General features: G+C 43.6%; 5 protein-coding genes and 2 long non-coding RNA genes across 19 annotated transcripts; 4 read left to right on the top strand and 3 right to left on the bottom strand.

The window, feature by feature from the left end:
- Window positions 1-1,714: 1,714 nt before the first annotated feature.
- Window positions 1,715-9,891, top strand: TRIM47 (tripartite motif containing 47). Its single transcript, XM_072645677.1, has 6 exons — window positions 1,715-2,403; window positions 3,891-3,986; window positions 4,473-4,703; window positions 5,065-5,263; window positions 7,760-7,834; window positions 8,143-9,891. Exons 1-6 carry the CDS (start codon window positions 1,756-1,758, stop codon window positions 8,781-8,783), a joined length of 1,890 nt encoding a protein of 629 aa, XP_072501778.1. The 5' UTR covers window positions 1,715-1,755; the 3' UTR covers window positions 8,784-9,891.
- A 27,122-nt stretch (window positions 9,892-37,013) lies between these two features.
- LOC140528167 (uncharacterized) lies at window positions 37,014-37,650 on the bottom strand. Its single transcript, XR_011975099.1, has 2 exons — window positions 37,521-37,650; window positions 37,014-37,382 (listed from the first exon to the last, which is right to left on the bottom strand). It is a non-coding gene; the product is annotated as an uncharacterized lncRNA (long non-coding RNA).
- Window positions 37,448-45,995, top strand: WBP2 (WW domain binding protein 2). The gene is made up of 8 exons (XM_072645738.1): window positions 37,448-37,685; window positions 40,146-40,254; window positions 42,122-42,257; window positions 43,412-43,504; window positions 43,784-43,927; window positions 44,090-44,212; window positions 44,585-44,661; window positions 44,816-45,995. Exons 1-8 carry the CDS (start codon window positions 37,630-37,632, stop codon window positions 44,867-44,869), a joined length of 792 nt encoding a protein of 263 aa, XP_072501839.1. The 5' UTR covers window positions 37,448-37,629; the 3' UTR covers window positions 44,870-45,995.
- A 498-nt stretch (window positions 45,996-46,493) lies between these two features.
- On the top strand, window positions 46,494-69,816 carry UNC13D (unc-13 homolog D). 6 transcript variants are annotated; one of them, XM_072645726.1, is made up of 33 exons: window positions 46,494-46,648; window positions 49,306-49,374; window positions 50,653-50,688; window positions 51,042-51,149; window positions 51,379-51,438; window positions 51,544-51,610; window positions 51,947-52,130; window positions 52,986-53,030; window positions 54,820-54,888; window positions 55,168-55,237; window positions 55,889-55,993; window positions 56,189-56,281; window positions 56,409-56,512; window positions 56,762-56,879; window positions 57,045-57,169; window positions 57,459-57,549; window positions 57,805-57,861; window positions 57,977-58,074; window positions 58,789-58,840; window positions 59,251-59,381; window positions 59,528-59,648; window positions 60,090-60,233; window positions 60,535-60,633; window positions 60,805-61,011; window positions 61,220-61,288; window positions 61,932-62,011; window positions 63,702-63,807; window positions 63,924-63,995; window positions 64,269-64,352; window positions 64,650-64,770; window positions 66,098-66,221; window positions 66,852-67,048; window positions 67,258-69,816. In XM_072645726.1, exons 1-33 carry the CDS (start codon window positions 46,631-46,633, stop codon window positions 67,365-67,367), a joined length of 3,234 nt encoding a protein of 1,077 aa, XP_072501827.1. In that variant the 5' UTR covers window positions 46,494-46,630; the 3' UTR covers window positions 67,368-69,816. The 6 variants fall into 6 exon arrangements, 5 of the variants coding, with proteins under 5 accessions (XP_072501827.1, XP_072501829.1, XP_072501826.1 ...); XM_072645728.1 differs by lacking the exon at window positions 46,494-46,648 and adding an exon at window positions 48,998-49,086; XR_011975098.1 differs by lacking the exon at window positions 46,494-46,648 and having other exon boundaries at window positions 49,122-49,374; window positions 66,866-67,048; window positions 67,258-68,074.
- On the bottom strand, window positions 54,561-56,225 carry LOC140528169 (uncharacterized). The gene is made up of 2 exons (XR_011975100.1): window positions 56,085-56,225; window positions 54,561-54,692 (listed from the first exon to the last, which is right to left on the bottom strand). It is a non-coding gene; the product is annotated as an uncharacterized lncRNA (long non-coding RNA).
- Window positions 69,817-70,928: 1,112 nt separating the features above from the next.
- UNK (unk zinc finger) lies at window positions 70,929-111,268 on the bottom strand. Of its 8 annotated transcripts, none has more exons than XM_072645730.1 (16): window positions 110,781-111,267; window positions 89,183-89,392; window positions 88,165-88,341; window positions 87,794-87,924; window positions 87,027-87,162; window positions 85,175-85,292; window positions 82,693-82,777; window positions 81,873-82,015; window positions 81,078-81,278; window positions 79,392-79,457; window positions 78,842-79,016; window positions 77,974-78,075; window positions 77,218-77,406; window positions 75,439-75,623; window positions 74,758-75,015; window positions 70,929-73,011 (listed from the first exon to the last, which is right to left on the bottom strand). In XM_072645730.1, the coding sequence occupies exons 1-16, from the start codon at window positions 111,185-111,187 to the stop codon at window positions 72,850-72,852; spliced, it is 2,745 nt and encodes a 914-aa protein (XP_072501831.1). In that variant the 5' UTR covers window positions 111,188-111,267; the 3' UTR covers window positions 70,929-72,849. The 8 variants fall into 8 exon arrangements, with proteins under 8 accessions (XP_072501831.1, XP_072501832.1, XP_072501833.1 ...); XM_072645731.1 differs by having other exon boundaries at window positions 75,439-75,620; XM_072645732.1 differs by having other exon boundaries at window positions 77,989-78,075.
- An 8,833-nt stretch (window positions 111,269-120,101) lies between these two features.
- H3-3B (H3.3 histone B) lies at window positions 120,102-122,814 on the top strand. The gene is made up of 4 exons (XM_072645739.1): window positions 120,102-120,393; window positions 120,863-121,000; window positions 121,198-121,351; window positions 121,456-122,814. The coding sequence occupies exons 2-4, from the start codon at window positions 120,873-120,875 to the stop codon at window positions 121,582-121,584; spliced, it is 411 nt and encodes a 136-aa protein (XP_072501840.1). The 5' UTR covers window positions 120,102-120,393; window positions 120,863-120,872; the 3' UTR covers window positions 121,585-122,814.
- The last annotated feature ends 18,883 nt before the right edge of the window (window positions 122,815-141,697 follow it).

Here is a 141,697-nt window from a genome sequence, read left to right as displayed (position 1 = left end):
AGTCTGAGGCAGGTAGATGGTGAAACAGATAAAGCTCTCTGGGCCTGGAGTCAGGAAGACTTTAGTTCAAATCCTGCCTCAGACATGCATAAGCTGTGTGAGCTTGGGCAAGTTACTTCACTTGATTCAGTTTCTCCATCTGTTAAATTGGGTTAATAGCAGTTTTTCTCACAACATTGTTGTGAAAATCAAATGAAATATCTGTAAAGCATTTAGCACATTGTAGGTCCTAAATAAATGCTTGTTTCCTTCTTTCCCTCTAAATCTAGCACCATTCACTTTTCCTATTATCTCAAGCTGGGTACCAACCAATTGTCACCATCATGCCTGACTTTTTGGGTAGTTCCCATTCACCTCTCCTTCTTGACCTAGGCATGAATAAATCCTTTTCCCCTTAGGTTCAGCTGACATAAGGATGGGATTTTTCAAAGGGGAATTTATAATAATTTTACTGAAAAGCCAAAAGGAAAAAAAAGTCCATAGAATTGGAGTTTGCAGCATCATTACCTGAAGTTTCACTGTAGTAATAAATGACCTCCACTGTATATATATATATACTGGATATTCAATTCCTAGTTCCTTTTCTTGGCATCAATGTCTGGGATGAATTGAATGAAGGTAAAAAGTGGATTTGGGGGCAATTCTTACAGTGGCAATGGATACCCCTCTTGGGATCACAAAAAAAAAAAAATGATCGACAGACTAAGTGAAGCACAGTAAAGGGGACAGTCAGGCAACAACTGTCCAAAGCCAAAGTTACCAGAAAGAGCAGGTGGGGCTGGGGCCCATAGGACCAAAAGACAAGTGCGGGAGAGCAATGCACAGTCACATGCACTGATCCTTCCCTTCCTGGGGTTTTCTCTCACCAAGGGCTGAGGTCATTTCCCTAATTAAGGTCTAAGGAGGCCACTAATTCCCCATAAGTATGAAACTAAAGGGGTAAAGCATAAACTAAGCAATTTTTTTTCTTTTTTTCTCAGTTCATAAGAAAGAAAGGAAGTATTTTATTTGGGGAAGTGGGGAGAGATGTAGGGAAGTCATCAAAATAAGAAATATTAAAGTGTAACAACAGAACCTAAGGAGAACAGGTAAAAGGAGTGGGAATATTGATTGGCAGGGTGGGAGCTACTAGCAAGGATTCATTCCTTACCTATACAGCAGATGGGAAAGAGAGGCAGGTCTAAACAAAGATTCCCCTCCCATGAGCTAAGGGGAAGAACAGAAAGGGGAAGGATGTAAGAAATGTTTGTCTTCACAGTCAGCGATTCAGGTATTTTAATAATAGACTAGAGGAAGTGCCATGATGGAGAAAAAAAATGCTAAACCAAGAGGGTCCTGGACGGGGTAATTTAAGAATATGGAGATACCCTTAGACATATCTGTTAGGACAAGCCCTCTCCACCTTCAATAATCCATAATCGTCCTTTCCTTGAGACCCATCCCATCAGATAAGGAGGGCTATTAGTCCTCCAAAGGGAATGCCAAGTCTGGTACTTCTTGGTTCTACCTGAAACACAGAGCTGAGAAGGTTCAGCTAGGGAAGGTAGGACACCCTTCTGAGGCTAGGCTCAGAGCGATGGGCTAGAGTTCGAAGGCGGGACTGGGGGAAAAGGAGGGGGAGGCCAGTCCGAGAGAGCTGTAGGGGCGGGAGGGGGCTGAACCCTTCGGTCGAAGCCCAACGGGGAGGAGCTGCTGAGCTACCGCGCTCTGCTCATTCCTGGGCTGGAGCAGTGCAGGCGGAGCCCTTGAGAAGAGATGGACGTGAGCGGTCCCTTCAGCTGTCCCATCTGCCTAGAGCCACTACGGGAGCCCGTGACACTGCCCTGCGGTCACAACTTCTGCCTCGCCTGCCTGGAAGCGCTCTGGCCGCACCGCGGGCCCGGGGGACCCGGGGGATCCGGTGTCACTGCCCGCTGTCCACTGTGCCAGGAGCCCTTCCCCGACGGGCTGCAGCTGCGCAAGAATCACACGCTCTGCGAACTGCTGCAACTGCGCCAGTCTGGCCCCAGCCAGACCCCAGCCCCGGCCCCGGCCCCAAATCAAACCCCGACCCCGGAGCCCTCGGCGCCCTGCGCCCCAGAGCCGTGGCCGGAAGGCGAGGAGCCAGTGCGCTGTGACGCGTGCCCTGAGGGTGCGGCCCTTCCTGCGGCTCGATCCTGCCTCTCGTGTCTGGCCTCTTTCTGTACTGCCCACCTGAAGCCCCACGAGCGCAGCCCAGCCTTGCGCGGCCACCGCCTGGTACCTCCCTTGCGCCGGCTCGAGGAAAGCCTGTGTGCCCGGCACCTGCGGCCCCTGGAGCGCTACTGTCGAACTGAGCGAGTTTGCGTGTGCGACGCCTGTGCGGCCCAAGAACATCAAGGCCATGAGCTACTTTCTCTGGAGCAAGAGCGGGCTCTCCAAGAGGTAGAGGTCTAGGAGGCTTAGCTCTGTGGGAGGGAGCAGGCTGAGAGCGCTGAGTGGGGAAAGTGAAGTTCTAGAGGGGAGATTGGCGATTTTTGGCCGGGTGGCACAGGAGAAGCTCCTAACGGAAGCTTGGCAGAACTCTAAGAACTAAATGGGGGGAGCAGGAGATCCAGGAGTAGGAGAGGGCTGAGCTGAACACCTGGATCCCCAGTATAACCTGGTGGGAAGACTGGCAGGGAGGGGGCTTTGGTCTTGCTTCCAGCTTTCTGCTCTCTCCATATCTCTGAGCCACCCCAGCTCCCACAGACTTGGAGCACTGTTAGAACAGCCCAGGCTCCCGATGCCCTTCCTGGCCCAGAACCTGGAGCCTGAGTTGATCAGACTTTCTCCTGCTCCTTAGGGTCAGCAGTCTTGGGGGAATGGGATGTGGCTAGCTGGCAATGCTAGCCACAGATCCTCCGAGTCGAGGTGTCCTTGGGGTTCTTGGCGGGAGCATGTGTACAACCCCGCCCATTCTCTTCTTCCCTCTCTGAGCGCCTCTCTCCAGTCTCCTCTCCTCCCACCCCCTCCAATCCCGACCGTTTCCTTTGGCTTCCGTCCCAGTCTTGGCGCCTCTGGCCTCGGGATTTTCCGTCTCCTCCCTGGAGCGCCCACCACCTCCAGCCTGGAGGGAGTGACTCATTCCCCCCAAGGGTTTTGCATAGAATTCCCTGTTTGTAGAACTGGTTGGGGATACCAACTTCGTATATGGTAAACTTACCCCTCAAGACAACTTGCCAGGTGCTGTCCCCGCCCGTCCTACCCCTCCTCCCTTCAAATAGAGTCTAAGCGAGACTGGGTCTCTTGCCTCATACTTGCCCCCTTACCTACCACGGATTGGTCAGCGGCCAACAGACGGAGGAGGGGAAACGGGCGGATGACAACTGCATGCTTTTTGCTGCTGCGCTGGGCTGATCTTGAATATCAGGGAATTAGCTGGGAAGCCCCTCAGAGGTCATTTAGTCCTCCGGGTAACTAAAATGTTTTTGCCTTGACAACTTTTCTTACCTAGTATGACTTCATAGGAAACAGAAATTCACCATCTTCCTCTAGTCTCACCAATCTAGGGCAGCCTTTTCCTCCTCTGGATAACTCTAATTATTAGAAAGTTGTTTGCATTTTTGAATAATAACCCTAAATCCACCTCCCATCTCTTAGTTTACATTTTGTACTTGAAAAACAAGTCTAATAATTCCTTGTGTTCACATGACATTCCTTCAAATAAAGGAAATATTTGATGACTCTCCAGTTTTCTCTTCTCCAGACTAAACATCCTCTATTTCTTCATCAGGTCCTCATACAGGACGGTTTTCACCCTCCTACTTATTCTCCTCTAGCTGTATAATTACCCCACCCCCAGCTATCTATAGACACCTTCACCCCTGGACCCTGGAAGACCAAGTCTGTGTTAGCTCAATGGGTTCAGAGAAGGATGCTCTCTCCCTCAGGCTGAGAGCCCCGAGGTCCTGAGTGCTGCAGATGACCGCTTGGATGAGCTGGGTGCTAGTATCGCACAGTCTAGACGTACAGTAGCTCTCATAAAGGTAAGATTCCTAAGTCCCTTGAGACATTTGAATTCTGGAGAGGAGGTGGGGCTTGGGATACCATTTCTCCTTAATTTGACATTGACAATATCCAGGGTGGCATTCACCAAGCAAACTAGGCAGATCTCTGTGATGCCAAGTCTCTAACTAGGCAACCCTCTTTCTCTCTTCCCAAGTACAAATAGAGTAGATTTTCCCCAGATACATGCTGGGTCTGATCCAAGGCATAGTTACACAATCATGCCTTTCCATGTAGGTTGCTTAACTATTTTATTCTATGAGGAATTATGGGTTCAAGTCTATGCATAGTAGGAAGGCAAAAAATAATCTTAAAGTCACAGATTTATAGAGTTGGAAGAGACTTTAGAAATGATGTATTCCAGCCCCCTAGCAGAAATATGTGTTCCTGCCCAAGACCATAGAGTGTCAATCTAAAGATTAACTTTCCTCTTCTCCCTTCCCTTCTCCCCAACCCCAACTACGCAGAGTGCGGCACTGACTGAGAGGGTAAAGGTGAGCCAGTTGTTCACAGAAGCTATAGGTGCCCTCCAGGGCTTTCAGTCTGAAGTGATGGGCTTCATTGCTGAAGGGGAAGCTGTCATGCTAAGTCGGGCTCAGGGGGAACTGCGGCAGCAGGAGGAGCAGAGAACCCGACTGAGCTCCGCCCGACAGAACCTGAGTCAGGGCTCTGAAATTGATTCCATTAGTTTTCTCCAGGTGAGGAGGGGCAAGTCAGGAATAAGGGATGGAAGTTCTGGGAGGAGGAAACCGGGCCTGGAGGAAGAGGTACCCTAAGTACAGTGAACTGTGGAGTAATTTTGACTTACTGTTACCATTCTGGGTAGAAAGGGTAAGGAGACCAAGAAAGGAATCTGGGCTACCTAAATAGCAAAATCAGGAATAAGCAAGCTCTAAAACTATATGCCCTTGGAAACTGTACCCAGTGACCTGGCATTTTGGGCTGTACCCACTTTCTTGGTAAAAACTGATCCAACTTAGTTGTGGAAGGATTGGGCAAAGGAGGGGTTGTGGTAAACAATGTCTTAACCACTGTAACTGGCATTCTACCCTGGTATAGGAGCTTCTGGCACTGAAGTTGGCACTAGAGGAAGGGGGTAGCTCTGGGTCAGGCCCCCCAAAAGAACTGAGTTTTACCAAATCATCCCAAGCCGTGAAAGCTGTTAGAGACCTCCTGACTTTGGCCTGTGCTAACCAGTGGGAGTTTCTACAGGGGATGGTCAGGGATACAGACAATTCACAGAAGCTGGGTCTGGAAGGTGAGTGTCTTTCTCCCAAGGTGACTCATTTCTCATCCTTACCCCAGGTGACTCACCTCCTTTCTTCCCCCCACTTCTCTCCCCTCCAGTGCCCACCCAGGAGCTGAGGATGGAAACTTCCTAGTACAGGGTGGAGCTGGAGCCATAGCTACACTTGGAACTTTATCCCTGGCTAAGGATAGAATAGGGATGGGCCCCCAAGGGAGGGGCTGGATGGGGGTAGCGACAGGGAGTACTTAAAGGAAATTTAACCCCTTAGAACTCTTCTTCAGTAGCAAGAAAGGATTGTCCTAGCGCAGGGGTGGGGGACCTGCAGCCTTGAGGCTTCATGTGGCCCTCTAGGTCCTGAAATGTGGCCCTTTGACTGATTCCAAACAAATTTGTTCAGTGAAGTTTGGATTCAGTCAAAGGGCTGCACCTGAGGACGTAGAGGGTCACATGTGGCCTTGAAGCCACAGGTTCCCTACCCCTGTCCCAGCCTGTCTTTCCTCAAAGACCTTCTGAGTTGTTGAACTAAGAAGAAGGTAGGAAGAAGGGTGGCTGGAAGCAACAGATCTGAAACACAGAAGCTGGGATTTCATTTATAAATGGGACAGGATGTCTTAACCCATCCCCAAACCCTCATCCCTGCTGGCCCCTGATGTGGATACAAATGTGCCCTAAAGGTTGAGCTGCCCTTTCCCTGGTTTATCCTCTAAAGGTGCCCTAAAAATCTCCCCTTAACTTGGAATACCATAAAACTTCCCCCTTATCCTGGACCATGGAATTCCTTGTCTCCCCTCCTCCATCCTAGGTCATAAGTTTCCCTTAACCCCATCTTTATAAGAACAAGCCCCTGTCCCTCTGTAATTTGCTAGTCCAAATTGCTAGCCCTTCTTCTGGGGCTAGCTCAGTGCTTTTGCATCAGTAAAGCTTCCCTTGGTTAGGAGAAAATTGTCTAAGTGAATTCTTTCACATCTGAACCTGCTGTACCAATTCTAAGCCTCGTCAGCTCCTGCCTCCACCATTTGACATAACCACTCTTGGCGCTGGGCTCTGGCAGGGGAAGCGTGAATGCTGATATAGCCTTGACAAGACCACTTAATCAGCTAAGCTCAGAAGATTATTATAGGATTATAAGATATATTACAGATCATGTGATAATAATGATCATCATCATCACAGTCTAGCACTTTGAGGTTTGCAGTGTTTTCTATATGTTATCTCATTTGATCCACACAACAACCCTCCGAGGGAAAGGTAGGAAAACCCACAGCTGACAGAGGTTAAGTGACTTGCCCAGGGAAACACAACTAGGAAGGATTTGAACTGGGGTCTTCCTAACTCCAAGTCCAGCGTTCTGCCTACTATGTTCCCTCCCTTGCCCTCCCCTCCCCTCCCTTCCCCTCCCCTTCCCTCCCCTCTCCTCTCCTCTGCCTTTAGTCCCACCCTTACATCTTGCAGAAGAAACTGAGGTCCTGAGAAGTGAAAGTGATTGACCACACAGATATTGAGCAACAGGCAGAATTTGAACTCAGGTGCTCTCCCTCCAAATTCAGTATTCTGTACGTTCTTTCTTGTAGCAATACATGCTCCTCCCTCTTTCCTTTCCTTCCTTCTTTCCTGCTTCCCTCTTCAGAGGTTCCCAAAGTGGACGATATCACCCCCGGGGGATACTGGATTGATCCAGGGTGGGAGGTGGTAGTAGCCTTGGGTGCAACTGGGGGGCACTGAATAAAAATAAGAGGGCAGTAGAAGCATAAGGAAAGAAGAGAAGAAAATTTTGAAAAACCATTTATACATGTTTCATCTGTTGTATAATAAAGTTAAAGTTGTAATGATTACATTATTTTCCAAATAAACACACAAAATGCAAGTTATAAACAATCTGACAGGTCTTAACAAGCAAGCGTTAGCAGGTGAGCATGTTGTTCATGTAATGACTTGTTTACTATTGTTTGCTAATCATACTATTGACCCTATCAGTTGCATGATGCAATATTGTATTGTCAAAATTTCAGTGCAAGGAAAAAACCACAAATTTAAATTATTCAATTTAAGATGTGTCATTAAAAAATTTATATATTTTTTGAAATGATGAAAATTTCAAAAAAAAATAAAGAGTTAAAGAAAGATTTCCAGGGGGTTGCTGCGTAATTTTTTTAAAAAGGGATGGTAGGCCAAATAAGTTTGGTATCTGTGCTCTAAATATCAAGTAGATGCCTCAAGAAGTGGCTCAGGAAGGGAATGGTCTACCTAACCCAGTCTAGGAAGAGTATTTCATTAATAATCCTGTTCTTGATGGTTGGCTGTGTGTCAGTCAAACACACAGAACAGTCAGCTGGTCAATCATTCGCCAATAGTTAGCATGAAACGTATCCACTCTGAATTTTGTTTCTTTTGTTGGTTAGTCAGTGTTGAGCAAAATAGTATTTTAGAGAATGTCTGCACAAACCGCTTCCCTACCATCTTCTGCATTGTCTTGGACCAAACCCTTTACTTTCCTTTTTCCTGTAGCTGATGGAGAATCTCAAGATCCTGATAGCACCAATGGTCTGGAGAGTGAGGAGTCAAGAGACTACTTTCTTAAGTGTGAGTGTTTGCCTGGCCCCAGGCCTCTGAGGCATTCGTTACTCATGGGAGTGTTAGGACTAACTCTGGGGCCCTGGGGTCAGACTGACAGGCTTCCTAGCTGCTTTGCTACTGATTCAGAGGGTTGTTTGTCTCAGGTGTTGAGAGAGTGATGTGGAGATAACCAGTATTCCTCATGTGTTTGGAGGGTGTGGGTGGAAATGGAGGATTGAATCCCTGCTATATGAAAACCTGATTCTGTCTCTGTGCTGTCTTGATCTTTTTGTGTGTCTGTCTGTCTGTCTGTCTCTCTCTCCCCTGGGGGCCAGTTGCCTTCATTGTAGACCTGGACAGTGACACGGCAGATAAGTTCCTGCAGCTGTTTGGGACAAAGGGCGTGAAGAGGGTGCTGTGCCCCATCAGCTACCCTGAGTCTCCCATGCGCTTCACCCACTGTGAGCAGGTGCTGGGAGAGGGCAGCTTGGACCGAGGCACCTACTACTGGGAAGTGGAGATCATCGAGGGATGGGTCAGCGTGGGCGTCATGGCTGAAGACTTCTCTCCCCGAGAGCCCTATGATCGAGGCCGGCTGGGCCGAAATGCATACTCTTGCTGCCTGCAATGGAACGGACGAAACTTTTCTGTCTGGTTTTATGGGCTGGAGGCACCCCTTCCTCACCCCTTCTGCCCCACTGTGGGGGTCTGCCTGGAATATGCTGACCGGGCTCTGGCTTTCTATGCTGTGAAGGATGGGAAAGTGAGCCTCTTGCAAAGGCTGCGGGCCTCAAAACCCCGCCGAGGTGGGTCCCCTCCTTCCGCCTCGTCCTCCTTCCAAAACAGGCTAGACAATCACTTTCCCAACCTGTTCACCCACAGGCTCAAGCCAGCTTTCTTTCTGGAGAGTGTGGATGCACACTTACAAATTGGGCCCCTCAAGAAGTCATGTATCTCTGTACTAAAGAGGAGGTGATGCTGGGAAGGAGGGATTCCCCTCCTTCCCCTTTCATTCCCAGGGGGGTGCTCTGAGCACTTCCTGGTGATACCCACGGGAAAATTGCCAGCGTTATATTTAATACACCTATACCCATCCCCATCCCTGGAGGCAGGTTTTGAAAGCCCCTGTCCTTACCCTCCCTTTCTCCCTCACCTCCTCCACTGACAGTCTCCCTTGGGACCTTAGGTGGCTAGCATCATGCAGCTGTGTGACTATTAAACATGGTTCCTGCCATGCCCAATGAGAACCAGGAAGGGATTAGCCACCCTGCCAAGCCTTCTCTAATTCTCCAGAGTGACCTTGTCTACCCTCATCCTTTATCACTGTGGGAGTCTTCAGCCTAAACCAAAAGTTACCCTGAGAGTCCAGACCTTCCTTGTCACATTCCTTTCCATTTTTCCCCTTCCCTCCCTACAATGTTCCTGACTTCCACAAGCTCCTGTCTTTGTTGTGTTACTATCTGCTTTTCCCTTTGGAATTTTGATGAAGACAACCTACACCACACTGCGCTTAGGAGGAAGGAAGAGGGAGGGGACAGAACTGAGCTCTGTTTGGTGAGCCTGCCCTTAAAGCAGGAAAGAGATATCGAGCTACAGCCCTAAAATGTCCCTTCAGGAACATAAGGGACCTGGAAAAGAGGGGAAATTTCTCTGCCTTCCCTCCCACCTGTCTGTTCTCTCCAGCTACAATTCTGGGCAGGGGCAGCCAGAGGTAACCTCCTTACCTCCCTCCCCTGGGTCCTGACCACAGCAATCCATTTTGGGTACTAGAAGTATTTGCTTTGGAAAGGTTGGGTTCCCACCAGCTATTTTCATCCCTCTTGCCGTAGCATAGTTCCAAACCTTTCTTTCTCTTGGCCTTGCCCAAAATCAAACACAGACACCATTCTCAACAGCTGGAATGGGCCTCTGGAGACTGGGCTGTCCTGGCATTGGGCAAAGAGTCTGTCCTACTGTGACAAATGTGCCCCAATGGCTGGGACAGAGTCTGTGGCTCAGACTGGCACACACACACACAACTTCCCAAGGGAAATACCTAAGACAGCCTGTGTATCAGTGTATCTGCAATAAAGGGAAGTACACAATCTTTGTGGTTGTCTTTACGTCTTGTACCCTAATGCCCAGAGAGCCCTAGATTCACCAACAGAAGTACTGGAAGTTCTGCACATTTGGAGCACTATTCACTATCTTTTTTTGTTTGTTTTTTTCAAGAATGTGTTGCTTGGAGCCAAGGAAGTAAAAGTGGCCAGGATACCTAACTCCATTCCCCAGTCTTTCCCTATAATATAGGGATGTCTGGATGCAGGTTTGGGCAACACCAGGCAGAAGCAAGAGAGAAGGGGAGCCACGGGAACTCTAGCCCTGCCAGCTGCTGAGGTCAGGCAGGACAATAGCAGGGTTATGTGGAACAGAGACACACAACAAAGCCATACAAGTCCTGGTGCTTCCCTGCCAGCTAAAAATAGGTCCCCTTACAGCATTCCCAGCCATTCATTTCTTGCCTAAGTTACGGGATGTTGTCTTTTTGGGTGGGGCCCCATTGCTCCTTCCTACAGTGGATCTGAACATGGTTCCCTTGACAACCCCATGTTCTTACTCTAACAATGAAAATTGATGTTATTCCAAGGGCCTGGAGCACTATTTCCACTCTTTCCACTAAGTGTCCTATATTCTCTGGATCTATGTGTGCAGTCCTGGACATGAATCAGGGGTTGGCGTATAACAGGAGGACTTAGGCTCCCTTTTCTCACATGCTCAGCTCAATATATATTCTCACCCCAGTTCCCTGGGTGGAGAGCAAAAGGTACTCAATTACAATGTAAATCAAGTATGGGACAGATTTTTTTTTCATATACTCAAATGCTAAACACAAAAAGCTCTCTATCTTAAATAATGAGTGGGTCAAACAACAAATCATAGAAATACTCAATAACTTCATTCATGAGAATGACAATAAATGAGACAACCTATCAAAACTTATAGGGTACAGCAAAAAGGAAGTTTTATATCTGAATGCTTACATGAATAAAATAAAGAGGAGATCAATGAATTGGGCATGCAACTGAAAAAGATAGAGAAAGAACAAACTGAAAATTCCCAATTAAATACCAAATTAAAAATACTGAAAACCAAAGGAGAGATTAATAAAACTGAAATTAAAAAACCATTGAACTAATAAAACTAAGAGCTGGTTTTATGGAAAAAAAAAACAAAATTGATAAATCTTTGGTCAACTTGATTAAAAAAAAGAAAGAAGAAAACCAAATTACCAGTATCGAAAATGAAAAGAGTGAATTCACCCCCAATGAAGAGGAAATTAAAACAATAATTAGAAATTATTTTGCCCAACTGCATGCTTATGAATTTGACAATGTTAGTGAAATGAATGTATGTTTACAAAAATAAAAACTGCCCAGAGTAACAGAAGAGGAAGTAAAATACTTAATCCCATCTCAGAAAGAGAAATTGAACAAGTCATCAATGAGCTTCCTAGGAAAAAATCTCCAGGGCCAGATGGATTTACAAGCAAATTCTATCAAATATTTAAAGAACAGTCAATTCCAATACTACATAGATTATTTGGGAAAATTGACAAAGAAGGAGTCCTACCAAATTCTTTTCATGATACAAATATGGTGCTGATACCTAAACCAGGAAGAGCCAAAACAGAGAAAGAAAATTATAGACCAATTTCTCTAATGAATATAGATGCAAAAATTTTAAATAAGATATTAGCAAAAAGATTATAGCAACTTATCATGAGAATAATACACTTTGATCAGATAGGATTTATACCAGGAATGCAGGCCTGGTTTAATACTAGGAAAATATCAGCATAGTTGATCATATCAATAACAAAACTAACAGAAGCCATATGATTACCTCAATAGATGCAGAAAAAGCTTTTGACAAAATACTACCTATTGCTATTGAAAACACTGGAAAGCATAGGAATAAATGGAACTTTCCATAAAATAATAAGTAGTATCTACCTAAAACCATCAGCAAGCATCATATGTAATGTGGTCAAGCTAGATGCATTTCCAATAAGATCAGGGGTGAAACAAGGATGCCCATTATCACTCTTATCACAATTATGGTACAAGAAATGTTAGCTTTAGCAATAAGAGAAGAAAAAGAAATAGAAGGAATTAAAATAGGCAAAGAAGAAACCAAATTATCACTCTTTGCAGATGATATGATGATATACTTAGGGAATCCAAGAGAATCAAGTAAAAAACTACTTGAAATAATAAACAATTTTATCAAAGTTGTAAGATACAAAATAAATCCACATAAATCACTTGCCTTTCTAGATATTACTAACAAAACTCAATAGCAAGAAATAGAAAGAGAAATCTCATTTAAAGTTACTGTAGGCACCATGAAATATTTGGGAGTCTACCTACCAAAACAAACCCAGGGACTATATGAACACAATTACAAAACACTTTCTGCATAAATAAAGTCAGATCTAAATAACTGGAAAAACATCAGTTGCTCGTGGGTAGGTTGAAGTAAATATAATAAAAATGACAATTCTACTTACTAATTAATTTACTTATTCAGTGCCATGCCAATCAAACTACCAAAAATTATTTTATAGTCAGAAAAATAATATCAAAATTGATCTGAAAGAACATAAGGTCCAGAATATCAAGGGAATTAATGAAAAGAAATGCTAGGGAAGTTAGCCTAGCTATACCAGATCTTAAATTGTATTATAAAGCAACAATCATCAAACCACTTGATAGTGGCTAAGAAATAGAGGGGTAGATCAGTGGAATAGGTTAGGCACACAACACAGAGTAGTCAATGACCATAGTCATTATAACCCAACGATCCCAACTTCTGGGATAAGAACTCACTTTTTGGCAAAAATTGCTGGGAAAATGAGATAACAGTGTGGCAGAAACTGCGCATAGACCAATGCCTGACACTATATCCCAGAATAAAGTCCAAATGAGTACATGATCTAGGTATAAAGTCTGATACTATAAACAAATTAGGGGAGTAAGGAATAGTTTATTTGTCAGATTTATGGAGAATGGAGGAATTTATCACCAAACTAGAGATAGAGAACATTATGAAATGCAAAATGGATAACTTTGACTACATTAAATTGCAAAGTTTTTGCACAAATAAAACCAATGCAACCAAGATTAGGAGGAATCAGAAAACTGGAAAAGAATTTTTACAACTAGTGTCTGTGATGTTGGCCTCATTTCTAAAATACAGAGAGAACTGAGTCAAATTTACAAGAATATAAGTCATTCCCCAATTGATAGTCAAAGGATATGAACAGGAAGTTTTCAGGGGAAGAAATGAAAAGAAAAAAATGTTCTAAATTCCTATTGATTAGAGATGCAAATCAAAACAAGTCTGAGGTACCACCACATGACACCTATCAGATTGGCTAACGTGACAAAACAAGAAAGTGATAAATGTTGGAGAAGATGTGGGAGAGTTGGAACACTAATTTATTGTTGGTGGAGCTGTGAGCTGATCCAGCCATTCTGGAGAGCAATTTGGAACTATGCCCAAAGGGCTACAAAAATGTGCACACCCTTTGACCCAGTACTACTGCTTCTAGGGCTGCATCCTAAAGAAATCATCAAAAAATAAAAAGGACCCACATGTACAAAAATATTTTTAGCACTTCTTTTTGTGGTGGCCAAGAACTGGAATTTGAGGGGATGTCCATCAAATGGGGAATGGATGAACAAGTTGTGGTATATGGATGTAATGGAATACTATTGTGCTATAAGAAATGAGTAACAGGCACACTTCAGAAAAACTTGGATAGATTTATATGAACTGATGGTGAGTGAAGTGAGCAGAGCCAGGAGAACATTATACATAGTAACAGCCACAGTGTTCAAGGACTGTTTTTGATAGTAGACTTAGCCTTTCATAGCAATGCAAGGACTTAAAACATTTCCCATGGACTCATGACGCAAAATGCCATCCACATCCAGAGAAAGAACAATGGATTTGGAATGCAGAATGAAACAGACTATTTTCTCTTTTGTTATGTTTTGTTTTGTTTTATTTTTTCCCATGGTTTCTCCCATCTGTTTTAAATCTTCTATGCAACATGACTAATGAGAAAATATGTTTAATAAGAATATTTGTGTTGAACCCATATAAGATTGCATGTCATCTAGGGGAGGGAGAAAGAAGGGAGGGGAAAAAATTTAAAACTTATGGAAGTGATTTTTGAAAACTGAAAACAAATTAATAAATTTGGGAAAAGAAAATAAGCTCTCAGTCGATGTAAAACCACAATGACTCCAAGTGATAACAGGTTTATAAGCCTTAGCATGTAAATAAATAAACATGTCTCTGGCAAAAAAAAAAAGTTCTCATGAGTGCACATTGTCAAAAACTAAAGCTGACTAAACAAGACACGTGTCAATAATAACTGGTGTTCTACTCTTTCGGGACGGTTAGCTTAAATCACATAAGAACGGAAAGTAGTTTGTAGAACTGTTGAATAGACATTGATGTGTTTCACCCTGAGGCTCCATCCAGTGCGCTCAAAGTCCGAGACTGCGGGGCAGCCAGATCAGGGCTCCGGCTTCTCTTCTTGTCGGTGGTCATGTTCTCTAATGCAGAAACATCCTCTGCCACCAATTAGCCCTACCCAGTGGCTTCCAGGATCTCTAGATCTCTTGAACTCATTAGGTTTCCTCCAGACTTGATCACACGCATCGCACGTCCAACGTTCAATCTACTAGACTCAGACAAAGAAACAGAAGCAGTAACCTGACATCCACTCTCAGGTTTGCCTGGACAGGGCATATGCTTTTAATAGCTACCTTCTCTGCCTTTCCTCATTTCTGCTGGGATGGAAGGAAAATGCCTCCCTCTCCGGGAGAGCTCCTTGCCACATGGAAAGAGCCCAGGGAAGAGAGCTGGGGTGGAGTCACCCCTCTGAAAGGTCCATTGAGTCATCATCATCATCTCTCCCCGCCAAGAAGAAAGTGTCCTTGGGTACTGAGTCACCAGAAAGGGGCAGGGGCATCGCCCCCAAAGTCCTCCGGGAAAAAGAGCCTGCAGTTGTGAATATGCCCTGCTGGACCCTTGGTGATATTACGTGGCCCCCTGAAATACCTGTTCATTAACACCTGGAATGAATCCCTTTCCAGAGACCCTTTTCACTTTATAAGTGAGAGTAAAATGTAAAGTGGAAGGGATTTTTGTTGTATAGTCTTAACGGACGGTCAGGACTGGTTGATATCAGAACGCAGGTCTCCTAACTCCTAGGGCTCTTTGTCAATCATTTCAATCGGATCCTACTCTTTGTGACCTCATTGGGGGTTTTCTTGGCAGGGATACTGGAGTGATTCTGACATTTTCCTTCTCCAACTCATTTTACAGATGAGGAAACTGAGGCATACGGGGTTAAGTGGTTTCTCCGGGGTCATACAGCTAGTAAGTGTCTGTCTGGTCAAATTTGAACTCAGGTTCAGGTCAGCCCTCGATCCACCGCGTCACTTAGCGGCCTCATAATAAGTGCTAAATAAATGCCTAACTGATTCATAAGGGGATTGAATCTAGTTACTTCCAGTTATATATATATAAAACCGTTCACTATTACATATAACCAGCAGGAGGTGCCCGAGAGCTCGGTGGCCTGAGTTGTCAGTCCAAGCCAGACTAAGCCGAGACCCACGGAGCATGCCCTTCCATTTTCATCTCCACGGCGTCCCCCACCCCCACCCCACCCCCGCTTTCCTCTTCAGCCTGGGTTCCAGTCCAGCTGGGGTTTTCTGGACAAAGTAGATGTCAGTTTCTTTCCCAGTCTCCTGTCTCCGCTCTCCCCTTTACTGGGCCCATGTGCACTACAAGTATCTGGCTCTTCCTCAAGTGAACTATTGTCCCCTTAATGCTTGGATCCCCAGCCAGAGGCCTTTCTCTGGCAGCGTTAACTTAAACACAAAGCCCGGACTCGAAATCTGCTGCACCTCCCAGGGTTTCGGACTCCCGCAGTTCCCACGGTCACTGCTAGCATTCAAGTGAGCACAACTGGCCGCGCTTCAGTGACCATTATGTAGACCCACATGCACCGAGAAAGCCTTTAAAGCCATATGGCGTGCAGACCCGGCAGTTCTACCAGCTGCGCTGCGCTGCTGCTTCAAGGGAGCAGGGAATGAGACTGAGGAGCGAGGAGCGCGGTGATGGGACCCTCTCCTGTCAGTTCTCCACTGGGGATCGTGGAAAGCCAGGGAATAACCCGGCCAGCTAAAAGCAGCCTCAGCACAGCTTTCTGCATCCCTGAAAGTCTCCGGCTGCTCTAAGGATTCAGTCCCTGGGAGTGGTGATGCTTGATATCACCAGCTCAACCTGAGTTGAGTCTATGCAGGCTCACACTGGGCTGGCACCGAAGGACTATGTTTTCTCCATCTGTCCACTAGGTCACAGTCTCTTTTTTTCCCCCTCTTTGCTTTTCTCTCCCCTCTCCACCCTTCTCCTTTCTCTTGTTTTTTCCTACTTGTTTGCTGGGCTTTTTCTCTATCCACCAGCTCCCTTCTATGTAAGACTCAAAACCAGAATTCTGAGTAGTTTGCTATAAAGCTAAATCTGAAACCCCTCAGAGCTGAGAGAGCCCAGGAAAGGGATCTTCCCTGCTCACAGGCTGCTCTATCTGCTGGCTCCAAAGCTGTTTTCCAAGGAGTCCCCTGCCAAAAGTTAGTTACATGTTTTGTTTTAAAAAAAAAAAAAAGATTTTTGGGAACCGTTCACTATTTTATAATATTTATACAGGAAATATGCGTTCTAAGTTTCAAAGAACCTACTTATAAATCAAATCACAAGCTAGAGAATGTCCTATCCTTTCTCCATCACACTGGACTTGGGAGAGGGACCAAAAGGGAGGAAGAAAGTTTCTTCTCCTCTGTTCTTTTTTTCCTCCTCTTCTAGCTCAATGAACTTTTTTTAAAAATTCAATTTAGTTTTTTTTCAGATCCACATTCAGAATGTCCCTCCCAGTCCAACACTCCTTTGAGAAAGAAAGAAAAGCAAAACCTATCACAAACATATATGGTCTAGCAAAATAAATTTTTGATTACCTCTAAAAAAAAAATCTCAGTCTATACTTTGAGTCCATCACCTCCTTATTAGGAAGTGAGGCAGCTAGGTGGTAGAGCAGATAGCAAGCCAGCCTGGGAATCAGAAAGACTTGAGTTCAAATCTAACCATAGAGATATAGCTTTGTGAACCTAGGTAAGTCATTCTCAACTGCAAAATGAGGATAAAAATCGCACCTACCTCCCAGAGTGGCTGTGAGGATCAAATGAAACAGGAATCATAAAGTATTTAGCATAGTGCCTGGCACATAGTAATTGCTATCGAAATGTTAGCTATTATTGTTGTAAATCATTATTATCAGGAAGTAACATATTTTATCATAAATCCTCTGCAATTGTGGTTGGTCATTGCATGGATCAGAGATCCTCAGTCTTCCAAAACTGCAGGAATCCATAAGATCAAAAACGTTTTCATAATAATATTAAGAAATTATCTGCCAATTAAAATATTCCTTCCTTTTCCAGCTACATATCTGGCAAGGTCAACCAAAACTCAAACTGCAACTAATTGAACACAAAGCAGAAGTAAGAATGTAGCTTTCTTCTTTTAAGCAAAACAGTGAATAGATTTGACAAAAATATGCAAAATAATGTAATTCTCATTAAATTTTTTATTTTGGAAAATACAGTTAGAGTTATTTTTCATAAATAGTTATTTTTCACAAAAATATCTTAGGTTAAAATGTAATGGATTTATATTCTTATCTTAATATTTTTAAATGTTTTTCAGTTTTAATTTTTAATATAAATATCAATAGATATAAGCCACATTTTGTTTATAAAAGCTTTTTGAGCTTCTCAATAATTTTTAAGAGTACAAAAGGGTCTTGAGACCCAAAAGTTTTAGTACTGTTAGTCTAGGTAGTAAAACTTCAATTACCCTCCTTCAGTTGTCCAAGTTTTTCTGTTTCCCATGGAGTTCAGTTGGTGTTTCTTTGTGTTTTTTTAAGTGCCATCAAGGTGGGTTGGCCTAATGCCCAGAAAGGTTTCAAAAGCCTCAGATCTGGATAAGCTGGATGGTTTCCTATACTCCTTTCCTACATTGATTGAAGTAAGTCGTGTTTTATTCACATTCAGTAAGAGATGTGAATTTTAGAGCACTAGATGAGGAATCTTGACCCTTTTTCTTTGAGGGAGTCAAAGGATTGATTTTTAAAAAATTGTTTGACACTGATGAATTGTAGGTAAAACTGTGAACTGGTCTTGTCACTGAGGAAAACAATTTAGAACTAAGCCCCAAAAGTCACTAAACTGGGCACACCCTTTGACTCAGCAATACTACAATTAGGTCTATACCCTAAAGAGATTGAACAAAGAGGGAAAAGATCCATACATATAATAAGATTTCTAGTTCTTTTTGAAGTGACAGAGAACTAGAAACCAAGGGGGTGCCCATCAACCAGGGAGTGGCAGTATGTGACTGTAATAAAATACTATTGTTCTATAAGAAATGAAGAAACCGGGCAATTAGGTGGCACAACAAATAGAGCACCAGCCCTGAAGTCAGGAGGACCTGAGTTCAAATTTGACCTCAGACACTTGACACTTACTAACTGTGTGACCTTGGGCCAGTCACTTAACCCCAATTGCCTTGCCTTCTCCCCTCCAAAAAAAATGAGGAAAGGAATAGTTTCAGAAGAACCTGTAAAGATTTGTACGAACTGATGCAGAATCAAGTGAGTAGAATGAGGGGAACAATTTATACAAAAACAAAATTGTGCAGACAACAACTTCAAAAGACTAATGATACAATAAGCAATCATAGTTAGAAAGAGCTGATGAATTATACTATAGCCACCTCCTGGCTAAGAAGTGATTTAAGATTCAAGATGCAGAATGAGGCAACCATTTTGGGATGATGTTTTGTTTGACTAAGAATATTGTGAAAATGGATACCTTGATTTGCTTGAGGCCCATCCCCACCCCCAATTATCCAGGTAACCAGAAGAACTTTATGAGGATTGGTTGTATTGGCTTGACATACCAATAATACTTTGCAGTGACCAAGAGTAAACCTAGAAACTCTGAAGCTAATTAAATTCATAGAGCTTTGAGGCAAACCCTGAGCCATTTGGTAGTTTATGGATCTTTAAGAAACATTCCTATCTTCAAAGACTTTCCTGACTACAGGTTATAAGACTATGGACATATCCTGTTTTGTGGAGTTTTTTTGGAGACAACCTTATCTCCAGAGACTCTTAACTTTGATCATGGGGCTCTCTCTAGGAATATCCTGTTTTTGGAGACATCTTCTTATCAGGCCTTGAATTTTGTACTGCTTACCACCAAGGATGCCTTTTGATTTGTGTTATCAAAGGGTCACCACTCTGATACCTGGAATTCCTCACTCCCTATCTCCCCTTGGGGATGGGGCTTATGGACTCATTCCTTTCTAAGTCCATCTTTCCCCCCACCTAAATTCCTTTGTTTAAAAGGTATACAAACTCTTCCTCTCTGTTACAGTCCTATTCAGCACAGGCTGGATAGTACCCATGCACATTTTATTTCCCTGTTTAATAAAAGCCTTTCTTTAATTTCACAGACATTGTCTTCCTTTAGGGAAAAAGGAGATTTAAATCTCTAGTACTGACCTTTGCATTTTCTAGGCCTCTTCCCCTTTGGGAGGAAGAGACATCTAAATTCCATCTAGAGAGCATTTGCTTGGCTTACAATATTTATTTCAAGAGTTTTGTTTTTATCTTAAATTGGAAATGAGAGAGAGAGGAAAGAAATGCTTGTTAACTGAAAAATAAAATGAAAAAAGTTAAATGTCTCATCAATGCATTTAAAAATGTTATTGTCAATCATGATGAAAAATGCCATCCACATCCAGAGAAAGAACTATGGAATCTGAATGCGGGCTGAAGCATTCTATTTTCACCTTTTGGGTTTTTTTTCTCTTTCTCATGGTTTTTTTCTTTTGTTCTGATTCTTCTTTCACAACATGACTAATATGGAAATATGTTTAACATGATTGTACATGTATAACCTATATCAGATTGCTGTCTTGGGGAGAGGAAAGGTGAGGGAGGAAGGGAGAAAAATTTGGAATTCAAAAGTCTTATAAAAATTGAATATTGAAAACTATCTTTACATGTAATTGGGAAGAAAATATTATTTACCAAAAAAAGGAAAAAAAAGTATTGCTGTCACTTATCAAAACCTTCCACACTGGAATGGAACCCTTCCATACAACAAAACAATCCAATATATAAAAGCTCTGGTGGACAACTATAGACCTATAATTAGCCTATCACTCCCCTTAGCTTAGAGGAGGAAGATAGAGTTTGTTTTTTGGAGAGTGAAAGGCAAGGCAATTGGAGTTAAGTGACTTGTCCAAGGTCACAGTTAATAAATGTCAAGTATCTGAGGCTGGATTTGAACTCAGATCCTCCTGACTCCAAAGCAGGTGCTCTATTCACTGCGCCACCTAGCTGCCCTGATATAGTTATTTTGAAACTATTTTTATATACTGTGGTTTGCAAACCTTAATGTGCTATATAAAAGCTATTATTGTTGTAATTATACTCTTTGTCTCAGCATAGATAGCCCCTCCTATTGAGTCATTACCATTGAGATTTGGTGGGTTGGAAGCATCTGCTACTTAGAATTTCCCAAGTTCCCATAGCTTCTGACCTTAAAATAATTTCCACAAATAAAGCCACATGACATGGACAATGTGGAAAATGATTTCTCTTAGTAATTGATGTCTTGGAGACTCAGAGCTCCCAGGTCCCCAATAATGATCGCATCTTGCTCAAACTCCAACCCGGGCCTGAATTGATTTAATCTGCTCAGGTTTATGTGGAGATAGATTCTTCTGCCCAGACAGCCCAAAACTGAGAATGGTCTGGTATGATGGGGGGCTGGTCAAATAGAATAGGTATTTCCTCTGTTTGCATGGTGGGATGATATCAGCCCCTGTTGAAAAGGTATTAAGTGAAATACTCAAGACTTCATTTTAATATAACCCAGCTTCCAATCTGTTGACCAATGAGGGTTGATTGGCACTACTTGGGAACACATACTCTTCCAAGGGCATATAATCCTGTACCCTCAAATCCCAAATAGAACCAGTTCTGAACTGACTCCCTTAGGAGAGTCCAGTTTTGGACTGAACTCCCATGCAATGCATGCTAAAACGGCTTGAAAGTAATTAAAGCATGGACACATACACCCTAATTCTGTTTATCTATTTCTTAGAACACACTCTGTTTTTAAATTGGGGTTCAACAAGGAGCAAGATAGAAACAGAGGGTATCACGTGTGACTGATGAAGCATCAGCACAGGGCCTTCCCATGCCCCATTTAGATGATTCAACTGTGGACTAGACACACAGAGAACTCAGGGAGAGGACAATAGAGAACGAGGCCAAGATGGAGACTAAAGCCAAGTAACTGAGAGCAGACTGAGACCAAAAAACAGGCATATGGCCAGTGCGATACTTAACCCAAGTGAAGAGCGCCATTTTTCTCCACTGCTATCCCTGGAGATTGGAAAGTTGTTTTCTGCTTACCTTTATGACTACTACTTCTTGTTTCCTATCCAACCCAGTGCAGGGAGGTACGGCGGGGAAGAAAGTTATCTTTCCCCATCTGGTTGCACAATGCAGTTGGTATTTGGGTATTTTATTTCTTTAGTTGCTTATTTGAATGAGGGTAAAACGGACTGAGCAAACCAATGAAGACACCCCACCCCATTAAAGTAAGAAGTCCTGACACCTTAATGAGGTGAAAACAAGTCTCAATTAACCAATCAAATCAAAGACTTTTGATTAAGAGTAAAAAGTTCTTGGATAAACTGGATTGGCAAAGGCATATCGTTTGGGTCTTCTATAGAAAAGACCAATTCTGAACCCAAATTAATTGAATATCTGCAGGAGAAGGACCTTGCAAGCTTCAGAGGTCTCAGTGATTTTGAAATCTTCATCTTCCCACAGACATCCAAACATTGTCCCAGGATAGCAGGAACTGGCTAATAGCACCTGCTGTGAGAGCCAAGGTCAGACTGGACACAGATTCATCATCCTGCAAAGAGCCCAGTGAAGAAGCTACATCATGCCCAAGATGAATTTTCTTACCCTACAAATGGGAGAAAAGGACTCCTAGCAACCAGGAGATGAGTTATCCCTTTGTCATATATGCTCTCTAAGTGTGAGCTCATTTCCCCCTGGATTCTATAGGTACTTGTAAAGGAGTGTGTCATACACTTTGGGGGAGTGTTTTTTATCAACCATACCATTAGCAAATACTTCCTTCTAAAAGTTGATTAGATGACTGGCATGATTCTCAACTGATAATCATGATAAGAAGCACATAGTTGAGCCTCCATGAGGTATAGTATTAGAAAGATATCCCCAACTGTTAAAAGGAAAATTCTTTGTTCAGGCTTTCATCCTAATTGAGAAGGCAAAACTTGGGGAAAAGAGACTCAAAAGAGTTTATTAAAACACGTTGACAGGCTGGTTACAGGAGATCATCAAGGAATTCAAGATGGAGCCAGTTTTTATTGATAACTTTTGTAATAAGATAAAGACAATTTGGACAGGTCCACATAAGCAAAAAGGGATGAGGCATTGTCTCTCAGTTACTCCCCGGTTGCTGGTATGTGCAGGCTAATAGGGGTGACTGAATATGAGATAGATAGTAGGTAATACAAATACTGTAGACTGGGTGAGGACTCCCCAACAGTGACTGACAAGCAGGACTGGGAGCAATGGGTAAATGAGTCAGCATAACTTTCAATACAGCTCCTCAGGGAGCAATTTCAGGGCCCTTAGAAGACCTAGTAGCCAAACCCTGGGGACCCAATTGATCAGCTAGGATGAAGTTGAGTCATCACTTCAGAACACTAACTATATTCACATTACTATACTTTTGGGAGCTGCTATTAAAATGATATGGCCAAATTTCTGGATCATGTGACCAGCAAAGTGGCAATATTAGTTACTTTTCCCAAACCAATTTAACTTTCTAACCCTTAAAAAAATAAAGGAATCATGTATCAGATGTAGAACAATTATCCCTGGACAGAGAAGTAAGAATTCCAACAAAGTAAAATCCTTACAGCATTCACTCAACACTCCTTCCCCATGAGGCTCTATCTTCCTAGAAGGACAGGCTTAGCTATGGACCCCCCCACCCCTGATGCTGACACTATGCTATCACATCAAGCTCCCAGCTGACTCCTACTGTGCGATAAGCAGCAGAAACTGACTCTTCTCGACCACAAGAGGAGGTGCTGGTAGAGGAGGCTGCTCAAGGGCTGCCATCTTACTGTGGCCCATTCATAAGTTAGGGTCCTCCAAGGCTACAAAGACTGATGAAAAATCCTCAAGCTGCAAAAAAATGGCAGTTCAGCCAAACTGTGAGAAGAAAAGGAGGAGCTCCAAGGGAGGAATTGAGGCAGGCATCAACATGTACCATTGCACTGGGTCTGAGGGAAAAGGTACTGAAACATCAAGGGCCATTTCTGTCCCACCAGAAGGTACTGGAGGCTGGTGAACCCAAATCATGTAGTCTGAGATAGCTTTGTAGGCTGGTCTTGAGGATATATTTACCACGTTGACCTATGTATTGTCATTGGACTGATGACTCTGGAGAAGAGAGGGAGACTGATGTCTCTGTACAACTCTGCAAATCCAATCCATTTCCAAGTCAAGATATCACCCTCCTGATATCATCGATCCTCTTCAAGAAAAAAAAGAATGAACAACAAACAACAATTCACCAGCAAAGAAGGAGGAATCAGAAAGTAAATATTGGGATAATATGAAAAAAAGCTGAAGGATCAAAGGTTTAAAGAAAAAACCCTTAATAAAAACCCACAAAATAAGCAGATAAATCAACAGATACTTAAACCAGAAAGGAGGATGAAAAGTAAACATTCAGAGAAAACACAAACTCTCAACAAAGATCACAAGACCCAAAAGAGTGAATCAATGACTGATGGAATGCAGAATCTTGTGGACTTCCAAGAAAGCATGGTTCAGCAAACAACAAAATGCTAAAGTGGTATAAAAAATAAATAAAAACTACAAAATAAGAGATCAGGACGCACATGTACAAAAATATTTATAGCAGCTCTTTTTGTGGTGACCAAGAATTGGAAATTGAGAGGATGTCCATCAACTGGGGAATGACTGAGCAAGTTGTAGTGTATGAATCTAATCGAATACTATGTTATGAGAAATGATGAGCAGGCAGATTTCAGAGAAGCCTAGAAAGACTTATATGAACTGAAGCTGAGTGAAGTGAGCAGAACCAGGAGAACATTGTACACAGCAACAGCCACATTGTGAGATGACTGACTTTGATAGACTGCCCTTCTCAGCAATGCAAAGATCTAAGACATTTCTAAAAGACTCATAATGGAAAATGTCATCCATATCAAGAGAAAGAACTGTGTAGTCTGAATGCAGTTGAAAACATACTATTTGCTCTCCTTTCTTTTGTTGTTTTGTTTTTTCTCTCTCATGGTTCCTCTCATTAGTTTTAATTCTCCTTTACATCATGACTAATGTGAAAATATGTTTAATATGAATGTATAAGTAAAGCCTATATCAGATTGCATGCTGTCCTGAGGAAGGGAAAGAGAGGGAGAAGGAGAAAATTAAAAACTCAAAATCTTATGGGATTGAATGTTGAAAACAAAAAATAAACGTTTGTTTTTAAAAGAAGAAATTAGAAATAAATGAACATAGAGACAAATAGAGAATTTTAAAGCTTAATTTGTAAATTAGCAAAAAACAAATCCACAATGGGATGTATCTCTAAAGAAATTAAATAGAGATAAACAACTCTGGAACACAAAAAGAATGGGGTGAAGGAAAACCAAGCAGAAGAAAAGCAAATCGGAAAAAGAGCACATGAACTCTATATAAACTAAACCGATTAACCTTGAAGATAGAGTTGCACAGAGATAACCCAGAAGAATGTCAGAAATAAAAAACAATACAAACACTTCTGCCAAGAAAACCCCAGGTGGGGTCATAGTCAGATACATCTAAAATGAATGAACAACAGTATATTCCAAAAAGCAAAGAAGTGCAAGCTACAGCACAAAATGACATACCCTACACACCTGACTCCAGACCTTCTCTATATTCACTGGCACACCTAACTGCCCCTATAGTCTTTCAACAAGAAGTGAGGCTATAGGAATATAGTATGGATGAGTATATCAAGACAGTATAATGGAGGGAATGAAACAGGGAGTCCCAACTCAGTGGAGATTACTTCCACAATTGAAGAGGTATGTGCCTGGAGTGAGAGAGAGGCACCTCATAATGGGCTTAATCTTGGGGAAATTCTTATATTGGGAAGTCAAGATAGTTTGAGGCCTCCATAGACAACATCCTGAACCAGAAAAAGAAGATATATGAGCTGTCTGACAGAAAATTCTTAATTGTGCTCTGTATTGTTGGCACAAGTCTTCCTGAAACAGCTTTTTATTCATTTAAAATTATTCTAATCTAAGCATTTTTCTGCTTAGAGAAAGAAATGTCCAGACTGACAAAGTTCCCTCATGCTCTTGGATAGCTCTCTACAAGGAATCATTTTGAAGTTACAGTTTATAGGAATCTTAAATAAGAAACATTTCTCAGTATGATAAAACATAGTTAAAAGAGTTTAGAGAAAGGTAAATGTTCATTTCACAGTTTGCTTCATCACATAGAACAGTAGTCCCTAAACTTGACACACCCTTAGAGAATTATTTCCTACTACCATTCCATCACTCTTTGACAATGCTTTTCAAGGAATTCCTGTCCAGGATATATACAGGATAAATAAGACAGAATCATCAGAAGGAGGGTACTAGCATTGAAAGGGATCAGAAAAGGCTTCTCATAGAAGATGAGATTTTTAACTGGAACTTGAAGGAATTCTAGAGACAGAGATGAAGAGGGAGAGTAATTCTAGAAATGGGAAATAGCCAGGAAAAATGCCAATGTCACTGGCTCAAGGAAGAGAGGGGAAGGGCAGAGAATAAGGTGTAAAACTAGAATGACAGAGAAGGCCAGGTTGTGAAGAACTTTGCCTCTTCATAGGAGGCAGAAGTAAAGGTAAAGACAGTGGCTAGAAGGCCAGAAGATTGATGTGAGATGAAGAGTGGGGAAGAGGGAATGTATCAGCAAAGACCCCGGCATACACAGGAGGGTCTGCTGTACAGGTTCTTAGATCTGCTTTTCTAAAAGGAAAGCAACTTTTGAGGGGTCAACAATCACTTTAATCAAGCACGTATATCATTCACTTAGTTCAGGGAAAAAAGTCAGCACCCTAAATCTTAGAGAAAATACAAACAGAAATGAAAGACCAACAGACAGGGCTTCCAACTGTCTGACCGTACAAAATATATATACATATATATATATATATATAAAACATATTATATGTATATATATATATAATTACCAGAGAGAGAAGCATCAACATCTGGGTTTTCAAAGCCAGGGGACTTCTTACAGTGGCTGCTCAGAGTCTCATCTGGCATAGGAACCTTATTCCAAAAAATGAGCCCCAAAGTGAAACCTCACCTCAGAGTATATATACTCTTTTCAGGGTTGGAGGGGATGACCATCCTGACGACCCTGTGCCTCATTAGAAATTAATAAAAGATGTCTGCCTCTTCCCACCATTAACTTTACCTTAACCTTACAGGGAGCTCTCAGTATATGGCCTCACTTTGTCAGTAAATATTGGGACAGCTTCTCAGCTGAAAGGGTAGGTGGGGGATAGGGGAAGTCAAGAAAAATTTGAGGAGTGATGAAAAATTTTGGAAGAGCTGCAGTGGTTAATGGTATGATTAGTTAATTAGGGATATATGAAAGGATTGCCTTGTAGCAGTGAGGGCCCAGTAATATAACAGAACTTTTCTAATGGACTCACTTAGCCTGGTTTCAAGATTTCCTCTGATTTTATTCAGAAGTATGAGTGTAGAACCAAAGGCAGCAGATAGTTGAACTCATTGAGGAAAAGGGAGAGTCTCTTGGAAGTTGGTAGATAACTACCCGAATTTTAATTGTGTAGTAGATAGGGATTTAATGAACCTCAAGGAAGGAAGGGTTACTGAATGCTGGTGGTAAAGGGAAAAACTGGAAGGAACAAGTATTCCAACTCTCCCATCGATGAGGAGGGAGCGAAGAAAAGGGAAAATGCAGCCAGTGCTGTAAAGAGCAATTAGGAAGGCTGTGTCATCAGGGAAAAGCCAGGTTTCAGTGAGAGCCAGAAGATGGAAAGAGTGAGAGAGTTAAAGATTAAAGATGAAAACAAATTTGTCGCTAATGGAGCACAGTGAGCACAGTGAGTAGGCATAAGTACCTTTAGAATGGGATACTTGTGAGGCTGAGTTGAGAGAAATATATACACAGAAGGCAGCTAGGTGTCCCAGTGGATAAAGCGTTGATTCAAATCCAGCTTCAGATACTCACTAGCTGTGTGACTCTGGGAAAATCACTTAACCTCTGTTTAATAATAATAATTAATAATAATAACTGTAAAATGAGGATAATAATAGCACCTCTCTCTTGCTCTCTTGTTCAGTTATGTCAGACTCTTAGTAAATCTGCTTCTCTGTTCAAAGTCACTTGTAGGGGTTCCTAGCTAATTCTGCTAAAATCTGCCAAGTGCAAGACTCAATATAATTTAGTTGTTACTCAGTTATATCTTACTCTTCATGACCCCATGGACCATAGCATGCCAGGCCCTTCTATCCTCCAGTCTCTCGAGTTCATGTTCATGGTTCCCAAGATGTCATCTATCCATCTCATCCACTGTTACCCCTTTATCCTTCAGTCTTTCCCAACATCAGGGTCTTTTCCAGTGAGTCTCTTCTTTTCATTGTGTGGTCAAAATATTTAAGCTTCAGCTTCAGTATTTGACCTACCAGGGAATAGCTTGATTTAATTGTTTTAAGTATTGACTGATTTGATCTCCTTGCTGCCCAAGCACTCTCAAAAGTTTTCTCTAACACTTACTTTCCAGCATTGTTGTGAGGATCAAATGAGATAATGTTTGTGGGGTGCTAGGGACCTAGTAAGTGCTTTATAAATGCTAGTTATCATTATCATTACTATGAAAATGGGAATATAGGATAAAGCAGTGAAGGAATAGAGAATTGGGTATGAATAATGATAACTAGGGGTTCAGAATCACTGTGATGGGGAAGCTGTCACAAGGGGGGCAGTCTGTTAATCATTGAGGAATAGGTTTTCCAGATAGGTTTTCATCATCTATAGGTTTTAGACTCAAGGTGGAGTTCTCTCAGGACCTTAGGCAGTTCAGTGGTGAGACTCCCTGGGAAATGTATGCTATATTTTCCATTCTTTTATTCAGTACAAAGGACAGAAGTCCTCTGGTTTTTTTTTTAATCTACATGAATGCTCAGCTGCAGAGTCTGGTAGAAAGATGAGCAATACCACCTGATAATGTAAATATAGTTAGACTGGAGCAATCACACAAAGTATGGTATACTGTCATGATCTGTCATTGCCCCTCTTGGGTCTTTGGTCACAACAGAAGCCACCAAATTTCAGGCAGTTGCTGGACAGAGAAGTAGAGATGTACTGCAGGCTTATAGCTGCAAAATGAGATTTAACCTGAGAAGCTGCAACTTTGCCTAGTTCTGTAATATTCTCTCACATATGAGTCACAGAGTATGGGGCAAAGGGATGTTGAATAAGGCTAGAAAGATGGGTTGGGACCAAGTTGTGAAGAGATTTAAAAGCTAAACAGAGGAATTTGTATTTAATGAGGGTCTGGTGCATGCAAAATCCCATCAGCATTTTTTGCTGATGCAAAGAGCTCCTATGTGGAGAAGCCTAAGAGAATAATGATAATGTGTAAAAGAAGTATTTTGGAGAGACTGTGGAGCATGTGGAGACATGATTGTTCTGGTCAACTCGTGTTCGTCCTTCATTGACAAAGAAGACCATGCCATCAGAGAAATGATGATATGACTTGTACTTGACTTTGTTTTGAGTGAGGGAGGGCTGTGCAGGTCACCAACCTCACTTCTCCTCCCTTCTGGTCAACTAACCACATAGTGAAAGTGCAGTTGTCTGATTGGTTTTGGAAGCATTCAAAAAGGCCTGTTGGAAGTCATCAGCCAACTTCTTTTCTCACTTTTGCCTCAAGCCCTCTTGAAAGATTTCAGTGACTCTTGCTCGTGGAGTACAGTGAGATGCCCCAAAGTATGGATGACCCCAAGAGCAAGGATGGAATTTTTTTTTTAATTAAAAAACTTAAAGAAAAAAAACTTTTTAAAATAGTATTTTATTTTTTCGAATTACATATGAAGATAGTTTTCAACTTCATTTTTCATAAGATTTTGAGTTCCAAAATTTTCTCCCTTCGTCCCTTCACTCTCTCCTCCCCAAGAAAGCAAGCAGTCTGATATGGGTTAAACATGTGCAATCATGTTAAACGTATTTCCACATTACTTATGTTGTGAAAGAAAAAAAAACAGAACAAAAGGGGAAAGTCATAGGAAACAAAAAAAAAAATCAACAAAAAGTGGAAATAGTATGCGTTGATCTGCATTCAGACTCCACCATTCTTTCTCTGTATGTGGACAGCATTTTCCATCATGAGTCTTTTGGATCATTGTATTGCTGAGAAGAGATAAGTCAATCACAGTTGATCATTGTACAGTGTTGTTACTATGTGCAATGTCCTCCTGGTTCTGCTCACTTTACTCAGCATCAATTCATGTAAGTCTTCTCAAGTTTTTCTGAAGTCCATCTGCTCATCATTTCTTATGAAAAATAATATTCCATTACATTCGTATACCACAACTTGTTCCCCAATTGATGAGCATCCCCTCAATTTCTAGTTCTTGGCTACCACAAAAAGAGCTGCTATGGATATTTTTTTAGATGTGGTTCCTTTTCCCTTTTTTATGATCTCTTTAGGATACAGATCTAAAAGTGGTATTGCTGGGTCAAAGGGTATGTACAGTTCGATTGTTCTTTAGATATAGTAAGGATGAAACTCTTGAATCCCAGTCCAGAGGTAGGGAGTCAGATGACTGTCTAAATGGGAGAGAACACTCCCAGAGGTAGTGGGGAAAGTGCTTATACATTCATTCTTGTTATATCTTTAAAGGTGGCTAGGTGGCACAGTGAGTGGAACACCTGACTTCAAATCTGACCTCAGATACCTATGTGACCCTGGACAAGTCACTTAACCCTGTTTACTTCATTTTCCTCATCTGTAAAATGAGCTGGAGAAGTAAATGGCAAACCACTCCAGTATCTCTGCCAAGAAAACCCCAAATGGGGTCATAAAAAGTCAGATATGAATGAAAAAATGACTGAAATATTTAAAGGAAACATCCCTTTGTAAAAACTAATTGATGTTAAGGTGGTTAAATGGAACTGAGACATCAATAACTGGTTCTTAACATTAGAGGGGCAGAATATAGTCACTGGGAAGAAAAACATCATACCTCTCAGGTTACTCCTCTGGCACCTTGAGGGGTAGAGGTAGCAAGTCTGGCTCTAAGACAGAACAGCATGCTACATATGTTTTATCCTATAGGTAGCACCTGGAGTTAAGTAAGTGGAGGGGTAACATGGTCAGGTCTGGGTTAAGATAATACACTCTGGCAGCAGCGTGTAGAGTAGAATGAAGTGGGGAGAGACGAGGCAGGGAAACCAATCAGAATGCTGCTGTAATAATCCAGGTAAAAGGGAATGAGGACCTGAAGTAAGGTAGTATCTGTGTTAATAGAAAGAAGGGGTCAGAGGATTTTATTATCAAATAGATATATGGAGTGAGGGAGAAAGAAGAGTTGATGATAATGCTGAGATTACAAACCTGGGAGGCTGGTAGGATGGTGATGTCTTTGGCACAAATAGTAAAGTATGGAAATGAGGAAGATTTGGGAGAAATAAGTTCAGTTTGAATATGATCAGTCTGAAGTGTCTGCAAAGTTAGAACACACCAAATAGCAGGCATACCATCAGTGAGAAATTCAAATTCAGTCCACAGTACCTTTTTTCTCTTCCTCCATCCTTGGCAGAGGCAGTCACTCTTTATTTACCACTTGTCCAGCCACTGATTTCCTGTTTCCCTCAAATCTGGTAGGAAAAAAGATATCCATTGGATTCCAGTTCCAGCTAATACAACTCACATTTGGAAATTTTCTTACTTTAATTGCTTATTCATGTTACTATACTATTTGAAGCAGCTGTTAAAACTATATGACCATTGCTGACCTGAAAGTTTGGTTAAAAGAGCTACAGATTCATATTGTTTATTTCCTCAAAGCTAGCAGAATACATGTACATGGAGACAGAACTTAAATTCTGACTGTCTGATAAAAAGAATGACAAGTTTTATATGCATTTTAGAGCAATCCCAACTCAGGATGTTTATGTCCCTCAGATTTATGATCTTCATATGTGTTTAACCATAGCATGAGAAAGGAATTTTCTTAATTGAATAGGTTGTAAATATAATAAGAGAGTTGACGGAGTGTCAATTGAAATTACAACCTAGGATATCTGTTTTTCCTTTACCAGTAACATGATATAACATAGTATATGTCCATAAAATAATAAGAAAAATCTCATTATTCAGGCTAGTGTCTGGTCAAGGCACGTTGTCCTTGGTAGTCACTAACAGAAGAATGCTCTGGTCAGCTTGTAGTGTTGACACAGGAAAGGGCATTTTGAGTTCACTTAGAGAACAAAGCACATCTATTATGCCAGAGCATTGCAAAGCATTAAGCTCAGAGGGGGCCACAATGCCTCTCCTGATTGGCCAATCCAGATTTTAGGACTTTCTCAGGTCTTGGGGGGGGTCAAAATCATTTGGGGAAGGGTCTACAACATATTGGTCAGACCAATGCATGGCTCTACCAGTATTGCATTACCTATACGCATACCTTTCTATTAATATACTCAATGTGTGTGCCCACTTTTCCCAGCTTATATTTATGGATTAGTGCACCCAAGATTTATGGATAGAATGTTGTGCTTGTCTTTCTGTAGCTGGAACAAGTTTCACCTTAAATCTCTGGTGCTGGTTGTTGCATTGACCATGAGTTCTGATGCCTTTCAGTGTTGTTTTCCTTTATGTTATTGTAATTATTATGTAAATTGTTTTCTTGGCTCTGCTTTTTCTCTTTTAACCCACACAACTCTTCTCAGGTTTCTCCGAATTCTTCATATTTGCCATTTCTTACCATGAAATAATATTTCATTATGTTAGTATGTCACAATTGTTTCAGCCATTCTCCAATGAATGGGCAACCTCTTTGTCTATAGTTTTTTGCCAGCACAAAAAAAAGTGCTGCTACAAATATTTTTATATACAGATGGGCAGCTAGGTGGTGAAGTGGATAGAGCACTGAGCCTGGAATCAGGAAGACCCGAGTTCAAATTTGATTCTGAGATACATACTAGCTGGGCAAGTCACTTCACCCTATTTACCTCAGTTTCCCCATCTATAAAATGAGCTGGAGAAGGAAAAGGCAAACTACTTCAGTATTTTTGCCAAGAAAAGCCCAAATGGAGTCATGAAGGGTCAGATATGACTGAAACAACTGAACAACATCATACAGGATCCCCCAAAAGTCTTAGCGCAGTTTTAAGTTTTAGTAGCTACAAATAGCTACTTACTATGTTATTTTTACATATTAGTTGAATATTATGCATTTATAACTGTTTATATATTTATTTATAACATATTATAGCTATTTACAATATCTATAAATAGTTATTAAAATTTAAAGCTGCACTGAGATCTCTGAGACATAGTGTATTTGAGAACTTTCCCTCTGCCTTTGAGTTCCTTGGGGCATATGCCCAAGAGTGAGATAGTTGGGTCAAAGGGTATATACAGTGTAGTAACTTTTCTATAATAGCTCCAAATTGTTTTTCCAAATGTTTGAACCAATTTACAACAAGGAAGACCTGAGTTCAAAGCCTGCCCCTGTGTAAAGGCAAGCAAAGTAGGATCTTTTGCTGTTTTTGTTTTAGTATAATCAAGAAGTATAATGCCTCTATTTGTTCCAGGATCCATAGTCATTTAGATTGTAAGGCCAAGAATCCTGGAAGGGTGGAGTGTGATGGCAAGCAAAGTGGGATCTTTTGCTGTTTTTGTTCTAGTATAAAGTGCCTCTGACTGAATAGTGTGATTAAAGAAGATCTTCCCCAGTCCTTATGGGCTTGGGAAGCTTTGTAGGAAGGCCCACACCTTTTATTAATGAGGCACTAGTTCTCAAGGGTTGTGATGCCCTCTGGCTCTAAAAAGGGTATAAATACTTTGAGGATTAGATTTTACTTTGGGGTTTACTGACTGGAAGTGTTTGTTTGGTCAGAGGAGACTCTGGGCCGCCACTAAGGAGCCCCCTGGCTTTGAAAACCCAGATGTTGGTGCTTCCCTCTCTGGTAACTATGGTCAGACAGTAGGATATATCTGTTGATTTGTGATATATGTATTGGTTATGGTCAGATAGCTGGAAACCATGTCTGTTGATCTTTGATTTCTCTGTATTTTCTCTGAAGTTCAGGGTGCTGATTTTTTTCCCTGAACTAGGGGAATGATATATGTGCTTGATTAAAGGAGATTGTTAACCTCTCAAAAGTTGCCTTTCCTTTTAGAAATGCAGATTAAAGAACCTGTGATAGCAGGCCCACCTGTGTATGTCAGGGTGCTTAGTTACTCCCTGATAGATACTGATAATGTTTAATATAAAATTTTGGAATAATCTCTTTGTTCTCTCTGAAGCAAACTCAGAGAATGCCTCTTCCTATGTCAACAAAAGCCTGCCAGGGCTGACTTAACATTCCTTAAGAGACCTTTAACCTAAGACACTATCTTGAATAATGGGACGTTTTCCATATCTTAACATTTGTAGACATATCCTATGTTATGGCATGTTAATGGTAAAGAAAACACAGACATCTTGGGTGGTAATTTCTATGTGAAACTTTGTCAAACTCTGTTATCTTATTGTATTTACAACCTATGCAATTAAGAAATTCCTTTCTAATGTCTAGTTAGTCACTTATGGAGATCATAAATCTGAAGGACACAGAACACTTCTTTGTCCTAAAACATATTTAAGCCTGCCCAATTCTTTGTATCAGTAGCCAGAACATTTCTGGCTCCATAATGCATTATGTTACCATTTTCTTTAATAGGGAATTGATCAATTAATTAATTAAATCATAAAATGTATGCATTTAGCCTGTTGCCTTTTCTTTAACCAAGTTTTCAGGTCAACAAGTGTTTCCTAAGCTTTGCTAGGCTTTTCATATCCCCAAAGCCAGCTTTTTTTAGTAACAACCTTGCAGACATATAAGTGGTAGTGTTGAGGTCAGGGAAACATTTGTTGAGGTTTAGAGTGCTTGGGACCCCAAAATACTGACAACCCGGGCCCTGCCTGAATGAATTCAGCCCAAGCCTTCTTTCAACCAAAGTAAAACAAAGTTTATTAAAGATTCACCATATTGGGTTGACTCTTAAGCCTCACCATTTGTAAGGCTTGTATTGATGGTAGGCCAGATAGAACCTCAGCAAGACTGGATCAGAGCCAGATTGAATCTGAGCACCTTTATGGAGGTAAGAGGGATCTTATATACAGAAAGACTGTGGGAGGAATTCTGGGGGTGGTCTAGTAGTCAGGGGTGATGAAAGGAGGGGTAGGGAGGGTCTTGATGGAAGGGGGGCGGTAACTGATCAAGTATGGGAAGCAGCCAGTAGCAATCTGGAGGCAACAGACAATGGAGGGCCAGGCTAGGTTAAGGGTAACAGATTTGGGTATGAAAAGCCCCATTAAGTGGGAAGATTCAAGAAGAGTTCAAGGAGGTTCCCAGAGTCTGTACCCCATCAGAAGAGAGTTCCTGTGAAGATTTTTAGGACTTTGCTACCAGGGGGTGGAATGTAATAGGAATAATATTTTTACATAGGGTTGGTGTGTTTTCTCTTTAAAGAGGCAAGATCAAGATCTGGCTGGTCTGGGCGGCTAGAGGCATAAGAAGTCTAGCCTACATATACTTAATATTCCTGAGGTTTCGTGGAATTCCCATTGCTTTCATCCAGCATTATCCTGGAGAATGAAGATGCAGAGGAGAGCAGCATCTAATTTTAGCAAATTGTATACTTTTAATTTTATTGTATTTAAATCTGTTTTTGTTGCATTATAAGGAACACAATATGGCATTTCAGTCGCAAGCTTGAATTACTCAGTGGACTGAACTAAGCTAGGGCTGACCCAAAAGAAATGACATTTATTTAAAACACTGTCCTTCGATGTTTATGTATAAAGGTTATATCTAAGTGGTTGTGGACAACCAATCAGTCTGTAATGATGCTCTGGTTCCACTATATTTTATCTGTGGACCTCTCAAAGATATTTTAGGATTTGGTAGCTGGGACATTTGTTCCCAGTTAGTTTTAAAAGATAATGAGTTTCTGGTATGTAATTCTAGCCATCTCTCATGTCTTTCTGGCTAACCAGAAAGTGAATGAAAAAAATCCATGAATAAAAAAGGATTTATTAAGCATTCACTGTGTGTAAGGCATTGTGTCAAATGCTGAAGATACAAGTTCAGTCAAACCAGACAATTCCTGCCCTCAAGGATCTGCTATAAGAATTTTCAAGCAGAACCAGGAGAACTTTGTGCACAGCAACGACCACAGTGTGCGAGAGTTTTTTCTGGTAGACTTGGAATTTAGTAATAACGCAAGAACTTCTTAAAAAAAAAAAATCCCAATGGTGGTTTTCTAAGGCAAAATGCCTTCCACACTCAGAGAAAGAAATATGGAAGTTATTCGCAGAATGTAGCAGATCATGTTTGTGTGTGTGTATGTTTTTGTGAATCATGTTTTGATTTGTTATATGATTTCTTCCATTTATTTTAGTCCGACTACACAGCATGACTATAGTGAAAATGTACTCAATAGGAAAGTATATGTAGAACCTATACAGAATTGTATGCAGTCGTGGGGAGGGAGGGGGGTAGTGGGGGGGGATAAAATCTCAATTGTGTGGCAGTGATTGTTAAATATTAAAAAAAAAAGAAAGAAAAAAAATTTTCAGTCAGCTACACTGCAGTCTATTTATCCATTCAACGTGACATAGTCTGTCAGCAGGTGATGGGCATGTGCTTCTCACAATTCCACAGATGACATACATACATTAGACGTGTGTGTGTGAGTTTGTGTAACTTCCTGACCCATGGACAGTTTTGGAAGACATCAGGTAGGGCTTACAGAGAGGAAATGGTATGGAAAGGATGCTTAAACGGTTACAAGGCCTTTCCAGCACAGCCATTTAACAGCATCTTCTTCATCACTCAGTGAATTAACATTTGTTAAGCTCCTACCACCAGGTCTCATACATTAGCTGGGACAAAGGGAAGTGGGTGAGCTCCTGGAAAACTATTCAAAATCCTCTGAATTTTCTTTGGCAACTGAAAAGTGATGGGAAGGAAGGACTTACTGAGGGTGTGCATTCAGCGTCACGCAGAAAAGATTTTAAAATACATAGCAAATAGAACATCAAATGAAGCCACTCACCTTCTCCCAAAACATCCACTTTTGGCAAAGCTTATAGGAAGACATAGGAAATAATGTCAAATAGAGTAATATTTAAGGTGATTCGGGGGCAGGCCTGTGGCACCTCCAGATCCTCGGAAAAAGCCTCCCATGCAGGGACCTAGGCAGGCAGAGGGCTCCTGCGGGGAGATGCCACGCTGGAAGCCACCTCGGGGGTCGCCGAGCCCCTCACGCGGCCGAAGAGGAAGCTGAGGCCCCGAGAGGCAGGCTGGGAGGCCTCGGCCCAGGCCTAAGCAGGAGGAGGTCCGGGGACGCTTCACCAGCCAGCGATCGATGGGCCCAGATTGAACCTCAACGCTGGCTGGGCTAGGCCTGGACGCCAGGACGAGGATTCCTAACCTGGGACCGGTAAACTTGGTCTGAAGATGATTTTGATCATCTCCTTTGTAATCTTACCTATGGTATGCACTGAAGGTCACTCTTCCGAGGAGTCCACACACAAAAACTTAGAGAACTCGACCTACCCCCCCGCCCCCAAATCCTGCGCAGGACGCAAAGTCCCCAGGGTGGTGCGTGACATACACTTTCTGACTTGTTCCATGTATTGATTTTGCTTGTTTTATTTGGGGGGGAGGGCGTCTCATTGTTTTTTCTTTAAAAATGTTGTTCACCGGGTGCCTGAGGGGAGGGAGGGGGAGAACCAAAGGTTGAAATTCTGGTGAGGTAAAAAGCAATTTAAAAAAAACCTAGCTCTAGAAGAAACAAGGAATTACTTGAGATTTTTGGGCACGGGGAAGACCCAGATTGGAAATCAATATTCCCAGTTCTTCTATACATCTTTCCAAACTAGGAACTCTAAGTCCTTCGCCATTTGGGTGCTCCGGAAGTTCAACAGCTCCTACAGTCTAGGGCGAGGCCAGAACATTGCATGCCGGGAACTGTAGTCTTCGGACTTGTTTGTGATGAAACTGCTACAAAAGAGCAAGTGTAAGAGGTAGAGGAAAGCGATAGAAGGCGGAAGAAGGGGGGAGGGGGAGGAAAACGACAGGCGAACGCGTTCACGTGACTCGAGGGTCAGGTGGTTGTTCCTCTCCTGCCCGCATACGCACCCTGTGATTGGCTGGAACTGAATTCCGAACGACGACACGCGGGGCTGGGCACGGAGCGCAGGCGCACTGTTCTCCGAGGTCTGGAGCGGGGCGTCTGTGCGGCCCGGCCATGGCGCTCAACAGGAACCACTCGGAGAGCGGAGTGATTGTCAACAACACGGAGAAGTGAGCGGCGCCGCGGAGGGATTCGTCGAGGCTTCTTAAAGGGCGGACAGGGAGGGGGGCGGGGAGGACGTTGGGGTGGGGGCGAGTCGTCGAGGGAGGTGGGGTCAGGGTAGTGTAACGGCCTGGGCAGAAGGAAGGAAGGAGGGGGCGGGAAATCTTAGCCCTCCCCCGTCACCTACCCCTCCTGGAACTGCCAGAGGGGCCTAGGCCTGCAGCAGCTGGGGGAGGGGAGGGAACTGAGCTTCCTGGGTGGGCGTCGTTGGGGAGGGATTGGGGACCAAGGACAGCGTCAGCTTGGGGGAGGGTAGCCGCGTAGGAGATTTGGCTGGAATGTTGGGCCTCTCCGCGCCCCATCTGGTGCTGGAATCCCCTTTACCCCCCCTCCCCCACTGCGGGCCCGGCTGGGCCAGCCTCCTCCTCCCCACCCCCGGAGCCGAGGGAGAATGACGTCGGAGCTGAGAGCGGCGCCGGGGGTCGTCCGGCCCCTCCCTCATTCTTCAGGTGGAAGATGATGAAGGCCAGAAAAGGGAACTAGACGGGAAGGAGACTCCTGATTGCTACCCGCCGTCCTACTAAAACACCCACCCACCCCCACACCCCTTTCTGCTCTAAGACTCGCAACTTCTTGCACTGCTGGGGAGAGGCAGCGAAGACTTGACTCCTGCTTTCACTATGTGGATGGAAGCTCATTAAATTTACCGAGTACTTCCTCCTATTTGGAGGAGGCTAGGGTGGTCATGCCATAAATGGTATTGCAGTCAAACCCCCCCCCCCCAAAAAAAACCCTGGTTCTGTGTTCACTATTTCTGCCCCTCTCCTTTGACTACTTCAACATAGGAAAGGATGCCACCCCTCGAGCATGTCTCGCTACCTGCTTCAGGATAGCCCTACAACGCCAAAAGGACCACTGTGCCAGTTAAGAGGAAAGAAGTACTTAGGGACCAGAACTCATGTTGAAGCAGATTGGCTCAAGTGTGAGCTTAGACTTCAAAAAGATGACCTCTTCACCTTCCCTGCATAGGACCCAACAGGCTTATCCTGTTTCTGATAATTAACCTATTTTCTCCACCTGCATTTGTTTCAAGTTCTGTTCCACCCATCCTCTTAAAAGTGGAAAGGTTTTCAGCCTGGGTCTTCTTGGTATTTCCCGTACAGGACACTAGTGTCCCCATGCTGTTGCACATTTTGCCCCCCAAGTCTGGACTTTATCTTAGAATCACTTGTTTCAATCAAAATTCAACAAAAATTTAATCTTCTGTGCAAACCTTTCCTGACTGTCCCTTCCCCCATCTGTTAGTGTTCAAAGTATCTCACTTATTTTGTAAATGGACATGCACATATAAATAGCTTGAGGGCTGTGGTTTGTTTTTTTGTCTGTATATTCCCTGCATCTAGTACTGTGCCTGGTAGATAAGTAAGAGCTTAATAAATGCATGTTTAGTGATTAATTGGTTGGAGTAGGAGGACAGACTCAACCACCAGGAATAGTTCATTTGATTTTTATCTTGTAAGTAGAGATATCCCATGATGCTCATTGGTTTGTGACCTTTTTGTGTCCAAACAGGCTCTTGGAACAAGGAAACACTGTTGCTGTCTTTCAGTATCATCTCTTGTGACTGTTTTTTATTCTTTCTCAGTGGGAGTTTCTGGGACAAGGACTACCTCTCGCTTTGCCTCCCACACTTCTAAATGCTCTGTGACTGTTAAATAAGGATATGCCTTGCTTTATATAAATTCTTTAGTTTCATTCCAGGAAATTAGTGTATAAATTGAAGTTAAGATTTGAACCTCCTTTGTTCTTTTATTATTTGAAGGAAACTTTAGTGAGTCCTTTAATCATCATTTCATAATTTATCTGTTTTACATTTTCTTTAAGTGATCATGCCTGCAACTAGACATTTCATAGAATTATAGAGTTGGAAAAAATTTCATGGATCTTCTAGTCCAGGTGTGGGGAACATTCAGTCACATGCGACCCTCTAGGCCCTCAAATGTCGTTCTTTGACTGAATCCAAACTTCAAAGAACAAATCCCCTTAATAAGAGGATTTGTTCTGTAAAACTTGGACTCAGTCAAAGGCTGCACTCAAGGACCTAGAAGATCACAGGTTCCCCACCCTTGGTCTAGTCTAATCCTTATTCATAACATGAATGTTATAATAAACACAATGAGTTGCCATCTAGCTTGCCTTTGAAGATTAGGGTGAAAGCGTTGTCTGTGGTGGCATCAGCTTTAACCTTGCAAATTGGAATTCTCCTTCCTTATCTGGCACTTATTCCAGATGGAGCTGGTAGTGGTATGTTTGAGATTCTATAGTCTACTGCTTGTTGAGGGGTGGGGGTGGGGGGGATGGATGCAGGAGGAGAAGAGGAATATAAGGAAATAACACAGCTTTTTATTCACACTTCAAGTCATATCTCTAATCTCCCTTATAATCTTCTTGCTCCCTTCCCGTTGTAGTATTCTAATGACCTACGATCATGTGGAGCTCTCCTTCAGTGACATGGATCACATGACAGATGCCTTCAAAGGAACCAAGAAAGGCAGCCTCTATTTGACTCCTTACAGAGTAAGTCTTTGGAGTCCTTACCTGTCATTTTGAGACCTGACATTTTAGAAGAGTGACTCAGGTTTCTAGCAACACTGACACAGGTCAGTGAGTTGGATGGCCCCTGAAACATTAATGACTTTTTATTTTCCCATCTCCCATGGTGTTTCTTTGTCACAGGCTCCTCCCAGGACTCTGGGAGTCTGCTGTGTCTCCAGGTAGCTGAACTGACAGCTGCTGAGTAAGCTTCTACAAACTCCAACACTGCCATCTTCCATTTATATACAGATGACTAGAGCTGCTGAATTCACATAGACCTAGAGTAGGCTGAGTAGTTTTCATTTTGATTTCAACAGAGCAACTGTTAGCCTGAGACTTCTCTGCAAAATGTACAAAATGATGAATATGGTGACACAGCAACAGATGCCCAAGCCAGGAAAATAAGCCAGCAGTGCCTTGTAGAGTGACAAATACAAGGTTGCAAAAACAGAGCTTGCTTACTTCCCAAAGGCTTAATAAACTGGGGTTTCATTAGCCCCAGAGGAAACAAAAGGTTTTCCCCGGAAAAGACTCCTTTAGTTGCCTAAGGGGCATATTTGTGTTGTCTTTTGGAAGGGACATTGTGTTATTCTTAATTGTCATGGCTTAGCAGAGTAGAAGATGTCATATTATGAAATTGGCCTTCTATTGAAAGGTCAAAGTCACCATCTTGAATTTCATCCAAACAAATAGGCAAATCAAGACAGAGGGATTTTAGACACATTTCTAAAACTCTGGAGCTCCCCAGTGATTTGCTTGGTTGCCCCAGGACAGTATGGAAGGGAGACAGTTGAGAGGTTGGTGTGGTTTGCCTCACTTTCAGGAGATTAGGAAGTTCACTTTGGCCCCAAAGCAGCCTGTGTTCCACCCCTTGCCTATTACATGGCAGGTTTACTTCAACATTTCCAAGAAGCCTTTCTCCATACTCACCTATGCTGTTCCCCGAACACTTAGGTGCCACTGCATTATCAGAACCTAGAAATTTGTATTTACACTTTTCAAAGGTGTCTGATTCATATTGTCTTGTCTAGTCTAGTAAGGGTATTTTCCACAGGCCCCTTCTCAGGATGTGTTGCTTTATTGTTTCATATATAATTGGCCTTCTTGCCTAAGGTCTCTCACTTTAATCCATGAACCAAAAGTGCTCTGCCTGAAGTATAGGTCTGACTGTGTCACTCCTTGCACAAGAACTCTTTTGCCTTGGTGATCAAATGAGAACTTCCTCTTTGACGCAGTCTGAATCCAGCCTAACTATGCTTGTTATATGTTATTTTCCTTCACATGCTTGGTTTGGACCAAACTGTCTTGTGTTCTTCCCATACCACACACATGACCTTCCATTTTCTGTCCCAGGACCTGTGAAGAGGCCGTCCCTAAAGGACTCCCTTGATTCCTTCCAAGTTCAATGCAAGTGTCACCTCTTACATGAGGGCTATGGCCTTGCACATATTCACATGATTTCTTCACATGTATTTTGCATACGTGTGTGTGTGTGTGTATGTTTTATGTATATTTGGGTGTTGTGCCACAGAATATAAGCTCCTTGAAAAAAGAGACTGTTGCATATCTACTTTTGGGTCTTTGTTGCTTAGTATAGTTTCTGCTTCATAGCAAGTATTTAAGAAATTCTTGTGAATATAGCCTCCAGATAAGAATTCCTTTTCACACACACACACACAAACACACACACACACAGCACCACCATGGTTACTGTAGTGTGATGGAGGCCCCTTTGAAACTGTGAGTACATTTGCTGAACAACAGAAAAAAATTTTTGGAAAATTAGGAAATCCTAGTAAAACAGCGTCAGGTTTTCTCTACTGATGCAATTCATTGTCTTTTCCCACAGGTTATTTTTCTGTCCAAGGGAAAGGACTCCATGCAATCATTCATGATGCCATTTTACTTAATGAAGGACTATGAGATCAAGCAGCCTGTGTTTGGTGCAAATTACATCAGAGGAACAGTGAAGGCTGAAGCAGGAGGTATGTGTGACTGAGATAAGGTATAGATAAGGCTACCAAAAAGGAACTCTTAGTTGTAATTGACTATTGTCTTGAGGACATTTGTCTTGCCTGAGTATTGGGTCCTTCCTTCTACCTTCTACTTAACCCCAAGGCTTTTCCCAATTCTGTATTTAATTCCCATATCAAAACATGAGAAATTAGGTGACTAATTAGAGATCTATAGGCTAGAGAAGGACATTTGTTTTCTAGGAGCTGTAAAATGACATTTTAAATGACAGCTTGGATCTTTTCATGCCAATGAAAGCAAAATTATCTTTTTAAAATGTCAGCTGTGAAAAAGAACTGTAAATACTCTTGGGAGAGGGGACCTTGTGTTCTAGCCTGAGTGCAGAAGAGGAGCTTTTTTAGATGCATGGATGTTTTCTGGGAGTGAGGGCTTTAAAGATCTCCCTCTTGTGGCTCTAGAGAGCTGTGCTGTCATTTGGTCTTCCTCACCTGAGCAGGTCCTGCCCCTCAGGAGCCTGTGCTTAGCTTCAGAGTACCACGTAGCCTTCACTCAGGTTCTCTTTGGCCAGCTGGGCTAGAGGAGTCTTTTGCAAGATTTATGGTCTCTTTTGGCCTGTAGAATACGTTACTATTGACAGCTTTGCCCTGTACCTGAAGTTCCTGGCCTCATGGAGTCGCTATTTACTACTGGCTTTGTTGAGTTTTAGACTTGAGGTGAGAGACCGTTTCTCTTGGCCTTGAAGCCGAAACAGAGCTGAGTCCATTATGTTGGATCTTGGCATCCTGTCTCTTTCTACATTCCTCTTACCCAGCCTAATGATAATATATCCCCCATCTGCACGGACTTGAGTGCTCCAGTAAGGATCTTAGCATCTGGGGCTGTGCTAGTGCAGGAAAAGCTCTTTGTTCTGATGACAAGTGCTGGTGGGAAGGAGGCACTAAGACAGGGCCTAGTGTGGGCCAAAGTCCAGGTGCAGTCTTGGCAATGAGGGAGAAAGACAAGTGCTCATCAGATTGCCCACCTGAGCCAAATCTTTCCCTGCAGGCTTCCAGGGAAGTTGGACAGGGTCCCAGAGAGGACAAAAAAAACCATCTCTTCAGATACAGCCCAGCTTACTTTCCATCTAGTTATTTGTGCACAGTTTCTCCCCCTTTTTTTCCCCCAGGTGGCTGGGAAGGATCAGCTGTATACAGATTGACCTTTGCAGCAGGGGGCGCTATTGAGTTCGGACAGCGAATGCTACAGGTGGCTGCTCAAGGTATGAAGACTCTAAAAGATGGGTACCAAAGATAGTGTTTTTTAGGTCTGGCTGGATTTGTGTCGGCATCCTGGGCTGGGTCAGGTCTCAGAATCTCAAACATAGGAAACAGGAGCTCTGAACTACATTCTAAGAGGCAAAAGAAAGAAAAGAATTGACTGAGAATTGTAAATTCTTAAGATGATATTTACTTCCTTCATCCGAACCCCTGGTCAGCCTCTGCTCTTCACTGTCTTCTGACTGAATAAGGCTTCTATCCTTTTTATTGTCTGATTGCAGCCTCCAGAGGGGAAGTCCCCAATGGCGCTTACGGGTACTCGTACATGCCCAATGGAGCCTATGCTTTTCCTATGCCAGCTGCCAACGGGATGTACCCAAACCCTCCAAGCTATCCCTATGCACCACCTCCACCACTTGCCACTGGTGAGTCTATTTCACTTCAGCTGGTCACTTTGTAAAAAGGAAGGGGGGGGAGGGGGTATGTGTGCGTGCGTTGGGGGGGGTGCTGACACAGTAATTGAATGGTGTTTTCCATAGAGTGTCATCTGTCCAGAGTGGTTATTTGGTTCTTGTTTTGCCAAGCAGAGTTTTATCCAGGACCTCCCATGATGGATGGGGCCATAGGGTACATGCAGCCCCCACCACCTCCTTATCCGGGACCCATGGAGCCACCTGTAGGTGGCCCTGATGTACCATCTACTCCTGCAGGTAAGGGACCTATTGGGCCCTAGAAGCAGTTCAGACATGCTAGCAGTGCTGGGGCATTGTCCCCCAATAGGAGGGTGTACCTCCCAGGTATCTCTAGAAAGTAGGAAGGGAACCTCCTTTCGAACCTCCGTGCCTCCCAGAGGATCATTGGACACCAGGACACCTCAGATCAATAATTCCCAATGTCTTCAGCTTCAGCTTTGCTGAGTCAGTTGGAGCTGGGTTTAGTGGAGGCACACCAGCAGTTACTTCCATGTTAGGATCAGTGAAGCTAGAGAAATTTGATCCCATTCTTTTAGAAGCTCCTTCCCTCAGAAAAGGGAGAGGATGATACTCCAGCCATGCTTGGGATGTGTGTATGTTTCTTTTTAGCTGAAGCAAAAGCTGCTGAAGCTGCTGCCAGTGCTTACTACAATCCTGTCAATCCCCACAATGTCTACATGCCCACGGTGAGTGTGCCAGGGGTGGGATGGAGGGCAACAACCTGCTGGGGTAAACTGCTAGCTAGAAATCAAATTGTGGGAGTATTAAGGAGAAGAAATCATTTGGAAGTTTGTTCTGTACTGTTGGAGTTGGTCCCATTTCTTTTGTTCTTCTCTTTAGGACCAGCCTCCGCCACCTCCATACTACCCCCCAGAAGACAAGAAGACCCAGTAGATGCCCCTGCAGTCTCCTCATCACTCACATGCTCCCTTATTTCCCCTGAGCTGAGTTTGGAGTTGGTGGGGAGGCTTTTGTCAGACCTGGCCTTTCCTCTAGGCCTGTGTGTAGTTAGCAGTAACAGGCACAGAGGGAAGGGGAGTAGCCTGGGAGAGTTCCAGCTGGCCTAGAGACATTGACGCCTCTCCTCCACCTTCGTCAGTGGGACTTTCCACTTGAGTCGCCATTCCCATTTTGCTCCTGTTGCATTAACACAACTTCCCATAAAGGAGGTGACTGTTCCTGATCAGCTCCTCAGCTCCTACACAGCACTTTTATTTTTTAATTCATTCGGACTATACTTGTGGCTCCTCCCAACACAGATCAGCAGAGTTCTCTCTCCCAGAGCTGGGAAGGTGGCTTGAATTCATCCCCCAAGGGTCCCCTACCTACATTCCGTCGCCACCCTAATCCATCTCCAGCTGTGAACTCTAGCTTGGGTTTCCAGTGTGACTAAGATGAGGTGGTGGCATGCTCTCGAGCGTCCCCTCTTTTCCATTCCCATCCCTTTAGGGGTGTCACCCCTGTTCATACTTCTGTCTTTTTAAATTCCCACCACTTTGTGGTTGTTCTTGATCATGAGCCTGCAACACCTGGGACTCATGGGGGGAGAATAAAGGGAAGACTGTTCAGCTGGGGAGAAAACATAGAAATGATTGCTTGGCTTTGCTCCTTGTATTCCTAGAAGGTCTTGAGGTTCTGTGTTGTGCCCAGAAGGGCTGCCAACGCTTGGAGCTGTAGAGTACACGTCTTATCTCACCCTCCTTAGGGCTCCTGGCTAGGAGGAAATCAGGTGTTCCTGGGGTCTGGCTTAGTCCTGAGTCAGAAGGTGCCCATTGTTGGTCCCAAATCAGCTCTCATCCCTTCCTTTCAGCTTCATGCCTGATTGGTGGCTCTCCCCTAGATGCGCTAATTTCCTTTGATTTCCTCTTGGACTGGCCAGAGTGTGAGAAGATCATTATTTAAAAGAAAACTCCCTATTTATTTGAACAAAAATCCAGTTAATATATTAATGTGAAATAAACCCTGTTGCACCTTGATTTGTTTGCCAAAACTATGATGTAGTAAAGATGAAGTAGCTTGACCTTCCTGTCTCCCTGTGTGTGTGATGCCTGAGCAAGGCTCCCTGACCTGCCTGGGGCCAGGTATCAGGGGCTCCAAGGAGCCTGGGTTGAGTGGGTCCTCTGTGGGAAGGGCCAGTTCTGGACTTCACATTCTCTTTGGATCCCAATATGCCCCCGCTCTGCCAGAGCCAAAGGCTGAAGAATTGTGGGAGAATTTCTGCTTATCTTCTGCATAACCCTTTCTTCCTTTTGCAGTTTAGTCTCAAGCTGAGACCTGTCAATGAAACGAACGCAGTTGTGGATGTGGTTTGGACTAGAAAAGAAAACCATTCTGCTTGTTCCTCCTTGGACTCCTATATATACCTTGGACTCCTAAGCAAAATTAAATTCTCAGGCACAATCCTTCTACCCTTCCGTGGAGTTCATTAGTTACAGAGGGCTCTGCAGGGCCATGGGGCTTGAGGCTGTTACATGGCCACTTCAAATTTCCATTGACCCATCTTAACAACCAGCTCTCTGAAAACCTCTCAGCTCTGTGGACTCTTAACTTTCCTGCATTCCTTCTCTTTCAGCATAGGCCATGTCAGAAATCCTGGACTTCAGAGTTGGACCCTAGCTGGCAGGTCTGTGCTGCCCATGCTGATGTCCCAGGGACATGGGGAATGAGCAGAAGGTACACAGACTTGCAGTAACCCCCTTCTGAAATCAGTAGTACTTCCATTATCTTGTGGGTGGGTATCTGGAAGGCTGTATCCCCCCACCAGCTTGGATTAGAAGCTCAGCCTGAGGATTTGTGCCATGGGAAATGGACAAGATTAGTCAGGACTGAGACAGGTGCCCTCCCCCCGTGGTAAACAGGCCTGTCATTCTCCTGAATGCATCATACCTCATGAGCCTTTTCAAAGGCTGGCTTTTGCTTCTCTAACAACCCCCGATACCTAGGGCCAGAAAGAGAAACTAGCACACTACTTGCCACTTTCAAACCTTCCCTTTGTCTCCTTCGTTATCAAGAATCCCTTCAACTTATATGAACAGGAAATTAGTGAAAGAAATCAAGAAATCAAAGTTATCAAGTCATGAAAAAAATCACTACTTAAAAGAAATGCAAATCAAGGCAACAGAGGTACCACCTCATGCTAGCAAACTGGCTAATGTGACATACAATGACAAATGCTGGAGAGGATGAGGAAAGATAGGGGCACTAAGTGCAATATCAGTGGAGTTGTGAACTGATCCAACCATTCTGGAGAATTTGAAACCCCCCAAAGAGCTATAAAACTGAACCTTTTGACTCAGCAATTCCACAATTAGGTCTGTATTCCAAAGAGATACAAAGAAAAAGGCAAAGTATCTACAAGTACAAAATTATAACTTTTTGTTGTGGCAAAAAATCAAACCAAGGAGGTGCCCATCAATTGTGAAATGGCTAACCAAATCATGATATATGACTAATGGAATACTATTGTTCTATAAGAAATGATGAGTAGGCAGATTGCAAAAAACGTGGAATGACTTAAATGAACTGATGCTGAATGGAGTGAGCAGAGCCAGGAGAACCTTGCACCCTTTACTGTGTGATGATCAACTGTGATAGACTTAGCTCTCCTTAGCAATACAATGATGCAGGACAATTCCAAAAGATTTGTGGAAAATGCTGTCCACATCCAGAGGAAACTATGGAGGGTGAATGCAGATCAAAGCACCCTTCACTTTTTTTGTTGTTTCTTTCTCATGATTTTTCCCTTTTGTTTTGATTCTTCTTTCACAATGTGACTAATGTGGAAATATGTTTAACATGATTACACATGTATAACCTATATCACAGTGCTTGCTCTCTTTGGAAGGAGGGAGGGAGAAAAATTTGGAACTCAAAATCTTACAAAATGAATGTTGAAAACTATCGTTGCAAGTAATTGGGAAAAAATAAAATACTATTAAGTGCAATAAAGTAAAATAAATTGAACTAAGAAAAGAAATGACAGAAAAGCTAGAACTGATGAGCTATGCAAAGTGAAGTAGAACCAGGAAAACATTGTACACAATCAATACCGTGATCCTAGGCAATTCCAAAGGACTCATGAAAAATGCTATCTACTTCCAGAGAGCACTGATGAACTCTAAGTGCTTTTTTCCTACTTTCTTCATTTTTCTTGTTTGTTTTTTGGGGGGGGTTGTTTATTTTTTGTAAAATGCTAATTTGGACATGTATTTTGCATGACTTCACATGTTAAAAAAAAAAGCCAAGAACCCTCCATGCTGTCCAGTTATCTATGGACCTTTAAGTAACACTCCCTCCTCAAGAAGATCAATGCCTAGTTCACTATTGGCTTTACCCAAAGCAGTCACTATTCCATTAAAATACTTGGGTTCCCCAATTCCTCTACCCCTTCAACTCTTATGACCTCAGTCATCAGTTTACTTTACCCTCACAAACACAAAGTCACATTAGCCTTCTCCCTTGGCTCCAATGAATATATTATCCCCATGCTAGACAGTAGCTGTACATGGTTCCCTTTGTTTCTGGAAAGGGGGTGGAGGTGGGGAAGGGGCTGACTGGGAGTTACTAGTGCATTTTGAAAGGAGAAAGTTGGCTTTGAGTGAGGCTGGGTAAAGAATAAAGATGCTATCTCTGCTTTGCTGGGTATAGCCAGGTGTTTCACCCCAGTGGAATGTCAACATTCAGGCTGGGCTAAGTATAAACCTCTCAGGTAAGCTGTACACGTGGTTGTTAGTGTAGGGAGACTTACCTATTCTGGTTAGGTGCACAGGTTTCCCCCTCTCTCATCCTGCAGTCATGGGGCTTGTTGGAGCCAATGAGGCACTAACTCCCAGAACACCTGAAGGTCAGATCTGCGCTGCTCATCTCTAGGCCATCCTCCCTGGATGCATATCTGATTTCTAGGGAAAGAAAAAGGGCTGGCCAAACACACCCAGACACCTACACTGTAGAGTAGTGGGGCTAGACCTTCCCAAAGTGCCTTGCAGCAGAGTACCTCCTACAAGGCCCAGCTTCTGACTCTTAGAAGAGGGAGGGACAGTCCAGAGGGAGGGATCCAGAGAGGAGGAAGAAGAACGGGACCTGAGGGCCCAACCACTGCATGGTGAAACCCAGTAAGGCCCTTTGACTTCCTTTCCTCTCTTCCTCCTTTCCCCGCCTCCCTCTCACCAAACACATCCAGCCTTACCCCACTGCAAGAGACGGTCCCCTGAGCAGTTTTGCACAACCCAGTGTTACTGGCTGGTCTCTCTTATCAGAGGGAAAGAAAAGAACTAGCCACCATGGCAACACCCCTCTCTAAACCCTTACGGCGTCTTCCTCTCTTGCGCCAGGGTATCAAGATAAGGCGCCAGAAGGCCAAAGGTCTTTTGCTGGAAACCCTCCCTCAAACTGACAAAAAGGTATGAAAAACTGATGGGGGGGGGGGGGGGGGAAGAGGATAGGCAGGGGTGAGAGGGAGGTGGGGCCTTGTGTGTGGACCAGGGTGCTGTGCTCAGATGTGGATGATACCCTGATACCAAGTTTCCATTAGCTGACTCAGGTTGAGGAACTGAGGTCTGGGGATGAGAAGGGAGCCCGAGGAAGGAAAGATTGGTCTGTGGTCTCAGTCCCTGTCCCTCCCTGCCTCTGCCCCCAGGCTCCAGGAAATAGTACTGGCTAACAGTTGAGTTCTCTTCCAAGGTGATGACTCATTTAGCAGAAGGGGAACTTTCTCTGAGACTCCTTAGTGAGGAAAGTTGGGAGAGAAAGGGCAGTGTTGGGAGCTGAGCTCTGCTCATGGGTTCTCTAGTTCTTAGTGGTGTTTTCTGAAACCTAGGAACGAACCTAATTCCCCTAACTCGTGACTGGAAGGGGGCCCTACAGTTCGGTAGCTAGACTAAGCAAAACCTGAGTAATAGCCAGAGACTATATACCACCCCCTTCCCTGCCCCTTGTGAAAATGCCCTCCCTCCCCTGCCTTAACTTAAGAGTGGGCAATGCCCAGGAGAGAAAGACACCCCAGGGCTTGAACTGCTCATTCCCTCCCTCTGGATATCTAACTCTCCAACCTCCTCCCACCTAAGGTCCTGACAACTCCCATGGCTCACATTGTCCTCAGAAGCAGGCCTCACACTTCCGTTGCTGATGCTTAGTAGGGGAGTACTTGAGGTTAGATAAGCAGTGTGGTTTCCTCTACGGGTAGGCTGGTGGAGGTGGGGGGGCAGGGTGGAGAAAAGGGAACCAGACAGAACAAAGCAAGCATATATCACTATCTTCTATAGACTAGTGCTGAGGGCAGGCACCCCTGAAGTCCAATGGACCCTCACAGTGAGCCTCTGGAGGGCCTCAGGCCAGGCCAGGCTAGTGAAGAGGTAGCCAGGCTCCTCTACCCTGACCTAGGCTTTGGCCCCTTTCTGGGAGGGGAGGATATGGTGCCATTCAGGGAGGGGGGAGGAAGAAAAATCAACAGTTATATGTTGACGGGTGAGCAGCACTAGGACCTCCCGCTCCCTTCTTTGAAAGATTCTCACAGATGCTGCCTGGCAGGCTGTGCCTTGGGCCAACCATTTCTCAGGGTATATGGGAGGTGCTGACATCCTTTGGAAAGCACAGGGTGGACCCTGTCCAATCATTGTTATAGCTAGCTCTTGCCCTAGCACAGAGCTCACATGGTGGGTCTTCTTGTCCTTCTTCTCTAGATGGAGACGCCATCTCATCACTTCTCCTCAGAGGAGGTAAGAGCCAGGGGGTAGAGAAAGCATGGGAGCCTGGAGGGGAGCCCCAGGTCCTCTGGAGGCCCTTCTATAGATAGCTATGGGTAGAGGTGCTACAGGTGGCATCTGGGGAAAGTTCATTTTAGGTGCTTAGCCCTTGGTTACTGAACCCCTTCACTTTGCTGACTGAGCGCCCTGTCCCTGCTCTGGGCAATGGCATCAGGGAGCTGGAGCTTGGGATGAGTGGGAGAAGCTAAGTTGGAAGTAACGTTCTGACCTAGTTGGATTGGGGTCCTCAGGAATTGTATAAGGAGGAACCAGGGGCCTCAGGCCCCTGGGGAGTATCTGAACTAGATTTGCCTGGTACTTTATAGCAGGCTCTCCTCTACGAGGAAGCTCTCTATACAGTCCTGCACCGACTAGGCCAACCCGAGCCTAAACATGTAACAGAAGCATCTGAGCTGCTGGGTTATCTACAGGAGGTAAGACAGAAGACCCATTGTCCTTTCTCCTTTCCCAGCGTCTCCCTCCATCACCCCCCACCTTGGCCTTGGAACTTGTACATCATGTCACTGTAGCAAAGTGGTACTCCTCCTTCTTCCTCCCTAGTCTCCTGTGACTAATCCCCTGCCCCCACCATCCTCCTCCTCCTTCTACTCTCTCTCTCCTCATCTTGTCATCTCTCCTGGCCCCCTTCCCCTGACTCCCTAGGCCTTTCACATGGAGCCTGAGGTACATCAACAGCTGCTCCGAAAGGTTCAGGATCTTGAGGTACGGGAGGCAAGGGGGTGGGAGAGGTAAGGCCTGGGGGGAAGGGGGGATGGCTCTAGCCATTTCCTGGTCTCAGTACCTCCCTCTCCAACTCCCTCCTTCCAGAAACCCTTGTTTTGTCTGAAGGTGACGGTAAAGCGGGCCAAAGGCATTCTTGGAAAGGACGTCAGTGGTGAGTCAAGAAGTGGGGGTCCTTCCTATTCCCTTCTATGAGGGCTAGGATCCTCTCCAAATGGAATTCTGTCCAAAACCTTCTCCCAAGAGTCTGCAGCTCCAAATCAGCTGCTTCTCCTTACCAGTTGCCAGGCCCCTATATGCCTGGTTTTCATCTCTCACTCCTCTTTGGCCCTCTTGGGTTTCCCCACTCCCCACCCCCACCCTAGAAAGAGGCAGAGACATCAGATGTCCCCTCCCTGGCCAGATCTCTGTAACTTTAAATTAGGGGTGAGGAAGGACTGATTATAAAGGTTGACTTTCTCTCCCTTCCTCTCTCGTTACCTGGTATCAGGGTACAGTGATCCCTACTGCCTGCTGGGCATTATTGAACAGGGGGTGAGCGTGCCAGATGACAGCCCAGGGCATCGGCGACGGCAGAAAGCTGTAGTAAAGAACACAATCCCTGAAGACCAGACCCATCGCACTCAGGTCATCAGCCAGACCCTCAACCCTGAGTGGGATGAGACATTTTTCCTGTAAGTCCCTCTCCCCTCCTTCCCAAATTCCCATGTTTGTCCTATCCTGCTATAAGCTTAGCTGAAGACTTCATCTCTCCCTTCACTTTATTACTGAGTAAGTGGGATGAAAGCTGTCTGGGCTCTATTTCAGAGGTAGCTGAATGTATGGAGTCTACTAAGCTAGTCAGACAGCAAGTATGCACAGAGGCCTCCAAGGGGACCAGTATTGGACTGAATGTTTAGAGTACAGAGTAAAGGAAAAGCCTAATCCCTGCCCAGAAAGTATTTAGACAACACGGATATCAAGTGTCTTAGCAGGATTGGGGGTGGAGGTGGGAGTGGGTGGGCAGTTGTTATCTAGGTGTCATGAGTGACAACTGTGAAAGTAGATTTAGGTTCTATGTCAGGAAAAACTTCCTAACATGGAGTAGGAGATCTCAGGAGACAGTAGGTCATCACCCTCATTAGCGCTCTTCAAGGAAAGCCTGTATTGTTAGGGTTGATACAGTCTTGTGCTTTACCCACTGGACTAGAGGACCTCTCAGATCTCTTTTGGTTAAAAGCCTATGATTCTGGGTCAGCAAGGTGAAAAATAGGTTTAGTGAATCCAGAAAGACTTCCCATAATGGGTAGACTTGAGCCTCAGTTTTAGAGAAAGTGAAGGAGTTACAGCTTGGGCAGAGACTCAGAGATGGGAGAAGAAAAAGCGGGCTCTGGGGAATGGGCAAGAAGGCAGTTGTTGCTTTGTTTTGTTTTCTTCTCAGAAAAAAAAGTATAAACTAGAGGAGAGCTAAAGATCAGAGCAGACAGGGAGAGTGGGATCTGTCACTCCACCTCCCCTTCAACCACCAAACTGCCCTCTCTGTCTCACAGGGAATTTGAGGATATAACCACTGCCAGTTTCCATTTGGACATGTGGTACGTATATGAGGACTGAGCACCGCCACATTCTCATGGTTGCAAAGGGAAAATCAACCTACTACCAAATACCATGGACAGTATCTCAGATTTAGAAGGGACCTCAGAGGTCATCTAATCTAACCCATATCTGGCCAAGAATTCCTTCCATGACGTGACTGACAAATTGGCATTTTTTTGGTCATTGTTGTTCAGTTGTTTTTCAGTCATATCCTACCCTTCATGACCCCATTTGGGGTTTTCTTGGCAAAGATACTGGAGTGCTTTGACATTTCCTTCTCCAGCTCATTTTACAGATGAAGAAACTGAGGCAAACAGAGTTAAGTGACTTGCTCAGAGTCATACAGCTAGTAAGTGTCTGAGGCCAGATTTGAACTCAGGAAGATGAGTCTTCCTGACTTCATACTTGGCACTCTATCCACTGTGCCACCCAGCTCCCCCAAATTGGCATTTAGCCTTTTTAAAAAATCCTGTTTGGTATTTAAGGCCTCACCCCTTCCAGGATTGTTATACTTTACACCCTCCCACATACTCTTCAATCCAGGGACACTAGCCTACTTGTCACAGAAGACAATCCGTTTCCCTACTCTGGGCATTTTCCCTTGCTGTCCCCATGCCTGCAAAGTCCTCCTTCCTCATTTCTGCTTCCTGGCTTCCCTGGTTTCCATCCAACCCCAGCTAACACCTCACCTTCTACAAGAAACCTTTCTTGATTCTTCCTTAATTCTAGGACCTTCCCTTTGTTGATTATTTCCAGTTTATCCTGTATAGATCTTCTTTGTACATAGCTGTTTGCGTGTTATCTCTTCTATTAGACTGGGAGTACCTTAAGAACAAACACTGCCGTTTACCTTTCTTGTATCCTCTCACTTAGTACAATGCCTGGCATATAGTAGGAGCTTAATAAATGCTTATGGACCAATTGAAGATGCTACGAAAAGGAAACCCAGTCCCACAGAAGGTAGTTCTTTTCACTTTGGATAGCTCTAATTGTCAGGAAGACTTTCCTTAAATCAAGACAAAATCTTCCTCTGCAGCCTTTGTCCTAAATCTACTTTGGGTACCACTAAGACCCTCTTCTCTAGGAATAACTATCTAATAATTGAAGGTAGCCATCATGTGAGAAGCAGCCTGGTTTCATGGATACTGACCTTAACTGAGTGCAAGAAGGCCCAGGTTCAAATCCTGCCTCAGACACTTACTAGCTGTATGACCTCAGTCAAATCACTTATCCTCTCTGGGTCTCAATTTCCTCATTTGTAAAATAAGGGGATTAGCCTCAATGACCTCTGAGTTTCAGTTCTAGACCAATGTGGTGACATTCCCCTTGGTTTTCCTCTTCCTGGATGGTCTCCAACTTGTGCTTAAAACGTACAGATTCAAACATATTGTTTGGGATAGGGTTGAACCAAGGTAGAGTAACTTATCTCTAGTCATGGATATCTGGGCTTTGGGGGCTATTCAGCCACTAAAATCCCCAGGTCTTTTTCACAAGGACTGTTGTCTGACCACGCCTTCCACATCTTGTACTTGTGAGGTTGTTTTTAAATTCTATTGTAAGACTTCATCTCTACCTCTAAACTGTAATCTTCATAGATGCAGACTGCTGTTCTTATCCACTGGGATCTTTCTATCCTCTCCTATCCCTCTGGTATCTGGTATCTGCAAATAAAGATAGGATGCTTTTACAAGAGAGGCTTCTCTCTGTCCCACATCCCTCCCTCCAACATGGCTGAGGTCCTTCCCAGCTCTCACTCCACTGATTCTGTGATCTCCTTCTCCCCATAAGGGATGCAGACCAAGTGGAGTCTGTGAGGCAGAAATTGGGGGAGCTGACAGATTTGCATGGCCTCCGGAGGTAAGGACCCCATGCCAAGTAAGAAGGAAACATAGCCGAAGTACATGGGCATGGGTACAAAGGTACCCTCTCTGCTGGGCGGGGGGAGGGGAGGGCGTCGCGCGCGGGGCGGGACGGACAGACTGCTGGCCTCATTCTGGCACCAGGCTCCACTATGAACCCTTGAAGTGGCCATACTTGGGTATCAGAACCCCGCCTGAATGCCACCTCCTCTTATCTGGGCCTTCCTAGCCTGACCTCCCCAATGCCTTCCTCATTGGTCCCTTCTCTCTGACTCAGGATCTTTAAGGAAGCACGAAAGGACAAGGGACAGGATGACTTCTTGGGGAATGTGGTCCTGAGGCTGCAGGTGAGGTAGAAAAGGGGGAGATGGATGGGAGGTGGAAAAGAAGGGGATTGAAAGATCAAAGTGGTCCAAGTCTAGCCTGAAGGGTAGAGAAGACGCTGATACTTGAGGATGGGTGTGGGTCGCTACTGGGAACCAGGACAGATTCCCTCAGTGACTCAGTGTCCTCGAGAGGCTCAGAGACTAGGTCATATATCTGTCCTATGTCACTCTGTACTCATATACATGTCCCCTTTTCCACATGTATATCTTTGGTCCATCTGGCACCAGGTGTCCATGCCAGAGCATTCCTTATGTCTTAAGAGATAGGGCATGTGTTTCATGTTCTCACTATTACTCTGCCTGTGTGCCATATAGCTATCAGTATTTACACCTGTCCATCTGGGGAGTCATAACAAAGGTGGGACAACTGGCAGTTTGTCCTAGGGCACTGATAAGCACAAGTGTAATCCTTTTCCCTAAGTCAGTTCTCCAGCCAGTCATCCCAGAGTCACTTCTTCTCTGGGGTCCCTCTACCCCCATGACCATATTCCCTGCCTACTACTGTCCCTTATTCCCCCCACCCCCAACTGAATTTACCCTGGACACCAAAATTCCTAGTTAGCCATTTATCCATTTATGTTTCTTCATGTCCATCTATCTGCCCTTGCACAGGACCTACGCTGTCGGGAGGATCAGTGGTATCCACTGGAACCACGAACAGAGACCTACCCCGATCGAGGGCAGTGCCACCTGCAATTTCTGCTCATTCATAAGCGAGTGAGTGGGACAGAAGGACAGGCATCAGAGTTCAGAGGTGTTGAGGCTGGACCCAACATCAATCCTCCTTTCCCTCTCTCTGATGACTCACCTACAGTGACCCAATGAGGGGATAAAGGCTTGGGGTGGGGAAAGGAGCCCAGGCTCATGGACGAATCCTCCTCTCTGATGTCAGTGGCCTGTTCTCTATTGTAGAGAGCCACCACTACCAGTCGCACCCATCCCAGCTATACAGTACATCGCCACCTTCTTCAGCAGCTGGTATCTCATGAGGTCACTCAGCACCAGGTACCTATGGAAGAGGAGAAGGAGGTGTTAAAGCACAGGGGAGGAAGCCAGGACTCCAAAGTGGAGAGGAACAGCCTCAGGGTACCTCACTAGTACCTGAACACGGAGCTCCCTCCTTCCTTTACAGGCTGGGAGCACTTCTTGGGATGGAGAGCTGAGCCCTCAGGCATCCACCATCCTCTTCCTCCATGCCACACAGAAAGACCTATCTGAATTTCACCAGTCTATGGCGTGAGTATTCTAAAGGACTGTTCCCCAATGTCAAGAAGTCCAACAGAAGTCCAATAAGTCCAGGCCCCAGTGCTGTCACCCCTATCCTAAAGCCTATAAGAATGCATACTCCCTTTGTAACACACCTGTAGCTTTTGGGGCTGAGGTGGGGATTTGGGGAGGAGGGCAGTGGACATTAATGAAGAAAAGCATACCTGAGGACCAGTGCCCAGCTTTACGCCAGGCTCATGCTGTCCATATCCGATGTAGGCAGTGGCTGGCCTATAGCCGACTCTATCAGAGTCTGGAGTTTCCAGGGAGCTGCCTGCTACACCCCATCACTGCCATGGAGTATCAATGGATACAGGGGAGGTTGAAACCAGAGCAGGTAGGATTTATGAGCAGGGAGGGGAGGAAGGAATATTGAGAAGACAAGGATCCTTTCATTGTCACGTGGAAGAGGAGGTACTTGAGTCCCTCAAATTGTGACATCATACACTGGTGTCTCCCTCCCTTCCTCGGATTAACTCTTTCACCACTCCACCCTTCATAGAAAGAAGAACTGGCTGCCTCTTTCAATTCCCTATTGACCTATGGACTCTCCTTGATCCGGAGGTTCCGCTCTATATTCCCCCTTTCTGCCTCTGGCTCCCCAGCTCGTCTGCAGTCCCTCCTCAGGTAGGATGTCTCCCCATCTTTCTTATTTCCATCCTGATCTCCAGGAGTAAAGTCCTTGTTTAGAGTTAGAGTGGGCAAGAGGATCCAGTTCTTGGGTTGAGGAGAGAGGTAGTGGATGGAGGAAAAGGATTTAGATTGGGGGTGTTCTAAGTTGGGGAAAAAGGTAAGGGCTTGAAACACAAGTATTGCGCATAAAGATCTGTGCTAAGGGCCAGGTAGGAGAATGAGCCATTTGGACGCAGGGTGGATGGGCATTTTGGACATAGGTCCCTTTCCTTCCCATGCTCAGGGTCCTGATACAAATGTGTAAGATGAAGGCATTTGCAGAGCTGTGCCCTAATGGGGCACCCTTGTCTTCTCTGGTGACTGAAGTGCTGCGGGTATGTCTCTTACTCTGTCCCCCATCTCCTGACCTGAAGGTGAGGGTGGGATGCCCATGGCTGTCCAGTCACTGGCCACTGACCACTAACCATGCTTCTACCTGGGTAGGCTGACCCCTGTGGCCCAATGAGTATCAGGCCCTCCTTCCAATGCCCAGCTTTCCCAGCCTATCATTAGCACTTTGGCTTCCTTTTTTCGTGGGGTCCATGCCCCTGAGACAGACACTGATGAGTCCACACCACCTCCTCCCACAGACAGGCACCCTCGAGTGGTTCCATCTGAAGCAGCAGCACCATCAGCCTATGGTCCAGGTGAAGGGCAGGGCCTGGGCTCAGAAGTCTGGGAGGGATAGATTGGAATAAAGAGGTTTCAGGTCTTCTCCTCATTATTGGTTTGCTCATTTTTCTTCTCTCAACGCCCTTCTAGGATATGCAAGAGATGTGTAAGTCCGTGTTGAGCCTGGTTCTAGATGTCAGTGGGGATCTGCATCAGTGTCAGAGAACCTGGAACAAAATCTTCTACAAGTGAGAGATGTTCAGAAAGGGACCTTGGGGCCTGGGCTGAGAGAGCAGGGGTTGGGGACCTAGTTTCAGGGGATCTGAACTGAGGGAGGGAGACACACTGAACAGATGGGGAGCTGGGGGCCTGGGCTGTGAGAACTGGAAGCTAGAGGCTGGGATCCTGGACTGTGAGCTGAGAAGTAAAAGCTAGAAATCTGAAGGCCCAGGGTGGGTCCAGGGATAGGGATCTGGGAGCCAGAGCCATCACTAGGGATCAGGACACCAGGGCCCTGAAACTTAGAGAATCTATGGCTTTTCTGCAGTAGCCATAGTCTAAGTGAGTTGGTCTCATGCTGGCCTAACTGTTCCTTCCCTCCACATCCCACTTCAACCCTATTAACCCTATAGCAACTGTTTCTTGAGTCTCAGTCTCCTCATAGGGACCAAAATTTCTGTCTCCACCATTGTCCTAGAATCCAACTCCACCCTTCCCTCTGCCCACCATGAATTTGTCTTTAAAAATTGATTTGAGTCTGAATTTCCTGCTGCTCTCCCTCATTCCCTATTTCCACATATTTTGCAAAGCTTTGCAAAGCTGCTAGTTATGGCTCTGTGGGGAACCCAAGTTTGGGGGAAGTAAGAAGAATTGATTTTAGAACCCAGGCTTGGGGTAGGGGAAAGAACATTAGGGAAGTGTGCCCAGCCTAACCTTCTCCTCTTCTGATTCCTTCTCTCTAGTACCCTGAAGATTAATTTTTTCTCCATGGCTTTCTTGGAGCTGCAGAAACTTGTGAGGGTCTTCTTTTTTTCTCCCTTTTCTCTTCCAAAAGAGACTCTGGAGAAGGGGAACAAACATTTATAAAGCGCTTACTATATGCCAGGCACTATGCTAAGCATTTTATAAATATCTCATTTGGTCCTTACAACAACCCTGGGAGATAGTTGCTATTATTATCCCCATTTTACAGTTGAGGAAACTGAGGCTGACAGAGGGTAAGTGACTTGCCCACAATCACACAGCTAGGGAGATTTGAACTCAGGTCTTCCTGACTCCAGGCCTAGTGCTTCATCCATTGTACCAACTGGCTACCTGGGGCCAGAGAAAGCATTATTACCCAGGGATGCTATTGTTGTCTGGTCTACCCCTGCAGCAGGGCATTGCCCTGGGCATTCCTGACCAACAGTTCTTTCTCTTTGCAGGTGGCCCAGAGAGTAAAGGAACACATGGCGATGGTGGGTAGTGTCGTGTCCCCAGAAATGGGGGAAAGCTTATTCCAGCTCTATCTTAGCCTCAAGGAGCTCTATGAGCTGGTCCCCCCTCCTTCTGAGAGGTACCTACGCTGAGTGGTAATAGGGGATACGGAGGGAGGAATGTGCTTGAAAGAGATTACCCTGGGATAGCAACTGCTCTCTGGGGAGAGCCAAGGTATGCACATGGGGCCCTAAGCTACTTGCACCTACCTGTCACTTCTCCCAGGGATGGGACCTTGGATCTGGATGGCTTCCACAAGTGGTTCCTCCCAGCCATCCCTGCCTGGCTGCTGAAGACCTATACTGTGGCATTGACTCGGCTCCAGCGGGCAGTGCAAATGGACCAGGTAAGGTCTGAGAGTGGGAACAGGTCACAGAGAGATTCCTCCTGCATTGCCTCTCCCACCATGAGGAGTTGCCAACAGAGAAGAACTTTCAGACACAATTCCCATTTCTCTGCCAGATGTCACACCCATGGTAAATCTGGGGTTAATTGAGGCATCTCTCCTTAGACTGTATTCATAATAATACCAACTCATATTTATACAGTACTTTAAAGTTTACAAGATGCTTTGAATATATTATGTATTTGGATCTTCGTTACAACCCTTTGAAGTAGGTGCTATGATACCTAGAAGGGTAAAATAGAAGGGCAAACTGAGATTTGTAGAGGTCTTACTGAGGAACTCATATCTAATTATCTGGAGAGGAATTTGAAGCCAGGCCTCCCCATCGAGATGCAATACTACATTCCTTTTTTTCATACCATCTCCTTTCTTCTCCCCAAGCTGGTCCCTCTGGGTGAGATGATCAAACACAGCACATCTGCTGTGGATCTGTCCACATGCTTTGCCCAGATTGGCCACACTGCCCGACAGTTGGATTGGCCAGACCCTGAGGTTGCCTTCATGATCACAGTCAAGTTTGTTGAGGTACGTAGTGAGGGAGGGCCTCGGGCCATTTCCCCACTTTCCCTGACCCTTCCATCTCTTCTACATTTCCCTCTTAGAGTGTTCTCTTCAGTTCCTTGATTCATTTTAATTCAATCCCTGAGCAAATCTTCAGGGATTCCTCTAAACATTTCATCCCTGCTCTTCCTCCCAAGCATCCTCACGCTGCCCCAAAGTCTCCAATGGCCTCTTGCACCCCTTGGAATCCCTCCTTTCATCTGCTTCCTTATGGGAGTACCATGTTTCCTTATTCCCTTTCTCTATGACCATGATCCATCCCCAGGATACCTGTAAGCTGGCTCTGGTGTACTGTAGCCTAATCAAAGCTCGAGCCAAGGAACTCTCTGTCAACCAGAAAGACCAGGAACAGGCAGCCAATATGGTGAGAACCTGGTTTTGATGGGGTGGTGTTAGGGAAATATGTGGGAGTTGGGGAAGGATGTCTAGAGGAGAAGTCAAGTGGAGAAATGTCTGGCTTCCATGATCAGTTTGTTCCTGGGCAGGGGGTGAGGGTCAGCGTCTTGGAACAAACTGAGTCAAAGCCTTGCCCTAGCTGTGCGTGGTGGTGAATAACATGGAACAGCTTCGGTTGGTGGTACTGAAGCTCCCAATTCAACTGGCATGGAAAGATCTAGAACAGTGGGCAGGGGCCATCTTAGAGCCAGAACAGCTACAGCATACACTACATGCCCAGCTGCAGGGTGCCCTGGCTGGACTGGACCATGAGATCCGAAGTGGTGTTCGGACCCTGGCTGAGCAGGTACCTGCCACCTCCACACCAACATGGTCCCTTTGAACCTTCCCTTGCTCTTGACCTCATTTTGACCATGATCCTCTCAACCTGACTTGGTGACCTTATCTTTGGTGACTCTCAACATGTCCCTGCCCTGTCTGGACCTCAGCCAATAACTCTGTCCCACCTATCCCCTGCTCCCTCACTGACTTCCTGATCTTTTTGTGGTTGGCAGTTGGAGGCTGGCATTTCAAGGCACATCCAGAAAATTGTGGGCAGCAGTAAAACCACCGTGCCTGAGGATGTGAGTGAGCCCTTTGGGCTAGGGGGTTTTTAGGGCAGGGGGCATTGACTAGAGTCTTTACAGGTATGTGAGTTTCAAAGAATCATAGGACTGAAAACTAGAGGAGACCTTAGAGATCTAGTCTACCCCCTCCTCACTGTACAAATAAGGGAACTGAGGCCCAGAGAGGTTTAAATAACTTGCCCAGGGGCAACTAGATGGCTCAGTGGCTAGGGGACTGGCCCTAGAGTCAGGAGGCCCTGAGTTCAAATCAGGTTTCAGATGCTTACTAACCATGTGGTCCTGGGCAAACCACTTAACCCTGATTGCCTCAAAAATAACCAACCAAACTTGTCCAAGGTCACTTAGTAGAAGAGACTAGACTGAAACTCAGGTTTTTTTATTCCAGACCTAGTAGGCTCAGTAACCTTACACAGGTTGTTGGGGGCAGGGATGTCTTCAACCATTCATCTGTGTATAAACTGATTTCCTTCCCTGGGTCTCAGTCTTCCCCTCTGTCAAATGGGAGGGTTGGCCTTGGCAACCTCTGAGGTCCTGTGTAGCTGATATTCTGTGGTTCTGGGAGGGTCAGGTCAGGTTGATTTACCAGGGGGTAAATCTCAGCAGGGAAACAACTCTCTTCCTTTTTCTTTTCCTCCCCTAGGCCATCCTACCTCTGATGAAGTTCTTAGAGTCAGAGCTTCATTACATGAACAGCAACTTGGTGCAGGAAAACTTTAACAGGTTTGGATTTGTCCCCCAATCCCCACAGCAGCACCAAACAGGCCTCATCCCTCTCTGGATACCTGAGGATGTCTCCTCCCCCGAGTCTTACCTTCTCCAGGTTAAACTTTGCCTGTCTCCTCAACTGATCCTCCTAGGATGGGTCTTCAGAGCACTCTTGTCATTATTCTTCCAGAAATGTGCTCCCTCTCCCCCAAAGCTGACCCAGACAGAGAACCATGGGACAACATCCCAAGTCTGGATGCTGTGTCTGTTAATACAGCTCAAGATGGCATTAGATTTTTTTGTTTGTTTTGTTTAGCAGCCAGCTTGCTCTTAGGGCTTGTGTAGAGCTTTTGGTCAGTGTGTAGGTTTTTACATATATTTCTGCCAAATCAGGAATCTCCATCCTATATTTATTTAACTGAATTTTGGGACTTTCCATTCACCCCCATCAAATTTCCCCTTATTAGTTTGGTTCATTGTTATCAGCTGTCTCACTGTTATCTGTAATTTGATTAACCTGTTATCTTCTATGTCTTCATTCAAGGCACTGATAAAAGTATTGAGTAAAACCAGTCCCTAGGTTCCCTTCTGTCTTTCCCCCCATCATATGGGCCTTCATACCCATTCCTAACATTAAGCAATTTCCTAAGAGGGACTCCATTCTCAGCTTCACACTCAAAGTAGGCCAGGGTTAAGGGGACAGAGAGAAGAAATAGGGAACAGGGTTGGAATTCACTCATTGAAAAGACAGTACGTACTATGTGCCAAGGGGATGCAATGACAAAAATTAAACACCCTGCCCTCAAGGTGCTTATATTCTATTGAGTGAAACATTAGACACACAAAAGACAAAACTGATTAAAGTAATCACGGGTGGGGAGGGGACGAGCAGCTCCGTGGATCAGAACAGGTTTCCTGTAGGAAGTAGCTCTTGAATTTTGAGGGAAGCTAGGGCTTCCAAGGGGAAGAGGGTGAACATCACAGGTAAAGCACTGTTCAAAGACCCTGAAGGACATGAACTGTTGTGTACAGAGAGTAGTAAGTGGACTAATTTGGCTGAAATTAGGTGGAACCTGTAAAGGAGAGTAATGTTTAGTAAGCCTGAAAAGATAAACAGGAACCAAACTGTGGAAGGCTCTAAACATCAGTTGAGTTTGTGTTTTATCTCCTAGGCAAGAGAGTGGCATTGGGGTTTCTGGAGCAGGGTAGTGACATACTGAGACCTGTGCTTTAGGAATATTACTTATATACCTCTTATGTAGAGGATGGATTGGGGGTATGGAGGCAGGGAGACCAATAGTCCAGGTGAGAGGCAATGTGTAGGTCTGAACTAGTGTAGTAGCAGTGTGACTAGAGAGGAATGTGATACAGAAGATATTGGGGGGCAGCTAGGTGGTGCAGTGGATAGAGCACTGGCCCTGGAGTCAGGAGTTCAAATCCAACCTCAGACACTTATTAGCTATGTGACCCTGGGCACCTTGATTGCCTCCAGAGAGAGATACACACATAGGGAGAAATACTGTGGTCCTTGGAAACTGATTAGATGTGAAGGATAAAGAAGACAGAGTTGAAAACTGCTCTGAGGTTAAGAACCTGAATTCAACAGAAACAGGGAAATTTGGAAGAGTAAATGATTTTGGAGAAAATAATGAGTTGTGTTTTGGACATCTCTGTCTCTGCCTTTTGCTCTCCTCTGGGTATCCAGTCTTCTATCACTGCTCTGGACTCACACCCTCAGTGTGCTCACTCAGACGGCTGCAGCCCAGCAGAGTTCACCCCTTACCTCCCAGAAGCTGAAGACTGCCCTGCAGGTATGAGGAGTGAGGGAAAGGATATTATCCTCAATGGGAAGGGAACTGGAGAGAAGGGAGGGAGGGAGAGAGGGAAGAGATTCCCAGGGAGTGATTGTGGCTGTCTCAATGCCTAGAACCTAGAGCTCTGTTTTTATGGCGAGGGCTGTGGCCTGTCCCCTGAAGTCCTTCACACACCTTCACTGCAGGTAAGGGCCCCATGGAGGGGTGGGGGCAGGAATCTGTGTCTCTGACTGTCTGACTGTGCCCCACATCTGATTTTACCCCATCGATGCCCCCACCTAACTGGCCTTCTGACTGTCCCAGCCTCCTGACAGTGGTCCCTCCGTGCCCTCTGGCTCTGTCTCCTGCCCCTTCCACTCCCCTTCTCTCTGACCATCAGTATTTCTCTCTTGCCTGAAAGAGGAGGCATTAAATGACCTTTAAACTCTCTTCATTTCGTGGTCTATTATGACCTCCAGGATCTTCAGAGGAAACTGGAACTGCAGGCATCCTCCAGTCAGGAACTCATTCAAAGATATTTCAGCAACCGCATCCAGCAACAGGTGAGACTATTTCTTTTTGCCTGCTTCAACATTGTACAGTCTACCCAGGAGATACAAGGCTGTCTCATCTGTCTTGCATGTATGTGTATGGTCTTGGGGAGTACATGTGTGAAATACCCCTTCTCCCAAGCTCCTGGTACCTTCTTCGTCCCTCTGCAAAGGAAGCAGGTTTCTCTTCCTCCTTGTGGAGTCCCAGAGTGTCCCCCCTACTTGCCCCCATTAGCCCATATGTCCCCACGTAACCCAGGACTGAGCTCCATCTCCTCTGTTGCTGCTCAAAACCCCTCCCTCCCAAAGGCTGATACCACATCAGAGGAGTTGGGAGCCATCACCATCAAGGTCTTCTACAGACTGTCGGAACAGAAACTCCGGATTGAGGTGCTCAGTGCCTCCAACCTACTACCTCTGGACTCCAACGGTGAGCAGGGAGGCAGAGCCAGGCACAGGGAGGGCAGCATGTTCCTTTGGGCCTCTCAAGCAAGAGTGACAAAGATTTATTAAGTACTTGCTGTATTCAGAGATCTGTGCTAGTGCCTGGAGAATGTACAAAATTTACATAAGACAGCCCCAACTGCATGGACTCTTCAATCTAGTAGGAAGATAAGCCAAAAATATACTTCATCATATCAAGGGGCCATGGTTTCACCAGTATGGAGACCTCATTAAAAAAAAAAATTTATTAAGGGTAAATGCAAAGTCTTATACTTCACATTAAAAAAAAAAATCATCTTTGTAAGGACAGGATAGATCAGAAGATCCATAGATGTAGAGCTGGAAAGGACCTGGTTGGGGTGGAGAGGGCCCCGGGAACAGCTCTTCTCCCTAAAGTCCAACCTCTTCATTTTACATACAAGGAAATTAAGACCCACAGAAGTTAAAATACATGCTCAAGGTGATGTAAGTGGTATGTAGCATGGGCAAGATTTGAACTGAGGTCCTTGATTAGCTATCAACTTGTCCAAAAAAGATATGGAAATTTTAGTGGACTCCAAGCTCAGAATCAGTAGTAGTATGATGTGGCAGCCAAAAATGTAAGGTCATCTTGAGAGCTAGGTTAATAAGGGAGGAATTTTGTGGTGGCTGTGTTGTTTCAGTTGTGTCCAGCTCTTAGTGACCTGACTCTTCAAGGATTCCTGGGGTCATCTTTAGCACAGGGAGATATAATAAATAGATTAAATATGATATATTTATATATTAACATAATATATAAATATAATAAATATTCTATATAATAAATAGATTAAATATGACATATTTATATATTAACATAATATATAAATATAATACATACCCTGTGATTGCATTAGAGAACTACAAAACAAAGTGCTGTGTGCAGTCAGGACAGAAGTCATCGCTGCTCAGAGGGGAAAAGAGAAAGGGTGAAAACCAAAGGCAGCTTCTTAGCAGGGGGTGACATTTGAATTGAACTTTAAAGGATAGATGAAGAGAGGGAGAGAGGACAGACAATCTGGGCACAGGGGACATAGGACACAGAAGCATGGAAGTGGATTTTGTTTAATTTTTCAGCAGAGGAGGGGTTTCTTCTCCTTGGAGGGCCCAGGGATTCTGCTATGTGTGGAAGCCAAGAGTGCACAATCAATTTAGGGTGGCCAGCTTTGAACACAATTCTCCATGGTTACTGGGGGATGTCAGGACTGCCCCAGCAGGGGTGGGAGGAGTGTGCTGGGGTTGTGACAGAGGGCAGAGGAGATCCTTTCCCCATTCCCTGCTTCCTCCCCTCCCAGGCACTAGCGATCCCTTTGTCCAGCTGACCCTGGAACCACGACACGAGTTTGCCGAGGTGGCCCCTCGGGAGACACAGAAGTTCAAAAAGGAGCTGCACCCTCTGTTTGATGAAGCCTTTGAGTTGTGAGTCATGCCTTCCTTTGAACTTTGCGTCCCACCTGTGCTTTGGTGGGATCTCCCTTCCCAGACCTAGATCACCTTTCTAGCCTTCCTATCCTTCCCTGAGCCTAAGCACGCTCCTGACCCCAAGTTGCTTTTCGATCCCTCTACTACTGGCCCCTCCCCAGGGAAACAAGCCCAGGGCTCCTCTCCCAGATGACTGGTAAGGACTTGGGGGGAGGAGTGAAAAGGGAAAGAGCTTGGGACAGGGTGCATAAGTGAAGTTTGTAGCCCTGGGAGTTCCCTTGCTGAAAGAAGGGAAAAAATCTCCCACCTTGAATTGACTGCAGTAGTCTATTCAATGAAGAGGACAGGAATCTCTGGCTTGGAGATAAAGGGTCAAAACTTCTGCTAGACTCCCAGATGTCCTATTGATCCCATGACAAGCATTCCAGGTACATACACGCTCACACACACACACACACACACACACACATACATACATACACATACACAAACACATCTATATTGTGTGTATATACACATACATCCTCTATACATCCCCTTTCAGGCTTTAGGCTTCATTTGCATTTCTCTGGTCCATGTGAGGGGAGGGAGAGTTTAGGGGTTCACTCACATGTGGCCGATCTTCAGTTTGGTGTCTCCAGAGTCGTGCCAGAAGGAAGGAAATTGCCTCTTGTTTACTGTTCTGGACCACGACAGGTTGGGGACTGATGACCTGGAGGGAGAGGCCTTCCTCCCTCTCAACACTGTCCTGGGGCTCTCTGGGGACAATAATCCTGGCCAGGTGCCTCAGACACGTTTGCCTCTCATCTACCCTGCCTCTAATGGTATGCTATCTGCTGGGGAGAAGGGCGGGGGACTCCTGGGCTATTGAGGTCTGTGGAGGACTTTGGGAGTCTGTGAGGAGGTGGAAGGATATTTGTGCTTCAGAATGTTCAGCCCCTTGGCATGGGGCAGTGAGGCCCTGGCAGGAAATACGAACAGGAAGCTTAGATTCTCCAAGTTTCTAACTCCTCCTATCTATCTTCTTTCCCAGGGGACCCCATTCTGCAGCTGCTGGACATCAGGAAGGGTGATCGGGAAGCTCAGGCTTTTGTTAAACTCCGAAGGCAGCGTGCCAAACAAGCTGAGCGTTTGGGGCAGTAAAAGCTAAAGGGACCTGCATGGGCTCAGGAGCTGAGTTAGGTCTGGGATCTTCCCTTCATCTCCTACCAGAAAAGATACTCCTAACCTGCCCAACTCAGTGCCCCTATGCTCCTCAGTGCCTAAGGGAGGACACTGACCCTTTAAGAGTGCAGAATGGCACAATCTAGAAGTGCACTGTGGTAATAACTAGAAGGGGTGTGTATGTGTAGAAAGAAAACCCCCCTGGGGATCCTCAGTCAGACTATTATGCCCCTACCACATCCTGGTTTTTTCCTCTAGGGTCCCTAAGAGGAATGGGTAACAACTGTCCTCTGCTCTTCAGCTCAGAGACATCCTTCAAGCCAGGGAAGCTCTTTGGGGTGGAAATGAGAAGGGGAAAGACAAGAGTCTGTTCTAGATTCTCCCTTCTCACAGAAAAAAAAATTGTTCAGATTGAACTTAGTTCCAGCAGTCATGGTCACAGTCACGGAATGTCAGAGCTAGGAGGTAGCTCAGGGATCATCTGATCCAATCCCTTCATTTTACAGAGAAGGAAACGGAGGTTCAGAAAAAAGTGACTTGCCCATAGTAAATGGCAGAGACAGAGCAATAATTCAACTGTGAGTCCAGGGTGTGAGCTTCCTCCCACCTGCTCAGTCCCTGAGGTAGAGCAGACAGAGGCCTCATCAGTCTCAGGTTCCCTGGACCTTTGCTCCCTTGTGCCCAGCGGATTTGGAAGGGGGACTGACAGTTGAAGGGAGTAGGATGCTACTTTGGTGACTAACCATGGGCAACAGAACAAGGAAGGGGTGGCTGGGACCCAAGTCCTTTCTCTTGGGCTCAGGGAGTAGACAGGGGTCTGGTTGTGATGAGTTACTGGGGATTCCTAGTCTCCTGAAAAGTTCCTGGACCCCAGAGCCAGAGTCAGAAGAGTAACAGGAATTCAGGAGCTGATTGACAGGTCATCAGCTTAGCAATCAAAACCCTCCTCTACCCTGGCACTGATTTTCTTTCTTAGTGAAACAATAAAAAATACTGTTCTCCTAAAAAATCCATTGTACTTTGCAGTGGGACCCATGTAGCTGCAGTTGGGCTCAGGCCACATGCCAGGCCACCCACCTACCCTCCTCTGAGTTCACAGCAAAGCCATTCTTCCACTGCTATGGTGGGCCTGTGGGCTAGTTAGAGGATGGATGTGGTGAGAGAATGGGGGTGGGGGGGGAACAGGGGGGAGTGGAGATGGGGTTAGTTCTGTAGTCTTACTGTACTTGCTAGGGTAGGTCATTGTTTCTGGAACTGTGATTATTTGCTTTTGGAAAAAAAAACTTTATCAGGTAATTTAATAGAAACATCTAACCCTGTCTTACTGCAATGGGATTTCTGAAACACTGTGCTTTGGGAAGTCTGAGTTTGTAAGCATGGGCTTGAAACTGTGTCATCACTGGGTTTGAGGCTGTGAGTGTGCTCAAGATAAGTGGATCAGGGCCCTACTGCCCACCTGGGTGCCTCTTGGCAGAGCTACGCCTCAGATTACCCAAGGGTAGGGTCCTTGCCACAAGAAAGTGTCCACCTAAGTACTTCCATTATAGCTGCATGAAATCCAGGAGAGTCTTCCTAGCCTCAGTTGGGTTATTGGGTCTCAAAGATGTCTACATATCTAGTTGGAAAGAGGGAGGAAAAGCATGTCCCTTGCTCTGTTCCAACTGGAGTACACTCGTGGAGTGCTGACCCCGTGTGCTGGACACTGCTGAACATATGTGGCTCAAAGCTGAAGTCATTGGTTGTGTCAGGGATTGGCCGCTAAAGCCAGAAGCAACCCACTCAGTAGACCTTAAAGGGAGTAACTTCACTCTCTGAGACTTTTCCTATTTGCCAACTAAGTCAGAACTCTTTAAGCCTCTTGGGCTTGCAGGAGTGTATCCACCTTCTCTCCACCTCAGCAATATTGTAGCCGAAAGCAACTACAGAGTCATCTTCTCTGGGGTGAGCCTGAACCTTAGCTTTGGGCTGCCTCTTCAGTTTCATTTCTTCCCTGAGTAGATGATGGAGCAGCAATATTGAGTTGAACGTTCCCATTCTTGAAGGCAACCATGAGTTTTGGGACCTCCTGGGTCCTTAGCTGGTGAGAGCTGCACTTTGGCAGAAGTCCCTAGGAAATGTTCCAGGACTTTTTTGGAGAAGGGTCATTACTTCAGTAGCCTAGTCCAGGGCCTGGTTTCCCAGAAGGCAAGGACCTAGAGGGGTTTATTCATTAGTGCAATAGAGTTGTGAAAGGGCAAAGCCATTTTAGCAGTCCCACATATGCCTTGTGTTTTGATGTTTTAAGTATCAGTCTCTGAGGAGAGTTTAACAATAGATGTAAATTATTACTGCTGCTTCCTCAGGTCTTTGTTAATGAGTATTTGTGAATTTCTTGTGTTAAGTCTACCTTTTACATGGAGAAATAAATAGCTATTCCATACCTGCTTTACCCTGGACACTGAGTTTTTTTCCTACTTTTCCTTTTTGGGAAGATATGAACCAAACCTAAGATTTAACTAAATTCCTGGGTTGGGGGAATAAAAAAACCAAAGAGTATAAGAAAGAGTCTGACTCTTTTCTTTAGAGGTCAGGTTCCCTCAGGACTAATGTATGGGTCCAGAGCTGAGAAGGGGGCCCTAACCACAGAGTGAAAGAACAAGTGTCCCAGTCCATGGGGCCCAGCAGTTATGTGTTTTTGTCAATGTAATGTGGCAGGGATGGGATTGGGGAAGAATCTGGGAGTTTGGGAAAGGGGCATCAGGGGCATTCTGGGATAGGGGAGGGGGTGGGTCTCAATTCAGGCTTCCCTTCGGGTTACAATGTTCTCACCAGCTCCCAACTTAGACTTTTCCCACTATCCTTTCTCTTTCCCTGTCTGAAACTGCAAGGTCTGGGACCCAGATTTTCCTAGGCTTAGGTTATGCTACTCCCATACAGTCAGCATGTGGGCAACTGGGCAACACTAGGCTGAGGCCTACTTTCTTGTACCAAATACCTCTGATTCCTCTAGGAAGTAGTTTGCCTCTTGAGCTTCAGGTCTTAAGACAACAATTCCTCCATGATCTTCACCCACCCATACACCTTTTTTAGATTTTCCCATGCTCTCAATCTTCCAGGAAAAATTATTCTGCACCAGCCTCTTCTGCAAAGTCAATAGAGTCTATAAACAGCAGTCCTTGGATACAGAACCCTAAAAGAGGCTATCTTAGAGGTACCAATGAAGTGTGAGGGGAATTGTGCCCAGGAATAAATGTTCGGTGTTAAAAGGGTCCTGCCATCTTTGGAACCACACTTGGAAAAAAGGCACCTGGGAGGGAGCCTAAGGAGGCTGCACTCAGGGTTGGTGCCAAGAGCTCTGTTTTTAGGCCTGGAAAAGGAAGTTTAGGGAGAGCTCTTCCTATGACAAGGGGCAAAGGTCCACCAAGAGCCCTGGAAGGTCTGAGGAGTAAGGTCCTGGTTGGCCCCTGCTCAAGCCTTATGGAGGTTGTACTGATGCCCAGCTACTATCCCACCCAACATGATCTGGAAGACCCCATTCCCAAAGTATGAATTCACTATAACTTCAATTTCATACTTTATTTCCAATGGCTGGGAGGGTTTTTTTTTGTTTGTTTCAGTATCTTTTTTAAAAAGAGAAAAATTTCATCTATTTCATCAAAAGCCCTTTTTCTGTTGAGCCCATGGGGGCTTGAAGAGGAAGAGAGAAGCCCTTGACCCAGCCCTCTTCCTCCACCCCCATCACATGGTACAGACCCAGCTACTATGCCAGGGTCACCACCATCTTCAACCATCCTCCCCCCCGCAAGCCCCAGTATCTCTCTGTACAAAAGAATTTTTAAAATGGAAGCTAAGACAATATACATTAGACACGCACGCACACGCGCGCACACACATGCACACACACACATCCTCACTGAAAACAGTGACTGAAAAACAGCTGCACTTGGAAAGCACCTGGGAATGCATCTTCACCCCCTTCCTGGCAGGGAAAACAGAGCACTGCGGCTGTGTGCTCCAGTGCCCTTGGTCCTCAGCTCATGCCTCAGAAGGGCAGTTCACCCTCCTCCAGTTTGGGGGTTTCCCCAAGTAGCTGCCTAAGGCCTGGGAGGAGGGTGGAGCATATGAAGGGGCAACAGAGGGCAAAGCAAGGGGGGCACAGAAAGATTAGTACCAGCCTGGATAGCAATCTTAGAGACAAAGTTTCCTGGGCCAGGCCCCAATCCACCCCATGTCATCAGAATGCAAAAAATATGGAGCTGGGGCCCAAACAAAGGCCTAGACAAAATTTGTTAACACCCTGCCCATACCACACACACAAAAGCCCACAAATTTACACATTAAGTGTGAGTGTAGGCTCTCACACATGCACGTCTACTCCTATGCCCACTGGACACTTGGCAATGTGGTTTTCTGGAAGGGGGCCCTGATTTTGGGGATGCTGTGTTAGTATGGGGGTCCCCAAGTCCTGGTTACTACATAACTGGTGACCTGTACATGGATTAGAAGGTGTGAGAATGGAGGGCACTGGGCTAGGAGGGGCCCCAATAAAGGTGCTAGTGAGGAGGGAAGATTACAAAAGAGCACCACTGACCCTAAATCTGCCACATTCTCCCCCCCAATCCTTCCACAACACACAGGAAAGGAACTATTCAGGACAATAGGCTTTCTCTCCCCTGACACCCTTTTAATTTCTAACATTTAGTAAGAGGCAAAGGTTTCTTAACCTTCTGCCAGCACAAGGGAATACTGAGACACCTCTAAGTTCTGGGAAACCCACCCAGGGTTTGTGGGCGGGAGGCCAGCCAGCTCTTTTGCTGATTAGAACACAAATCTGCTTTTTAAAAAATACAATTCACTTTAGTGGAAGTTTCTAAGCCACCATCACCTCATCCCCTGCCAGGATTCCAAAAGTTTACTAATTTAAAAAGGTGATGGTACCAGGACTGGCATCTATGGTCCCTCAGGTCAGGGCAGGGAGGCCTTAGGACAGGACCACTCCTTCTGGGCCTCTGCTTCCCCAGGGGTCTAGACTTTATTCCTCCAATTAAGAGCCCCCCTCAATTTTCCCATCTGTTTTTAGTCCCAATAAGGATTTTTAAAAAGTTATTTCCTAAATTTAAAAAAGAGACATAAAGAGACTCTGCCACAGTGGCTTGTGGGTGGGGTGAGGAGACAAATTTGTTTCTAAAGTAGGGAAGGGAGGGGAGTGGGCAAGGATAGGGCTGCAAAATCTTCTTTTAAAAGTGCTTGGTAACTCAGCTCTGTTTTAAGTGTGTGTCTATATCTACATACAGATATACACACAGACACCCTTCACACATTTGTCCTTGCACACACACACAGACACACATATATATGTGTGTGTGTGTCTGTGTGTGTGCCTGTGTGTGTGTGTATGTACATACACACACACACAGGCACACACACACACATATATATATATGTACTTTAAAAAGTTCTATGTGCTGTCTGGCCCGGTGGGTCATGACTGGAGGGGAGGGCGGGCACAGCTTGGGTGGCAGACGGGGCACTCGCTGTCCTCTGCACACAGCTCACACAGCACAGTGTGTTGGCACTGCAGCACCACCCGATGCTGCTCTTGACACTTGAGACACTTTGCAGGTGACTGCATCTGGAATACCACCTGAGGGTGAAGAAGAGCCAGTGTTCACAAAGGACCAAGGAAAAAGTGGCCTGCTCTTCATCAGCTCCCCAAGAAGTATCTTCTTCTCCAATATTAATAATGGGCTTTGATCATAGAGCACTTAAGGATTTACAAAGTGCTTTATTAACGTTGTTTCATTTTACTCTTAAGACAATCCTTTGAGGAGGGTCCTACAGGGGCCCACAGTTACATGGCTAATAAATATTAGAGGCAAGAGTCAATCCCATCACTGTGTCAACTCGAGGTCTAGCGCTCTATCCACTGAACCATAAAGATGCTCGTCCTCCCTCCAAGGAAAGAAAAAGGAGATGCAGGAGCCATAGTTTAGATTAGGGTGGTCCTTTCCAACAGAGCAGCTTGTTCCAGTTGGGGGCAAAAGTGTTTGTGCTTTCTTTTCCTCCAATAATAGGCAGGCTCCTTGAGGGCAGGGCTGATTCCCTTTTTGTCTCTACATTCTCAGATCTAGCACAGTGCTAAACACACATGGATGGATGCATGCAAAATGAATGAGTGAATGGGAAGGAAAGGGGTGCTTGCCCTTGCCCACCACCCCCAGCATGGCAGCAGGGAATGGCCTGACTCCCTAGGCATTCTGCCCAATACTCTGGCTCTCAAGGGGATTTTCAGAGGTACAGGCAAGAGAATCTTAGAACCCTTTGCTCTTGGCTTTGGTTGACTTGCCCTTGTTCCTCTCTTTTTATCAGGATGCTGAGCTTCTTTGTGGTGAAGGATCCAGCTTAGTCACTCACATGGAGGAGTGTTGATCTGAGGAGGTTGGCCAACAGCTTGGTCCAGCACCTCCTGTGAGGACCCAGAATGGGACGTATGGAGAGCAAACCCGAGCCCCAGGTGATTAGGTCCCTTGGGGACCCTGAACCCTGGGGAGGACCCTGGGCAGTGTTTAGGTCAAGTGGGTCCAAAAGCTCTTGAAGACTGATAGGATCTGTTCTGTTTCTGGGAATGGAATCCCAGGGATGAGGTGAGGGTGGGTTCTCTCCCAGAATTGGCACTTCATTCTAAGTCTATAGGGGAAGAAACATGGAACAGGCTAGAGTAAGGGGGTACAGAGGCAGCCAGTTAACTATGAATCACACAGTTGTGAAAAGAAACAGTGTATATATTGGCTTTGACAATCCTAAAAGAGCTATCTAAATGCCAGCTATTTTTAGGAAGGTAGTGTGAATAAGTACTAGACCTGGAATCAAGAGACACAAGGTTCAAATCCTGGCTGTGACATTTACAAACTGTGTGACCTCAGGCATGGGATAATTTCTCTTTGCCTCAGTTTCCCCATTTGTAAAATGAGGATAATAATTGTTACACAGCGTTGCTGTGAGAAAAGCACTTTGCAAGTCTTAAAGCCTTATGTGTAAGTATGAGTTATTTATTATTCTGTCCTGCTCTGCCCTTGCTTGACTGTACTCACAAACGATCATCAAAACTCTACTGGACTTGATGCTCTGCCCAGTGGTATAGTATTGCAAGCCCTTGGCAGCCTGCTGGGCAGAGAGAGGCCATCTGATAAAGCAAGAGATGCCCTACCCAAGCCAGACAGGTGTACTACTGCCAGGCAGGGTTTTTAAGACCCATGGCTTCAGCTCCAGGGTGTCAGCCATCAAAGTTCCCCTGAGGTCCCAAGGAAAACCATGCCACTATCTCCTCTCCCCTCTCCTCCGTCTCAGGCCAAGCCTGGCTCCTCCTGCCCTGCCCTAGGGGCTCCCCTACCTTTTCCACTCTCTCCAGGTTGGCCCTGAGCTGCTTCTGCAGGGAGTACAAGGTGGAGAGCGAGAGGGCCTCTAGATCAGAGAAAGAGCGCAGGGTCTGGGGGTCCTGCCCAGAGTGCAGTCTCTCCAGCTCTTCCTGAAGTTTCTTCACCTGTACCTCCAGGGCATCCCGCTGTTCCCGGGCCAGCTCACACTCCATGCCAGCAGCGCTAGCCCTCTCACTGGCCTCCTCAGCCTCTTTCTTCCAGGCATCGCAAGCCTGCAGGGTTCAGCACAGAGCCCCATCCATTGGGGATCACCACAACAAAAACGAACAGATTCCCTCTCGCCTTTCCCCAGGGCACACTTGGGCTGGCGGCCATTCTTCCCACTTCCCACCCTAGTCTGATTAAGAGGAGGAAGATGCTCATGCTGCCTGTGGAAGCTTCAGACTACTCTGACAGAATCTCAACTCCCACCCAGCTGGCCTCTCTGGGTGGCATGTGGATAAAGCCCTAGCCCCAGAGTTTGTATAAAGAAGGCTCAGAGCCATAATCAGACCTAGAAGGGGCTTTAGAGATGGAGTCCAAATCCTTGCACCATGAAAACAGGAAAGATTCAACATCCATAAGCTGGAGACCCGTGGGACAGAAGTGGGGGGAGGTGGCCCTGGATCTCTTGGGCCTCTGCGGCACCCCCATACCTGCTTGGCCTGCTTCCATGACTCCTCCCACTGCTTGATGGTCCCGTTAGCCTCATCCAGCTCTTGTCGGAGCCTGGCCAGCTCAGCAGCCCCTGGGCCTGACAGAAAAGCTGGCGACGTGCCTGGGGAGAAGTTCCCAGAGGCAAAATGCTCCCAGATACTGCTGTTCATTCCATTTAAACCTGCTTTAGGGGGAGAGGGTATGTTGAGGGCAGCTCTCTCCCACCAGCCTAACAGTAAGGGCTCTAGGGGCACAACTAAGTTTCCTGGTGTGGGGGTCTTTAATCTGCAGGTCTAATCATCAGGCAAGAGCACTGACTGAACAACCCCTTCATGCAGTCTTATACTGAACGCTGGTGGGGTTCAGAAGAGACACACGGTCCCTATCCTCAAGGGCCTCCCAGACTTACAGATGGTACCCACTCTAATAGGAGTTCCTACTCTGCAGAAGACTGAAATCTGCTATGGAAGCCAAAAACCCCACCCAAGGGGGAATTCCCTCATGAGGGAATTTGTTCTGGCCTTCCAGGTACTTCCAAGTAAAGGGAGCAGGGGGAGGACAAGATTCCTTGGACAACTAGTTCCCTGTTGGATGAGGGAGATATGATTCTCATTCTTTGGGCATGTTTAGTCTGCTTAGGGAGTCACAATCCCCAACATCAGGGAGCCACCAGTTTCATGGGGTCACCAAGATCCCCATGTAAGAAGCCAGCCCCTCCACAAGGTGTACATCTCCTGTACTCGGGCAGGAGATGCTGGACACCCATACAGGGGTTGTTATTGAGCAGAAGGCATATAATAGGGTATAAGCTCCTGGGACTGGATTTGGTTTGGTTTTTGTGTTTCACCTTAAGGGAGAACTTAATAACTGCACTACTGCTAGAGCAATGAGGAATTTAGCACCTTTTTAACACCACTGGCCTTCCTTTCTAGCCCCTCTCTGTTCAAATCCCAAATTCTAGTGCTTTCCCTCTATTGTCTACCCCTCTAATGACACATTTGTGTGCTTGTATAGACCTGATTGCAGATGAGCCAACAGGTTCTGCTCAAATACAGAGAACCCATGCAGGGAAAGGCCAAACCATTAGGATTATTCTGCAAATTTGTTCTCCCTTTAGGGCCCTGTGCACAGGCTGCCCTGTGTCATTAGTTATCCTTCTAAGTGTGTTTTTCCATCTGGACTGGAAGCACCCTAAGGGCAGATACTCCGTTTATCTCTAGTGCCTCTGGAGTGTGAGTCAATGCTGGGCTCTTCTTGGCTGACAGTGGAGAAGGACGGTCTGTTAGCTGGTTGTGAATGACCCTGAATATTTCCATTTGAACAAAAGGACAACTAGGCATGCTAATCTGCATCTAGAGGCTCGGGCCAGCACTTAGTTCATGGATTTTAGTTTAATCAATGGGGGTAGTCCTCCCACCAGTGAACCCCTCCATAATTTTTTATTAGATGATCTTCCAGAACTGCCACAAATGAAAAAAATTATCATCCTGTAGTCAACCTGGCAACAAGACTTTCTACCCTCAGGCAGACTAGTGCCTGGGTAAAAGACAGTCTTTCAGTGGGCCAGAAAACACAGTGCAAATAGCCTGGCTTATCTCCTAGTGTCCTCTTGCAGTGTTGACTTATTCACCATAGTGCTTGCCTTAAACTAAAAATCTGCAGAGGACAGGACCCATGTTAGTATAAATTATTCTGTACAGTATTGAGCAGAAAACCCTAGCATTTATTATAGGCTTCCTACAGGACACACCTTAGAGCTATTCCTTGTCCCCTCTTACCTAATGATCCATGTGATGCTGATGTCCCCAGGAAAGTGCTTTCTGATTGGCTCAGATGACCCTGGGGCTGCTGGAGGAAGTGTGAGGAAAGGCTGACAGGAGGGGAGGGGGAGGCAGAATGAAAGGAAGCCGAGCTGCCTAAGGAGCCAGGGATGTTCACAGGGGCAGAGCTCTGTAACAAACTGCCACCTATAAGAGAGGCCAAGGAAAGGGGGAGGGGGAGGGATGGCAACATTGAGGAAAGGCAAGGAATCACCTCATCCCACCCTGGGCCTGTTCAAAGCTGTGGAGCTTCCAGGAGGAGACAAGATGCCCACCCTCAGGGAGGTCTCAGAGTAGTAAGGCCCTCCTAGGTAGAGGGTCATGGAAGGAGGGCCTGTGGAGAGATGCTGTCCTCCCTCCCCCAATTCTGAAAGGAAAGATCAGGGCCCAGCAGAGTTCACTGAAAGATGAACTTGAAAGCTAGAAGGCAGCTTAAAGTGAGATGGGACAAACCTCCCTAGAGCAGGCTTGGACACATTCCTGGAGATGGGACATTTAGGAAGAATGCCAGACTCAGGTCACTGCTACTCTGTGCCTGAGAGGGCACACAGTGATTGAGAGTGACTCCTGGAGCTCATGGGCATGTGCCCCACTGCCCTGTGGGGAAGTCTGGCCTGCCCCAGAGCTCAGCCCTGCTCTTTGGCGGTCAGCACATGCTCAGTGGCCTAGTCACATTCCCTTTGCCCGTCATAGAGATGTTTATTCCCCAAGTACCAATCATGATGCCACCTGGGTGAGGCACTGTGCTGCTGTCGAATGACTTTTCCAGGGCAGCTACTCCAAACTCATTCAGGTCCAAGTCATCAAGGGCAGACTCTGTTGGACAGAGTGACTCAGATTGCATGTTGTTCTCCTGCCATCTTTTGGGGGTCAGCCATCCTCGGCCCTGCCGCCTCTGTCCCTGGGTGCTGACCTCTGAGCTAGGATACTAGGAGTTCCTTGATGCCTGGTCTGTACCTTCTATCATGTTTCCCTTTTAGCTCCTGAAGGACTGAGTCAGGGAAATAAAAAGAGCTCCTACAGGGCCTCCTAGGAGAAGCTGCCTACAAATTGGGGGCAAGGGCTGTACTGCCTGCCCCAGTGGATCACTGTGAGGGAAGTGTTATGTAATCCTCAGAAGACTATAGAAATGTGAAATATCAACATCACTGTTATTCAATAATAACTTTTTTGGAGGCAGCCTGTGACAAAGGGAGGAAAGCCAGCCTTGAGGTCAGGAAGGCCTGTATTCAAGTGCTCCCTCTGGCCCTACCTCCAACATGACAATGGGCAAGTCATTTAACCTCTCCAAGGCTATAAATTACAGATGCATTGTTGATCTCTATCAGTAGCAAGAGTTTCCATACTGGGAGGTTCCTATGGTGACGAAATTCCAGATCTGGACTAACAATAATGACACTGATGATAATGCTACAGGACAAGTAGCTGGTTTGTCTCTGCCAAGGCCATGCTGAGGTCTGTCTTGGTCCAGGGTAAGGAATTCAGAACTAAGCTGTGTCTGCATGTCTTCCCAGAAGCCTAGATGCCATGAATCCAGCCCCCACCTCCACCCTAGCCATGGTCCTAGAAAAGAAGGCATTACCTATGACCGATTCCACTGTGTCGCTAGTAGGGTAGAAGGGCAGGGCATTTGCATTCATGCCAGGGACACTGCTGGGGCCTGCAGGACTGGGGGGTGTGGCTGCCAAGCTGGAAGTGATACTAGAAGAGATGCTGGAGGTCAGGGGGCTGCCCACTGGGAGGATGCCCAGTATGTCCTGCAAGAAAAGAGTGAAGGATTGAAGAAAAGCCTGAAGATCAGAGGTACACATGGCTCTGCAATCAGGAGCTAGGGGAAGGGGAATTCCCTTATCCTCCTAGGCCTTAGGTAGGGCCCTGTCTCCTCAAGATTTACTGAGCATCCCTTCGGAGGCTGCAAAGACCTTGCCCCTTAGGTAATCCCAGTTACCAACGGGGCAAGAACAAAGTATGAGGGTGAGGGATATGACCTCTCTTTGCCATTCTTTCATCTAAACTTGGGTCTTCAGGTCACAAGACAGAAGTTTACATCTGTCCTTGACCCTGCTTCCTCATTTTTCGTTCTCTACCGTTCGTCTGTTGGGACACATACCTGGCTGGAAGATAGGTATTACCTGTTTGGGCTGCATCAGAGGCTGTTCCTGATTCCTATGTTCCAGAGAGTGGGGCTTTATTTTGGCCTATTGGGAGGACAAAAGCAATGGTGAAGACAATGAACCAAGTCAATAGACAAGAGCTTGTCCCCTGAACCCAAACACACACAGAACCCTTTCTACTGACCTACCATTTATTTGCCCAGTGATCTTGAGGAAACCACTTACCTCTAAGAGTCTCAGGTGCCCTTAGTCTAAAATAATGGTAATACAACGAAAGAGGACACAGGAGGGAGTAAGTGACATTACATCATCTAAAAATTGTCTTTTTTTGTTTGTTTGTTCTGTTAACTATAAATGTAAATTTGATGGGTTTTTCTGTTGTTCAAAGTTAACAACAAACTGCTTATTTAAAAAAAATTAAACGATAATATCTGCCCCACTGAACTCACAGGTTTTGAGAATCAAAAGGATCATGACTATGAAAGTGTTTTGTGAATAATGAAAGTGAACCAAATGGCCCAAAATTAGGGACTGTATCACTAGCATTTCCCTCTCCTCTAGGTTTTAGTCATCCTTGAGAGAGGAACAGGATAGGATTCTCCCTAACTAAGCTTAGATAGCTGTTCAATTTAGCTATCATTCAGGCCTAGGTTTTCTAACTCTCTACTGTACTTATCTAATGCACTATCATAGATTATTAATAATGGAAACTTCATGAGGGCAGGGACTTTGTGTTACCCAAACTCATCTACCCCTGACTAGCAAAGAAGTCATTTAATAAGGGCCCACCCGGGGTACACCCTTATTATCTGTATTATTATACAGAAGGTATGGATACCCAGGAAGAGCCTGATCAAAGTTAAAGGGTAAGGTTTTTGCTCCAGCACTGAAGCTGCCAGGGTAGTTCAGTGCCCTCAGTTTCAGTAGCTTTCTGGCAGGCCTTCTGCTTTCAGTCTCTTCCATGGCCTAACAGTGCCAGATTCATATTGCTAGTTTACAGGTTTTAATTGTGTCATATCACTTCTCAAAAATCCTCAGTTGCTCCTCACTGCCCACCAAATAAACACCAAATGCCATGTCTTGACAATGAAAGCCCTTCAACATCTGACTCCAATCTATCTTACTAGTCTTACCTGAAACTACTGCCTTTCAAGTAATCTAGACTCCTGCCAAACTGGATTGTTCCTAGATCCTTACTATCCTAGACTTTCCAGTCTCTACTTTGCTTTTTTGCTCATTATTTTTACTATCTTTGGGAGACAACTTATCCTTCCTCTCCCGAGTCCCTCCATCCACCCCCAAATATACGTGCCTGCTGACATTCTACCCATTCTTTAAGACCCAATTCAAGTGCAACTCCTCCTTGCAACTTTCCCTACTTTCTCCAGCCTCCTTGATCTCATACAGGCCTGATTCTATTTTTGAGTTCATCTATATGCCTCTTATCTTCCCCAACTAGACCCTGACCTCCTTGAGGGAAGTGATTCTAACTTATTCACATATTTGTGCTTGTGCCCAGCAGAGGACATGGTAGACACAGGTACTTAAATGGTTATGTAATATATGCTGGATTTAGACAAATCTGGAGAACACATACTCAGTTTTAATTAACAGCTCAGGTTCCCAGCCACCTTCCTCTGCCTAAGGGACAGCAATTCTCTCAGTAATTATCAGGCATTGTCCTTCTGTCCCACCAGTCCCTACCTGGCATTTGAAGCTTTTCAGATATTCAGCTCCAACTTGGTCCTCCCTCTCAAAGCCAGGTGCCTTCTTGTAGCTACCAGGTGCTGGGCTCGCTTCCCCAGGGAAACTGATACCTTCTAGGTTCTGTGGCTTTCGGACAGTGCCCGGAGGAGAGCCACAGAGGTTAGATGGGCTACCCAGACTGCTGTTCCTACAAAGTATCTATAGGGAAAAGATGAGAAGAGTAAGGACACAGGTCATATGACCATGTTCATAACTCTAGAACAAAGTGTTCCTGCTTAGGTGGAGGGAGTCATATGGGTCTTCTAGGATGGAAGGGTGGTTAGGTTCTTCCTCTCCTCAGAGTCCTTGCCCACTGACTGGGCACAGCCTGCCCCCTCTCCAGGTTTCCACATCACAGACCTTCCACCTCTCTAGGAGGACCATTTCCTCTTCCTATCCCTATTTTGAAGGTTCTGGCTCTGTTTACTAAGGGGTGAATAGGAGGTGAGGCTCTTGGTAAGGACCAGTTGGCTTTACCAGGAAGGCTTTGTGTCAAGACTCAGGTGCAGTGGAATGAACTGTCTCATCCAAACAAAAACACACTGACTTGTGTTTTGGGGGGACTGCTGATATCATCTGTTTAAGTGTATATCGAAGCCTCCTCCATCTTTCCTCCTCCCTCCCCTCAGGCCCTTCTAGGGAAGGTAAAATTCTAGTTCCATTTGTCAATTACTATTGGGTACTGGTATCCCTTGCACTCTGCCTGACCCCATTTCCCCCACTCTTCAGCCTGTTCAAGGCCATGGCACATACATTACTAAGGTCTGGGGCATGAGGGCTGGAGGGGCTCACAGGCACCGAGTCCCCTGCTGCTGATGGCATGTACATCACAGTGCCAGCCTGTGTGGGACTGGACACAGCAGAAGAAGACTGAAAGTCATCACCAAGGGGGGGCTCTGTAACAGATGTGAGAGACAGGTGTTATCCAGACCTCCCTACTCACCCAGAGGCTCTTCATAGTGGAATGGGATCTCCTCAAGGATGACAGAACCTGCAACCCAGACCTTGACTCAAATATCTCAATCTGTGACCAGGAGGCTACACTTCTACCCATTCCTAACACCTATACCTGGAGGGCAGGAAAGGGTTAGTGTCTATGCCATGAAATTTTCTCTTCCTCTCACAGAGATATCTTGTGCTATGCTCTTGGCTCCAACAGGGAAGGCAACCTGGATCCTGGGAGAAGCCTCCAATTGCTTAAACTTCTCCATTGGGGGTAGAAGCAGCAGCCCAAGCCCCAGGATGCATTGCCCAGTGGTTTTGCATTGTCAGGATGAGAAACCTTCTTTGGGGAGAGGATACCACCTTCATCACCACTGGCTAACAGGTCAGGCAAGATATGGCTCTGATTCTTTGTCCTGCTGGGTTTACATGACTGCTATACAGCTTGGGTTAGCTAAGGCTGAGCCTGGAGAAGCCCAGGAGATCCCAATGGCCCTAAGCCAAATGAAACCAGGGTGTATGCTGCACATGAAGTGCTGCTGGGATCATTCTCCCATGACCACTGCAGTTAAAGGGGATGGGAAGAGAGGGAGAGAGGGGCAAGTTTCAAGAAATAGTTGGCATAGCATACGTTCAACATGGGCAAAGGCGCAGAAAGGACCTCGGGGACAGCTGCCCGACTGCTGCATGTCGTTACACTTGGTGGACTTGTAGATCTAGAGAAGGAAAAATGGAAGCAGGGTTATGGCTCTGGGGTGAGGGAGAGAGAGAAAAGGCAAAGGCTAGGCAGGGGCGGGATAAAGGAGAAGGTGGGACTCACATTCTGCCCACTGGTCTCCCAGAAAAAGGAATCAGGCCAGGAGTCATCCATCTGTGCAAGCCTTGCCTCATTAGGCTTGGGGATCATTATCTTTGTCTATTCCCACCCTTATCCCTCCATCTCTTCCGAACCTTCTGAAGGCCTCTTCTATCATGTCTACCCCACCTCTTACAAACACAGCTTAATAACCACAGAGCAGCCTACATATTACCCCTACTACCTGAAATGCTCTACTCAAGGCAGCATGCCTGGAGGGTGGGGGTGGGTCCCCTCAGGAAGGGTTGGTCCAAAAGATTGACTCCTTGCCTCCTCTTCTGGGTTTGTCCACAGGGTGGCTACTAATTTGACTATTCCCAAAGGCTGGCCCTGGCTCAGCCATTCTGATGGAACAACCCCTCTAAGGTGGGAGGCAAAATCATCAAATTTCATGGTTAGAAAGGACTTCAGAGGTAATAAGAGTCCAACTAGAACCTGTAGCACTCATGACAAGGGGCCATGGAGCCTTTCTGTCATGTATTCTTTGTCACAGGGAACTCTCCAGCCAGAGAGCAGGCCACTGCACCTTTACAGACAGCTCTGGTTACTAGGATGCTTCCTTATACCAGGCCTCAGTATGTCCCATTGAAACTTACATCTACTGTTATTAGTTCTGCCCTCTGGATCTCAGCTAAATAAATCTCTTCTCTATCCCTTTAAATATCTGAAGGTAGTTACCATGTACACCTCCTTTCCTCTCCAGGCTAAATGTACCCCACTCCCACCACACACACCTCCCCCCTGCCCCATTCCTTTAACCACATTACAAGATTCCCAGATGCCATAATAGTGATTTCTAAATCAGTTCACCAACCTCATCACTTTCTCTGGACAACTTGTCAATGTCCTTCCTACAACATGGTACCCCAAGACTGAAAACAACGTTCTATTTTCCTTTTCTTTGGAGCTCTCTGGGATACAGATATAGTAGTGATATTGCTAGATCAAAGGGTATGCACGGTTTTATAGCATACTCTTTAGGGCATGGTTCCAAATTGCCCTCCAGAATGCCTGGTGATCAGTTCACAACTCTACTAAGTGCATTAAGTGTCCCAGTTTTCCCACATTCCCTCCCACATTTCTCATTTTTCTTTTCTGTTTTATTAGCCAATCTGATAGGTACGAGGAGGTACCTCAGAATGAAAACATTCCAGATATGTCAGACTATAGGAACCATAACTCTGAGCTGGACATGACCCTTTCATACATGAAGCCTAAGACTGCAAACACTTTTCTGGCTACCATGCTGGTACTCACATAAAGCTTGTGAGACAGTGAATCCTGAAGACTTTTTTCACGTGAACTTTTGTCTGGTCAGGCCTTCTGCATATTTGAGCTCCAGTTAGGACTTTACATTAAACTGCATCTAATCAAATTTAGTCCATGATCTCAGCAAGTCATATTCTCCTTAACAATCCCAATTCTGTCACCCAAAGCATTAATTACTATCCTCCTCAGCTTTTTTGAAAGGCAAACTTCATCTCTAGGTCTTTGGTGAGACCCCTATAAGAACAACGAACAGAATAGAGTCCAGGAAGGAGCACTGTGGTCTTCTATAGCTCTTCCTAGGGAGCTGTCCATCCCATCCATTCAACACAGATTATTGGGGCCTGGGGCTTGATGAATTCTGTATCCACCTGAGTGGAGACCATGTAGCCCACTTCTATCCATCTTCTACAGGAGGAGAACCACTTTGTTCACACAGGTCAAGTGAATGGTTGGAATGAATTTAGCCAGCCATTTGATTGGTACAGATAATCCTTCTGGATAATTCAGGCCTGAGATAAAATCATGAAAACTTCTCCTCAGTCTTTAACCCTAATAATGTACTTCCTTCCATCCAAGTACCCTTCCCTTTGAGATGTGTGATCTTTCACTGCCTAACTTACGATGGCTCGTAATTTATATTTCACACTCTAAAGATCCTTTAGTTACCTGCCTCCTTGAGTCAGTGTGTCATTCTTAGAATGCAAGTTTCTTGAGATAAGGAGCAGTATTTGTCTCTTTGTATGGTACCCAGCCCCCTGCTGTGTAAAGGTTCTGGGATACTAATAATAATGATGAAAACCAGGAGAAGTTTGGTGCCTTTAACTTTGGGAGAAAAATATAGCCCAAGAGGGACATTTTATGATATCCAAAACCAGCATAATCCTCCCCACCAAAGTATCCTGGCCTTGAAACCCCATGGAACCCTCCCTAAAACCAAGGAGGAAGGTTCTGGGAGGGAGAAAGGAAGGGAGATGTGCTGCCCTCATACCTCCGGATGGAACTGTTGCTCCGTTCGAGTATGACAGTACTGGCAGGCATCTCCATTTTCACATTTGCCAGGGTCGCCCCACTCATCCCCGTGTTTCACACTTGGGCAAGGGGAGGACCTAGGCCAACGAGAAGGAGACAGAGCGGACAATGAGCCTCTCTCTGAGGTATGTGTGTTTGTGTGTATGTGCATGCATGTGTGCACATGTGCTCATAAAAGCAGTGGTAACAGAGAGGAAAAGGTGTGATGTCTAAGAAATTCACCCACAACTTGGCTCCCTTTGTTCCACCTTTAAAAGGAGTCATGCAAAGGAACAGGGGCCCACAGAAAATAACTGTGAATGTGAAAACTACTTTTTTGCTCTTGCTGTTGGAGCAAAGTGTCTGTTATTCTTATCATATGCTTAAGAAATTTCAGATATTGAAAAATTATAAAAGGCTTTTTGGAAAACCACTCTCCTGGGGAGCTACTGAACAAGTTAGCAGAGAAAAGCTGGGGAAAGAAGCAGTTAGTCACCTAAGTGGGGAAAAGATGGGTCCAACAATGGGGCTCAGGTTGTGGGAGTATCCACAACTATACAAAGGATCAAGAAATTAGAGGAACTGGAGGGAGGGGGGTGACCCAGAGGGCTGAAGCATTGAAACAAGTCACATGAACAGGCTCCAGGAATGACAGTGCCCCCCAAGGAGACCATTCTGCTAGGAGGGGTGCTAGGGCAAGATGCTGAGCTTCAGCCCAGATTATTACAGCTGGCTAGAGAATAAATATCCTTAGGATAAATTGGCCCAGACAGAGGGAAACAGGCTAAACGTGAGATATGACTTCTAGGACAGACAGTGACTTCATGTTCAGTGCAAGTTGGCCTGAAGTTCAGAGATGGAATCTCTGGAGCCCAAAAGAGAAATATCTTCCTCAATCAGGGTCCCTCAGTTCAGGAGGATGGGAGGAATTGGAACAAGACCCAAGAACTGTGCCAGTCAAGACAATCTGTGGCCACACTGTATTTACTGTGTTACCCAGTCACATTTGCTGTGCTAAGCAGTTTCTTCCAAAAAACCCCAACCTTAGTGTGGTTAAACTAAAGGGAAGAGATTTTGTCCACATGTAGGTCAGGATAACTATGGGATAATCAGAAAGAAGGGAGGCTAGAGTTGATATAAAAGTGAAAGTTACAGATAGGGAGACTAAAATAAATGGATATTACTGATTCCTTCCCATTGGAGGTTTTCCCTTATAGTGGGCTTAAAAATCAGACAATCAGAAAATAAGCTTTTGAAAATAAAAAACAGAACCACTCATTTTGGGTGTGCATGTTAACAATATCACTAAGAAAGACAGTATTAAATGCAAAGAGATAGGAAATGTTCTCTAGGTTGATTCCACTCTGGACCTAGGAAAGCAGAGCAGCTTAGAAGAGACAGTAAAGGAGGATGATGGAGGTCCTGGGGCTCAGAAGTTCCCACACAGTACAGATAGAGATGATCCTTCCACTTCTCCCTCCTGCAGTTGGAACACTTCCCTCAGGGCAGTCTGTATTTTATAGAAAAGGCCCCCTGCCCTACCATCACTTTGCCCAGTAACATCCTGTCTTCTATATCCAACCCCAACCTTGACCTCATGGGGAGAGCTAGCATGTGGTCTGCCTGGCTCTAGCCACTGAAAATTCCTCCCCATTGAGACCTCCCTGTCATTGGTAGCCTTTCCCGATCCTCATTCCTCCTGCACCAGGTCCCTGATGGTCTGCCCTTCGCTTGGTGCTCCCCAAGGCCCGCCCTCCCACAGAGGAGACAGCTGCAGTCTTGGCAGCTTGGCTTAGCCAATCCCTGTTGGATTTCTCCCTAGATGGTGAGACCTGTATTTATGTTTCCTGGGGCTCCGCCGTCTGTCTTTGCTGTTATGGTAGTACGGGCAGGCGTATCCCTGGCGACAGAGCCGAGGAGGCTTCTTGCACTGCTCAGTCTTGTAATTCCCTAAGACATAGGTTGTGTCTGCAAAGGAACAGAGGGCGGGGCTCAGTCAACCATGGGGACTGGGTCAAGAGTCTCACACTAGTAGCTCCACAGGTGGCCTTAGAAGATCCCCAGGAGGCTGGCCTACTGAGCAGTATTCAAGGGTGCTTAGGCACTGCAACTCTTATTCCCTGGGATTAATGTGAGAAGTGCAGGCCACTGGACAAATGTCTCACTGTCCTCTGAAGTCATGCCAACCTGGTGGAGGAACACAGCGCCTACCTTTGAGGAGTTTAGAGCTTAAAGAAGGAGACAAGACATAAGAAAACATATAAGAAAAACATGTAAAAGACTCTAACTTATGGAAGCTGGACAGAGCCAGATGTGTGTTTGTCTGAATGCCCAACCACACAGTGGGCAATCCAGGAAGTCATCAGAATGAAACAGACCAGCCAGGGTCCCTTGAGGGGTACTCCAAATATTTTTAACAATGGGAAGGGGTATGCCTTGGCAGAGAGAGGGAGGAGGTGGGAAACATTCTGGAATGGAGAAATGGCCTGTGTGAAGACACAAACATGGCCATAGACAGTCATGCACTGGGGAAAAGTTCACAACTAGGAGGGAGGGCCACGGAGAGGCACAGCCACGCCTTGGCTCTTCTGACTCTTACCTTGCCACCGTGGCTCCTCACCAAGGATTTTCTCTATCATGGCATGGCTTGCAGCCACAGCTGACTGACCCTCGATATTCCCCTCAGATGCAGTCTGACCATTCTGTAAGGCCTCCATTGCCTGGAGCTCCCTTGGAAGAGAACACAGAAGACACAGAATGGGAGGTGTGTTGAGCATAAGATTGCAGAGACAGATGAGAATATGGTCACCACAGGGGAACACTAGATTAGTGACAAAGTCTACCCACCCTCCTTCTAACTGTCCCTTCATTTGTCCTCCATTGCAGGAAGGCACCCAGATCCTTCTGCAGAATCACCCTCCCTGCCCACCTCTGCTTGCCCAATTCAGCTCAGCCTTGTGCTTGCCCCACCTGATGTCATAGACAGGAGAGCGGAGATCATGGGGCCCATGAGCAAAGGCGCAATGCAGGCCATTTTTGGTGCAATTTCCTTTAGAATCAGTCTCGTGGATGCAGATTCCAGTTTTGTAGTAGCGTAGGTGGTACCGTCGCTCAGTGTCCCCTGTGGTTCTGTGCAGGAACGGACACCTGAAAACCAAGGAGAACATGGTCACCTGCTTTTACCAGACTCTGTCTTCTACTGGAACCCTTTTATTAAACTGTCAAGGTATCCCACTTACCCAAAGAAATTAAGTCTTTTTTCCCTATGATTCCACAATAGATTGTTGTAGAAATTAGACTAATACTCAGTACCTTCTCAGGCGAGGGCTCTTTCTTACAAATCAACCTGTTCCTTTTCCACCCCCTTGCTTGGTGGTAACGTTGCCTTACTTACCGAGTCTTGTAAAACAATCAGAAACCAAAAGATAGAAAGGGAGCATAGCAAAGTTCCTGCCTAATTTTATATCAGTACATGGTTTCTATTTGGCTGTTTTGTTCTTTACACGACTGTCTGAATTAGTGTCAGTCTCAGAATGTAGGTTTCCTGAGGGCAGGGGCAATATGTCTCTTCTATGGCCCTCAGCCTCTTGTCATGCACCATCAAAAGTACAATAAATGCTCTGAGATAATGAAAACTAGGATTACCTTGCTGCCTTTCAGCCTTCTCAGCAAATCCCATTAAGTTTACCTGATCTAGCAGGCCAACTACCTTGGCCTATGTAGTGGGGGTGGAATTCTAAATATGGGGGGGGGGGGTTGTAAAGCCAAAGCAACAGGATGTGTACCCAAGGCCCTGTGAGGTAATCTGCACTGTTGGTATTCTTCCCAGTAGGAAGGAGTAGCAACAGTCCCATGACCTTGGAAATACTGATCCTTGGCCTGCTACCCCAAGGAACTACCTGGATGGCTTTGGGAACATCTGAACACAAGACCTAGTTAAAATCTGGCTCCTCCATGAGCCACTCCCAAAGTTGCACTGGACACTTACTCATCTCCTTCTGGGCAGAGACCTGTGGTCTCATCATACTTGGTGCAGTAGATGTCAGGGCTATAGTTGAAGGTGCCATCTCGGCGGCGGATGGACCTACGGCGACGCTGGTTAACAAAGTGCCAGTGGAAGCAGGTGTAGGGCCGGTGTTGGGTACATTTGTGTTGCACAAAGAGCGGGCATTGTTCTGTGCGAAACTCCTTTAAGTACCTGGAGAGAGGGCACACAAGAGGTGGGGGAAGGGGAGAGAGTTTTGGGGATGGGGACCCATAGGCTTTAGCCTCTTATACTCTCTCTTCCTGTCCCCAAATTAAGCTCCACTTTACATTTAGAAGTTCAATATCAAACTCCTAGAAGTTTTCAATGTCTGGCTTCAGCTCTGCTGGGACACAAGAAAGAGTCGGAGACTTGGGTCCAGACCTTTGTTCCAATTTCTTGCCAGACTTCCAAGACCCTGAGACTGGAGGGACATGGAATATATCCTCTCCTTGGGTCAAAGGGGAATAATAATTATAACAATCACACTACAGTGATTAAAGATTTTGCAAGGTACTTTACACATAATACCTCATCTGATAATCATGACAACCTTTGAGGTAGGTGCATTCTCCCCATTTACATCTGATGAAATAGGCTGAGAGCAAAGTTAAGTGACCTACCCAGGGTCACACAGCTAGTAAGTATTTGAGGCAAGACTGGACCTCAGGTTTTCCTGTCAGGGCTTTCTCTACTGCTGTCCCAGCAGCCAAGGGCTAACATGCCCAGTAGCAGATGCAGGCCTGCAAACTCACTTTGACTAGGCCCATGTTCCTGACTATCAATCTTCCCTGCTATGAAATAGGAAAGGGGTGATGTAAAGCTACTAATATTCCACCAAAGAAATTAATTCTAGGGTCCAGAAGGATGTTAGGATTACATAAGAGCCTAGGAGCAAGGAGCCAAGGCTAAGCCCATGAGCCTCAGATTCTAAGCCTGGCATCCAAGTAATTCCATGGAGTGCAGGAGGCAGACTCTTACCTGATTTCCCTGTACATGAATGGAGTATCAAGGTGAGCTGCTCGGCCTCATTAGTATTTCAAAGTATAACTTATGAGTATGCTATGACAATGCTGAATATGGTCCTTTTCCAATCTCCCTGGGATGCTTAACCACTCCCAAACTGCCTATTCCAAAGACTTCTCCCAGCCCAGGCCCCACTTATAGTGACCAGACCACTCATCAGACCTAGGGACCCCATGACTGGGAGAAAGGATGCTCAGATCTCTTGACTTTTCCAGACAAAGGAAAACACAGTGAAGGGCTTCTGAAAGGGAAACTGTTTCTGGTCTCCAAAAAGACTATGGAGGAGTTGTGACCACAGAGTGTGTGCTCTTCCTTTGAACTGCTAACTGCTGTTATTTACAGGCTTGCCTGGCAGGACTCCCTGAAGAGATATAAAAGACAGGTAATTATCCAGGTAAGTGGCCTATAGGAGGAAAGTTGCACATCTGACTGCCTTGCTTAACTTCCCTCTTGGACAGGGAGGATGCTCTCCTTGCTGGCATCCATCTCATGCCCAGGTACTTGGATATTGCTGACACTCTCCACCAGCATCTCCCTTTTTTTGGCCTCCTCCCACATTTTATTTGGACACCTGGTCCACTTCCTGCTAATCCTGCTGCCCCAGCTAAATTAGGAAGTATCATGGCTCCTTCTCAACTCCTTCCCCTTAGTGATGCACTCACTCTTTCTGATGTCATTCTCTCCCACAGTCTCCCTCAAACACAATCACCCCCATGGAGAAGGTGAACACCTAATCTGTTTATATGTAGTGTTTTTATTTTGCTGACAGTACATCCAGCAAGTATGTGTCCACATCAGGGCCTCTCTCAGATCATAAGCTCATAGGGGGAACAATCTCCTAGAAGGCTATGGAATACTCTTAGCACAGTACCTTATGCAGCATCATAGTCATGGAATGGCAAAGGCTTTTAATGACAATGACTGCCAAAAAGCTCTCAGTTTCCCTTCTCCTTGCCAGGCCTTTTAGAGCACTAGAGTCTCATAAAAGCTCCAGCGGAGAAAGGTTTGACAGAACACTGAATCTTATTGCTCCTGAAGAGTTTAGAGATCATCTAGTCTAAACTCCCTACTTTATAAATAAAGAAACTGAGGCCCATTTGCCTGAGATACTACAGCCAGTTAAGGGAAGAGCTAGGACTAGATTCCAGCTCTGATGACTCCTCCCTCAAGGCTACTTTCACTATGCTTTCCTCACCACTGACTCTCCTCTCAGTTTTGTGGGGGAAAAAAGTCTGCTTCAGAAGATGATGTGGAACAGAGCAATTCTGACTTCTCTGTTTTGATTATCATGGGGGCTCAAGAAGCTGGAAATTAGTTCTGGATGGAGACTCTGGACCCAGCTGAGGATATGACCCATGTGGCAAGACCACGCCAGCTTTGAGGCTCGGGACTTTTCATAATATCACAACAGAATGTTGGAATTGTAAGGAATGCCAAAGGTCATCCAGTTCAATCAGAAACTGAAGCATGAATCCCCATCTACAACACTGCCAACCATTCGGCCTCTGCTTGAATACCTTCACAGACAGAACTCATCTCCTGGAAAAGCCCATTTCACCTTTGGCCTAATTACTAGGAAGTTCTTCTGTATCCAGTCTAAATATGCTTCAGTTAGTCCTGCCCTCTGGGGCCAAACAGCAATTCTAACCCACCTTCTAGGTGCCGATCTACAAATATTTCAAGTTTCTTCCACCCAACTCTTCTCTAGGCAAAAAAATCCTCAATTTATTTAACTAATTCTCATTTAGGACATTTTCAAGGAACCTGATCAACCTGGTTGCCTCCCTCTGAGGATCAACTCTAATTTAAAATGTTTTTCATGACTGCTTACTGGAAAGCACTTTTAAAATTCATCATTCTGTAAGTACCAAGAGGAAGGTATGGACCAAATTTTGTGAATGAGGAATTAAATGCCAAGGCTGGAGGCTATGAATACTAGTTTTAGGAATATCTATACCTGGTCTTAAATGACCTTTTTAAAGAAACTACACATGAGTCTGAAATACTTTCTAGAATCAAACATTTTTCCTATATACTCTTGAATTTGTTACAGCTGTTAGGAATGTTAAAGTCCACTGAGTTCAATCTCCTCATGTTATAGTTGAGGAAACTGAGACAGAGAGGAAAAATGATTTGTCTGAGGTGTTTCTAGGCATGTTGGTTTCTATGCTTTATGCTCCATTAAACTATACTTAGGGCAAGACTGTATATAGGGATCAGGCCTTGATGCAATATAGGTGGAAATATGTATCTGAAATAGTAGGACTAAATTCAGTTTAAACACATTTATTAAGTGCCTACTATGCATAAGGTGGGAAGCAGCTCAGCGTACTTGACAGAGAATTGGCCAGAGTCAGAAGACTTGAGCACGAATCATTTAACCCCATCAGCAACTCTTGAAGACCATTTGCTAATCTCTATTATTAGAGAAAGTTTCCACACTGCAAGTTCTCCACCCAGGTGAATCATAAATTCTGAGTTGGAAATGCTTCGGCAGTCAGTAATTCTTATATTGGTAAAGAGTGAAACCACTGGCTAAATTATTCCACTGCCAGGCTCCTAGACTCTGAAATGATTCCCTTGGGCCCCAATCCCTAGTCTTTCTATTTCTCTCGTCACCTGAGTCTGCCTGAATCTGCTTCTTTGCCCTTCATGTCCCATTCTGTCAGCCCTGTACTAATTTTACTTCCCTCCTCCAACATCCTTAACCCCTTTCCAAGAAGGCACAATGTTCATATACTAGTCCTACCCTCCTCTGTCCCCAGCCCTGGGTCCCCAATTCACTCTTCCTCCTCAGCTCTTACCTTGGAGCTGCCAAGCTATCCTGGAGGGTATGATGATATGCTGAGGTCACTACACATTCATGCTACCGATCCTCAATTGGATGCAGCCTTTGGACAACAATTCACATACAAGTTTTTGGTTGTGACTCCTTGTCCCACAGAAGCTGCTCCCAAATTCCTCTTGCCTCCACCTAGCAGATAACCTGATATCTTAATATACCTAAAGGCCTGAGGCCATCCATCTTAAACTCCTGTCATCTCCCCTCATCCACACCTCAAACCTTCTGTTTGCCTAGTTCCTCTCATGGCTGCCTCTAATCTTGAGTGTGAGACAGCCTACCTTCTTGTTGAGACTAACCCCTCCACTTGTGCCCAGGATCCCATCCTCTCTCTCATCTTCTGGCATGTTATTCCATCACTAATTCCCTGCCCTACCTCCCCCATCTTCAGTCATTCCCTCTCTGACTCCTTTCCCTGTACTTAAAAAATGCTCTCAGGTCTACCAGTTCTTAAAAAAGCCTCTCATCCCATTATGCCCTCTAGCCATCATTCTAAATCTCTTCTTGATAACTTCTAAAATTAATGGTTCCACTTCTTCTTTACAATGTGGTTCCATTACCAATCTACTCAACTACTCCTCCCAAAATCTTCACTAATAAATTCAAAGGCCTTTTCTCAGTCCTTTCCTCTTCCTATAGCATTTGACACCACTGACTATATGCTACCTTTTCACTCTTTCCTCCCTTCTTTATAGGATGCTACTGTCTCCTTTCTCCTATTTGATTGACCTCTTATCCTTTCTTGGTTCATCTACACTTCTGGTACCAAATCTGAATGTTCCCCAAGGTTCTTATTCTTTTTCTACATTCTCTCCCTTGAATATCTCATCTGCTCCCAAGGCTTCAACCCTCACCTATATGCAGATCATTTCCAAATGTTCGTATTCTGACCAGAACTCTAGTCTTGGATTCTTAACCGCTTTCTTTTCTCTATTCTAGGTATCTTTAACCCATCCTCACTTAGCAAATTGGACTGTAGAACTTGAATCTCAAATTCAGTATGTTCAAAACTCAACCAAATCTTCCTTCCAAAACTTGTCCTGTCTCCCAACTTCCTTACTACTGTTAATAACATCCTCTTCCTCTCAGTTTGGTCATCCAGTCTCAAAAATTCACTCTTCTTTGATTCTTCTCTCTTCCTGGCCCCTCCCATCCAATCAGCTGCCAATTACTGTTGATGCTACCTGGGTAATACCTCTTGCACTCATCCCTTCTCTCTCCTCTCATGCAGTCTTCCACTACCATAGCTCACTTCTCAATTCCTAACAATTTGGTTTACAACCCCACTATTCAACAAAAGCTACTCTCTGGAAGATTACTAACAATCTCAATTGTTGAATACAACGATTTTTTTCTCAGGCCTCACCCTTCTTGACACTCTACAGGATTTGATAGCTTAGACCACTCCCTACTCCTAAACACCTATCTCCTTAACTACCTATCTGACCACTCCTCCTCAGTCTCCTTGGTTAGATCACAGTCCATATAACATCCCTTTGTCTAGGTGTTTTGAGTCTTTCCTGTTCTCCTTCCTTTTTCTCTCTTTCTCTTCCCCCTCCTTCTCTGTCTCCATCTCTCTCTCTCACTTCAGCTCCATGGGTTCAATTACCATCTTTATGTAGATGACACCGAACTCTCTTCTGAATTATAATCCCACTTCTTTAGCCTCCTAGACATCTCCACCTGGATGTTCTGTATCTCAAAGTCAGTACGTCCTAAACGGTCCTGGTTATTTTCTCTGCCTTTTCCTAACTTCCTCTATGTTGAGGACAACACCATCCTTGGAGGCTCTAAGCGTCATGCTTGACTTTCCCCTTCATCCCTTATATGATCTGTTGACAATTTTTATTTATTGTAGTTTCATGCAGCTCTTACATCTGTCCCGTCTTCTCCACTCAAAACAGTCACTGCCTTAGTTCAGGCCCTTTAGGATTACTGTAATAGTCTCCAAGTTTGTCTCCCTGACTTCAGTCTTGCCTTTCTCCAAACCACTGTCTATATACTACAGAGCTGCAAAATTGATATTCCTAAAGTGCAGTTGTGACCATGTCATTCGCCTACCTAAGAAGCTTCAATGGATCCTTCTTATCTAAAGGACAAAAGACAAAACTTCCCTTTTTGACACTGGAAGCCCTTCACAACCTGACTCTAATCCATCTTTCCAGACTGATCGTATATTACTAACCTTTATAATCTCAGTATTCCAGCCAAATGTGCCAACTTGCCATTCTCTTTATACAACATTCCATCTCTATGCTTTTGCACTTGCTGTCCCCCCAATGCCTGGAATGCACTACTTCCTTATTTGCTTCATTCTTTTCAAAGAACAGGTTAGGTGTCACTACCTTTCCTGGATTTTCCGCTCTCCCTAACCCTACTCCTGAAATTATTTATTTACTTCATATCTATTTGAATTTACTCTGTAGATACCCCTGTGTAGGTGGCTTTTCTCCCCAAATTAAACTCCTTGAGGGCAGAGAGTTTTGTCTTTTCATTCCCAGTACTTGGCATACAGTAGGCACTCAATATATGCCTTTCAACTGAACTGAATATTATGCTATATCTCCTCCTTCACCTCTCTTTCACTGCCATACTCCTAGAAAATGGTCATCTCTGCTGACTGCCTCCACTTCTTCATAATCCACCATAAAAAAACAAACAACTTTGAAATCTGGACTTAAATCAGAAAAGACTGCTGAACTGTGCAAACTCACAGACCCCATGATACCTCTACCAGGTCTATGCCCCAAAAGGTTCAAAGAAAGAGAAAAAGGACCTATATGTACATTTACTTATAGCAGCTCTGTGTGGAAGCAATGAACTGGAAATTGATGGGGTGCCCAGATACTGAGGAATGGCTGAAAAAATCATGCTATAAAAATTTGTCACATTCATATTATTATGCTGTTTGAAATGATGAAAGGAACAGTTTTGGAGAAACCTGGGAAAACTTATATAAACAGAGTAAAGTGAGCAGAACCAAGAGAACAATTTCTACAATAAAAGACTGTAAAACCCAATAACTTTGAAAGACTTAAGAACTATGATCAACACAATGATCAACCATGATTCTAGAGGACCCAAGATGAAACATGCCACCCAGAGAGGTGACAGACTTAGATTGCAGATTAAGAAATATATTTTTTGGACGTAGCCAACGCAGAAATTTGTTTTGCCTGAATATGTATATTTATTACAAGAGTTTTGCTTACCCTCTACCTCAGTGGGGGTGGAAGAGGAGGTAGGAGAGAAAGAAAATAGACTTCTGATGGTTGAAAAAAATTAAATGTTTTAAAAAGCAAAAGTTAGTCTGCTGAAATTGTTCCTCCTCCAACATCTTAATATGGCATGGAGGTGACTCTCAAAAGGCCATATCAACAAAAGACAAATGCTGACAGGGTCTTCCATGCAGGAAAGGCTTTCAGGGTGGTTCTGTTAAAGCCTCACATCCAAAGCTGCAGGGCAATAAAAAAATTTTCAGCATCTCTTGAGACATAGTGTCCAAAGCAGGAATAGCACTAGACTTAGAGACAAAAGACCTGGGTTCAAATTACAGTTCTGTTACTTATTACCTGTGTGCCTGCCTAGGCAACTTACTTCATCTATGCTGGCCAGTTTCCTTATCTATAAAAAGAGGAGGTTGCCTTGGATAATCTCTAAGATCCTTTTAATATCTAATGCCTCTGATTTTAAATGTTTTACTTTAATTACCCATAAACATAGCATTCTGAAAACAACTTGGTGAATTTTTCAGAGGATAGCTTAAACACTACTACTCCTATCATTTGCCATACTTCATACTTTAATAGCTTATATTTATAGAATATTTCAATATATTTTCATTTCTATCCTAACAACAAACCTCAGATAACTGAATTCAACACTCTCCAGATATTAGGATAGGATATCTTCCAGGGCTGGGGTTACCACATCTTGTCTACTCTACCTCCGTGACACCTCCTGCATCTGTCCCCTTCTTTCCACTCACAGGATTTCCCACTGTACACTTCAGACCTCCATCATTATTACCTGACTACTGAAACAACCTTCAAATTAGACTACATGCTTTCTAATCCATCTTCCACAGAGCTGCCTAACAACAAATCTCTAAGATAAGTAATATAATTATTAGCCCTATTTTACAGATGAAGTTCAAAGATGTTACGAAACTTTTAAATTCACATAGCTATTACAAGGTTTTAATCCAAGTTTTATGACTATAAGACTGGTGTTCTTTCTACTCTACCTCTGAAATAAATCTGGAAAAGCCCTTCACACATTACACAGTAGTCCAGCTTGAGTCTGAATAAGAATCCCTTCTATGACATCCTGACTAGTAGACACATCCCAGTAAAATGGAAGCTCCCTGAAGGAAGGGACTCTTTCCTGGTTTATCTTTGTACTTCGTGTTCCTAGCACAACATCTAATAAATGGTAGGGGAAATGAAACAAATTGAATCTCTTAACTACGGCATTCAATGGTTTTTTCACAGTCTTTGGTCTCTTTATCTTTTCTGCAGCAATGTTGATAGCCGATCCTCGTGGATCCTCTCTCTTATCTTCACTTTCTAGACCCTCTATTTTTTGGGGTTCTCATATCTATCTGGCCACTCCTCAATCACTCAATTCTATAAAAACCAACTTTACTCTTTCTTCTAAACTCTTAATTCTGCATTATCAATTAACTGTCTACTGAACATCTCCTAGTAGCTGACCCACTGGCATCTCATATTCAAAAATTCTAAAACAGAATTGATCCATTTTCTAAACTTCCACTAAACTTCTCTTTCTCTTAAAAGATGATACTACCTTCCTGGTCACCCCAATTCACTACCTCTCCCTCTCTCCCCTTCATCCTTCCAAGCTTGATCAGTTACCAAATCTTGTCTCCTCTAACTCCATGACACCTCCTGCATCTGTCCCCTTCTTTCCATTAACAGGACTTCCCACTGTACACCTCAGACCTCCATCATTACTGCCTGACTATTGCAACAACCTTCACATTAGACTACCTATCTTCTATATAGTTGCCTAAATAATTATCATGGGCAGAGGTTTAACCATGTTGTTCCTTTGGTCAAAGACCTTTGATTCACCAGTGCCTCTAAGATAAAATACAACTCAGCTCTGGACCTTAGGCTCTCCACAATTTGGTTCTTCCATACTTTTCTAATCTTCATACTAGCATCTTTCTAGAATTCCAGCTGAACTGGATTAACAATATCTGAATTCAACACTCCTTACCCTCTCCTCAGATATTAGGATAGCATATCTTCCAGGGCTGGAGTGTACTAGTAGTGTACTACTACTTCTTCTTCATTTCTGCCTCTCAGAATCTTGTCTTCCAGTTTCAGCTACCATCTCCACTGTGAATCCTTCCTTGATGCCTCTTCTCCCCAATTTATTCAGTTTTTCTCCTTCCTTGTATTACCTGGTATTATTCTTATTTACAAAAACCTCCTATAACCCCCAGGGCAGGAACTGCTTTGTCTCTGTATCCTATCTGGCAGAATATCTTGCATATAACATGGTTAAAGGAATGCTTGTTGAACTGAATTTGGATATTTGGAGAGGATTCTGAGGTCTCTCTCAGACCAAGAAAAGTAAGATTGCCCAATCTTTAGTATCTTTAGTCAGAGGAGAGAAAATTCTAAGCATTCACTAAAACTACAAATAAACCTTACACTGAAGACTATAACTAGGAATGAAACTGGCTGGGCTTCTTTCTCTCCTCTCCCTAATGATCTTGGGCATGTGTATGGAGAAAGGGGGTCATAAAAAGAACATTCCCCTCCCCTCCAAAAAAAAAAAACAGGCTAGAGGAGAAGCAAAGGTCCATGATAATTTGGTCTGGATAATCAATTCCTCTATAGATCAGAGGTGGTTGTTTATTTTAACATATCAACAAGAAAATTCTCTACTGGGAAATACTGAAGTCCACTTTAGAAACCAGAGCTTTTCAGGCACTGCAGCAAAACCCCAGTCTGGGTTTCAACAAGAGACATTAACCATTCAATAATTTTTCCTGTTCCTAAGGCCCTAAACCCCTGAGCCTGAGAAGTCATAGATGATATCCATTTACTAATTCAAACAACTGCTCAAAAAAATCCTAGTCCCCCAAAAGACCAAGAAACCACATCTTAAAGGCAATCTTCCTTCTTCCTCTCCCCAATTGTCCACACATTATTTCTTGGGGAATATCAGTGCTCCACACCTAAGGCCACTGAGGCTCAGAAGGGTTTTAATAGTGTTATGTTGACAAGCCCTCATTGATTTAGCAAGGTTAGGATAAGATATGGCTGATAGACAATGTGGGTAAGACTTCCAACCAAAAGAGGTGGTGAAAAAAGACCAGACCGAAGGAGCAACTTCTAGATTCTAGTTATAGCTAGTGACAAAGTTACAGTGGAAAGGGGAAGAATGGTGCTTTTCTGCTGGCAGCTAATTTTCGAGCCAAAATAAAGCAGTTCTTCATACCTTGCTAGCACAAAATTATTCAACTGTTTTCCATTTTCTCCACACTGGTAAACTTTATTTTAGCAGGCTACAATACTCTCCATTCTGGCCTTCCCTAAATCTAGCTTCAACTTGAAAGTCAAATTTATGTTTCCAAGTTAAAAGCAATTATCCTAAATAGGTCTCAATTACCTATGAAGTGTTAGGTTTTTCCTTCCTAACATCATCAGTGAGGTGACTTGAACTATCCTCAAATGCAAGTTAAATCAAGGGAATTTCCTAGTTTAGTATACAGTGTTAATTAACTATGTTGATTGGGTTGTACTTGTACTGTCAAATAGCCTTTAAATTGAAAAATAAGTTTTAGAGATGAAATGGATTCTCAAATCTCTTTCTTACTAGATCTTCCAGAATCCTATATGGTTGGATTGAGGGGCAGGACGCAGGCAAGGGGATATTGCTCAAAGCAGAGAAATAGAAAAGTCTGAACAATGATAATTAGAAATGGTTTCAGATGTGGCTGAAAGCTGTAGGATGAATGTTGGTGTACCTTCATCTGTTCTCACACCTTCCCCATCCTTCACAATTAGATGTTCTTTGTGCACAGATCTAGCCATTTTCTGCCAAAAAAAAATCTTCAATGGCTACCTACTGCTCCTGAGTAAAGTCTGATTTCTGGCATTCAAAGTCCTCCCCAATCTGGCACCTCTACCTTTCCAGGTTTTTCTCATATGTGTGCTCTTAGAGGACTGGTCTCCCAACTTTTTGAATCACATAGCCCATTAGTAAAAAGAAAACATTTCCTTGAGGATGAACCACCAATATATGTATGTTTATAAATTATATATATATTATTGTTTTACTATTTTGTACATTATGAAACATAAAGAAAATTAGAAATTTTAATATGAGATAAAGATGAAATAAACAATATTTTTTATTTCCATTTTATTAATGTCACAAAAACTCTTTGCTCTCACTAAAAATACAACTTTTTTAGTGATAGCAATGTGACCGAATACGCTTTATTATTTTGGAAAAATCTTGTTTTAAGCTTTTGTGATACAACAATTTGAAGGTCCAGTTCTAAGTTCAATTTTTTTTTCTGATAACTTGGTTTTATTAATGGTTGCTGTAGCTGAAAAAAACTGCCTCACAGAGATATGGAGATAGATCCAAATGGGAAAGGTGTGCATCATTGGCTACACTTACTAAATCATAGTACTCATTTTTCAGTCCCATCACCAATTTTACAAAGGTTTTTGTTGAAATTTGGCTAATAAATTTCCATCTTCCACATATTAGGAAGAGTTGGGGAAGGGACAGTCTCTGCAGGTCAGATCCCAGGTCCAGAATGTAGCTGTAGAGGGAAAGAAAGGAGCAGTGGTAAGGCAGATGCCAAGATGCCCAAGCAGGTCCTGGTTTCCTGGTGGTGGATGGCTCTCTTCATTTGTTTCCATGCAGTCCTGTGGTATGGAGGGTGAGGTTAGTGGGGCTGCAGACTTGAGAGCATATTGTGCTTAGCTACTTGAGTCCCAAACTCACTAGCAGCAATATTCACTGCCTCTCAAAACTTGTTGTGCCTGCCCCTCTAGCCTCTTTTTTCTGCAGCTTCTCCCCAGAGAGCTCAAGCCTCCCTTGTTCTCTTGGGGTGGGGGTGGGAATTGGGGAAGAAGAGGGAAGAGTGAAGAGAAAAGCCTTGGTGGGAATTAAGGAATGATTGCCTGGGGAGTTTTCTTGGAAACACAAAACTTCCTGATTTAATGCAATTATACTTCAGTACATGCAGTACAACCATACTTAAAATTGTACAAATTATACTGGTATAAAATATCTTGCTGGTTTGAACTATCCAGCAAACAGAGGAAGAGGCCAGGGCAGATGAAGAAAGACTGCCAGCCTATCTGCCTGGTAAGGAGTCTCCCATGCAGTCCAGTAGGAGAGGGGGAAGACTGGGAAGGAGTTTACATGACTATCAAGCACAGCCCAAAGCAAGTGTAGCAGGTGGCACATAGCATCTCTCTCCTAATCTATCTTTTTCATATACCCCAAGAGATTACCTTGTACCCTCCTACTTTGGAGACCACTGCTCTAGAGTGTACTATAGTCAAATTGGACTCTAGTCTCTTAATACATACTGTAATTTCCTGCCTCTATCTTTACTCGCACTGTTGTTTCATGTCTGGGAACTGTTTTCCTTCACTGTATGTATTAAATCCATGCTTTACAATTCAACCCAAAAGCTAACTCCTACATCCTTCCCTGGTCTCACAGGTCAGTAATGATCTTTCCCCTCAAATCTCACATAACACTTTTCATTCCCCTAATCATGTAATTGTGTTTTAAATTTAACTGCTGCTGACTTAGAAGAGAGATTTGATATTTGTTGAATTAATTTTTGTTTAGAAGTGGGGAAAGATAGCCAGGTATCTTGAGAGCTCAAGCATATGGTAGATACTTAGGGGCTTTTTTTTTAGTTCAATTTGTTTCCTAAAGTTTAAAATCCTTTATAATCAGCAATGCCACAGTGAATCACTGACCTAGCAGAAAAAAGGAATAAACTTTTTAAATGTTTATAATCAGGGGGGTAGAAAGAACACACATATATATTCCCCTTTAGTAAAAATTTTCTTAGTTGAAATATTTCTTTTAAAGTGCTTCCTTTACAGTGATTAAAGTAACTCTTCTAGTTTTATGTCATTATCTATTCCCAATATTTTGATATTAAGACTGAGGTCCTACTGCTTTAGGCTTGATACACACAATGGGAAGCCAAAAAAAAGTACCATTTCTCTGTGGTTCCACTTCTCCCAAGCAATTACTCCCAGAGCTATGTGGAAGACCATTAGGTACACTACATCTTTTCCTTTGCTTGGGCTCATTCCAAAAATAATCAAGGCATATTACTGAAAACTTAAAAGAAAGCCTACCCTAGATGTGTTGCTAAAGAACGAATTGTTTCTTTAGAGATAAGAGATATACCTTACTTCTCAAATGTGAAAAATTACATTAAGTATAATCCTTAAATTAAATACACTGGAAAATCCTTTTAGCAGTACTCTAAAACAATCATAAAATTGCTACTGATCATGTCTAAAGTCAGGCACACCTTTATCGAAAAGGTTTTAAAGTTATATTATCACAATGGTGGTGAAATTTGAAGTGATTCAAGAGCCAACTATCAGGGAGAAATATTTGATCTTTGAAGAGCTGATATAATACAGGAAGGACTACTGGAAAGTCAGTTTGACTCTATGCCTGATGAAGCAAAAAAAAGTAACGTGAAGCCCCAGTGCAAAGGGAGGGCTTAGAAGAAACATGCATTTAAGTCTAACATTTTCTGGAACCCACCAACAACTAGATAATTCATAACCAGGAACACGTACAGTGATAAGACCTTCTACTCAGAGCAACCAATTAGAAATGAGAAAGCACATTCTTATTTTCCAGAATAGCTGAAGATAAACAAGCTTTTTTCACAGGTGGCCAGAGGTTACTGTTCATAGTCTTGCACAGGTGCTTTGAAAGAAGTAAGACTCCAAATGGAAAGCAGAAGTATATGGTATGGCATAAGATAATTTGCAACACACATATCCCTATCAAACAACTGTTAGTTAGCTTTACTACTGCTATTCTTGAAAAAACTGAATTTTTTTTAAAATTAATGTATATGTACTCTATGATGAAACTGGAATCTTAAAAGATAAAGAGATGGTCTATTCTCAAAAACTCCTTATTGAATTTGTGATGACATGATCATGTAATTAGCATCAAAGAAAGGAAGGCAAGTAGAGAACATTATTAACTAAAGAGAGTATATTGGCATAGTTTATAGCCCTGAAATGTTTATTACTGAATATTAATTTTATTCAAATAAGTCTTCTTTCTACATCAAAATCCCGTCCTGGAAAGAAATTTAGGACAAGAGCTTATTGCACATTTATTAGGGGAGAAGGGGAAATAGGAATTTAAAAGTATTCTCACAGACCGCTTAATATTCAAGAACCATGAAATGTTTACTTCTGGAAATACCTTAAAAAAATACAAACAGTGACCCAAAAATCAGAATAATTCACTGTTTCTTACTAGATGTTTTCTCTTTAACGTCTAAATAGACTTATTTTAAAACACTGATGAACATCATTACTCACTTTTGAGGAGTTAGTTGAGAAAGGACTCTTCCCTAATTTTCCCTAGTTATCAGTACTACATTCACAACCAATTCCATGTATATAATTTAAAAGTCCATATACATACTCACATATTTATATGTACATATATACAAATATAAAAAAATAGAAATAACATGATGCACTAAAAATGATCCAAGAACCAATTCTTAACTCACCAATTCAATTTAGAATGTTAAATGGTGGCAATTGTTAAGCATTCCAATAAAAGGATTTCTGAATTAAGAGATATATAACTTAGGTAAACCATTCCAATCTGATGCCTAGTAATATGTCTCAGGGATTTGGAACAATGAAATAACATTAGAACTGGAGAGGACCTTGGGAATCATCTAGTCCAGGGGTGGGGAATCTGCACCCTCAAGGCCACATGCAGCCCTCTAGGTCCTCAAGCGTGGTCCTTTGACCAAATCCAAACTTCACAAAACAAATTTCCTTAATAAAAGGATTTGTTCTGTAAAACTTGGACTCAGTCTAAAAGGTCACACTTAAGGACCTACAAGGCCACATGTAGCCTCAAGGCCACAGGTTCCCCACCCCAATCCTAGTTCAATTCTTAAACCCCAAGAGGTACAATGACTTGTCCCAAGCTGCACAGCTTAAATTAGTGGCAGAGCCCAGAAGTCTACTAAGTTGATCAGGAAGCTAAGATGGACCTCAAGGTTACTCAGTGCAATGAATATCTAATGAACTTATTAGTAGATAATCTTGAGGGCATCTTTTGAGCATGAGAGTCGAAGACAAGAATATAAGAGCTTAAGACTAGAAAGAGCTTTTTCAGAAGCACAAAACTGGGAATTTACTGGATAGCTGCTCTACCACTGCCCCAGGGAGGGAGACAGAGGAAGATGATTCGTGCTTGGCAAACCTAACGTTAATACAGTCAAATGACACCCATGGGCTGCTCTGGTCCCAAGACTAGAAACAGTAGAGAAAAGTACACACTCTGGCACTTTCTAAAGCGAAGTTCATTTTTATTAGTCCTTCCTTTCCAACAGGTTGTTACCACATCCATGACAATGGAGCATATACCAAGAGTGTAAAAATCAATTATCTATTTGCCCTCAAACTTATACATCATTTTGATTCAAACTGATGAGCTGGTTTTTTTTTTCTGAAATCACTATCTATTTCAGTCCATGCAAGGTGTGACAAAATTCCACCTTTGTGTCTATTTCATTATATTTGATTAAATAGATACATTATTTTATATGTGTGTATGTGTGTGTGTGTGTGTGTGTATGTATTTCATATGCTCTGTTGAAGAGAAAGATGCGTTTGATCCAGGAAGGTAAGCATCAATTTAAAATCCACTTCCAGCTTCTCAAGTATAGTATAGAAAGGTAAAGAGTGATAATGAGCATCAGTGACAATTCTGGAAGCTGTCAAGAGTTCAGATTAGGACAGGCCGAAATTACGTATACCTCTACACTAAAAGACCTCTTTAAAGTATCTTTTGGGGATGAGAATAGAAACATTTTAAGTATTATTTTACATAATATGCTTGAGTGAGTATTTAATATTCAATTCACACACTAATTACTAAGCATTATTGGCTTATAAATAATTTACTTTTGTTTACAAAATGTAAATATTTAGTCTTGTTTACATCATCTCTGCACATCTGGTTCACAGCAATCTTGAAATACTGAAAGTTGTTAAGTCACAGCTACCACACACCTGGCACTTGTTGGCACCTGGCAGCAATGAAAGCAAATGTATGTTTTTAGCTAGATTTAGAAAAGCTTTACAAAACCCGCAAATCAATAAAATTACACCAAAGGAGAGCCTATCAAACTCATCCTCTCTAACCATCTCCTTGAGCTTGATGATGCAGGCCAATAGCAAGATATAAACATGGTCCTTTTTTCCCCTGGCTCCCACTCTTTAGGAGTAATTTTTTAACAATTTATGCTGATCATATGTTGTTTAAACTACTAATAGAAAATGACTGGTTTTCATTTTCATAAAATGATCCAAAGTAAGGTGAAGAAGAATAGGAGGAAGGGGAGCAACATTTCAATAAGCTCAAATCTGACTTGATGACACGTCTCCCAGGCCTCAGTATCTTCTTTATCTCTTAAATAAATGGAGATATCAACTGGAAAAGGGCCACATTACAGAGAATGCTATGAGATTTTTAAGATGCTAGACTCCTTTCCATCTTCTCCTCCTCATCAGCTCTTGACACTGCTGTCAAACTGTATAAACTGGCAAAGAAAAAAGGGGTGAAAGTTGAGGGATTTTAGAGACAGTTATTCAATGGTTCTGATTAGTTTTTAAAACTTTAAATACTATAGCCATTGACTTAACACTAAACAAATAATACAAGTGGACTGTCCTTAATGAAGTGCCCAAATGTGCCTTTAAAAAAACAACTGAAAAATGGAGTCTGCTGAGTATTCATAGGACTGCAAACTCCTCCCCTTCAGCCCCTCATTTTCAGAAAAATATAGAGAAAAGGCTAGATTTCTCTCTTTTAAGAAAAAGGACCAGACACAATTTAGATTGCAAATACATGTCTGCTGTTCTCAGTCTTCTTGGGAAATCATATTTTATAATCAAAGAAAATCACTTAGCACAAGGGAGGCATTTCTCTAGAAAAGTAGGGGGTACCACTGGTAAAAGGGCTGTAAAGGAGAAAAGGCACAAATAAACTAGTATTTGCTGTACTCCTAATATAAAGTTGATGTTACTGACCCACCAGCAGAATAGTCAAACTTTCCCTGGTGTCTCCTAAGGCCAAGGGTAGATACTTAGAAAATGACTGGCTAGGGATTAGGGACAGCTTCTGTAGTAGTGGCAAAACTAAGTGGCCCACATAGGGGCTGAATCCATGACATCTGGACAGAAAGTCTCTACCTGATGGTTACTACATGCATAAAATTAACCCAGTATCATATGAAAAGGAAAAATTTTGAAAGGATTGGCTCTAAGGCTATGATTTCAAAATACAAATGACCTCCTGTTTGGGGAAATGACTTAGTTCCATAGTCAAAGTTATGTATCCTTACATTAACCATCTTCAGATCTAGATTCTCTCCTGACAAGAAAAACAACCTTTACCTAAGACTCTAGGTAGAAAGACTGCAACTGTGGTTCACCCAGGTTCTCCCTATGGCTTTAATTCTCAAAGTGTGCTCATGGCTTCTAAGACACACAGGAAGGAGACCTCACCTTCAGGCATCAGGGTGTTGAAAGCGGGAGGAAGTAGGTCCACGAGGGTGTCTTGCTTTTGTGCACTTATCTGGGGCGCTACTTTCCAGAGAAGGAGCTCCTTTATAGAGTGTGCCCATGGTGGATTTCTCTAAGTTGTTCTGAGAGTTGTCCAGCTGCCCTCACCAATAAGTCACAGTCTTTTGAAGGTTGATAGAAACCATCAGTCAAAGCAGATGCATATGGATTGTGGGGAAGCCTTCTTTAGTATCTAACATAGCTGGATTAAAACAAAAAAACTTAACCATTAAGCAAATCTTGACTTTAATCATTAATTTAGATTATAGCAGATAAGTACTATTCTTAAGAGCCTATTTTTCCTTGATATGGGCATTTAACTCCTATTAATAGACACTGTGGATACCTGACTAAAGATCAAACTGAACTCTTAATTTACATAAGTAAGTTGCTTTCAAACCAGCGATTGACCTCCATAATTCTTTATTAGCAACTTGACTCATCATCACTGAGGTGGTTAAAGTACTGGTTCTGAGATGACAAGTTATTCTGTATGCAGCAAGTAGCTCTCCAAAGGACAAACTTAGAATACTGCTGTAGTTTGCAATAACTTTTTAAAAGATATTTTCCAAGAAAACAATTTCCAAAACATGATCAGAAGCAATTAAGCAGAGTTCATGACATTAATATAATATACGCATGCTAGCAAATCTGATTCGAAGCATCTATCTTACAGAATTACTGCTACACTATTCTCTTTAAAAAAGTGTCTGGGTGACATTCTTAAATGAAAATGGAGTCTGACTAGATGAGACTGTTGACAACATTTATTTTCTTGGTCCAATATGAAAATATATCCACTGGCCAAAAATCACATTGCACTAGATTTCATTTTCCTTTGCAGTTCAAGAGCACAATCAGTCTAACTTGGGCTAGACTTAACAAAAATGAAATGCTCTCAGCATTAAAAATACATGAAAGAACCCATGGTAAAGTATAGTTTCATCACTTTTGAATGCCAAGATGACATATAAGACCAGAAACTTAAATTGTTTTTGAAAGGGCTTCCTTTTATGGCCTTCCTAATTAAAGCAACCAACTTTTAACCATACAATTAAAAAACAAAATCCTTCATGAGAGAAACAAAAATAAACTTACAGTAAATGCTACAATTCCAAAAAACATTTCAATTACTTCACATTTTATCTTACGCTTACTCCAATCCTCTAATACATTGTATCACCACATGACGGATTTGTTTTGAATGAGCTGAAACTGTTTTACAGACCTGTCTGCACTTGTCCAATAAAAGACCAACTTTATAGTCAATCTAGCAAATTAGGTGGTAGAGGGACAGTTCCTGGTTGTGAAGGAGCATTGGTGTTCTTGATAATTTACTGAGCACTGGGGAAAAGGAGTTAAAAGTTGTACACTGAAAAGATTCAGAGATAACTCTAAAGGCTTACTCTCTCATAAGCTATGTGCCCAAACTTTAATGGGGTGTATTTAGATGCTACATTAAAAACTTCCTCTAAAACAGGAGAAAATGCTTATTAAAAACAGAGAAAACCAACATCCTTTAAACTATATTGTTGTAATTGAACCTCTAGCTAGGTTTATGAAAAAAACACCTTAGCACAAGAATAGACAATCCCCAGCAGCAAGTCAAAAAAAAAAAAAGTCAACTCTAGGCAACTTTGCTTCTGTGGATATAAAGGGGATGTGTCACTGCTGTTCCTATACTTAGGGAGAATGGGAGCTAATTTTATAGCAAGTTCTTTCTTCCCCAGACAAAGAACCATATCACTGCAAACAGAATTTTTTCAAAAAATTAACTAGGGACGGGCACACCTTGGGAGCAGGGCTGATCCAAATTCTCAAAGAAAATTCAAATAATCAACTACAACTGACTAAGATCTTTTTCTTTGCCATATTGGAAACAAATCTGAAATCCATGATGTGAGGAATGAAGTAAAAGCAGTCTCCAGTTTGAAATGTAAATACTGTATGTACATCAAAACCAAGACATTCTTAGTTTTTCTTTTCCCCCTCACGAAGTACGCAGACACCCACAAATGATGTTCTCCCATGCCCAGTTTCACAGGACAGGAAAGGTAAGGGTTGCAAGCCTAAATCTGGTCTTGAAAATTATCACACCTTAAAAGAGCTCACATCTCTGATTTCTGAAGGCAGACTTCCGAAAGCAGCCACTGGGACAAACGCATCCATGACTTCCAAATACTAACCAACGGTGGTCTGTCCTATCTTCCCTGGCTGATTTAAGGACATATCACAAAGACAATTGATCATCTGCTTTCGACTACTGATTCGGACACACAGGCTTTTAAAATAAGCAGCAAAAAGACAAACTGGTCCAATTAGTCATCAGCAAGCAAACCAGTCCACTCTCATGTGTACGTAGACAGTGATTTATAACAGTTGACTATTTCTGTTTCAGGAGATAACCCCCAAAGCAACTCTCTTCCTAATGATTTTGGAAAGCATGCTAATAATACAGCAGAAACACAGACCGGAACCCCTCGGACTACCCAAAGTACTTTCTAGGGTTCTACGTATTCCATTGCAAAACTAAACCTGAGTAACCAAACATCATTTTCAAAAATCTAATTTTATGGCTTTTGCCTGTTCCCAAAGCAAAAGAATCTATGAACACAGACTGCTGGTTATCAACTCCCGTGAGCACTAAGCGGGGTCCCTCGCACTGGAGAGAATCCGAGACTACCAAGGGAAGCCTCCAGTCAGAACGAGGGTACACAAAGGTGAGGGCTCACCTTCACCACGCTCCCATTCAACCCACGTCTGGCCCTGTGACCAAAGCCCAGAACTTCCCAACAACAAGCAGAGCGCCTCAGCAGCGGCTGCCCGGGGTCCCTTCCAACCGGCCTCCGCTCTGCAGCTCAGCAGGGGGCCCGGGGTGCCTCCTGCCCGTCCCCTGCTGTGCCGCTGCGGAGGGAATGTGCCCCAGCCTGGAGCCCAGCTTGGGATGCGCCACTTACACAGGCGGAACTCAGCACGGAGTGGGGAGAGCCAACACAACCCTGGGCCTGGGGGAAAGGGGACGAGGGGGTCCTTTCCATAAAACCAAACCCTTCCTGCGTGCTTCTGGAAACTCGGGCTTCTTTCTCATGTCCCACAATGCTCTCTGTGGCATGGCATGGCACGTCCCCCTGGCACTGCCCAAATGGCTCTGCGGTAGTCGCCAGAGGAAGGCTGTGCTTCGGATCCCCTGCTGTGCATGTGCTTCACGTGGGTGTAGGTGCCGCCTGGGGGCCCCACCGGGTGTCACTGTCACTTGGGGGAGGGGCGATGCTCCACGAGGGTTTGTTTGCTTATGCAAATACTAGGAGATGGCGGGGAGAGGCCACTGCCACCGGACCTGCACGCGGTTGGACCTAGACCCTCCTGACAGTGACCGAGGGGCACACAAGCTCCTAAATCATTTCCGGGGGCCAGGCTCCCTCAGCGCCTCTCCGGGCGTCGTGTGGCACACAAGTCGAGCCCCAGGACTGGGGGGAGGGGGAGGAGGGGCCTGAACAGTTACAGTTAGGCTTCGAGGGCCAGGCTGGGCTCAAGCTGTATGGGTGTCACCGCAACCCGCGCCCCGGCCAACCCCGCGGGGACTGCCCCCGACTTTCCCGCCCTCTGGCCCGAATGGCGGTTGGTGGCAGTTGGAGGCGGTTGGGACCGGCCCCATCAGGTTGAAACTGGTCTAGGCCCGGCCAGAAAAGGAGGGGGAGGGGGAGAAGGAGAAGAGGAGGGTTGGGTAGAGGCCGCCTCGCGCTCTCCCTGCGCGCGTGACTCACGCTAGCCGCTGACGTCAAGCGTGCGCGCGCGGCGGGGGGGCTCTACGTACGTGTAGTGCTGCGGTTTCTCGGGCTGCGCCTGCAGCACCTGGGCGGTGGCGGCCGGGGGCGCCGAGGAAGCCGCGGAGCCGCCAGGCCCGGGGCCCTTCGACATGGTCCTGTCTTCCTCCCTCTTCGCCGCTCCCCTTTTATTATTCAGTCTGCGCGGTCCGCGCCGAGCACCGAGTGCGCCTGCGTCGCGCCATGAGAACGTGAAGCACCCCCGTGAAGCTGGACGGACTGCTGGGAGTTGTGGTCGGTTACGCCTGCCTAATCCTAGCGTGGAGGGGGACCTCCAAGGAAGAAAAGGACCACAGCTCCCAGGCATCCCGTGCGGCGACTGCCCCGGATGCTGAGGTGCCCGCGGTGGCTTCTGGGGATTGTAGTCCTGATCAGTCTCGATTTCTTGCCAGTGCATTTGAAGCTCTGGAGGGAACCTCACCCACTGAACCAGAGTCCCCAGAAGAAGGACTAGAGACGAGGAGCGGGGTCATAGCTGAGGACCTCTGTGAAATAGGCTGTGTAATAGGTTCCCTATATCTCTAAGCACTCTACGGGTGAGAGGGGCACCAATGCTCAGTTCATTGAAGAATGAATCATTGTGGTATTTGATATTGTACATTATTAAGTAAAAAGTTTTGTTTATTTTTTCCTCTTCTGGACCATCGTCCTGGAAATTTTCGTCATCTGGAAAGTACCAGTTTGGTCACCCCAATCAGAAAGAGAGCTGGAAGCAAGAGTTGTCTTCTTGATTGAGGTGGTCTGATTTCCTCTGAAGAGCTATTTCATTCCAGCTTATTTTTTTCCCCTTATTGTTTCATTAATTTTTTTTGAAACAGCGTCGCTGAGTTCCCCTGATTCTTTCCTAGAGTCTTCTCCGTTGTGACGAATGAGTGATGAGATCTGAAAGAAGTGTACATGCCTCAGCCCTTGTCTCGGGCTCCTCACTTCCCTGCTGAAAAGCAGTCAGTCTTCTGAAGTCACGGTCACTTCTCCTTCCAGGTGGCTCCGGTGGAGCTGGAGCCCAGAGAAAGGTTTCCTTCCTTTAGGCTAGTCTTGGTGAGCGAGGTGGAGTAGCAAGAAGCAAGCACTAAAGTGTCCAGTTAGGTTTCTGGTCTAAACCCGTCAATTACCAAGCCTGCTCTGTCCTAGGTACTGGGCTACACTATCAGTTTTCTTTCCAGGGGTCCGATGTCTATCTGCGACAGAGAGGAATACTCCCTTGCTGATGATTAAATTATCTTTAATATAGAGGATGCTTTGTTTTGTCATGGTTTATGCCCAGATTGAACTAATTTTTGATCTTAAGAAAATATTACAGCTAGTTTTTAATAATTGACATTAACTTTCCATCTTGAAAGTTTTACAGACATTTTTATTGAATACTGAATGGCTAATTTTTGCCATGTTTTAAATTAGATGTGATTTGCATTTATCTTTTTTATTGAATATATAATCATTGTCATTAAAGGGAACAAACATCCTTAATAACTTTAAGGAAACAGAAAATTTGTGCTTTAAATGATGCATGCATTTTCTTCATAACACAACATAAACCCACAGGAGTTTCTTCTTATTCCTTAGAGAACCCAGAACAGATCAGAAATGAAACCACTTGCCTGCACTTGAAAAACTTCAGTATCTTGCAGGAAGTCCATAGTTAACTTTATCTAAGGAATATTTGAGGCTGAAATGCTCAAAAAGAACAAAACATGATGCTTTACCTCCATTATTTTTAAATTTACCTATAAAAATGAGATTGCAGTAGGTGATCTTCAAGGACCCTTCCAGATCTAAGTTTGATTTGATTGTGTAGTGATCCAAAGTTCCCAATCTAGTCCTTTTGTTGGCAAAAGGAGTGTCATGAGACTTCTGTCCAATTTGAAATTTAACTGCATACCATAAACTTCCAAAGCAGTGTTCCAAAGCTATTTAGATAGATCTATTGGTGCTGATATTTTCCAGACCCTCTCCCATTCAAATTTTTTTCTTTTTATTATGAACTTAGCAAACATTAAACACACTTGAATATCTGTGTTCAAAGAACAGAAAAAGACGATTATGTATAAAATTATGAACTTCCATCTGTTTGTTTTTCTTAAAGTGTATGTTAAAAACATGGTTAAATATATTTGGTTTTTTAAAATGCATATTAAATTTAATACTGTAGTAACAAAACTGTCCTGTTGTGTGTGTTCCATTCTGAATTTCCTCTTTATGCTATCCTCTTATGTGTTTTGTGAATTTTATTAACCCTCCTTTTTTTGTATCTTCCTTACTATCCACCAACTCTATTGGTCTCCTCTTGTTCTCTCCTCCAAATAGAAGCTCTCGCTCGTAACAAAATGGTGTGGTCATGCAAAACAAATTCACACACTGACCATGTTTGAAAATGTGTCTCATTCTGCACTCGTTTATCACCTTTCTTCCCAGAGGTAAGAAACATACTTATTGATCAATTACCTACCTTATTTCCTATGCCACTTTTCCCCTGTTTTTCTCTTCTTAAGAATATATTTTTTTAAAAAAAACACTGAATGAATGGTTGTTAGGTAAGAGTGATAATCTGCCTCAAATGATTGCTTGTATATGCAATACCCTGTGATAATTATTTTAAAATTGGTCTCATAATTCATTAACTCCTTTCTAGTGGCAAGCAGAACTGGAAGAAAAAAATGACCAGAGTATTCTTACCATTAAAACTATGAGAATAATAGCATGATTAACTTCTAAAAAAAGCCTTGGACACAAAGGAGACCTTTAATTCAGGAGACCTACTCCAACTCTAGTTCCTTATCCATATAAAAAGGGATTGCCAAGGCATTACACCCCAAAGTGTTCCAAAGAATCACAAATACCCCCCCAAGATGTACCTAGTCTTATATGGACACTGAGACTAAGCAAATAGGCTTTTCCTCCTCTGTGGGTCTAACTGTGAATGAAGGAGAAATGTCAACATGTCACTTGTTTTTTGAAACTGAAGTTTTGCTCATGGCAACATTAATTTTTACTACATGGTGAGAAGCAGTGAGGTGTAGTGGAGAACTGGCTTTGGAACCAGGAATCTTCAAGTCCAAATCCTGGTTTGGCCTTGTGACCCTTGACAGGTCATTGAACCTCTCTCTCAGTGCTTTAGGCAAACTTTTTAAGACTACTGGAAGGTGCAGAGAAGGTTTTCACCAGAGCTGACTGAGGGAGGTTCCTCTTTTTATAGTTCTCCTCACTAATGAAATCCCAGGTTCAGTCCCTATCCGTATTACACCATAATTCCAAGTATATTGTTTGAGGGTCTTTGGTAATTAAACACTTATTTCAGAGTATGTAGGTAAGCACTTGGAGCTTGGGAGATAGTGATAATGGCAGTGATATGTTTCTGCCACACCAAATAGTTATAGGACCTTTTGTGTGTGGCAAAGGGTGAAATAATTCTGTGAATGTATGAAAATTCTCCTTTGACATCAGTTCACACTTGAGTTTACTCATTACCCCATTTATTTATTTATTTATTTTTGAGTCAATTGGGGTTAAGTAACTTGTCCAGGGTCACATAGCTAGTGAGTGTCTGAGGTTGGATTTGGCTTCAGGGTCAGTGCTCTATCCACTGTGTCACCTAGTTGCCCCTATCCCACTTATTTGAGTATTTTTATTTAGCAGCAATGGGAAACCCTGAACAGAAACTATAGATTAGAACATTCAGTGGTTCTGTGTTTCAGTTTCCTTGCCTGGCTGATTTTAGGGGAATAACTGTTAGTCGCATTTTGGCCTTTTGTACGATAAGGAATATTCTTAAGGAGGATTGAATATCACAATTCATTCAAGATATTTATGTAGACAAAGGGAAGGACCAATAATGAACTTTTTTTCTTTTGTCAATCAGTAAGCGTTTAAGTACGCTGTATAACGTGCTGAACTTTATGGTAGGCATTGAAGATAATAAAGATTTAAAAGAAAATACTTTTTTTCATGAGAGACCTTCCATTCTAATAGGGGAAACAGCATGTAAGTGTAACATCTACTGATCTAGGGGACTCTGGACTGACAAGGTTCAGTCCTAGGTGGAGTCTGAAGGACTCAGGAGAGGATTCAAGCTTTTTCTCATTTAGCTCTGGCTACAGCATAATTAGACTCATCATCTTGCTAACAATCACCCTTTCTTCCATGAAGAATTATAACTACATTTAGCATTTCCCCCACCTCACCCCCTCCCAGACTTTTGAAGTAGCCATCAGTCTAGAAAAATCCGTCTTTCAAGGTCATAGTCTGTCACCTGTGCTCAGAGAAAGATACAAAGTAGAAGAAGCTGCTGAGGACTTTGAAAGCTGCTCTTCAGCTTACCTAAAACACAGGCTTTTAGTGCCATGGCAGCCAGGGGGAGGAAGTGAAGAAATCCTCCCCACCCCCATCATGAAAAGCCCAAAGGAAAGCTGCTGGAGTGTCAAACCACACATTCAGAAAAGAAGTTGACTCCTTTTGAAGTCAACTGAGTGGGTGGCCCTTACAGCTGCCTGTGAGGACCATCTTCTATTAGGAGGCTAGAGCACTACCTTCCCTCCCCCCCAAGAAAAGTGGCCAGGAGGCAGGCTCAGTACTCAATGGAAAGTGTCCCAGCAGGAATACTCATTCCTGGAAGGGTTTGTGTACTGGAGAAGAAGCAGAGGAGGTTGATGAGTAATCCAGGGTTTAGGTGTGACTAGGCATGAGTGTCAAGGGAAGGTAGAGTAAAGTTTAACTGCTTAACTACAGGGTAAGATTGGAAAGGAGAAAAGTGAAAGCAGAGCCAGGGTGATGGGCTTGGGAAAACAATGAGGTATACAGGATGAAGGACAGGTTTAGGAGGGGTGAAGCATAGGGAGAAATAACAGAAAAGGAAGTGATAGTTACGTAGAGACAATTCAGAATTCTGGATAATGAAAGTAGAACATTTATGGGTGATGATGAGAGCAAGTGGAGTCTTAAAGGTGAATAGGTTGGGGGGGGGGGGTAAAAGAAATGTATGAACTGGTTGTTTGAGAATAGAGCTTGAGTTTGAGAACAGAGGTATGTTAATACCCTCTAAGTACTGCTACCAGGATTGGCTTGGAGAGGAATGCTGAACTAGGTATTGAGCTCCTTGAGAAAGGAGAAACAATAACTTGTTCTCAGAGATCTAGATAGGATGACATCTGTATAGAGCTCACTCATCAAAAGAGGAGTGGTTGCTAAGAGACACAGCGAAGGGAGGTTGTGAAGTGTTATTGGGGAGGGTAAAGAGGGTTTTAAGGAGTTTTCCTACAACCTGATTACAAGGTATGTAGAAGTTCCTTAGTCGACCTGATGGGCATGACCATGAATGTGTTTGACACAAAGAAACTTCTAGCGATTAGCTCAGAGCATCAGCCACTGATGCTTGAGACTATATTAAAAAGTAAGTGGCCACAAAAGAGAACAAAGAAATAGGGAAAAAGTCTTAGATATACAAAAAATGGCAGCTCTTTTTGTAGTGGGAAACAGAACTGGAAACTAATCATCAACCGGAGAATGGTTAAACAGATTGTGGTACAGGAATGTAATGGGAATACTAGTATTCTGTAAGAAGTAATGAAGAGAATGGTTCCAGGGAAATCTAGGTATGAACTGTTGCTGACTGAAGTGAGCAGAACAGGAAAAATTTATACTTTAACAACATTGTAAAAATGTATGATTATGAAAAACCTAAGAACTTTGATCAACCCAATAATCAATTATAATTTCTTGGTACCAGTGATGAAGAATGCCGCTCACCCTATGACAGAGAAGTGATGATCCAACTATATACAATGAGACACACATTTTTTTTTTTTTAACATGACCAATATATGGTTTTTCTTTTCTTGGACTAAAGGGGAGTGGGGGGAGGGACAGAAGTTGGTCCCACTCTGGCAATGAGCTAAATCCAGAAGAGTGGGACAGGTGGGTTCCTGAGCTGTAGCTTTAGGAATTATCTTCCCTCTATGGTAGTCATTCTTCAGGGACCCCCAACCTGCAAGTACAAGTTGGTAGCCCATAGAAGTACTACAGAAAATAGGAAATGAAAAGCAGTGTGACACAGTGAAAAGAATTCTGGGGTCAGGAGTTGGGAAGGCCTGGGTTCAAATCCCATTTTTGATACTTTCTAATTATGTGACCATGGGCAAGTCATATAACTTCTTTAAATCTCAATTTCCTTGTCTATAAAATGAGGAGGCTGAATCTTATGACCTCTGAGATTTCTTCTGGCTCTAAATTAATGATTCTATGACTAGTATTCCTCCTGGACTAAGGTTTCATGCCACAAAGTAAGGTATCTGTCTTTAGTACTGAAAAGGAAGGCCAGGGATGCAGTGTCTTTTTTTTTTTTTTAAGGGGGAAGGGAGGAGCCAAATTTTAGTACATGTCAAAAGATAAAAGAAATATGAGAGGAAGATGTCTAGGATGAAGGGAAGTTTGTTAATACTAGAATGAGGGTTCCAAAGGGCATTTGAAAGGGGCAAAAAGTGTTGGATTGAAACATAAGAGTGGTAGGGCTGAGGTGAATTGAGGATGAGAAAATGGGAACTAGTGACATGGGAGAGTAGTTTTCATTCAGGCAGTATTAGCAGCTAGGTAGCCCAATGGATAAAGAACTAGGCCTGGACTCAGACTCCAGTCAGTTCAAATCTGGCCTTAGACACTTACTAGCTGTATGACCCTATGCATCACTTCATCCTATTTGCCTCAGTTTTCTCATCTGTAAAATGAAATGAAGAAGGAAATGCCAAACCATTCCAGTACCTGTGCCAAGAAAACCCCTGATGGGGTCACTAAATTGGACATGACTGAAAAACAGCAACAAAAGAGATTTAGCATCACTGGGATTAGGAAAGGAAGAGGTTGGGGATATGATATTGTTTGACTGAGCCTCCTGCCCCGCCCCCTCCCCCCAGTGAATTGCAAAAAGTATGTTATTTCTCAAGTATCAGGGAATTTTAAAGTACAGTACTAGGAAAGAAGAGAAAGTGAGACTCTCACCAGTGGTCATTCCAGTGGATGGGGTCCTGAATGTTTGAATCTAGTGAGGCCGGGTGTAAATTCATCAGTCATTCAATAAGTATGTATTAAGTATTTACTATGTGTTAAGTACTATACTAAGCATTAAAAGGAAAAACCGGTCCCTATCATTAAGGCAGGGGGTGACCCCAGTTCAAAGACACAGAGACAGGAGATGGAATGTTTGGTAAGAAGAACATGCCAGTGTGCCATACCCATGGAGAGAGGGAGGAGTAAAGTATAAGAAATGGAAAGTTAAGAAGGGGTCTGATTGTGAATAGCTTTTTTTATATAGCTTTTTTAAATTTTCTTTTTTCTTTTCAGTTTCACATTTTTTCTCCTTTCTTCTATCCTTGTCCCTCCCATTGAGAAAACAGGAAATATGATACATATACATAATGCAAAACATATTTCGGCATTAGCTATGTTCTGGGAGAAAAAAAGCAAGAAAAATAAGGGAAAAAATATGCTTCAGTTTGTACTCTTAAATCCATCAGTTCTCTGTCTGGAGGAGGATAGCATTTTATATCAAAAATCCTTTGGAGTTGTGATTGATCATTGTAATGACAGGAGCTACAAAATCTTTTGTGAATAGCTTTAAATAACAAACAGGACTTTATATTTGATCCTGGAAGCCACCAGAATTTATTGAGTAGGGAAGCAATATGGTCAGACAAGCATTTATCGGAGGATGGATTGAAGAAGTGGGAAGAAACTTGAGGCAAGGAGACCAATGAGAAGGCTATTATAGTGGTCTAGGGGCAGCTAGGTGGTAGAGTTAGGAAGATCTCAGTTCAAATTCAGCCTCAGACATTAGCTATGTGACCCTAGGCAAGTCACTTAACCCCATTTGCCTCAATTTCTTGTCCATAAAATAGGGACACACTAGACAAGAAAATGGCAAATCCTTCCAGTATCTTTGCCAAGAAATGTAGAGATGGACAAACTGAACAACAACAGTGGTGGTCTAGGCAAGAGGTCATTGGGGGAGGGGGTGATTGTATTAGGCTGGTAGCTAGGTGAGTGGAAAGGAGACTATTACGAGAGATGTTGTAAAGGCAGAAATGATTAGATTCAGTAACAGATTAGATATGTGAGATGGTTGTGAGGTTGCAAGCCTGCATGAGTGGGAGATCAATGGTACCCTTGGTTGTAACTGGGTAGTTTAGTGGTTTGGGGGCAAAAGATTATGGACTCTGGCTCAGATGTGCTGTATTTGAGATGTTCAGAGCTCAGAAGAGAGACTACGATTGGATATATTGACCTGGGAATCATCTGCATTGAGATGATAATAAGTCTCATAGGAATTTGAGAAGAAGACGGTGTTGGATACACTGGTCCTTGACCGGAGTGACCTGGTGCCTCAGGTTCCCAACCAGGGCTAGATCCTTGAAGTGAGGGCCCCATCTCTGAGGCTCAGGTGACTGGAGGTGGGAGACAAAGTAAGTTGGGTGAGGTATGTTGTCAGGTTTTTTCAGAGGTAGTCATTGCCAGAGTGTAGCATTAAAAAACAGTAGAGTACATATTTAGCTTGGCTCTCTCATTAACTTCCCATGTATACTCATGGTACGATATTGTGATTCCTCCCTCTCTGGCTGTCATTGTATTGAACTATTACGTAATTAGGGAAATATGTTAGCTCACTAATTCTTGTTGAATCTTTTTGCTAAAATCATCCCTGGAGGTATTTTGATAGACATTGCTCTAAAAATATACGAAGTAACACATTTACAAAAGTGTCATCAAATGCCCCTATTTCTTTTATGTATCCCCTTTCCACATTATGTTTTGTTACACATGGATATGTCTATAGAATAGCCAGCCACTCACATGATTTGTCCAACTCTGTTACTATAATTATCACTCTTGACGAAATCTTTTTTTAATGTATGAAATATTGTGAACAGGCACATTTACAAACTTAATTTTACATTGGGCCATATTTGTGTGCTGACATTTTAAAGCAGCAATTGGTTTTACTAATTTAGAAAGTCTCTCCTACAGATGCACTGCGAACACTGCAGTACATTACTTCAAGGTAAATAGGCTTAGGCTCTCACAGAGAAGACTCTCTTAAGTTGCCTGAGCCTGACACAAATACAATTCATTTGCATTGACTTTCTATTGTAGAGCTTTGCAACAAAGGGAAGGATCCAAACATAGCTCTATTTCGTCCAATCAGAGTGGCTAACTAGGGGAAAATTCTGATTCGTCCTTTCTTCTTTCCAAGCACCCAATCGCCATGCTACTTTAACAGCCAATCAATGGCCTGCATTTTCACCAATCAGGAAGCAGAGCTGGAGCACGGCCTTTGTGTCGGGGGATGTCAGCGCGTCGGCGAACGCGCTGGCCAATGGAAGGAGTCGTTGGTGTATGCAAATAAGATGCCTATGACGCAGAGACGCAGCGTGAGGCGTGGGTATAAAAAACAAGGTGTCGAGGGGAGGTGTCGAGCGCAGAGCGGTTTGGTCGTTGATCGGAGCGGGAGTATTCCCGTAGCTTAGTTACTTAGAGCGAGGCGGAGTCAACGGCATCGCCGAGCGGACAGAAGCGGCTGCATCCCCAGTGAATCCAGCGGAGGAAACATCGACTGTTCGTTCGGTGGGTGTGCGCTTCTTGGCGGGTTTAAGCGTCGATCGCGGCCTTCTGCCTTTCCGGTGGCCGCGGTTACCGTCGGTGGTGGGCGCCGGGCAGAATTGGCTCGGCGGTTGTTTTGTGGCAGCGCGGAGCGTCCGGCCTAAACCTCCTGGCTTCTCTCAGCGTCGCGCTTCAGTGTTTCCCTCCCGGCCGGGGATCCAGAGGCCCCAGCTTCGAGTTGTCGCGGGCAGCCGGGCCTCCGCCTGTCGAGGAGGGGAAGTGACTCCTCCCCGCCCTCCAGGGGAGGCCGCCTCTGCTGGCAGCCTGAGTCATGGGAGGAGGGGGGGAGGAGGAGGCGACGGCGCCCGCCCGGCCATCTGCCGCCATCCGGCAGAGATGTCGGGAGATGATCCAGGCGGGCGTCGGGAGGGAGGGAGAGAGGACCGCTCAGCTCGCCCCGAGGTCTGGAAGTCGAGACTCTGCTTCTCTCTAGGTAAGACAAAATGGCCCGTACCAAGCAGACTGCTCGTAAGTCCACTGGTGGGAAAGCTCCACGCAAACAGCTGGCCACCAAGGCTGCCCGGAAAAGCGCCCCCTCTACTGGCGGGGTCAAGAAGCCTCACCGTTACCGGTAAGGGGGGGGGGGGGCTTTTGTTTTGTTTTCTTTGACATTTTAGTCGCCGGAGGGGGAGGGGATGGGGCAGGAAGGAGAATAATAGCAGGGTCCTTTATGCCGTTATTCGGATTTCCCCAGTCATCGCTTTCGGTAGTTAGCAGAGTTGCTGGGGTGATTTTGAACGTGGTTGTTTGGGGCTTTTTTTCTCCCAGGCCTGGTACCGTGGCCCTTCGTGAGATTCGCCGTTACCAGAAGTCCACAGAGCTTTTGATCAGGAAACTTCCTTTCCAGCGGTTGGTGAGAGAGATTGCTCAGGACTTCAAAACAGACTTGAGGTTCCAGAGTGCAGCTATTGGTGCCCTTCAGGTAAAAACCAAACCATCCCTCTACCAAGGGGTTGGTGGGGAAGATTTTGACGGGCTTGATTTGAAAGGAGTCTAATGGTGTGGGGTTTTTATTCTTTTTAACAGGAGGCTAGTGAAGCATATTTGGTGGGTCTCTTTGAAGATACTAACCTGTGTGCCATCCATGCCAAGAGAGTTACTATCATGCCCAAAGACATCCAGTTGGCTCGCAGGATACGGGGAGAAAGAGCTTAAGTGAAGGCAGTTTTATGGTGTTTTGTAGTAAATTCTGTAAAATACTTTGGTTTTAATTTGTGACCTTTTTTGTAAGAAATTGTTTATAATATGTTGCATTTGTACTTACGTCATTCCATCTTTCACTCAGGATGAATGCGAAAAGTGACTGTTCACAGACCTCAGTGATGTGAGTGAGCATTGTTGCTCAGGAGTGACAAGTTGCTAATATGCAGAAGGGATGGGTGATATTTCTTGCTTCTCATGATGCATGTTTCTGTATGTTAATGACTTGTTGGGTAGCTAAAATCGTAAGGTACTAGAATTGATATAAATGTGTACAGGGTCCTTTTGCAATAAAACTGGTTATGACTTGATCCAAGTGTTTAACAATTGGGGCTGTTAAGTCTGACCATACATCACTGTGATAGAATGTGGGCTTTTCAGAGGGTGATAATATACAAGTCTTAACCACAGTGTAACTTACAGTTTCCTAAAAAAAAAAAGAAAAAAAAACCATAAACCTGGCAGCTATAGAATACACTATGTGCATTTATAATAGCTATTTTATATATTGTAGTGTCAACGTTTTTAAATTAAATGTTTTACATTCACCTGTGGGGAGTCTTGTCATTGAGATGTAATTAAAAGTCCATTTGGCTTTCACCTAGCTAAACTTCACTTGTTCTCCTACATCAGAGTAGACCAATTCTACTCAGCATTGTACCTTGCATAAGTCCTCATTCTACCACATGTTAAGCAACCTTCTAGCTGATAGTGCAAACGATAACCTAGGATTTTATTTATAAGGGCTCTTTTTAAACTACAAACTTTTCCACCAGCATCCTCTCCCTGATACTTGCAAATTATCTAGTGCAGTTCTTAAATAGTGATCTGTGGTTGGTCTTAATAGATTTGGTTTTTTTCCTTTTAACCAAAGGGAAACTGAATCAGTTAAGTTACTAGATTGGATGCAAGGGATAGAGGAGATAGAAGTTATCTGCCTGGGTGAAGTATGTATTATAACCCTTAATAACTTGCCTGGGGATGGGAAGGGCAATACATTCTTGAACTTTCATGGAAATATTGCAATGGTTGTGGGGTTAGGGTCCATCTGGTATGACCATCCAGGAAAAAAAAATCACTTAGAGGAACTTCAAAGTGGTTTTAAACTTTATCCTTCTATTGAAGTTTTTAGGTCGATTATGTATGTTGACTAAAATAATTTACAAATAAACTTGTTTATCCCAACTCGTGTCAAAAACCTAAATTTGATGTTTTATGAAAACTTTAATTCCAGCCTAATAGGGTTGATAGAGTAGGCCTCCTTCCTGGGTGTTAAGTAACACCTCTGACAGGGAGGAGAGATCTTGGGCAAGTCATTTGACTGGGTGGCCCAGTCAGTTTTCTAGACAATTATGGAGGCAGTTGCCCATCTGCATTGGCAAAGGAGAATTCCCTGTATCAAATTTTACCTTGCAAATCCTGCATTTGATCTTTTTTTTTTTCTTAGTATGTTTAGATCAAGTTAAATAGGCTATATTAAAAGGATCTATGGAGGTGAATTTAATTACTAAACTAGATATTAGAACTATATTCTTGTAAATTTGTATTGCAGAAAGAAGTTAGCAGTTAAAGCATATGCAGCAAATTATCTTTTCCAGTCAAGTGTAACAATTGGGTATTAATTTTCCGTATATGCTTAAAGTTTTTCCCGTATTACACTATTGGCTAGCTACCAATAGAAGGATCAAAGATTTTTTGAGCCTGTTCAAAAGTTAATGTAGTAACCTATGTTAAACAATTTCTTGGCCAATTTAGACTTTACTACGCAGAAGATGGCAAATCCATTGAATTATAGCATTGAGGGGAAGGGACAAAAACCTGTGATAAAGTAAGGTTAATGGTGTATTCTGATGTTTACAATTTGAAGAATTTTGAAATCTTTTCACAAAATTTTGGAATGTAGAACAAAATTTTAATCCAGGAACCAGTGTCCCGTTCCATTGAATGGCTTTTTGGAGTGAAAGACTGGCAATATGTTGACCAGTAGCTGTTGGACAGCAGTCTTGGGAGCTGAAGGAATAGCAGGTAGGGATGTCACTCCTAATGACACCTCACTTATCTGAAACCAGAAGTTTTACAAAGGTTCCCCCCCAAGTAAATTAATTTCACCTGTAACTTCATTTGCACTGAGTTGTCATAGGGTTTTTCAGTCAATGAAATCAAATTGAAGTGGTATTTTTGATAACCTGCAAGTAAATGCATTCTTTTCTTAGAATGCTGTATCCTATAAAAAAAATTTACGGAATGGAACTTTTATCACTAACGATGGCTTAATAGTTCTGTTGATAATTTTAACACACTATTTCCTTTGGACGGAAATATATACGCTGGATTGTTCAGTGTTCTGAAGTTTTTCATCTGTCCCTGAGTAAACAACATAACAAATAGGTAATTAATAACAAAGGATAATGCTTGATTTGAGTGCAGCTTATTCTGGAGTTCTCCTATTTTGGCTTTTCCTAATTCTTATCCCAAGATACTCTCAAGCTCATAAATACTGGGGACATTTGAAGTTGGGTTCAAATCACATACCTACTTAACTCACTCCTCCAAGCTTACATTTTATGAATTGTGTAATCCAGTTGTACACTGTTACCAAACGGTGGTATGGCATTAATTTGGGTAAGGTGAGGCTATAGGATGCAAAAATAATATCCATGAGTCAGCCATTGTATTCCTGGACAAGGCAAAAAAACCCCAAACCTACTTGTTACTGCAATGGCAGGTACTTTGCTATGCTAAACTTAACAACCCTCATTTAATCCTCATAACCCTGAAAGAGGTAGGTGCTTTATGATCTTCATTTTATAGTTGAGGAAACTCAGGCAAATGGGGTAGGTGACTTACCATGTCACACAGCTTGTATCTTGAATCTGGTTTTGAATTTGGGTCCTTCTGACTAGGTCCAGCGTTCTGTCCACTGTGCCATCTAGCTGCCTGAAGATGAAAAACCTGTTGGAAGCAAGAAATATGTAGGGATAAAGTAATTGTAAGCCATTCTCTTTGGGTTAAGGTGAAACGAGCAAAAGAATTGAAAATTATTTTGAAGAAAATTCACTTTATTGATGCATCTGGAGCTGAAACCATAGGAGAATAAAAACTGAGTTGTAGAAATGCTACAAAAGTGATCATTTTATGTCCTTGTTGACATTTTCTTAAATGTTACTTTGTTTACTGAACAGATCTACAACCCAGAGCCAGTGAAAGTGGGATATGGGAACTAGTTAATACCCTTGACAAGATATTTCCTACTAAGCTGTCAGGATAAAGGTTTCATTTAGAAAGTGCTATATTTCACTTGCCTTTTAGAGTGGTATATTCTCACTTCATCCCACTCCCAATTCTCTAAATAGGGCACAGCTTTCCAATTGAGAGACTTGCTTTGTGACTGGTTATTTTCGAAGGATCTGATGCCAAATAATCAACTTAGTAATAATTTGCTGCTTGATTTTCTTTAGAATGGGTATTTGTCCCTTATACTGTTACCTGAGATATGTACTCAAAGGAGACCCTGTAGAGGAAAGGCTCCCAAATCAATATTCAGGGAACTGAACGGTAAAGAAGTGAACCCGAGTACATCCAGGCTCTTAGGTAAAAAAAGTCTCCACCAGGACTGTATTTCCCAGAGTAAATTGCCCATGGAATAGTTGGATCCAATGGAAACCACAAATACTGTCAAGGGAGTCAGGGATATGGATTTAACTTTAGATAACATACACAAACAGTTGCTAAGCTCTGCTAACATAGTATTTAATTGCTGTTTATGTATACGTTTTGATATCAGATTTTCCCATAAAGCCTCTTGTCACAACATCCCAAATGGTTTGGGAAATGCCTCGCCAAATAGATTTCTGAGACTTCAAGTAAAAATCCTGTTAACATGACATACATGCATACTACAGTGAAAGCTGGCAACCTTGCTCATAGGGTACTGTGGGAATCATGATTGTCCTCAAGTGGTATGTATGGCCAGGCCCTACTGCACAGAGGATGAGCCTTTAGCAGTAGGGGCTCCTCAGAGACAACAAAAACAGACTAGGCCTGGCCCTTCCCTTAGGCACTTCAAGAGAACCCCTTGGAGTCTGGGAATGAATTGGTCAGTACAAGTCCTAGTTGGCTAGCACTGGCTAACTTGCCATGTCCTCTAAAAGTTCAAGTCAACATAAAGAATAGAATGAAAAAAAATCACATCTGCCCATACCATCCTGAATTCTTCCAATGCAGGAGCTCTGTGAAATCTGGATTCAATCAAAAGACTGCATTTGAGGACCTAGAGGGCCACAGGTTCCCCAGCCCTGTTCCAGTGGAATGTCTTCCCTCTGAGAGGTGTTCTCAGGGAATGAGTTAACTCAGGATGCAGTAGCCCTCCTCTGTGGCATTGCAGGTGAAGTTTAAATTTAAACAGCTGTCAGCTTCATGTCTACCCCACGTTTGACCCTTCTGGCAGCGTCATTTGGTACTGCCTGCAGAGCCAATGGGGATAATAATAGCCTCTGTTGGGAAGGTGGTTATAGGCCATAGTTGGCATGTCAAGTTCCATAGTAAATGAGTCTAGGCTGCCTCATAGGTACCTGTTCTCTGGTACTGTTCCCAGTAGCATGGCCCACAGTGATACTTTCTCAAGTAAATCTCTTTTTCTCCCTGGTTTTTCCTAAGCCTAGGCCTAGAGTTAGGTCAACCCTGTAAGGCTGAAGTAAAAAGTTGGAAAGAAGGATGCAAAAAGAAGGATGGTGTGAGAAGATAAAGATGGAAAAAAAATATCATAAAGGGTGAAAAAAGAATAGGAGGTGGGGAGGGATATAGGAAAGAGAAGAGAAAGAAGAGGGAGGAATAAAGGAAAAAGGGAGGAGAAAGAAATTAGAGTTGCCTTATCTGGGGCAGGCAATGTTCCTGAAAGATGCAAGAGAACAGTTCAGAATCTTCTTGTTTCCACTCTGCATGCCAGAAAAGAACACCATGAAAACCCTTGGACATTCTCAGTCAGAAACCACTTTTATCTGCTCCACATTGGTTTGACCTAGGAACTTGAGGAAACACAGAATCCTGAAAGAGGGAAGAGAAAGGAAACCTAAGACTCTAGGGCCCTGGAGAACCAGGAAGCTCTCCTGCTCATCCTGTTGGGTCTCAGGGCACCAAACCGATGGCCCATCATCCTGGCAAGGCCCCGCATCCAAAAATGTCATTGTCCTTCATGATGCGATGTACTCATTCACATATGTCCAGTTCTTTTTCACTCCAGTAAGTGTCCAATGACCCCTCTACATGATGTTGGAGGGCAGTAGGAGTAGAGAATGGAGTATAATACTCTCTCTGGGATTACCTTCCTCCACTACCCCCAAACAGGTGCCTTCCCAAGGTACTTCCAAGCCTGTTTAGCATTTAAAGCTCTTCCCAACTTGGCCCCAACCTACCTTTTCAGCATTATTGCACTTCGCTCCCCTATAGTCTGGCCAAACTGGCTTTCTTGCTTTTCTTTACACACAATAATCCATTATACCTTTGCACTGTCCCTTCCCTCACCTCCATAACTTAAACACCTAATTTTCTTCAAGGTGCCACCTACATGAAACTGTCTGACTCAGCTACCACAGCTTTACCAAAACCAAAACTACCTTGCTTTTATTTCATTTATACTTATGTAATACCCCTTCTGAAGTCACCTCCCCAACTCCCACTCAGGTTGGTAGGCTGAGTTCTCAGTAGGTGGCTAACTACTATTCTCCTCAGAATTCTAAAAGGGGCTGGAGTTGCTGTTGCCCACAAGCCCCCATCAGTGTGCTTCACATTAACTTTAGCCAGTCGGTAGATATCAATTAGATTTTAGAAAGGATAAAGATGTATAATAGTTGTAAGATGTATAACAGTTGGTACAAAAACATTTGCCCCTAATCAGGAGCGTATTTTCTTCTTGCTTGTACGAGGTCCCTGGGAGAAATGGCTCAAACTTAAAGTACAAAGATCCTGAGACACGTGAGAAGGATACGTATGTGGCAAAGGGATACTTTGTAAGTCCTGTCACTGGGAGATAGTTTCTCTCTTTGTGAAATCCTAATAAAATTCCTTTTAGGTGTAGCTTTCTGTTAGGTTCTGAGGATTTGATGCCTTTCTAGATAAGATAGCCAGCATTCTCTCTGCTACATATGTTGCACAGCTAGGTGTAATACAGTGGTATAATACAGCCCTGAATCTTGAGTTCAAAACCATCACCAGATATTTACTAGCTGTGTGACCCTAGGGAAGTTACTTAAAACTCTGTTTGCCTCAGTTTCCTCATTTGTAAGATGGGAATAACAGTGCTTACCTCCCACTTAACCTGGCAAACCTTAAAGCGTTATATAAATGTTAGCAATGATAGTGGTGGTAGTGTTGACCTGAAAGTTTGGTTAAAAAAGGCAAACAGGCTGAATGCACACTGTTTATTCTCTTAAAGCTGGGGGTAACATGACCGTGGAGCCAGAAGGAAATCTCTGACTGAATGTTATAGGAATGACCAGGCTTAAATCTGCTTTAGGACAATCCAAGGGTATCTGTGTCTCTCAGATTTATGGTCTCTATATGTGTTTAGCTATTCCATGAGAAAGGAATTTTTAAAATTGAATAGGTTGTAAATACAATAAGATAACAGAGTTGACAAAGTTTCAATTGAAATTATGACCCAGAATATCTGCGTTTTCCATTAACATGCCATAATATAGTATATGTCCACAAAATATTAAGATATGGAAAAAGTCCCTTTATTCAAGATAGTGTCTCAGGTTAAGGGTCTCATAAAGTATGCCAAGTCAGTCCCATCTGGCCTTGTTGACATAAGAAGAGGTATTCTCTGAGTTTACTTCAGAGAACGAAGAGACTGATTAATTCAAGCTCTGGCCCTTATTAAAGTCCAAAAATGATATTAAATGTTATCAGTAGTGATGATGATGATGGATCTTACTTGCTGAAGTTGCTTCTTCCTCCAAGTGGCTATCTTTCTGTGTCCTGTCAAGGTCTATGGATGTCTATTTTTGTCCTTGATTTTTCCTCTGGATGAATTACCTCCTTCTCCAGTAAAACATGATTCATAGTTTTTGTTTTCTTCAATGGTTTTTGGCTTTTTAGGGGGAGGGAGGAGATTGGGGTCTAACTCTTCCACTGGAATTATCTTCCCCTTCCTCTGGCTAGTTACCTACAGGTACCTTTTCAAGGTGCTCCCAAGCCTGTAGCCATCCATCTGCTGACTGGCCCACTGGTGAAATGGCTTCACTGCTGAACTAATTTCTCCTTCCAGTCCCCTAGCTTCCCAGCCTTGGTGTTAGCCTTGATTCCTCACTACCTCTCCCTCCAATATCCATTCTATTTCTAAGGATTGTTGATGTCACCTTTGCAACATCTCTGAAATATGTACTGTTTTCCTCTGATGCTGCTACCATCCTGGTGCAGACCCTCATCAGTTTATGCTTGAACATTGCAATAACCACTAGTAGATCTACTGCCTCAAGTTTCTCCCTACTCCAATGCATCCTCCATTTTGCTATCAGTGATTTCCTTAAAGCATAGCTCTGATCATTTCTTCCCCCAGCTCAATGGACTCCAGTGGTTCATGGTCACCTAAAGGATAAATACAAAACCCTCTGTTTGGCCTCCAAAGTCCTTCATAACCTAGCCCCTTCCCCACCTTTCTAGTATAGTGTCCAAACACTCCAATTCATGTGTTTATCCATTCATTCAACTATCACCAGAACTACTTCTTATTCAATAGGGATCTCATGATCTCTAGGTTAGGGGGTAGGGGTATGGTGAGACAGGAGGAGCTATACTGGTTTTAGACATATTCTGGCTATGTTACCTCTTGTCTTAGAAGCCTCTATTCTGCAAATACACTGCAGAGTGAAAAAAGGATTTCTGACTCATTCACCCTCCAGAATTTACACGTGCTTGCTTAGGAACCTGGAACCTATCTTTGCTTCAATCACTATCAAAGATCATTTACAATCCTCCTTTTGCAAGGTCACAAATTCAGTTTTAGAGAACCACTTAATAAGTGCTTACAACGTACTTGGCAATGGGGGGAAATCACCCAAAAAAAGAAGTTTTGCTTTTTAAGAGATTACATTCTTATCTTGGAGGTAACACATTGACCACACCCTAATCAATCAACTGAGCAAACTAAGTGTAAAAGAGTTGGAATTGAATCTACCTCCTCATTTTACAAGTGAGAAAACTGAGATTAAGTGACTTGCCCAAGGTCATAAAGCTAGTATCAGAAACAGGACTGATAACAGTGTTTCACTCACTATCCCATGCCAATTTCACACACGTGTATGTGTTGTCTGCTCTCATGGAGGTAATAAATAAAGTGAATGGAACCGGTCTTGTCCTTGCATACAGAGGGTTAATATGCTCCCACATCCCTGTTTCCCATAGACCCTTCTCTATTCACTCAGAAGGAGAGTAAACATTTATAAGCACCAGACACTGTGCTAAAATGCTTTAAAAATGCCTCATTTGATTCTCACAACTACTCTGGGAGGTGGATGCTATTATGATTCCCATTTTACATTTGATGAAACTGAGGCAGACAGCAGTTTGGTAAGGTTCTTGTAGCTTCATGGAGAAGTCTACCTTGATCACCAGCATCATAGGATGTATGAGTACTTAAGGGACTTCAGGATGCTCCTCACAGGAGCAGTGGGTTCCCTTTTCACTTGCCTCATTCCCTTAAGTTCTAGCTCTGCTCAGTCCTTCCAAAGACCCCCAGCCCTCTGACACCCTGTAACATCCTTCTTTTGCCCTGAACTCTTAACTCCTCATCTCCTTACTACCCAGCATGGAGAAATGGGGAGAGGAAGGGATTTGGAAGGGAGGGGTCATACACTACACTATAAATAGAGTATGAGGGAAGTAGGGAAGAGAACTTCTCTACTAAAAAATCTTGTAACTAGCAAAATCCCTCTGTGAATCTCGGTGATATGCCTGCCCACCTTGAACAGCTTGGGGCAGGGTGTGCCAGTCATCACCTTGCATTCACAACCACCTCTCTAAATTATTCCTATTTTTTAAAACTTTTTTTCATCTTTGCCAATTTTCAGTGTGAGATGAAACTTCAGAATTATTCGGATCTGCATTTCTCTCACTAGGAGTTATTTTCATGCGATCATCTATATTTCAAAAACTACTTGCTTGCATCCCTTGACCAACCATTTATCTGTTGGGGGATGTTAGCACCTTCTTAAAGTAGAGTCTCTTGCCAAGGCAATTGATAGGAGCAAACCGGGGCAGAAACTGTGAAAGAAGGCATTAACTTTGTAGGAATGGATCTCACAGCTTTTGTCTCCTAGCCTACTATCCCCATCTTTTGTGGATGGCAGTGCCAGTAATCCCAGGAAGGTGGGCGTGTTGCTACTAGCACCACAACAGTGTGGTGTTGTGAAAATACAGTACCACTAGATATGGAATCAGAGGGCCTGAGATGGAGTCTGGGCTCTGCTATTTACTGCCTATAGGACAATGCTGCCACATTTGGTATAATGGACTACTCAAAGCCTGAGAATTAAGATATATAATTTCTTTAATAAAAACATGTTGAGTAAATGCATTTCCCAAGGAGAGAAAGGTAGCCTACCAATGAGATAAAAGCAGTCTTCAAGGAAACTCCCTGGGACCTTAGGAGCTCTCAGCCAAAGTCCTAGAGCTGTCCTTACATACTCTTTGTCCAAAGGCTCAAAGTTGAGTTCCAGGTGAATCTACTTGGAGACAAAGTTCACTCAATCTGTCCCAGATCTGCTGTACAATATCTTCAATCAACAAGCATTTAATAAGTCCTTACTATAAGCTACAGAACAGCTAGGTGGCAAAGTGGCCTAAAATCAGGAATACTCATCTTCCTCAGTTCAAATCTGGCCTTAGATACTTACTAGCTGTGTGACCCTGGACAAGTCATTAACCCATTTGCCACAGTTTCCTCATCTCTAAGATAAGCTGAAGAAGGAAATGGCAAACTATTGTAGTATCTTTGCCAAGAGAACTCCAAATGGGGTCATGAAGAGTCAGGACACCTCTGAAATGACTCAGCAATAACACATGCTAGACACTTTGGGGATACAATGAAAGGCAAAAACATAGTTCCTACCCTTAAGGAGCTCACATCCTAAGGGAGCAGACAACATTCAAACAATTGTAACACGCTGGCCAACAAACCCAGTCCTCACGAGCTTGATTGTAGTATATAAGTAGGCTTGGCTAATGCAATTCCCCGTGTGGAAGAGCCTGGGGAGCCTGCTTCCAGGAGAATTGTGATAATGTGTTGTTGTTCAAGAAATAGTAAGTAGGCCAATGTGGCTGAACCAAAGTAGGTGCGGGAGAGTAAAATGGAAAGAAAGCAATGATTGAAAAGCTAAGAAAGGTCAGGTTGTCTCACTGCATCATCTGGACTCCTTGACCTGAGAAGGGCTTTAAAAGCCAAACAGATGATTTTATATTGGATCGTAGGGATAATAGGGAACCACTGAAGTTTCTTGAGTAGGGCAGAAGCATGGCCAGAATTGCGCTTTAGGAAGTTCGCTTTGGCAGCTGCCTGCCAGATAGATAGATTAGAAACAGACTTGAAGTAGGAGGATCCACCAGCAAGCTACTGCAATAGCTTGCAGTAGGGATGAGGTAATAAGGGTCAGCATTAGGGTGCCAGCTGTTAAAGTAGAGAGTAGTGGATGTATACAAGAGATGTCAAAGAGGTAGAAATGACTTGATAACAAGTTGGATACATATGATGAATGCTAGTGAAAAGTGAAAGATAATACTAGAGTTGTCAACTGGTTGGTATGAAAATATGGGAAATAATTAATTGACTTATTCTGCCCCAGTTCCAATAGAGACCTGGCCCGCAGCATCTGGGCAAGACATTTTTGGCTTTTTGATGTCAGTTTCCTCATCCACAAAATGGGTAGGGTGGTGGACTAAACTATTTCTCAGGTCCCTTCCATCTCTAAATCTATTATATAAAATGTGTTCCCAGCAAGGAACTGGGGGACAACAGTTCTATTTAAAAAGTCAATTTCATGTCAATGGCCTAAGGCTTCAGAAAGTGTAGTTTCTAAAAAGAGGTCAGGTTTAGTGGGGCAGCTAGGTGGGACAGTGGATAGAGTGCAGGGCCTGGAGTCAAGAAGACCTGAATTCAAATCTGGCCTCAGACACTTTCTAGCTGTGTGACCCTGGGCAAGTCACTTAACCTTGTTTACCTCAGTTTCCTCATCTGTAAAATGAGCTGGAAGAAGAAATGGCAAACCACTGCAGTATCTTTGCCAAGAAAACCCCAAAAAAGAAGTCACAAAAAGCTGAACATGACTGGAAAACACTAAATAACAGGTTCAGTTGATAAACTCTGGAATTACCTACCACACCCCCTCCCCACTTAGAAAAGAATCCATAGGTTTTGAGAGAAAGCAGGAATCACAAAATATTACAGTTGAAAAAGTCATAAGATCACAGAAAAATCTCTAGAAAACCTCAGAAGACTAATCCAACTCCTTTGTTTTACAAATAGGGAAACTGAGCCCCTGAATGATAAAGTGATATCCGCAGGATCACACAGGTATTGAGAGTCAGAACTAGGATCCTTAGTGATCATCTAAACCCCATCCTCATTTTGTAGAAGAGGAAATTGGGGTTTGGGGAAGAAAGGTCACAACAGAGCCAAGATAAGAAATGTGTCAAGACTGCTGAGTTCAGACCTCTTTCCACTACCCTACAATAGTGTATTCATTGGAGCCAATGAACCTAAGAGAACAGAAACTTCCATAAAAGTCCTTAATCCAGCAGTTCAAGAAATTAGGAGGAAGTTCAAAGATTAAAATAAGATCCCTCCCCCTGCCAAAGTTACTTAAGAATGAGTTCGATGACAGTAGCATTAAAAACTATTTAAAACATTCTGTCCAAGTGAAATCAAAGTCCAAGGATCAATGTACATCTAGAAATAAGAAAGAGAAACAAGAAAGAGAAAGGAAGATAAGCTCCCCTTAGGTCAATCTCTGGGACACAGGAACTGGTTACAAAAGATAAAGAAATGGGATTTGGGTGGGCCTGGGTAGGTACTGCAATATTTTCATCAGGATGAAAAGACAAAAGTCCAATGTTTAAGATTAGTCTGTTCGGAAGTATGGAAAAAGGCAAGCTGTCCAATGGGTTTGCCAGGCTCCACCCAGTGGTGGCCAGAGGAAGTGGTGATTTATCTGGGAGATGGGTTTTAGAGGTCACTTCCGGATGGCCTCTAGTCTATACCCTTATTATGCTTTGTCAAACCCCAATCCGGGATTACTCCCTGGATTACCATTTGCTTCCTTCACCCCATCATCTTTCATCTTTTCCAGTTTTCATGGAGTCAAGAGAAGTCTGAGCTGTTTTAATTTGTAGTGATTTGGAATCTGTTTTATGTGGTAATTTATAATTTTCAATTCTTTTGAAAAACTTGTCTATATCATGTGACTATTTTTCTACTTGGGATTGACCTATATTTCCATTGTGTATATATGTATATACATACATATATATATATAATATAAATATATACAATATATACACAATGGAAATATAGGCCTATATATATTCGCCTTCTCTTCCTCCCCCAGAGGACCATTCCTTTAAATAAAGAAATAAAAAGAAAAGTTTATCAAAACTAACCAGACTCAGCATTATATAGAGAGAGAGTTCCACAGTGCCCCTACCTCTGCAAAGAAGGGAGGGACATGAATGGGAAATTCACCCTCATTTTACAGATGAGGAAAATGAAAGCAGGAGAGGGGAAGTGATTTTTTGCAAGGCCCAAGTATCAGCTCCATGAATTAAACCCAGGTTCTCCAACCAGAGGACCTGTATTGAAATTGGGGGCCAGTTATAGTAGCCACACCCATTGGGAAATTGTTGGTAGGTTATTCATGGGTAGTTGGAGCACCATCGCGTGGCCAAAAGCTATAACTACAATTCAGTAAGCTACTTAACTGAATTCGCTTTCCCTGGGAGGTCAGATTCCAAAGAAGACCAATGACATCATAAGTTTTGATTTGCATATGAAATAGACTTAAATAAGGCAGAGTTGCACAAAGTGGTCAGCGACGTCCAGTGGCAAGACAAAGTCAAGACAACTGTCTATGGCCTCATGGGTTGCAGGGAATTACTTAGCACATCAAAGGCACTTAATTAATTCCTGCTGACTGGTCATTGTCCATATTCCATTAACCCCAGGCTCAAAGTCTGTTGGTATGGGACTAACTCCTTATTGATGAAGATCTGCCCCTAGGGGAGGGGCAGAGTTGGAGAAACCAGAAGAAAGTCTCCTGGACTCTCAAGACAGTGAAGCTCTCTTCTCTCCCCTCAGTTCCTCACCAGCTCCAACATGCCTCTAGTGCTGGTGTAGGACATCTGATTACCAATAAGGAGTGAGTCCCATACCAAACAGCTTTGGGATCTTGGTTATTTTCCTGAAGGGCAGTTCTAACCATATCTCTCCCCTATTCAATAAATTCCAATGGCTCCCTATTATCTCCCAAATCAAATATATTGTAAAATCCTCATTCAAAGGGCATTATTGTTGTCTTTCAGCCATTTCAGTGTCTGACTCTTTATTTACACCATTCAGGGTTTTCTTAGCAAAGGTACTAGAGCTGTTTGACATTTCTTTCTCCAGCTCATTTTACAGATGAGAAAACTGAGGTAAACAGGTTAAATGACTTGCCCAGGGTCACACAAGTGTCTGAGATTGGATTTGAACTCACATCTCCCTGACTCTAGATTCAGCTCTTTATTCAATACACCACTTAGCTGTTGCAGTTATGTTGAGGTCAGATTCAGAGGAGAGGTTCAGTGTGAAAGAATTCACTTATACCTTCTCTGTAGCCATTAGTGGTAAGTTCAGGGTGGACCCCAAGAATGCTGGGGTATTACCTAAAATGCCTAGTGTCCTGAAAGAATTCACTTAGACATGAAATGAGCAGAACCAGGAGAACATTGTGCACAGTAACAGCTACAGTGTGTGAGGACTGTTTCTGATAGATTTAGCCCTTCACAGCAATGCAAGGACCTAAAACACTCTCAAAGCATTCTTGAGGCAAAATGCCATCCACATCCAGAGAAAGAACTATGAAATCGGATTGCAGAATGAAGCAGACTATTTTCTTGTGTTATGTTTTGTTTTGGTTTTTGTTATGGTTTCTCCCATTCATTTTAATTCTTCTGCACAACATGACTAATGTGAAAATGTGTTTAATAAGAATGTATGTGTAGAACCCATTTAAAATTGCATGCCTGTCTTGGGGAGGGAGGGGGAGAAAATTTAAGATTTATGGAAGTGATTATTGAAAACAAATAAATTAATTTAAATTTTAAAAAATTCACTCAATATCCAAGTTAAAGAAAGGCATTTATTGGGGTGATGCACCAAGTGGGCCTGCTTCCAATGAGGCAGAGCCGCACTGGGCTCTACTCCATGTGGAAGGCAGAGCATAAGCCACAGGCCCTACCCCCTTGACAAGCAGAGTGATTTCTGCCTTCTATAGGAGGCAAAGGTGGATAGCCAGGTTAAAGATATGGTTAAAATGTGTGTGTTCATCCTTCGTTGCCAAAGAAGACCACACCATCAGAGAAATGATGACATGACTTGCACTTGAGTTTGTTTTGAGTGAGGGAGCCACCAGCCTCACTTCTCTGGAGCCATCTGAATCCAGTGACCAGATATTCATCAAGATGACTGGAGATGACCCAGGATGAAGTAATTGGGGTTAAGTGACTTGCCCAAGGTCACACAACTAGTGAGTGTAAAGTGTCTGAGGCGAGATCTGAACTCAGGTCCTCCTGACTCCTGCACTGGTACACTATCCACTGCACCACCTAGCTTCCCTATGGTTAAAATACAATTTTATGGAATGGAGGAAGGGGACAAGAGAATAGGAGGATGGCTCCAAGAAGCCTAGGGTATCAGATAGTCTGGAGGTGATAGCAAAGAGAACAGTAAAGGGGAGGGGAAAGGTTGTTCTGGAATTGAGGGTGTTTTGTGAAAGCACATAGATAAGTCAAGGGTGGAAGAGGCTTTTTTAATGCACAGTCTTCTTTGACCACTTTTATGATTGGTTACATCCTGGATCCTGCTTGCTCCATCTGCCTTGAGCGCTCCTTTCTACCTCATCAGTTAGGGGGTCAGTGAGGAGGAAGGTGCCCTGAACGGAATGTCAGAAGTAAGGTTAGGCATAGCCGCAGCTCTTCAGAAATGGTCTGGGAGAGATAGTCATTAACAGAGGCAGCTAGGCTGGGTCCCAGGGAAGGGAATAGCCAGAAAGTAGAAAGATAACAAATGCTGGTCAGATTCCTTCCCTTTCTCCAATTCTTTCTCTAGGGAAACTCTTAGATTTGGAGTAGACTTCTGATATTTCCCCAATAAGATTTGGAGAAAATCTTTCCCCACCATGGGTGGCCGACAATGTAGGGTCAAACATACAAGGATATCCCTGATATTCTGTGTATCCCAAAAGTCTTAGTGCAATTTAAAGCTTACATGCTGCACTAAGACTTTTGGGACATAATATTCATATTATGTGTATGTCTGTATATATACACACACACATATATACAAACATATGTATATATATGTACACATAGGAATTATGTCTATATAGAAATATACAGGATATAGATCATATATAGGAAATATAGCTATATATGGAAAATATATATGAATAAAAATTATATACATAGAAAATCTTAGTTGTTATTATTAAATGCTGGCTTCTGGTAGAATTTCTCTGCTTCCCTACTAATGGGGCTCTCTCTGTCTCTCTCTCCCTGGATAATGGGTAAGGGCTTTCAAGGGCGGTCCACCAGTGTGAGTCCACTCTTGCTTTGAAGCCTAATTAAGTGCGATTAATTCCAAAGGAATCATGGTGAAGTGTGCCACCCACTTCTTGAGAGAGAAGGGATAGACTCAGGATAGAGAATAGCATTTTCAGACACAACTAGCCTGGGTATTTGTTTAGCTTGATTATATATATTTGTTAAAAAGTATTTTGTTTTTCTTTTTCTTTCCCAATGGGGGTGGGGAGAAGGGCTAGGGAAGCAGAAAAAAAAAGTCATTGAGGCATCTTTTAAAAAATGCACAGAAATATACAAAAATCCTTGTCACCATTGTTTTGTGGTGGTGAAGAACCAGAAACTGAGGAGGTGCCTATCAATTGGGGAATGGCTGAGCAAATTATGGTATATGACTGTATAATGGAATACTTATGTGTGGTAAGAAATGAAGGGGAAGGTTTCAGAGAAACCTGGAAATGTTTTTATGAACTGATGCAGAGTGAAGTGAGCAGAAAGAGGAGAACAATTAAAAAAGGAACAACTTTAAACTCTAATCAGTGCCATGATTAACCATGATTCCAGAGTACAGATGATGAAAGATTCTACCCAACTCCTGGGATTGAATATGCAGAATGAGACGCTTATCTTTTTGAATGTGACACAAATAGGAACTTGTTTTCTTTGTTTTTGTAATGGGAGGGGTGTGTGTGTGTGTGTGTGTGTGTGTGTGTGTGTGTGTGTGTGTGTGTGTGTGTGTGTGTGTTAGAAATAAATGCTTGATAATTGAAAAAAAAATTGTTTATTTTTAAACAATGCACAGAGGGTAAAGAAGGAAGGCCAAAAATCACAGAAAAGCAAGACAGCTTTCTAACCCATCAATTGAACTTACGTCCTTAAAAAAGAGCAAGCTATTCAAAATAAAGGCTTGCAGCTTCATGTATAGTCCTCTTTTGCTGTTCTATGATGTATGTGGACTCATTTGATGATGGTTAAATTCACAATAAAAATCAATATATTTTCAAACAAAGAAACAGGAGTAGGTGACTCCGAGGGCCAGAGGTAGAGGATTGGGAGGTACAGACCTTTTATGCACCAGATCTGTAGGACCTCAGTCGCTGAAGGGAAGGAAGAAGCAGGAGTCAGATGTTTGTCTTCATTCTCCATCCCACCTTCCCTGCCTATCGGGATATCAGTCCTAGCTGGTACTGCTTCTAGCTAGAACTATTGATTCTTCACTTGGGTCATGGCCTACCACTAGCATTAAAGAGGATCCAGAACCTGGAAAAGGATTTTAGCTGGTCACGTATCTTCCAGTCTTGGCTGGTGAAGAATTTGAGATTAGCAGTGTTTCCCAGTCATGGACCCACAGGTTGAGGTCTGGGAACCATGATCTTGATGTTTGGGGTGCTTGGGACCCCAAAATACTGACATGATGGGTCCTGCTGAATGAATTCAACTGAAGCCTTCTTCCAGCCAATGTAAAATAAAGTTTATTGAAGATTCCCCATATTGGCTTAACTCTTAAGGAGACTAAGTATTTGTGACGATTGGGGCCAGATAGAATCTCAGCTAGACAGAGTCGGAGCTGGAATGAATCTGAGCTAGATAGGATCTGAACACCTTCACAGAGGTGAGATGGAGTGTATATACAGAAAGACTGTGGGAGGGATCTGGGGGTGATCTAGGGATCATGGAAGGAGGATTTTGAGCAGGGATGAAAGATCAAGGGTGGGAAACAGTTGGAGGCAATAGGGAGATAAGTCAAAGGAGGGCTGAGGCAATCCAGAGGTCCACAGACAATGGAGGGCCAGGTTAGGTTAAGGGTAACAGACTCTGAAAAACCAGATTAAGTGGGGAGATTCAAGGAGGTTCCCAGAGTCTGTACTCCATCAAGAACAGAGATAATATTTGTAAAGCACTTAACATAGTGTCTGGAAGCTTTAATAAATGCCTATTCCTTGGAATTCAAAATGTAACAAAAATTTTTTTGAAAATACTTGTTTCCTTTCATCCTCAGTGCTGGAACCATGAACTTTGATCTAAACAACTCTGCCATCCTTTTAACTAAGTAAGGTCCCTTCTCTGGCCACCACTCTCTTTGACTGATCTCTCCCATTAGAATGTTTCTTAAGGCCAGGGACCCTCTTTGTTTTTGTATTTAATAATAATAATAGCTCACACATACATATAGTTTTTATATTCACATATATATTCTACTTATACATATAGGAATGCATATTCCTATACATAGATGTGTGTGTATATATATACACGTAGTTCCTATACATCCTGTATATTCCTATACAGATCATTCCTATGAGCATATAGGAACTATATCTACACACACATATATGTATGTATATATGTGTGTATAATTTGTGTTACTATATATGATGTCCCAAAAGTCTTAGTGCAGTTTTAAGTTTAAAATAGCAGTAAGACTTTTGGGACACCCAGTACATGATTGTACTGGGTGATGCGATTTGGGGTGGTTGGGAACCCTAAAATATCAGGAAACAGGGCAGCCATCTGGAATGAATTCACAGCACTCAAATCCTTTTCCAGTCAAGTGACAAGGTTTATTCTAAGGCCAATAGAATTGGGCTGGGTTCCACAGGAACCCTGCTATTTAATGGGGGTGCTTATATACAAGAGGGACATTGAAAGCCTCTGGACAGGATTTTTTTTTTAAGGAAGTAATCTGTGTTACTAATATACTGAAAGTCATGTGCACTATAAATTAACCTACTTTCCTACTCATTAATCTAGCCATGAACTATTACAACCTCATGTATGATATTAGTCATGTATAAATATTATCCCCATTTTTCAGCTGAAGAAATTGAGGCTTAAAGGAATCAAATGACTTACCTAAGAACATGATCAATAAGTGGAATAGATATCTGTCTTCTACAAACAGGAACCACGTAGTGTTAGCGCTTCTTTGCTAATATTGCTACTTTAAGTTCCCAGGAGAGGTATTAATAATGTATAAGGTAAAATTACAAAGTAATTACTAGAATTTAATAAGTTATTTTGCTGAATCACTAAAAATATTGATAGTAGATGGAGAGCTAGCCTTCACAGCTAGAGAAACCTGGGTTCATATCCTGCACCTTGACGTGCACCGATTGAGTCACCCCAACAGAGCTCTACCCAGCCTTGTAATTGCAGAGAAGATGCCAATCTGCTCCCTACATCATTAAAATCTGAAGTTGAGTCTTTATCTCTGTATTACAGTGAAAGAGATTTTATCTAGTAGAAAAAAAAAGGTCTGAGGTCCCATAGACATCCTAGCGTTCTGGTGTGATCATGAGGTTTTTTATATTATTACCATTGATTTTTATTTTATTTTTTTACATTTTCACCTTAGTCATGTTGCATAGGAGAATTAAAACGAATGGGAGAAACCATAAAGCAAAACAACAACAAAAAACAAACCATAATACAAAAGAAAATGGTCTACTTCATTCTGCGATCCAGTTCCATGGCTCTCTCTGGATGTAGAAGGCGTTTTGCCTCGAGTCCGTTGGCAATTTTTTAGGACCTTGCATCGCTATGAAAGACTAAGTCTACCAGAAAATTTCCTCCCACACTGTGGTTGTTGCGGTGTAGGTATCTGGACAGAATTAAGGCTACTAAGTAGCCAGAGATGGGCGAGGTGCAACTGTGAAAGGAATATCAAGCAGGCTAATTAGGTGATCTTGGTGGGCTCAGGTTGCTTTGGGTTGCCTGTGATCTGGGCTGCGGAACTGTATGGAAAAGTTCAGGGACTGGGTTGCTTTCAAAGACATGGTCTTTATCTTTGAGGGGTTCAGGTCCCAGCACCCCATCAGAGGGTTGTACAACTTATCTTTTATTCTTGTGTTAATATATAGGAGGACTTTTGGGATACACAGTACATCTTTTATACTTGCGTCGTTATATAGGATGGTTTTTGGTACACCCTGTATATCACGGATATATTATTAGAGATGACTCATCTCCATTGACTTTATCTTTAACTGTGTTGATTTTGCTTGTTGTCAACCCCATATTTTGCACGCCTCCCTCCTCCCTTTCGGGGAGCCCAGCAGACGTTCCCTTGAACTCATAGCGGCTGATGGCCCGCCTCTTCCCCCAGCCAGACTCTCCTCTCCGCAGAGGAAACTAGACCTACCCGCCGCCCCGACACTCTACGTTTGCAAAAGGGAAGACTAGAGGGAGGAGTAATTTTCAGGGCGAAAGGAGGCAAGCCCGGGGCTTTCCTCTCCCGGGGCCT

This window comes from Notamacropus eugenii, chromosome 2 (assembly GCF_028372415.1).
Source record: "Notamacropus eugenii isolate mMacEug1 chromosome 2, mMacEug1.pri_v2, whole genome shotgun sequence".
Lineage (NCBI taxonomy): Eukaryota > Metazoa > Chordata > Mammalia > Diprotodontia > Macropodidae > Notamacropus > Notamacropus eugenii.
This window is presented reverse-complemented; position numbering and strand designations above follow the sequence as displayed.

Excerpts from the sequence above, each read along its gene's own strand:
- TRIM47 (XM_072645677.1), top strand. The coding sequence starts at position 1,756 with ATGGACGTGAGCGGTCCCTTCAGCTGTCCCATCTGCCTAGAGCCACTA. Across the intron at positions 4,704-5,064 it reads ATTCCATTAGTTTTCTCCAG|GAGCTTCTGGCACTGAAGTT; the intron begins GTGAGGAGGGGC and ends ACCCTGGTATAG. Across the intron at positions 7,835-8,142 it reads AAGAGACTACTTTCTTAAGT|TTGCCTTCATTGTAGACCTG; the intron begins GTGAGTGTTTGC and ends CCTGGGGGCCAG.
- WBP2 (XM_072645738.1), top strand. The coding sequence starts at position 37,630 with ATGGCGCTCAACAGGAACCACTCGGAGAGCGGAGTGATTGTCAACAAC. Across the intron at positions 42,258-43,411 it reads AGTGAAGGCTGAAGCAGGAG|GTGGCTGGGAAGGATCAGCT; the intron begins GTATGTGTGACT and ends TTTTTCCCCCAG. Across the intron at positions 44,662-44,815 it reads ACAATGTCTACATGCCCACG|GACCAGCCTCCGCCACCTCC; the intron begins GTGAGTGTGCCA and ends TCTTCTCTTTAG.
- UNC13D (XM_072645725.1), top strand. The coding sequence starts at position 49,255 with ATGGCAACACCCCTCTCTAAACCCTTACGGCGTCTTCCTCTCTTGCGC. Across the intron at positions 49,375-50,652 it reads TCCCTCAAACTGACAAAAAG|ATGGAGACGCCATCTCATCA; the intron begins GTATGAAAAACT and ends CTTCTTCTCTAG. Across the intron at positions 57,170-57,458 it reads CGTCTGCAGTCCCTCCTCAG|GGTCCTGATACAAATGTGTA; the intron begins GTAGGATGTCTC and ends TCCCATGCTCAG.
- UNK (XM_072645730.1), bottom strand. The coding sequence starts at position 111,187 with ATGCACTGGCAAGAAATCGAGACTGATCAGGACTACAATCCCCAGAAG. Across the intron at positions 79,458-81,077 it reads TGAAAAGCTTCAAATGCCAG|GCCAAAATAAAGCCCCACTC; the intron begins GTAGGGACTGGT and ends TCCTCCCAATAG. Across the intron at positions 75,016-75,438 it reads CATGGAAGCAGGCCAAGCAG|GCTTGCGATGCCTGGAAGAA; the intron begins GTATGGGGGTGC and ends TGAACCCTGCAG.
- H3-3B (XM_072645739.1), top strand. The coding sequence starts at position 120,873 with ATGGCCCGTACCAAGCAGACTGCTCGTAAGTCCACTGGTGGGAAAGCT. Across the intron at positions 121,001-121,197 it reads AAGAAGCCTCACCGTTACCG|GCCTGGTACCGTGGCCCTTC; the intron begins GTAAGGGGGGGG and ends TTTTTCTCCCAG. Across the intron at positions 121,352-121,455 it reads CAGCTATTGGTGCCCTTCAG|GAGGCTAGTGAAGCATATTT; the intron begins GTAAAAACCAAA and ends TCTTTTTAACAG.